General features: G+C 40.8%; 5 protein-coding genes, 1 long non-coding RNA gene and 1 pseudogene across 9 annotated transcripts; 4 read left to right on the top strand and 3 right to left on the bottom strand.

Annotated features, from left to right (window-relative positions):
- Positions 1-4,711, bottom strand: part of LOC146675154 (serine/threonine-protein kinase Nek1-like) — a 4,753-nt pseudogene extending 42 nt beyond the window's left edge.
- A 9,112-nt stretch (positions 4,712-13,823) lies between these two features.
- LOC146675153 (uncharacterized) lies at positions 13,824-21,129 on the top strand. The gene is made up of 7 exons (XM_085400255.1): positions 13,824-14,445; positions 16,452-18,387; positions 18,475-18,647; positions 18,729-18,949; positions 19,118-19,247; positions 19,319-19,416; positions 19,500-21,129. Exons 2-7 carry the CDS (start codon positions 16,464-16,466, stop codon positions 19,747-19,749), a joined length of 2,796 nt encoding a protein of 931 aa, XP_085256381.1. The 5' UTR covers positions 13,824-14,445; positions 16,452-16,463; the 3' UTR covers positions 19,750-21,129.
- A 12,140-nt stretch (positions 21,130-33,269) lies between these two features.
- Positions 33,270-34,605, bottom strand: LOC146675152 (uncharacterized). The gene is made up of 4 exons (XM_085402464.1): positions 34,517-34,605; positions 34,243-34,367; positions 34,012-34,065; positions 33,270-33,836 (listed from the first exon to the last, which is right to left on the bottom strand). The coding sequence occupies exons 2-4, from the start codon at positions 34,357-34,359 to the stop codon at positions 33,552-33,554; spliced, it is 456 nt and encodes a 151-aa protein (XP_085258590.1). The 5' UTR covers positions 34,360-34,367; positions 34,517-34,605; the 3' UTR covers positions 33,270-33,551.
- A 22,762-nt stretch (positions 34,606-57,367) lies between these two features.
- LOC146675151 (uncharacterized) lies at positions 57,368-63,108 on the top strand. Its single transcript, XM_085400254.1, has 8 exons — positions 57,368-57,410; positions 57,520-57,645; positions 58,687-60,646; positions 60,744-60,916; positions 60,994-61,214; positions 61,570-61,696; positions 61,772-61,869; positions 62,040-63,108. The coding sequence occupies exons 3-8, from the start codon at positions 58,705-58,707 to the stop codon at positions 62,248-62,250; spliced, it is 2,772 nt and encodes a 923-aa protein (XP_085256380.1). The 5' UTR covers positions 57,368-57,410; positions 57,520-57,645; positions 58,687-58,704; the 3' UTR covers positions 62,251-63,108.
- Positions 63,109-64,610: 1,502 nt separating this feature from the next.
- ccdc149a (coiled-coil domain containing 149a) lies at positions 64,611-79,076 on the top strand. Of its 3 annotated transcripts, none has more exons than XM_085400251.1 (12): positions 64,611-64,745; positions 65,671-65,832; positions 66,245-66,283; positions 67,879-67,986; positions 68,073-68,189; positions 69,859-70,031; positions 71,287-71,359; positions 71,540-71,624; positions 72,216-72,360; positions 72,547-72,623; positions 76,865-76,969; positions 77,886-79,076. In XM_085400251.1, exons 1-12 carry the CDS (start codon positions 64,695-64,697, stop codon positions 78,443-78,445), a joined length of 1,695 nt encoding a protein of 564 aa, XP_085256377.1. In that variant the 5' UTR covers positions 64,611-64,694; the 3' UTR covers positions 78,446-79,076. The 3 variants fall into 3 exon arrangements, with proteins under 3 accessions (XP_085256377.1, XP_085256376.1, XP_085256378.1); XM_085400250.1 differs by having other exon boundaries at positions 76,823-76,969; XM_085400252.1 differs by lacking the exon at positions 76,865-76,969.
- A 2,447-nt stretch (positions 79,077-81,523) lies between these two features.
- Positions 81,524-84,873, bottom strand: LOC146675149 (uncharacterized). Its single transcript, XR_014910649.1, has 4 exons — positions 84,551-84,873; positions 83,932-84,051; positions 82,614-82,734; positions 81,524-82,307 (listed from the first exon to the last, which is right to left on the bottom strand). It is a non-coding gene; the product is annotated as an uncharacterized LOC146675149 (long non-coding RNA).
- Positions 84,874-89,462: 4,589 nt separating this feature from the next.
- dhx15 (DEAH (Asp-Glu-Ala-His) box helicase 15) lies at positions 89,463-115,517 on the top strand. Of its 2 annotated transcripts, none has more exons than XM_085400249.1 (14): positions 89,463-89,696; positions 91,361-91,667; positions 93,009-93,202; positions 93,535-93,694; positions 94,929-95,147; positions 98,455-98,622; positions 105,870-105,956; positions 106,384-106,533; positions 107,032-107,140; positions 111,399-111,590; positions 112,655-112,777; positions 112,874-113,064; positions 113,906-114,075; positions 114,888-115,517. In XM_085400249.1, the coding sequence occupies exons 1-14, from the start codon at positions 89,686-89,688 to the stop codon at positions 115,003-115,005; spliced, it is 2,199 nt and encodes a 732-aa protein (XP_085256375.1). In that variant the 5' UTR covers positions 89,463-89,685; the 3' UTR covers positions 115,006-115,517. The 2 variants fall into 2 exon arrangements, with proteins under 2 accessions (XP_085256375.1, XP_085256374.1); XM_085400248.1 differs by lacking the exon at positions 89,463-89,696 and adding an exon at positions 89,703-89,860.
- The last annotated feature ends 28,662 nt before the right edge of the window (positions 115,518-144,179 follow it).

Here is a 144,179-nt window from a genome sequence, read left to right as displayed (position 1 = left end):
GACAAATTTCTGGTCATCATCTTTTCCTGCCTCATCCAGGTCCTCAATTTCCAGGTTGTTGTCTGGAGCAACGTTAGCCTCGCCAGTCACTGTAACGTCCTGCTGAGAGCTGAAGAGTCGACTCAGGTCTGGTAGAGAGCATGTCCGCAGCATCTTGGGGTTGTTGGCATCAAACATGCCTGTAGAAAGACCAATGAGGAGTGCATTCTGGTGTTTGGAGCGTAGAGGTGAGACAGAGCGTGAGCGAGAGGCCAGAGAGGAGGATGATTCATCCATGGAGGACTGGGCTGAGAGGATAGCGAGGGCGGCAGTGCGTCGGTGGGCCGGGGAACACAGTTTCATAAATAGGGGCTCCTCATGCTGAGCTGATGGCTCAGGAGCTTTGTCTGCACTCTGCTCAGCCTCTTTGTTGCCTGTTGGTCTTATATCGCCCTCTGCTGGCATTTGCTGTTGGCCTTCCTGCTCCCAAGCCTGCTGCACACTGTTTGGAGGATGTGAGGCCTGTTTAGGGGTTTCCTCTAAAAACACCGACTCCAAGTCTGCTGGATCCTGAGTCTCAGTAACGCTGGTTGGCAGTGTTGGGCTCTCTATTGCAGCAGCCATGGAGATTTCTTGATGTGAGGCCACATCTGTAGCTGCAGGACTCTCAGCCACTACAGGGGGTAACACTTCTTTAGGTATCTTCACAATGCCAGCTTCTGCTGTCATCTGGTTTAATTTAACAGGACTAGAAGATTCGTCCTCACATATGGTGAGAGTCTCCAGTGGCTGAGTGAGTGGCTGAAGTTCTGCCTCCTTAAGTACCTTCAGCACCTGAGAGTCTGGACTTGCTCCCCACATCTTCCTGGGAGCATCTTCCTGTAGCACAGCCATCTGTATAACTTCGCCCGCTGTTTGCTCAATGGTCATGAGGGATGTATCCTCTAGAGTTTGCTGAGCTGCAGAGAGGACAAGTGGAACTCCTGCCTCCCACTTCTTCCTGTCACCACCAGAGGACGGCCTACCATCTGGAGATGCTGAAGTGGTGCTTCCTGTGGCACATGTTTCCTCTAAAGTTTGCTGAGCCACGGGAAGTACAGGTAGCTCTGCTGCTTCCCACTTCTTCCGGTCTTCATTGGAAGAGGGGCGCTTGTCTGTATCAGACTGGTTTTGGGTTGGAGCAGGACTTGATTCTGCTGGGGCGGAAGGAGACTCCTCCACCTCCTCCACTGGGCTTTGAGCTTTAAGGTTCTGGTTAAGTCTGCGCAGAATCTGCTTCTTCTCACTCTGGATCATGGTTGCAGACTCTGGTTCAGGCAAGCTCTCCTTTAGTGGCGTCATTGCTCCAACGTTCTTTAGGGCAGCAGTCATGGATATAGCTGGGGTGGAGGGTTTGGGTGTAGGCAGGGCTGGAGTTTTGGCAGCTGGTTCTGGCTGAGAGGGGCCTGGCTGTGGAAGAGGACTATCAGAGGTAGACGATACTGCTTCTGAGGCCACTATATTTGCTCCCGCCATGCCACCTTTGACCCCTCGTGCTGCAAGATGGTCCTCCCATGCCCTTTTTTCTCTCTCATATGCTTCTCTCCTCTTCTTCTCTAGCTGCTCTTTGAGAAGAGCTGCACGGGCATTAGCTTGTGCTTTTAAAGCCTCTATCTTCTTTCTCCTGAGCTCGGCCTCCTCACTGGACTCCTGGCTGTCAGAACCATCGCTATCATACTTCTCTCCTCTGAGTCGAGCTTTGATCTGCTGGCGCTCATTGAAGTTCTGCAAGCGGATCTGTCTGAGCCTTGCCAAGTACTCCAGCTGTCCTTCAGCACGGGCTTTGTTGAGCATAGCTTCCCTCCTCCGCTGCAAAAACTCCTCAACTTGAAAGGCTCGCCCAACTGCCATTTGACCGCGCTGCCTGCTAATATGGGCTTGTTTGGAAACATGCTGCAGCCTGTGGAGTTCTCTCTTGATTACGTCATGGTCTAGTCGTCGAGCAGGGCCGTTAGGAAGCACTGTGCCTGCAGCAGCTGGTACACGAATGGGACTGCAAGGTCCAGCTGAGGAGCTCTCCCTGCTGACATCTTTAGGCGTCGGTCTAGCCATTTGGTCGAGGATTGCATGGTAGTGTTCATAAGAGCTTTTACCTGGGAGAGGAGCTAGAGTAGAACCCTGAACAGCAGCAACATGTGCACCTCTCTTTCCACCTCCTACAAAACACTTTCTCTCTGGGCTGCTACCTCCACTAGAACTCAAGACATGCTTCCAGCCTTGTTCTCTAGCTTGGTTTATTCGATTGATCTTTTCCTTTTCATATCTCTTCATCTGCTCCGCTTTCAACATGAACATCTGCTCTCTCTGTTTCCTTTCTTTCTCAATCATCTCCATCCTCTTCTTTCTGATGCCATCCTCGTGTTTTTTCCTCTCTTCTTCCACTTACTCACTCTTCTCTGGGGGGTTGCTGGGAGAAGGGCCGGTTTGTGTTTTCCAGCTGGTTTCTTGTCTGCAGGCTTTCTGGCTCTATCTGGGACCTTCCTCACAGTTAAAGGCACTCCGTATTTGGCGGCTGGTTTTGTAATCTTCTGGGCTGAGGCTGATGGCACCTGTGCCACACCCGATTTAGGCTGCTTGTGAAGAAAAGTATGGCGAAATTCCTGAGCAATGATCTGTGGTGTGAGAAACTTCTCAATCCTGCAGGAGAGGAAAGGTTTGTCCAGTATGCTGTTGACTGAGGGTCGCTCTCGAGGGTCGCGTTTAAACAGCTGTGCAAGGAGAGATCGCACTTCTTGGGAGTAGTGACAAGACACAGGAGGGTACGACCCACGAATTATCTTAACCCTCCTGCTTTCTTGGGACCGTTTTCGGCCATTTTCATGTTTTAAATGCCTGCCATTTCCACTGTGTTCAGTGGAATATAACCAAACTTGCCAAAGGATAGTTTTTTTCTGTCAATTTTAATATTTCAGTGTGAATTTCTTAAATCAGCCTAAAATGGCTGAGCAGCAAAAATCCTCACACCCGTAACCCTGGGGACCGTTTTCGGCCCATTGACTTCCATTATAAACGCTATTTTTCACTGCAAAATTATTACCGTTAAAGTAATCGTCATGATTTCTGTTTCAGTTTCGTTTTGAACTAGGGGCCTTAGAATTGTAATTTTTTTATTTGTCCACCAGGTGGCGCCCTTGGTTCACATTTGACGCCTGCTCGAAAGTACACCTTTCCAGCGGGCTGCTGGAGACAGACCCGCGGGAGAGGGAGACGCATTCCCGGCGTGCAGCAGTAGCTTGGCCCGCTGCTCGGGCGGGACCATTTTCTCCCCTTAGGGATGTTAGAGGGTGCATTTTTTTTTAATCAACAGGAAATGACGTATTTGTTGTCATGTGGTATCGGACGTGTTTGCTGGAGACACGAGAACCAGCCATTTTGCCCGGGGCTGCTCGAGATAGACCCCGGGGGAGAGGCACTAATCCCGGCGTAGCAGCAGCAGCTTGGCCGCCTGGGGACCATTTTCTGCTTCTGCAAAAAAAAATAAAAGTAGATCGAAATGAATGTTGGTGCCAATCTTTTGTCCATCTAAAGGCCTAATTATAATAACAATCAAATATTACTTCAAATGTTTTTTTTTTTAAATATTTAGTTTTTTGTTTTTTGGGGCTAAAAACACAGGGCGCTCATGTAATACAACTGGGATTTAAAGGGTTAAGAACCAAGTTCTTCATGTTGCCAGCCTCAAATGCATGCTTAAGAGTGCACATTTCATACAGAACACACCCTAGGGCCCAAATATCACTTTTGTTATTGTATGGTTTATTTTCACAGATCTCTGGTGACAGGTAATATGGTGTTCCTATGCATGTTCTTGCCAGTTCTACAGTGCTGTTCAGCACCCTTGCAATTCCAAAGTCTCCAAGCTGAACTGTTCCATCTTTTGTCAAAAAGATGTTCTGTGATTTTATGTCTCTGTGGAGAATTTTTCGATCGTGTACATGCTTGAGCGCAAGGCAGATCTGCACAAACCAATCTAGGATTTGTGCTTCTGAGAACAGTACCCCTTTCTGAGAGTTGATCTTTTTGAATAGGTCTCCACCCTCGCAGTAGTCCATCACAATATACAGGCAGCCACCCTCTTCAAAAGATTCCTTATACTGGACGATGTTTGGATGACTCATTGTACGGTTTTTACTAAGCTAACTACCTTTAATTTAGTAAACTCCCACCGTAAGGGTGTGTTTTAACTGATGAAACTGTGTCGTACTCAGGCTCGGACATCTGATTGCTGCCTTTTATAAGTTTTATTGCACAAGCATAAACTAACACCAGTAACAGTAACCGTGCCTTTACAGAAGCCAGGTAATCAACAGCTTGGCTTCATCAGTCATAACAGCAATATCAATGAAAAGAAGATCCGGCAGGTAGGATCTATGAGCGGCCGTTAACACGTACCACCCCAGACTTAGATAAATCACTCCGTCTTAAATAAATTTGACATTTAAAGCAAATATGAGTCTGGCTGATAATAAATCACAACAAACAAATTGGCATGTTAGTAATATGGGAAAAACCACACACTCATGTTGGCAAGAACAGCAACTTCCTTCCGAGATTCCTGCCTCTCTTTGCTGGACATTCCAGATATGCCAATCTCCTTGATGACATATTGGTGTCCACGATCTTTGGATTTGACCAGGATAGCCTTTCCAAATGAACCTTCCCCAATTTTCTTCACCTTTTCGTACTTGTCCATGTTATTGGAATGACTGGCTCCACATGCTGGATCATTAGTCTTTTCTCGCTGCCTTTCTCATAGAGGTTTGGGTACCTGATACTGTCCTCGCACTCTCTATCAGGAAATCTTTCCTGCCTGTGGCCATCTCCCTGTACAACACATCCACTTAACACACTGGTTACTGCTACAATTACACGTTTCTTTTCCAGCTATTTATTTATGAGTGACTTATGTATGTATATATATGTATATATTGTACTATTCTTAGTTAGCGTATTGTCTGTCTTGTCTTAATGTTGGTTTATGTTGGTTTATAATGGAGCACTGTAACAAAAAATAATTTCCCCCAGGGATCAATAAAGTATTCTGATTCTGACCAGTGGTAGCTCCTGAAGTGTGTGCACTGGGCTGATGAAGACAAAGAGGATCAGTTAAAGATATTTGGGTTCTTTTTTTTTTTTTCCCCAAAGCTTCTGCTCTTTGTGTTTGTTTATTTTACATGAAGTTTTTGTTTATCCAATTTTTTTAACCAATTAAATGCAACTGTTCTTGCTCACAGCCCAACTTTAAGAAGAAGAATTACAAAAGAAAATGTTTTAATTAGACTCCGATTCTCAAATTGATATTACTGATTGGATCATATAGATGGAGTTTAGAACTTGATTTTTTTAGCCCATAGTTCCTGTATTTTGTCAACTGGAAAACACATAATTTATAATATAATAACTTTTTCATAATTATGGAATTATGAAAACAGTGGAAACATTTACTTTTTCTCCAGTAAATGAGGATAGTTTTCTTGGCAATATGAACAGCTGTATCTTGAATTTATCAGTATGCAAGTCCAAAGCCTGCTGGTATTATAATGTAGTGTTTCTCAGTTTTCAGTTTGTAAAGGCAGCAGCAGCATATTCTCGAAAAAAGTGTTTTATTTGAAATACAACACAATTTTTGTTTATTGGGGATATCAGTAAGAGACATCACTCTGTCAGTGAGGCTCTTCCTCTCTCCTTGTGAGAAAACTTGCATGATGTGTAGCAGCTGTAATGTTATCAGAATCTGTTTCCATTATGTGTCTTGTTTCTTTGTCTGAACAGCATTTCCTGCCCATGTAATGGTGGATTTCCTGTTAACAAACTAGACCCATTTCAAATGAAGCTCCACATATAGAAGTGCCTCCCAGAAAGCACAGACTTTCTTTTGCATTTGCTGCCTCAGTTCTTCCATTTCTGTGTGGAAACTAATCTATAAACAGAAATGAAAGTATCCTTTCAAGAAAATGCATCATTAACACATGAAAAAGATCAAACAAACAAAAATCATGATAAGCATAATCAAGGAAGTGGCCAATTTTCTTGCAAAGATAACCCAGAGGCCCAGACAGGCCACCAAGACCATATAAGGTTAGACATATCCAGTTCTGGGAACACGCGTTCCCAAGCCTGGGAACACTTTAGGCCAGCTGAGAGATATAATCTCTCCAGTGTGTGCTGGGTCTGTCTAAATACATTCATTTTAATAAAAATTAAAAATGAGAAATGTTATATTTTGCTTTAACAATTGACCATGTTAATTGACATTGAAATGGTTTTAACTTTAATTATTTAACTTTAGAACATCCATAGGTGCATCCTTGGTTGCCAGTCTTGAAGAAAACGAGCACATATCCAAACATGAAAGATGCATGACCCGGATACTTATTTAACACTTAATGGAGCGCTGTGGAGAAAGCTGATTATTTCTTGTACATAAAGGGGCTTCTTGATCAGAACGTCAGGGACACTGAGCTGTGCTGGCCCAAGTAAAATGACACCAGTGGTAGCTCCTGAAGTGTGTGCACTGGGCTGATGAAGACAAAGAGGATCAGTTAAAGATATTTGGGTTCTTCCCCCCCCCCCCCCCCCCCCAAAGCTTCTGCTCTTTGTGTTTGTTTATTTTACATGAAGTTTTTGTTTATCCAATTTTTTTAACCAATTAAATGCAACTGGTCTTGCTTACAGCCCAACTTTAGGAATAAAGGCAATTTTCGCATCATCAATAGTAGATCAGTTTCCATGTTTAAAGGACTGCCATGGCACACTATATGCAGGTATGTACACTTCAATGAATGGACACAACAATTGAAAAACCTGAATACTGGTCAGTATTTCAATCAGTATCATTGTGACCATAAAAAATAAATATACTCAATTCCAACATCTAAAAAATGTAAGCACATTATATGTCTTGATGCATGCTCAGTTATCCAGGTAAGTAAATCCCAAAAGGTTGATTCTGTTCATCTGGACATTTTCAGTGGAAGAAACGTTTCGTCACTCATCCAAGTGACTTCTTCAGTCATATGCACATTGTAGATGCATAAATAACATTTGTTTTAAATCTTTTGCGGAGTTGGCAAAAAGGTTTGTATAACCTTGTGACTGTATAAAGTATGTGAAACATGATACTTGATCTAACAGTACATTGCAAACATTCACAACCACAGACTGGTGTGCTTTATAGTTGTTTTGTCCTCTCTGAGCAAATGTCAAGCATAGTGTCCGAGCTCACCACTCCGGGATTACAGAGAACTGTATGCTCAACATTGTGAAGCCAATGTGAGCTCTAACTGGACAGATGGAAGGTTTGTCCAAGGCAGCTGCTTCTGCCTGCAGCTTAGAGAACTCATACTGGAGCACATCCAGAGCACAGACGAGGAACTCGTGGGCATCCCGCACACAGACACACACAGAACAAAACACAGTTTCAGGTGCAAATGTACAAACAGAGATGAGTGTGCTGCGTAGTGCACAAAGACAGCTGCTTACTTTCTGATCGTCATCGTCAAACTCTTGATGAGACTTGGTGACTGTGTTTTTAAAAGCAGTCAGGACAGAGCTTTTGTGCCAGCTGTCATTGAAGCAGCTCACTCATGGAGCTGTGGACTCCACAGAGGGAACAAATCTACAACTTACACAGTGAAACCTGATTCAACTCAAATATTCAGACAAATGAGAAAACTGTGATTAAATGTAGCTCATATCCAATACACACCGTAGTGGAGGGAGTTTACACCTCCATCAGCCTCTCTAACATAATGATGTAATGCAGACCTGCTGTCAGTGTAAATCTCCAGGACATGTCAGCAAAATCAAATTTAATAAACTGAAATGGGGGACTTACCTAACACTAATATTTCATATAGTACTTCAATCCAATAATGAGTTCAAGGAGTTTGTTTTAAAATATGATTGAACAGAAAACCAAAATGCGAATGTGGAAATAACAGTAGCCAGCTGCTGCCACAAGATGGCGGCAAAGTAAAGGTTGGCTGCAAAGCTTTATGACAGAAGCTGTTTGATAAGAAAGCAGAGAGATCGCTTTACTTTGGGACATTTTGGTCAATGTGTATTATTACATTTGATTAAACAAGCACTGATTTTCCTCCAGGCTTTCTGAAGCTCTGTCAAAGTTTTTCTTTTCGGTCTTTTTCAGTCCAGTCCTTGTACCAAAAAGTTATCACATGAAACTGGATGAATGGAGGACAAAAGAATATGTTTCAGATCTAAAAACCCCACTATCTACACCAGCTGAATAGCATCTGAAAGTCATGTCTTTAAGAAACAGACAGAAGTCTAGCAAAGTCTCCACACAGGACCTGAGAGATGCATCTGAACCATCAGCTGATTCATCTACTTTTCACTGAATCAGAAATGATCTCACTGCTGGAACATAGGCTCTGTCATGCTAATCATTGACTTTGAAGTTCCTTAGAATTGCAAACATTCATTATATGCTGTATTTCTGTGTTTTAATAAATCAATTACACCTGGCTAAAGATTTTTTGCACAGTACTGCATATATGATGTGATCCTGTCATCCTTCTGTTAACTGGTTTAAATAACAGAAAGAAAGAGGATTTCCCTTCAAAATCATCAATTTACATTCAGTTTGCAGGAGAACAAAGTGCTGTTTTTGAAGCACTTGCTGTCAGCAAGTGCTGGGTGTCTGGGGGGGCTTGGACCTCTTTCCTATCGGGGTGGGGCTCTTCCAGGGGGCGGGTCTGAGGATTTTTCTACCAGCTATTTTTGTCCAAAGTTAATTGAAACTTGTGTTATATTCATTTATTATTAAAGTGGGGTTCAGCAGGTGGGAGAACTCTAAAATCAGTCGTAGTGGCTCAGCAATGGAAAAAGAATCACAATTTCTACTCAGAGTTCCAGCAGATTTTCTTTGTGTACAGGCTGTGATCAGCTGATCTGGGCTGCTGGTGCTCTGAGCAGTGGCCCCCCACACACACACACACATAAAACATATCAAGGATTGTACATTAACATAAAACTGTTGTCAGAACCACACTGAATTTCGCCAGAGACACACACACACTCACATATGAAGAGAGGGAGAGTATGCATTGTATGCAAATGGCTACCAAACAGCCATCATAATTCGTCATACAATGAGAACAGGACAAATCAACAATTGACAATGACTAATTAATATTAAAATCTGTAACATAATGTATTGTTTGGAGTTTAGTCTGTTACTGTTGCTATTTTTACCATTTCTTTTTGGAGCAACTGTAATCCACATTATTTCCTTAGGGATTAATAAAGTATTCTGATTCTGATTGTTTCAGGATGACCTGCCATTATCCAATGACACATCTGCTTACCTGCATCTTTTGCTCGTTTCTCCTCCTCTTCTTTTCTCTTTTTTCTAAACTGAGCACCTGATGGCTTTGAACTTTTCGTGTCCATCTTACATTGGTTTTAATTTTGCACTCCAGTATGAGCACCCATTCCCCAACCTGAGGATCGCCACAACATAACCTAAGAGACCTACACCTTAGTTCACAGATTCACTATGTCTAAGGTGTATTTCTGGGATTTCACACAACCCAGGATTCAAATCATGAATACATAATGGGCTTGGATTTACAACATTATGAATGAAATGTGCTCTATTTGGAAGCAGCAGGGCTCTTCTCCCCTTTCAACAGGTTGTGTGTGAGACTTTAAATCATCAAACTGTAAATTTTAAATTGTTATTGATCCCTTTACCCCGAGTCCTAAAGTGTATATTTATTTTCTTACTCTTCTTATATTTATTGTTTGTTTACTTGCACTGCTGTAACTGGAGCCTCGCCGTCTCGTCTCTCTATATACTGGACTGTATGTAGCGGAGATGACAATAAAGTTTACTTTGACTTCGGCAGTGAGCAGGCGCACCGAGGGCTCTCGCGCTCACTTTGAACATATAGAATTTCGAAAAAACATCGGTGCAAATTATAAGTCTGTATCATAATGTCTGGTGTTTTTGTGTTTGTTGTTTTGTTTTTATTTTGTTTTATTTTGCGAGTTAGTTATTAGTTAGTTATTAGATGCCGTTCCAGCCAGCCAGAGAATCCCCCACCGTCCTCTTACACCCAGCAAATGGGCGATAGAAAACCGATCCGTGCCTATGCCATTCCCACTATGCGCTGGCTGATGTCGGGGCAGCATGAGTAGGAGCAATTTTTTATTTTTATTTTGCCGATGCCCGTGATGCCGCCCCCCACCACGATGCCGCCCCGGGCAACCGCCCGTGTCGCCCGTATCTAAAACCGCTACTGGCTCTGAGGTTTATTGCTCTTTGTGGATTTACACACCTGAATTTAACAAGAAGTAAGCAGGTGTTTTATGAGTTGTCCAGGCTGATTTCCATCATCTACACTGACAGCACACTGTTTATCTTGTGTTTATACTAAACAGTATGAAGGGTACTCAGTGAATAAATCTAAGCATCGTCAGCTCAAAATCATCTCAGCTGCACTTGATGTGACCCAACTCTCACCATGAGCACCACAACCACCGTGCACCAGTCCAACACACTGCTTTACTTTAAACTGCGAGCTGCAAGCCAGTTTATCCTGTACTGAACTGTAGATTATTTTCATGCAACCTTTATAGTTAGTCTAGCTTAGTTTGTTTTGCAGCACTTTTCAATATATTGAAAAATGTAATGTCACATGTACAGATCCAATATGTGATTTTAAAACGTGAGGACTTACATAATATTTAAACTTCCAGTTTATCAAATCCTACTCAGCAGTCCTTACCTTTAAATCGAACCTCTCTCCTTCCTCTGCTCTCCTGTCTTTCTTATCTTTCTCCATCTCTGAGTGAAAAACAGCAGCTGGACCGTTCACTAGCAGCACACTTCAAACACCACCACTCACAACCACTACCACTTTATATAGCCTCTGTAGAAACTACCTACACCCTCACTTATCTTAACTGCACTACTGTATAGCTCTGTGTAAATAATCATTCTGTACATTCAATAATCTTTAATCCAACAACTGTTTACAACTTGCATAGTTCCCATTTCTGTATAGCTGTATATCTCAGATTTCTGTAAAGTTATTTATTTCATATTCTGTATAGTTTTTCATATTTATATCCTGTTCATAGCCTGTACATAGCTTGTACTCACTACAGCCTGTACATACTTAGTTATAGAATATTCACAACATACTTCATACCGTGTACATTATAACATACCATAATAGACCCATTTCTGTAATATACTTACATATCTATACTATTGCTAATATATATTGTAATATATCTATATCACTAAAGCACTTCTGGATGGATGCAAACTGCATTTCGTTGCCCTGTACCTGTGCATGTGCAATGACAATAAAGTTGAATTCTATTCTATTCTATTCAAAGATTGTGTTTGCTGATGTTTGTTGAGCTGATGGAAATGTTGCATCTGAAACGACCTGCTACTTAAAAAGATTGTCCTCTTTATGCTCCTCTCACTCCTCTTTTGTATTCCTGGCTAGATGCTGAAGTACAGCAACTGCCTCTTGTTCTGCACCCTTTTGTTCTTTTTATGCTAATGGAAGGAGTTGAAAGAAGAAGAAGAACATTTTATTTTTTAATCTGAGTTTCTTAATGTTTTCAGAATTTTAAATTCTTCTCAGGCTGCCACACTGAAAGATTCATGGAAGCAAAACTAATAACTTAGAAACACTGACAGCCTTAGCTGTGTTTTAAAGTCTTCATGTGTAAAAGGATCCCTGTGTTCACACATGTTAGCAACTCATTCCCAGATATCAGTGTTGGAGAACTATAGCCAGTTCAGGCTCATTTGGTGTTTCACTTATTGTACCAAAAACCGTGTTTAAACTATTAAATTACACTCTGTACACCTGTTCTAAGGAGTTTTGGGTAAGGCCATCTATGAATGCTATTATAATTACATGAAATTAAAAATGTTGAATTCCATGTTAAAATGTAAAATAATGATTTTAGTACTTAGAAAAGGTTTGGGAGTCCTTTTAAAAGTAATACAATATGTTTAAAAGGGAAGTGAATGTGTTTGTGATCAGTAGCTGGATTGATAGAAGTTGCGACTGAAAGTACAAGAAGTTTGTGTAGGTGTGTATGTATGAATGACCATCTGCTCGACAGTCTTTGTTGATGTGCATATTTTGTGGAGTGACTGTGAGGAGCTGGGGACATTTCTGCTCCAAGCCACCGTTCAGCTGCTCACTTTTGTTTTATTTCAAGAGCCCACACCATCTCAGACATCTCTGATGATCACTCGCATTCCTTCACACATAACTGTATATGTAGAGAAAACATGCCCTCCACCCTCTGGAAACATGTGAATACAGAGCCGATGGAAGCAGTATAAAAACATGACGTTAAAAAGACATCCACAACTACCACACTTGGACTATAAATAGCTGGTACACGGAGGTCCTCTGGATTTCAACATCAGACGTTCTGTAGACACAGTGAACCAAAACTGCACGTTCAAAAATTAAATATAAAAGATCTCACCCCAATGTCACTGATCGCAGTGGGTACTAACAAATGACTGTAGAAAAATGCTTCAGTGTGAATATTATCAAACATTTTTTTGTAAGATTTTGGTTTACACTTGAATGTTACTCTAGTGATATAGGCCTACGCTAAGATTAATCAGTTAATTATCAATAAATGTATGAAAATATGATCGTAAATTGTGTTTTATCATGTGTTAATCATTGGAGTTGTCAATGGGTTTATGATACAGTATCGATTAAAACTCAGAAAAAAATATGAATCACTTTTTTAAGGGAAACTACAATAGAATGTGAATAAATAGAACAAAATAGAATAGTCTTTTACCGTCTGTATTGTCACATATACAATGAAACTATGTTGTTGTTGGGGGTTTTTTTTGCTCTTTTTTTGAAAAAAATAACAGAAAAGAAATAATATTTATTAAACAAAGATTATGTCAGTGTGAGCTATATGAGGGCAAGAATTGGACCAAAAGTGCAAGAAAGCAGAAAACTCAAAAACAGCTTTATTGCTAAGTTTCTAAAGAAATAAAAGCAGGTTTAGGAGCAACAACCCCCAAAATAACTCTTCTCAGATAACACACAAAAAAGGAACACAGCTAAGCGAGAGAACACAACAAAGGCAAGGGAAGATTGAGACAATATATAAGACACACAAACAGCCAACAGGTGAGAAGACAGTTGAAACTAAAATAAAGAAACCGGGAAAGTAGAATTGAACACAAAGCACACGAGACACGAGACTTTCAGAATAACACAGGAAATAACTAAGACTGAAACCTGGGTTAAGACACACAAACTTGAAACAGACAAGAGAAACAAGAGAAAAGGAACAGAATGGAAATATAAAAGGAAGAGACAAATCTAACAACTAAAGCAAGCAGAGAACAAAAGGCACAGAATACAGGATCATAATAAGCACCAAGAAACTAAATAAAACTCTGTAACCACAAGGCTAAGTAACAATAAAGAATAAAGGACCAAAATACAAGATTATAAAAAACACAAACTAGAAACCCCCTCATCATCCCCAAAATTCAAAACCCTGAGTACAAGGCCAAGGGACCATTACAGAACATTGGAGGTTTACTCTTTGAAAAACATGTTACCAACTGTAACAGGATGTTTGCTGCCAGCAAAATCTTCATATTTGATAATACCACTGTAAGGAATAAATCATTAACCTGCAGGCTAGGTTGGCAGCAGCAGTACAAAAATATCTTGTATCCTGACATACACTCAACCCCTCCCACTCCCTATCTAACAATTTTGCTGTATGTGTTATATAAATGGGAGGAGCCGGAAGATACCTGAGACCTTGACCTAAATGTAACAGCCGTACTTTACGTCGACGCTGTAAGTTCATTTCCTTACAATCCTCTGATTGTTGTTTAAGTTGTTGTTGTTTTTTAGCTTTATTGAGAAAAGACTGAAAAAACTGGGAGAGAGAGCAGAGGGCAGACAGGCAGTAAAAGACATTGGGGTGGATTTGTTTCCGGGCTCTGCTATAGCCTTACAGCATGTGGGTCACATGCTCAGTCAGGCCGTAGTGATCGATGTAGCGGTTCCGAATGACAGCAATATCAGGAAGAAGGAACACGAGAAGCTGGAGAAATACCAAGGGCTCAGAGAAGAGCTCGAGAGGATGTGGAGGGTGAAGGTAACGGTGGTCCCCGTGGTAATCGGAGCACTAGGTGCGGTGACTCCCAAGCTAGGCGAGTGGCTCCAGCAGATCCCGGGAACAACATCGGAGATCTCTGTCCAGTAGAGCGCAGTCCTGGGAACAGCTAAGATACTGCGCAGGACCCTCAAGCTCCCAGGCCTCTGGTAGAGGACCCGAGCTTGAAGGATAAACCGCCCGCAGGAGGAGCCGGAAGATACCTGAGACCTTGACCTAAATGTAACAGCTGTACTTTACGTCGACGCTGTAAGTTCATTTCCTTACAATCCTCTGATTGTTGTTTAAGTTGTTGTTGTTTTTTAGCTTTATTGAGAAAAGACTGAAAAAACTGGGAGAGAGAGCAGAGGGCAGACAGGCAGTAAAAGACATTGGGGTGGATTTGTATATATATATATATATATATATATATATATATATATATATATATATATATACACACACACACACACACAAAAGTATTGTAAAATAATCTCTGCTTGCTTAAGAAAAGCACTGAGCTAACGGGGAGTGTTGGGTTGTAATTTGATCCCATTTGCAATGTTTGGGTTGGTATGAGGGGCCGTACAAGCCAAAATTCATACTTTCACTCTCACATACATATATTCTTCTTTCAGGCACATGTATTGTCACTCTCACATACATATATTTTCACTCTCACACACATATATTCTTCTTTCACACACATATATTTTCACTCTCACGTAGTTTTATTTTAATTTTTATATTTAGATATTTTTATTCTCATGTTTACACATTTTCATTACTACTTACTCGACAAATTAACTGCAATACTAGCAAAGAAAGCAGGATGACTTTGAACAGCTTCATTGCTTGGTTCTTCTGGTTTAGGTCTGGGTATGTCAAGTAAGTTCTCCAAGTGTATTACATTTCCTGGTTTAAGAATAACTTTCTGCTTAAAGGATTAACGTCCTGTGTTAGGAAATGCAGATGTGAATGTCAGAGTGTATGTATGCAAGGGTAAAGGATAAACACTGGGATTGTATGTATATATGAGTATAGGAGTACAAATATATATGTGTTGAAAGGTAAAGTGTATGTATATATATGTATGACTAGAAAGGGCTGCACCTGCAAGGAGAATAAATATATGTCAGCATAAAAATATGTAGCATTAAGAAAAATAGAATACATGTGTGTGAAAGGAAGATTAATGGATTTATGTGAGAGTGAATATACATGGATATGAAATAAGAATAAAGGTGTGCGAGATGACAATATATGTATGTGAGAGTGAAAATATATGTATGTATGTGAGAGTGACAATACATCAGAATCAGAAAGGGTTTTATTGCCAAATGTTGAGCAGGTTTACAACATTAAGAAATTGCTGCGGTGCTTCAGTGCAAACATACTGTCATAGAAAATAAAAATAAGAATACATGTGCCTGAAAGAAGAATATATCAGAATCATCAGAATCAGAATACTTTATTTATCCCTGGGGGAAATTATTTTTTGTTACAGTGCTCCATTATAAACCAACATTAAGACAAGACAGACAATACACTAACTAAGAATAGTACAATATATACATATGTATACATACATACATACATACATACATACATACATACATACATAAGTCACTCATAAATAAATAGCTGGAAAAGAAACGTGTAGTTGTAGCAGCAAACCGTGTGTTAAGTGGATGCGTTGTACAGGGAGATGGCCACAGGCAGGAATGATTTCCTGTGTCGTTCAGTGGTGCTTTTCGGTAATCTCAGTCTCTCACTGAACGTGCTCCTGTGACTGACCAGCATGTCATGGAGTGGGTGGGAGGTGTTATCCAACATTGTATGTGTATGTGAGAGTGAAAGTATGAATTTTGGCTTGTACAGCCCCTCATAGGTTGGGTTATGTTTGTTCACTTTGTTCAACAAGGAAGTTCAAAGTTTAAGTGGTATGGCAACCCTTGTCTAAGATATCATTGTTAAGGATATACTTCAGTATCTTAGGAATTTTGCGATTAAGGACCCGTGTAAATTGTCTCCAAATACAAATGTACTACTTTATATTGTAATATAACATTACATCGTCTGCTGCCCTCATGACCCAGCCCCATATAAGCGGAAGAAGATGGATATTGCATTTATTATTTGTGTCCAAATCTGTTGCTCTCTATTCCAAGTTGATATTTTTGCGCAGAGTTTTGTTTAGGTTTCTGAAACCAAGTTTAAAGCAGAACCAAATTCAGTATCACTTTGCTAATATTAATTCTTTCTCTCTTCCACAGGCAAGCAAAGAAATGAATTTTCCAGTGGCACAGTTTCAACTGACACTCCCCCAACCAACAGACACACATCCTGTAGTACAGTGTATATTTAACGATAACTGCAAAAAGCTCAAGAAATTACTGAGGGACAATGACATTAATGGACTTTACCCTTCTACAGAGTGGAGTCAATGCATAACACCATTGATTGCTGCTGTTGTAAAACACAGCAGAGATTTATGTACTTATCTCTTGAAACAAGGTGCAGACCCAAATAAACCTTCTCAATATGGCTGGACACCTTTGCATTATGTCTCACTTTCCAAGGCTCCACTTTTTTTTGTGGAGAAACTTCTAGAAGCAAAGGCTGATCCAAATGGATGCCATGATTTCACACCACTACTTACTGCTGCCAACAATGACAGAGAAGATGTTGTAAATGTGCTTCTTTCTGCTGGTGCACCGGTAACACTCTTACCTGTAACTCATCCTGAGCATCCTGTTCAAAACAAAAGATTATCTGAGATGATTCATAAAATTGCATCCAAAGGAAATGAATTCTGTTCCAAAATCAAATATTTTTTGGATGCTACAATTGCTATTTCCGAAAAAACACCTGAAGAAGTCTTCAGAACTTTTAACAGTCAGATGCTGTTGGAAGATCCTCAGAACCATGTAACCATGATTGAACTTCTCTTTACTGTTACAGGGCCAGATGCAGATAAATACTGCCAGGCGTGTATTAAATGGCTAAAGGAAACTGGAAATGTGAACACTTATATTGCACGTGCAGCCAGTCGTTTTCCAAACATCACTAAGACACATGTAAAGCTGGCAGTTAAAAGTTTAAATGCAGTCTTCTGTACAATGGATGACATAACAAATGAGCATGCAGTAGCTATAGTTCCACAACTACTGAAACAGCTTGACTCAAAAGACAGTGGTGTTTGTGAAGCAGTGTTGCAAACACTGTATGTGATAACACAGAAAACAAAAGGCACACAGGACTGGGACTTAGACTTTTTCGAGAAGTTATGCAGAACAGTCACCCCTTTTGTAAATGAGAAGCTCTCGACTAACATCAGGGTCTATACATACGGTATATTGGCAAACCTACGGTTAATCGAACAGGCAGCTAACATTTTTACATCAGTGGGTGTAACTTCAGTGCCCGAGGACATACTGACATCAGCTGACATGAAAATGAATGACAAGCTAAAAGAGGTGCTGAGAAGTCTGAAAGAATATCTGAGCAAACCAAACTCAGAATGTGAGGGAAATGCAGCATCGTCTGTGCCCAAGAAGAAAAAGAAAAGGAAAAAGAAAAAGAAGGAAAAGACACAAAAGCAAGAAAACCCAAATGCTGAAGTTTCCACTGCAGCAACTGATCCAACAACAAAAGTTCCTGTTGTAGAATCAACTTCAAATGTGAAGCCTTTTGACTACAGCACCATTGAAAAATCAGAAAAACTAAACTGGGATCCAGTCAGCAAGAGGTGGAAGGACAAACTGGAGATGCTTGCTGGCTCAGATGACAGTAAAATATCCAGAATCAGAAGCATTATTTATGTGAATGATGCAGAATTCAGAATAGCAAAGGGAAGCGATGGTACTGAAGTCTTCTTGGGGCTGAGAGAGGACGGCACAGAAGTTGCCATTAAGAGAATGTCTAAAAGCAACTATGACGAGCTGAAGAACGAAGAAGTAATTCTACGACATCCTGAACTCGATCATCCTTATATCGTACGATATGTTGATGCTGCAGAGGACGAGAACTTTGGATATCTTTGTCTGCAACTTTGTGAATACACCCTGGAAGAATATATCAGGAACAATGACCATGACCCACTGATGTTAAAGAAACTTGTCAAACAAGTTCTTGAAAGTCTAAAGGTGCTTCACTGTGGAAATCCTAAAATTCTTCACCGAGATCTCAAACCCCAGAACGTTTTGATTGGTAAGACACGATTAAATTTCAGGAAAAAAAAACATTTTAATTAATGTTTACCAGATATGATTTTATTTAATATCATTCCTCCTGCAGATGTTACTGGGAGGGCGAGATTAGCTGATTTTGGCATAAGCAGACGCTTACTCAAAGGCCAAACAACTTTACGTACACGCAGTGCAGGAACCAAATGTTGGATGGCCCGAGAGACTTTAGCAGAAGAAGCAGAAGAATCTGTGATATCATACAAGTCAAGCGCTGACATCCAGGTAAAGTCTGAACACAAACTTGATTAACTGAAAAATGACTTGGTAAACATACCTAAACTGATAATATGTGTTGTTATTAAGGTTGCAGGCATGCTGATCTATTATATCCTCTCTGGAGGCCACCATCCATTTGGCAAATCCTTTGAATGCGAGTCCAACATTTACTATGGGAAGTACAGTTTGGATCACGTTCAAGATGTGGTGGCAAAGGATCTCATCGAGTGGATGATCAACAAAGAGCCAAAGGACAGACCCAAAGTAGAAGAATGCTTAAAACATCCCTTCTTCTGGACTTCTGAAAAGTGAGGGAATTATTGACAATTAATAAAAATCATATTTTTATGATTCTTGATTTCTGCCTGTCAAAGAGGGATACAGATGTTCAAAAAAAATTTAAATGCTCAATGCTGCTTTTTTTGCATTTATTTATTATTATTTTTTATATTTATTTTTAATAATTTCCTTTCCAGGAAAACTGAATACTTGAGAAAGATCGGTAACAGAGACGACGTCGCAAACTATAGAAAGGCTGAACAGGAGCTGATTGATTCTGTAGAAAAATGTGCTGTGGACGGATCCTTTAAGCAGTGGAAAAATAAGGTGACTGTAACATCAAATATCAAATGTCTAGATTCCTAAAATCTGCTTCATAACCAATGTTTTTGTTGCAGTTTCCACAAGAGCTGGTTCAGAAATTGGAAGGTAAAAAGCCCTACACTGAAAACACGTTGGGATTACTGCGCTTTATACGCAATCTCCATGAACATTAGTGAGTTAAACTAAATGATTCTATCTATCTATCTATCTATCTATCTATCAATCATACAGTAATAAAACCTTCCTTGTTCACAGTGCCAAGGAAACAGCCCAAATTGATGTTCTGGTATTGTTTCCTGATCTCTTTGGGAGTATTTACACATTTGCAAAAAACCAAGGCTGGAATTTAGAGACACCATTAAAGGAAATGTTTCAAAGAGAAGACAGCGAGGATATTAGCACAGTTTTGATGATGCCATCTAAAAGCACGGAGGAGTCCCTGGATGTCCCCGTTCAAGAGTCTCAACCCAGTGAAGTCAAAGTTGTCAGCAGCCATAAAAAATAAAATAATAACTGCAAGTAGAGCAGAGATGTCATGCCGGTGTGCCTCCTGCTGCTCTGTTAGTTCTTAAGGCATCACGACAGAAGACACTGATCTGCTGTGGTGATCCACATGTTTGCACATAGTTGCTGTTCCTCACACAGCCCTACATTTCACCAGCACTAATAATGCACCAACTTGAAGTTAGATTTGTGCCTTCATGGAGCCACGACCAAGACCCTGAGACTAAACCAGCTAAATGGATTTTAGACACGGTGTATGATTTATACTGTCTTGTGTAAAACAAGTGCCTGATGTTTTTAAAAAAGTAGTTATTGATTTTTAAAAGTATGAAAGAAATAGATTAGAATTACTATTTTTCGAGTCTCTTTGATTTAATTTTGTTTTTGTGAGGTTGTGTACTGTATTTACACACAGTTATGCTACTTTTAGGTTGTAGTTTCTAATTCATTCATACATTCATTAAGAAACACAAGAAGAAACAATGAGGTGTACTTAAAGAGTGGAACTTGGTAAGATCGGTAGCAAACAGAGATCTAGCTCTAGAAAAAATACCATTATATTTTTATTCAGTTAATCTTCATTGTAATGTTAATGTAGCCAGGTGGAAGGTCGATATTATGGGACATGCCACTGGATGGCGCTGTTTCTTTGGGGGTCATGCACTGTATGTATTTGAGTTCACACTTGTATTATACTATCTCTGTGGGTAAGAGGGAAAATGTACCTTGTTAACTGTTTAATCTTGGCTCTGTATCTTAGCAGGAGAAGCCATGTTTGTTTTATTTCTGTATGCGTTTATATCAGACACAAAATGATGCTAGACGTCCTTGAGTTCCAGATATAGAGACATTTTTGATTTCTTCCACAAATACAAAGGTAATAAAGGAGCAGCAGTTTACACTATTATAGTTTTAAATACTTCCATTTCTGATCGCAGCCTTTCACAGATTATAAACAGAATAAATACGTTGGACATGCCTTTTGCTTTGTGGAAATTACCTCGAGCCTATGACAGATTCAAACTGTACAAACATGTATGTCACATAGTAATTGAAAAAATCTTTGTACTTAATATTAAGAGCCACAAGTGGCTTTAGTAAATATTATGAGTTTGAGATTTTAACCATGCAGGGGTTTTTTTTCTAGTGAATGGTACTGCAAATTTGCAAAACATATACATTACACATATTTAAGAAACATGATTTCGTATTTTGTTTCTCGTCATGTTTTCTAAAGCAAAATACAAAGTAAACAGTAAATTGATTCTTTCTGTGTAAAATCTGTAAAACTGACTGTAGGACGTGTCCCTTCATGGTTTTTTGTTGAATTTTAAATCTTTTCACCACAATACAAAGTAAAAGTAAAGCCTAGCTTTCTTTTGTTTCAGCTATTTTGCACTTTAAAGGTCTGAGAACTAAAATATAAACTACACTTTAAGTTTTATTATTATTATTATTTAACCTCCTAAGACCCGAACTCTTCCACGGCATGCATTTTTAATTTCTCTTTGATATTTGGGCATATTGGGACCCGATGAATGTAAAAACAAAGAATTACCAGATTATATTTTTGTTTCTAAGAAAAATGAGAGCCACATATGAGGATATTCATTTAAAATTGTGATAGAACCGTTGCAGTATAATGTCCTTGTAAGTGGATATCAGGCCCTTGTAGAGCAAGATTTAGTATTTTGGTCTAATTAACCCAAAATGTGATGTCCACATATGTGGACGCCAGGTCCTAGGAGGTTAATTGTAATTTTTTTCTTATTATTCCATAACAGTGTGCGATAAAAGGTAATTACAGACTTTATGCCTGTGGTAGGACTTGACTTAAGCGGTCAAAGAAGTGCAGGAGACTGATGCTGTCCAGTGTAGCAAGTGATTTATTCACCATTTTGTGACCCAAACAATATTTACAAAGAAACAAATAAGAAACTCAACTCTATAATTAACTCAGTTCAAATAAACAAAACTGAACTTAAATCAACGGAAATTAAGGTCAAACTGCACACAGCTACACTGACCTGAATCTTTTTCTTGAAACACCTGAGTTCTGCTTAAATAGTCCACTTAACCAAACAATTTCTCCTCTGGACTATTCCATTCAGAAGGTAGGTAAGATGAACATGATTATATTCAAACCTCTACTACTCCTCTTTACTGGCAACATAAACTCTGTGGTGTAATCAATACATATTACAACAATAAATCTATTCATAAACCCTCTAAAATCAACTTTATTAAATTATAAGAGTTCTTCCCCTCTCGCACTTGGTCTCTTCCTGTGACCTCAGATGAACCCAGAAGCTATAAAGCAGGAAGTAAAACTACATTTCCTCCTTTTGTTTCTGGAAGACAGGTAGGTAAGGTAAGTTCTAAACAATACAAATTAACAGTTGAAATAAAGAACATATTAACTTAACAAACTTGTAGGGATTGATTTAAACCAAGATGTTATATTATATAATCTGTAAAAGTGCAAAACATAAACAAACCCGGGATAGTAGATGTTTGCCTGTTGCAGATTACATGTGAAATATGGTTAAATCAAAACAAGAACGTTAACTAAGAATATAGACAAATGGTCTTCTCACCCACTTTGTCACACTCCCCCCTCTTATGACCGTTACTCCTCTGAGTCACGGGACAGGAAATCAGCAATGACATTCTTATGTCCGGGTCTATACTGGACCTGGAAACGAAAAGGCTGGAGAGATAAATACCATCTTGTTATCCTGGCATTAGTGTCTTTCATATTATGAATCCATTGCATCAGTCTCAATGATCAGTCTCAAGAACAAACTCTTTCCCAACGTGATAATATCTTTTTGGTGTCTAGAGCCCATTTGATCGCCAATGCTTCCTTTTCAATGGTCGAATACCTCATTTCCCTTGGAAAAAGTTTTCGGCTGATGTTCTGGACAGGCAACTGCTGCCCTTCCTCTCCTTGCAGTAAAACAGTTCCCAGACCCACCTCAGAGGCATCCGTTTGTACTGTAAAGGGAAGGTTAAAATCTGGACACTGCAAAACAGGTTTCTGACACAGTCTTTCAAATCATTAAATGCATTCTCACCATCTTTCGTCCACCTGATCTTTGTAGGACTAGATTTTCTTGTCATGTCATTCAATGAAGCTGCTCTTGATGAAAAATTTGGAATTAGTCGACGGTACCAACCCACTAATCCCAAAAATGATCTCAACCTTTTCTTTGTGTTTGGCAAGAGTGCTGCAGCAACTGCATCCACTTTTCCCTCCTGAGGGCGAATGCCTCCACCCCCTATTACATAACCTAGGTACTGCACCTCGGGCTTGGCGATGTGACATTTCTTGGCATTTATGACAAGTCTAGCATTTGTGATATGTCGAAACACATCAGCAAGATGTTTCAGATGATCTTCCCATGTACCACTATAAACAACAATGTCATCAATGTATGCAGCTGCATATTGTTCTGCACCCTTCAACACTCGATCCACCAACCTTTGGAATGTAGCTGGTGCTCCATGCAAACCAAAGGGCATCACTGTGAATCTAAACAGTCCACTTGGCACTCTGAATGTTGTTAAGTCCTTAGATGAGTCTGTCAAGGGAACCTGCCAATAACCTTTACAGAGGTCAAGGGTAGTAAGAAATTTAGCACTTCCCAAACGATCAATTAGTTCATCAACCCTCGGCATTGGATAAGGATCAAAAGCAGACAGAATTTAACTTAGAAAAGTTTACACAAAATCTAAGCTTAGGATGTCTGTGAAGGTTCTCATTCATCCAGGTCATCGTAGTCAAAGGAGCTTGCAAAGAAAACCGTCTGGACTTCTTTAAGTTACTTGAAGACGTTTCACCTCTCATCCGAGAAGCTTCTTCAGTTCTAAGGTCAAATGGTGGAGAGTCCCAGATATAAACCTAGTGGGAGTAACCCCCCACAGAGGGACAAAAGGACCCCTTGATGATCCTCTAATCGCCTGAGCCAAGGTGTGAAACTGGGTGTGGGTCCCAATCAGCCAGAGTTTCGGGTGAGTTCATTGTGAAACCTGGCCCCACCTTATCATGCGAATTCCTGAGATCAGATGGCCCAGGATGTGAGTAGGCGTTAAGGCGTCTGGGAAGGGATCTCAAAACTGGATTATAGATGGCAGAGAGTTGGTGTCGTAAACCCCCGCCTCTGTTCAAAGATGGTCGCTCACAGTGGACATAGATGGCTTCTTTCACTCCTCTTTCAAACCATCTGTCCTCTCTGTCCAAAATGTGAACATTGGCATCCTCGAAAGAGTGTCCTTTATCCTTAAGATGCAGATGGACTGCTGAGTCTTGTCTTGTCACCTCCACAGGACAAGACTCAGCAGAGAGAGGTGAAACGTCTTCAAGTAACTTAAAGAAGTCCAGACGCTTTTCTTTGCAAGCTCCTTTGACTAAGCTTAGGATCATCTTTCTTTGGTACAAGCACAACAGGGCTACACCACTCACTGTGCTTTGGCTCAATGATTCCTGCAGCCAGCATCTCCTCCAGCTCACCTTTCAACTCAGGCAATAGCTTAGCTGGGATACGGCAAGGTCTGGAGAATGCAAAGTGATTTTGTGTTCACTGAGGTGTGTACGACCTGGCTTTAGACTGAAGAGTTCTTTAGTCATAAGTGATTGCACCTCCTGACATCTTTCCAAAGGCAAATGGTTTAAGCCTGGAAACAGTTTTGACAGCTGAAGAAGGGAAGTACTGCGCCTGAGGCTCTTCCTCATCCACAACTGTACATGCCCACATGGATGTTGAATCCCGTGGCTGCTCAGTCCACTCTTTCAAAAGATTGACATGGAACACTTGATGATTCTTTCGACGATCTGGCAAATGAAGCTCATATGTGACTGGGCCTGTCTTCTTTGTGATTTCATATGGCCCCTGCCACTTTGCAAGAAGACTGCTCTCAGAAGTTGGCAACAGTAGAAGAACTTTCTGTCCCTCACGGAAGACTCTTCTTCTTGACACTTTATCATATCTTTGTTTCTGCTGCTGTTGCGTATGGGCCAGATTGTTATTAGCAAGTTCTTGGAAATGTTCTAGCTTGTCTCTCATTTTGAGGACATGTGAGAGTTCACTAAACCTCTGCTCTGCATCGAACCCTCCCAAGCTTCTTTCAGAACATCCATTGGACCTCTGACAGGATGCCCATAAAGTAGCTGGAATGGTGAAAACCCAGTAGAACTTTGTGGAACCTCTTGGTAGGCAAATAACAAAAATGGGAGCCATTGGTCCCAATCTGACCCTGTTTCATTCACAAATTTCCTGAGCATTGATTTTAAGGTCTTGTTAAATCGCTCCACAAGGTCATCGGTCTGTGGGTGATAGGGACTGGTCTTAACACCCTGAATCCCTAACAAACTGTATACTTCTTTGAACATCTTAGAAGTTGGTCCCCTGATCTGTGATGATTTCTTTTGGGATACCTACTCTGGAAAACGACTGAATCAGGCAGTTAACAATCTGACAAGCCTTTATATTCTTCAGGGGGAAGGTTTCAGGATATTTTGTGGCATAGTCACAAACTACAAGTATGTACTTATGACCTGCTTTACCCTGTTCTAATGGGCCAACAATGTCCATGGCAATGCGTGAAAAGGGTGTATCAATGATGGGCATACTGATACGCGGAGCTCTATCTGCTTTCCTGCCTGGAGCTGTTAACTGGCACTGTGGGCAAGCTTTACAGTATTGTACCGTATCATTGAACTGTTGGGGCCAGTAAAATCTGGGAATCATTCTAGAAAATATTTTAGATTGTCCCAAATGTCTTGCCCAGGGAATGGAATGACTCATTTTCAAAATGGTAGATCTCAAACTCTGGGGGAATCACCAACTGGTCACCAATCTTGCTACGGCGATACAACAAATCTCCCTTAACCACAAACACTTCCTGCCTTCCCTCAACTTGACTCTGGAACACATTTAGAGAACAATGGTTTAAGTGTTAGATCCTCTTTCTGAAGCCTAGCAACCTGACTAGCACTGGGGAGAGACTCAGTCTTTAAAGGATCTAAAATGTGTTCAGCTACTCTTGTTCCCTTCACCTTTTCATGTCTTCTCTGTCTCTTGGTTTGTTTGTTTTTTTGGTTTAGAACGAGTGCTAGACTTGTCCAATGGTACATCCTCATTTGCAAAAGGTAATTCATCCCAGCCCAAAGCATTAACCTGTTGCTCCTTAACTTTTGACCTTGTGACTGCCAACAAACTTTCAACGGTTTCAGTCTGACAGGGATGCTTGGCTATTAGCTCTGGGAGTACTGGGAGATCACAGCCCAACACCACTTGATAAGGCAAAGTTTGCAGCACTCCCACTGAAAGAGTGTGACACTGGCCTTCTACTTCAATTGCAACCTCAGCAACTGGGTACGATACCTTATCACCATGAATACAGCACATATCCACTCCTGAAAAGATCACATCCCTAGGAAAACTGTCTTGTCTAACCAGAGAGCGATTACTTCCGGAATCTAACAGAGCTACACAGGGTTTGTCTTAAACAAATACCCCAATTGATGGCTCACGTTGATGATATTCAATTTCATTTTTGTGATTCTCACTGACTTCAGTTTGTCTAACAGAACACATGTAATTTTTACTAACTGACATCTTTGTACACTGAGCTTTAAGATGACCTATTTGACCACACAAATGACATGCTTTATTGGTTTTATTTTTTGTCTCAGATCTGGCAGGATCTGAGTTATACCAGTTCTCTCTTGTGTGCTTAACTTTCAAGTCAGTGCTACCACCTAACTTGTTCAATGGCATGTTGGAATTTGACTTAACTGGTGTGAAGTCTTTTGATGGTCGACGAGCTGCTAAGAAAGCTTCAGCCAGTTCTGCTGCTTCCTTGGAAGTCTTTGGGTTACGTTCCTTAACCCACGTCCGAAGATCAGGATTCAGAACCTTGAGAAACTGTTCCATGATGATGGCGTCTCCGATTTGATCCTTTGTCTTTGTTTCAGGATTCATCCACTTGATGTACAACTCCTTTAGGCGGACCTGCAGGATGGATCAGATGAGTTTGCCACCTACCTTGTGTCCTCATACTTGGTGGTAATGGACAGTATGTTGCCTCATCAGCAGTGGGGTCTTTTGTTTGATGGTTCCACAGTGCCTCCCTCTGGCCGTGATGAAGTATCACACCCCTCTGCTCTTTTTATTACTGGGAATGTCTAGAAAGCACAAACCTTTAATAATCACAGCTGAGGTCATAAACTGTGGTTATCCTTCCTTCCTTTCCTTCTTCCTTCCTCTTAAGCACTTAAGGGTTGCTGGAGATGGCTTGAAGACTATCCCAGCTTTCACAATGAAAAACTCAGGGTACACACTGCAGTTCACCACTCATGATCACATTCCCAATAGATGATTGTATTTCCCAAAAGAATCACCAATTAACCTAAAAAAAAGCGAGTTGTTGGACTGTGAGATGGAGTCGGAGCACCCTCAGAGAACACAACATGCAAACAGCAGCCAGCAGATTCACATGCACGACCTTCTTGCTGTGAGGCAACAGTACCAACCACTGCACCACCATGCTGACCTTAGAGTGCAGTCGTATGGTGGAAAATGTTACTGTGGATGTAAAAAAAAAAAAAAGAAAAGGAAAAAAAAACTGTCTACCACAAGACGGAGAAGAACATCACAGGGAGAAACCCTGCAGGCCTGACAGCAGGAGGTGTATCGCTCCTTCTGCACCTGGAGACAGTGTTCACACTGCATCCTCATGCTGCTGCAGGATTGCTCTCCCCCGCTTCAGGACACCTACACCAGGGGATGCCGGACTAGAGCAGCGCAGATACTGAAGGACCCGTTCCATCCTGGCAACATCATCCATAAGTGACTTGAGACAGGACTCTCTTCCAGACACTCTAATGTACATTTCAAATTCCTTTAATTTTAAATATGTTTATATTTTCTATTCTGTAAAATAGTCAGATTGTCTATTCTTATTTAATTCACTTAATGTACAGAATTCACCTGCTCGCTGCATACATGCTACTACTGCACATTCACCTAATGTATATATTATATATATAATGCTCTTCCTATATACCCCCCCCCCCCCCCAAATAAAGAACCTTGCACCTTGAACCTCACTGATACACAAAACAACTACACAACACACTAACTAACACACCAACTGTACGCTAAACGTCACAAATCTCGGACATCTCAAAACTCGTTCGCTCTCTCTCACTCGATCACTCGCTCTGTCTCACTGCCGTTTACATCACCTGGGCTGAGGCAGTCCAAAAATCCCACTTTGTTCAATCAAGTGTTTTTCGGATATTCTGCCACCCCAACCATTTGATACAAAGGAAACTCTCCCTGGTGTGACACCAGTTTAATGTTTCATTGTATAACAATGTTTGCAATCAGAGTATGTTTCTGACCTCACTTTCAGGTCTTTAGGTTTTCAATGAAGTATTCAAAGCAGTCAATAATACAGGCACATCTGCAAAGAACATCTCAATAACAAACAGGAAAGAAAGGGAAATACAGCAAAAATACTTAATCAGTTCTAAATTCATTGAACTAAGATTAAGTGATAGATAGCAGTAGTAATATACCTGTACTTTTTTTGCCCCCCCCCCCCCCCCTGTGATACTTCTAAAAGTACATATTCACACTAGAGCTGTATCAACCTCAATGTGGCTTTAATGCAACTAGTCTTATAATTATCTACTAGTCTGCAACAGTTAGACTCGCTGATTACACATAGATGATTTAACTACTTTAGGGGCATTTCACTTTTCTAAAAGTTTCACAGGCCAATAGTTTTAAATAGAGCACCACAAACAACATGTATCCCTTTAGAAATAAACTGTGATACTTCTAAAAGTACATATTCACACTAGAGCTGTATCAACCTCAATGTGGCTTTAATGCAACTAGTCTTATAATTATCTACTAGTCTGCAACAGTTAGACTTGCTGATTACACATAGATGCTTTAACTACTTTAGGGGCATTTCACTTTTCTAAAAGTTTCACAGGCCAATAGTTTTAAATAGAGCACCGCAAACAACATGTATTTCTTTTAGAAATAAGCTGTGATACTTCTAAAAAACACATATTCACACACTCTGTAACAGTTAGACAGAGGGGGTGCAGCAGCTAGGCTCCCAAAAGTCTGTAAAAAGGTATGAAGCAACAAAAGATGCTCCTTATCAAGAGCATCCCAGCCCAAAGGTGTATATTCACAAACAGTTAATGGCTTTAATGCAACTAGTCTTATCATGTCAGAGGCCAGCAGAAACCATGACCAACAGAGTCTCCAAAGACTTTCCACCTTTCTTCCTTACATCATACTCTTTTATCTCTACATCTCAGAGGTCAACTGAAAGTAGCCCCACCTATATAAAAACACCCCATCAGACACACAGTATTTTCCTCAGCACTTCACAACTGCCGTATATCGTTTTAACTTTTTATTTTTTCACTTGAATGTGCGTTGGAGCCGACTTTGCTACCCGCACAGAGTGTTTCTGGCAGTAGGGCGCTGCTTATACAATAAAGAAAAGCAACAATACAGAGTGTTTCTCTGCTCCAAGAAATCCGAGGGCCTTTCACAAGGTAAGCATGTCTGTTATACCTAGGGCATAAATGTCTGTATGTCAGTGCTAATTATTCAAAACCTGTTTAAAACGTGACACATATGTTGTCCGAAAACATTTCCTCTAAATTTGCAAAGTTACTGATTTAAAAAATATATATATTCGAATTTTTAGTTGCATGTCAAACATATGATAGACTCTTGAGCATATTTATATAGCTAAATTCACAATGGTATAACCGTGCTAAATAAAAGAGGCCCAAGCACCAATGCACTCTAATCCACTCCGCTAAACTGTATGTTGATAAGTACATGAAGCGTACCTCTACCTCTACAGCTGAAAACAGTTTGTATCCGCACTCTGAGGGTCTGCTGAATTGTTTTTAATACGGCACTTTTTGACGAACAGCAGATGATGAAATCCTCTTTATTGTAGAAACTGTCCCTAAGCTATTGTTGCTCATACTTACTGAGGTCCCTAGCTACTTCCTTACTATGTCAGTAAACTTTTTTGAAAAGGAAGCTGTTGTAGATTTAAAGAAACATCTTAATTGAAGCAAAGGCAAAAAAAAAACTGGAATGAATTTTATGTGACTGTTCATATTAAAGCCAACAAGTGAATATCCAAAAACGGCTCCAATCCTTTGTATTAATGATCTCCCCCTCTCTCTCTCTCTCTCTCTCTCTCTCTCTGTGTGTGTGTGTGTGTGTGTGTGTGTGTGTGTGTGTGTGTGTGTGTGTGTGTGTGTGTGTGTGTGTGTGTGTGTGTGTGTGTGTGTGAGAGAGAGAGAGAGTGTGCCCTCACAGAAGGAAGGTCACAGCAGGAGCTTTTCTCAAACGCATTACCAATCAGTTTTTTACAAGAAGTGTAGCTCACACAATGGTATAAATGTATTCTTTGCGATACTTTATAAATATGAAACTAAAGATTTTGAGTTCGTGCACATTGTGAAGCAAGAATCTAAATATTTGTGTCACAATGATTTCTATAAAAGTGTGTTGTTTATGGGGATAATGCAACAAATCTTTTGTGCGTCCTATTAATGATCAATGGTGATTGAAGAGGAACCCTGACTCAGGACATTTTCATGGCATGTGACAGCGCAGACAGCTACTAATGAGAGAACATGTTTTATCATCATAAAGACTGTGATATGAAGCATTGTTAAAGTGTCACTTCAGTAATGTTGACTCATGTTTTTAATAATGACTTTAAAACACTAAACTCTAATTTCTGTGGTTTATTTTAAGTTTACAGAATATAACATGTGAACTCATATGACCCCTGGACACACACGCACGTGCAAAAAGTCCGTTCTCGCGCACATGCACACGCACATGGACGCAGCGGGGGATAGGGGAGGGGGGAAAATGCCCTCGGGTGGGGGGGGGGGGTGGGGCAAAAAAAGTACAGGTATATTACTACTGATAGCTCTTCTCTATACAGTGATATTTGTTCCTGTGTAAGGGACACTCCAAGCTTTGACCTGCCAGCATCTTTGCTTTAGTGAGAAAAAGAACCCATGTTGTTCATCAAAGGGAGTGAAGCAGCCAGCACATTTGATTTCTGGTAATTAGACGTTGTAAACTAAAACTTGAGAGAACAACAGAAGCTCATATAACCCATCGTAAATACGGAAAAATTCCAAAAGTTAATGAGGTCCTAATTACTGGCAGTGTTTACGTGTATGTGCAAATAATCCTATTGTTATTATTATATAAAGAGATTTTATCAAAGATGAATTCACCAGCTGTCCAGCTTGTAATGTAATAAGGAACAGGAGAGATAAGATGAACAGAACTAGCTGACACAAGCTCGCTCTCTTGTTCTGGTGCTTCTGTCATCACTGTTAGAATTAAAACAATCTATCAGGTTTAAACAACAACATGTCAGGGAAATAAATAAGGAACTCACACACATGCACACACACACACACACACACACACACACACACACACACACACACACACACACACACACACACACACACACACACACACACACACACACACACACACACAGTTACATTGTTTGTCTAGCTGTTACAAGAATTCTCCTCCTATAAAGCAAACACTGGAATATGACATAAGTGTGCGCACACACACACACACACACACACACACACACACACACACACACACACACACACACACACACACACACACACACACACACACACACACAATTTTAATCTTTGCAACCATCATACTTTACTCATCTTACCTGTTTAGTTTATAGAGGAAGAACCGTTGTGCTGAACTGATGAAGAATGACAACATGATGAGGTGGTGTGTTTGAAATGCTCTCTATACTCTGTTGTCCTTTCACTTTCTTTCAGCTTTCATTTTCACTAAAGTCTTTTTCTAGATCACTTTATAGGAATAGGGGCCCACTGGTTGTTTTTGTGAATGAAAGCACTCAATAAACCACAAAAAATCATATTGTAAGGTTTCTTAATATCACTTTAGTAAGACTTCCCAATAACCATCATAAATGAATTGTAAATTATAGCACACTGTTGGAAAGAAATAGGAACTCCTAATTGTTACTACAGGGATATGAATCTGAGGAGCACTGCTTACAGAAGTACCACTAGTGAGCATGTTTGATGTTCATGTCTCTGACAAAACTATAAGAAAAGTATTCTATGAGGATGGCATGAAGTCCATCAGTGTGTTCACAGACCAGTGACCAGCAGTGAGAACACCTGAACCTGCTGTTATCTTTGACGAGAAAGGCACAAAAAGCAGGTCTGACAAGTTTTGGATCCCATCTTTGATGCAACCATCTGTTTGGTATCATATTTCTGAAAGTAATTAGGAGGAACTGAGTGATTGCGCTACAAAAATCTGCACGCTACTCTTATCTGAATCTTATTCCACTAACTTCTTCAAGTATGTTTTAAAACAAACAAAGATAACAAAATGAATGTGTACAAAACATAGTACTATTGTATTGTGCACATTAAATTATGCATCTAATGTCAATGTCACTGATTATTTATATAATATGAAAGGGAGCAAATAATATACACAGTGTTTTTATAGCATGTCATGCAGAATTACACTTTTTTTTTACTCTTTGTAGTTTTGCCTCACTGCAGTTAACTAAACAATCAAGATCTGAAGTGCAGAATATTACTTTAATTCAGCTGAAGTATTGCAGTAACTGTTAATTACAGCAGTCTTTACACACAGTCAACCAGTTTCAGCAGCTCACTAACAATAAGTTTTGTTGACTCTTAGTTGAAGTACATAATGTTTGTACATTATTGTATATTTTATGTCTACTTATATGAGTTTTTGTAGCAGAAATATTAATCATTTTTACATCATATATATTTATAATGGCAAATGGCCTGTATTTGTATAGCGCTTTACTTAGTCCCCAAAGTGCTTTAAACTAGTCATCCACCCATTCACACACTGGTGATGGCAAGCTACATTGTAGCCACAGCCACCCTGGGGCGCACTGACAGAGGCGAGGCTGCCGGACACTGGCGCCAACAGGCCCTCTGACCACCAACAGTAGGCAACGGGTGAAGTGTCTTGCGCAAGGACACAACGACCGAGACTGTCAGAGCCGGGGCTCGAACCGGCAACCTTCCGATTACAAGAAAGAAACTGCCAACTCTTGAGCCACAATTGCCCCGTAATAACAGAGCAGCTAATAGAACTATAACAATTATTATTACGATCATATGAAATTTTATGTATTAGTAAATATTTGTTTATGAATTTTGCTAGTTTTCTTTTCCAGGATGTCCAGGATTTTCCAGGATTTACAAGTCAAATAAGATGTGGTGTTTTTTTGTGGTCTGTAATGTGATTGAGTATAACACTGCACTAAACTCACCTTTTAACACCAGTATAAAGCATCCACACACAAACGCACACACACACTAGAGAACAATCAGCAACTGCTTCTGTCTTTAATTACAAATGTCACAATTTGCAGAAACACCAGTTTTAATACCAGTAATACCAGTTTTATCATTAACAACTGTCAGATTTAATATGATTTCTAAAGAGACAAAAATCTCAGTTTAGTGTTTTGCGTTTGCATTAAACCTGATTTAACAAACACAATGAAAAAGTGTGACAAAACGATTCTTGTCAGAGTTTACAAGTCAAGTGTTCAGTTAGCTTTGATTTAGAAGCAGCACAGTATGAAAGAGAAGTTTTTCACATACAGAACATTTAATACCAGAGACAGACGCTGACTAACATGCTACAGTTCATCTTTATTATTTTCTAGTTGTGTTAGTGTTGCCATCACACTGCGTAGTTTCTCTTCATTGTCATTGATTTCTGCAGCTGTTGTCTCAAAGTACTTATTCATGTACTCCTTGCTGGCTCCAATGAAAGTCTTTAGGTCATCCATTAAATCCAACACTGGTGTAAGCAGTGATGGAAAAATTTTCATTGACTTTATAAGTTCGAACATAGGATCCATGAGACGTTTAACATCATCAAGAATAACTGGAACATAGGCTCTGTCTAAATTATTTTCAGCCTGGAAGACAAAAATAAACCAAATTAATGTAACAAAATATACAAAAATAAGTAACTATGTGCAAAAAGACTTGTATAATGGAAAATTATGTTTGGTTTTAGTTGTTATAGCAATACATATTTTTCTGTTAGCAGTCTGTCAATATCCATGTCCACAACATCGTTGACAGACTCACCTTCCTTCTCGCTGTTTCCTTTTGTAATGTTTCAACGTTTCCCTTCAGCTCCTCCTGCAAAACCAGAAAGAACGTCAACAAACACGCGCGTGAAACATGTAACTGACAAAATGAGCATTTTAAAAGTAAAGAGGAAAGCTTAACCATTAATCGGTCTGTAAAAGTGTTTAATTAGAAATTAAATTCTCTATTAAAACAACAACAAAAAAAGAAAATTAATAACCAGTTTACCAGTTCGTCCTTGTTTATCAGTGCACTTGAAAGATGGAGCACACACAGCAGAGTCAAAATCATAACTATGCCTTTGGCAGTTGTGACACCACTCATGGTCAACTGTGCTGCTGCCATCAAAGTTTCTGAAACACATTAAAAAGTATCAATAAAGTTTTAAAGAAATAAAGATTTCCAAAGAAATGTACAAAGAGAACTTTCTAAGTTTAAGTAGAGATGTTGCATGAAAATCTGCCTGCAATATTTCTTAATGCTACAATGTTGCTGTTCTTACCTGCCAGTGAAAAACGAACTGATGAATGCTGACAGGAAGGACTGACACACAAACTCACACACAGAGTGGCCCCTCCTCTATGACACGGCTCAGCTGTGGGTGGGTCAAAGTACTTCTTTCATTTCAATTCCGAAAAGTCACGTTCTGCATTACATGAAAATATCAACTTCATTTACAGGAACTACTGTGACCTTGAAAGACATTCCACAGTGAACAAAACGAAACAGAAACTTGCAGAAATATTCAGAATTTGCATGTGGGTTGATGGGTTCATACTAGCTGTCTGCCATCCTGTAACAGATAGCTTGTATTGTCATAGTCATAGTTACGCACATAATTCCTTCATTTTCTGTTTCATCACTAGGGATGGGTATCGAAAACCGGTTCTTGTTGAAAACCGGTTCCCACTGTTTCAATTCCTTGGAATTGTTTGCCATTTTTGCAAACGATTCCCTTATCGATTCCAGTCGCCCCGAATGACGTCACCACGTTGCGGAGCGTCATTTACCTGGCAGGAAACACGGCGCCTAAGCAGCTCAAACGCTCAAAAGTTTGGTTATACTTTACGAGAACGGATGACAACAGGGCAACTTGCAATACTTGCAAAGTAGATATTTCATTTAAGGGAGGAAACACTACGACTATGCAAAAGCATTTGCTCACAAAACACGCGATGACCTTAAATGAATGTCGTGTTTTTAATTCCGCCAACCCAGCAGCAGCGGTAACGTTTGCACGTCCTCTCCCGTTAATGCGGCAGGTAAATAATCAACTAACAGTGCATATTATGTTAGCGTGATCTGCCTTATTACAAAACCTGCCATTACTGTGCATTTAGGCGACCATGATGAGAGAGACAGACAGAGTCTGGCTCAGATGCTGGCAGTTCTCGCTGCAGTCTACCGGTAGCGTCTCCTTTCAGGCCAGGATAGACGAATGTCACCGAGCAGTGACTAAGTTTGTGGTAAAAGGTTTGCACCCATTTGCCACAGCAGATGCCCCCGATTTTGAGTGAATGTGTTTAATTGTAGGCAGGGACATTACTGGATATTCTTGTGTAATTGCTACAGAATAATTTATGTTATACTTTGTTATACTACAGAAGAATATTTATTTTCTTATTTTACATTTACAATTTTTTTTCCTGGGGACCCTGTGACACCCCATGGAAGAGCCGAAGGCTGTGGATCTCTTAAGATCTCACTGCTGGGTTTGTTACTCTTAAATTTCTATCTTGTTCAAAGAGAAGATATAAAACAAAGTTCTAAGCTAATCGACTTTTGTGTTCTCCTTTTTTAAAAAGAATCGATAAAGAATCGAATCTTTAAACAGAATCGAAATATCAATACCCATCTCTATTCATCACTGTGAAAAGGCCTCAAACACCTAGTTAAAAATGTTATAAATTAAAAATTGGTCTAATACAGACAACTTCTATTTCAGTATAAACTGACACGTCAGTGGTTTAACATTTGTATCTGTGAGTGTATGTTCAGACGTTCGGACTGCAGACATTACAGCATGTTTTGATCTCATTAAAAGATCTGTCTTAAAATGATTGGTGCAAATACTTCAAATTGTTTTAGGGACAAACAGCTACAATAAATACAGTTTGAATACTCACCAATACTAATGGGCCTTTGCATTGAGAATCGGAGACAACTGCTTTCCACAGGGAGAGTATCAGATATAAGGAAGGATAACTCTTTATTGTCATCGCACAATCATATTTTGTACAATTGTACAACAAAATTGGCACTAAGCACAACTAAACTAAACACAACACAACGCAGTAAAGTGGATTTTTAAAAATTCCCAAGAAAGCTATGAGCAAAAAAGGTATTGGCTTAATAAATGAAACAATGCACAATATTGCCCCAGAAAGTCCAAGGAGGTAGCCAATCAGGTCAACTGTTAGTATTGATGAGGGCTATTGCTCTTGTTGTAAAATCTGTACTTGAGTTTGTTTGTCCGCGACCTCAGCAGCCTGAATCTCCTGCCAGAGTGCAGCAGCTTAACCACTCGGTGTCCTGGGTGTGAGAAATCCTGTAGCTATCTTGAGACAGCGAGTGCTGTACAGGTCCTTCACGGAGGGAAGAGGATGTCTGATGATTTTTTGAGCCATATTAATGACCCTTTGAAGTGGCTTTTTGTGTGCCATGCTGCAGCTGGAGAACCACACAGAGTTGCAGGATGTCAGCATGCGTTTAATGGAGCAACGGTAGAAGATGATCAGTCTGTAAATCTGTAAAATATGAAAATTATGTGTCAGATTTGAGGTCGTTTCGGGAGTACATCCAGGATTCATTTTCCTACTTAAATGTGAAAATAAACAAATATTAAATCTGCTGGTGAAGCATGAAAGAAATAAAGTGATTCTTTACATGTTCGTGTAAAGTAGCTGGAAGTCATGTGACTTCAGACACAGTAAATTTGGGCAAATATAAATTTAAACATCCAATTCTAACATATAATTCTGGTGGTGACATATTCAAATAAGTTCTACTTCCATATAGTTGTTTGAACTGATGCTCTCTGAATCTGCAGATGTTTGGAAATGGGTTCAAGAGACTTACCCAACTTTTGTAAATCTAAAATTCTCCTTCTTACATCTTTACTGGGTTTCTTTGACTTTATGATTGTTATAAGCACTGTTCAATCTGATTACTGTTGTCAAAGAAAGTTTCTTTATGCTGGCGAGGAGAAACTACTACATGAGGTCAATCATGACCACTAACAAGAAATTATAAGACCTTGGCTTCGTCTAGTTAAACCCCATCACAGCGTAATGGAATCTCAACAGTGATAAGAATTTGGACAGGAACCCCCAGATAAAGGTTTGGAGGTTTGGACCAGCGTGTGGTGAAGTTGGGGAGGGGGTGGGTTACATAAATGGGAGTCTAAAAGGCAGAATAACACAGAGAGATTTAAAGTTCCCAGAGTGAAGGCTGGTTGCCTCAGAGAAGTTGAGCAAGAAGCTGATTAGAACAGAGCAGTAATGTCAGCATTGAGTTTGACAAACATGATATAACATGTGGACAGCATCAGAAACAATGTAATTGTCATGACCCTGTGCCTTCTCAGCTGACTCTGTCATGACGACTCCAGCCCCTGGTTCAGACACCTGCAAGCAATCGTCTCATCACCACGCTCACTTCTCAAGGCGGCTGCTGAGAACGCTTCTTCGCTGGATTATTGTGTAACACTCGTCAGTGTCATTGCAAGTCTGAGCTTTTCCACGAGTTACTTGTGTGCCCACGCAACTTACCTGCACCTGGTGTCTGTGTGTAAATAAATTGTGAAACTTTAGAGACGGTCTGCCTCCGAGTCTCTCCTAAGCCTGACAGTAATATTATATCAAAACTCATCCAGTTAGTGCATCTACCTTTATATTCAAATTTAGCTGTAATGTTTAGACAGAAGTGCTAACCAGTTTTAAAATTATTGAAATGCAAAAGAAGTTATTTTACACACTAGAAGGAGAAAGCAGACTCAGTGTCATGTGTGGGCTGTGTGCAGGCTGGAGTGGTGGTAAGGAGGACCCAAAAGTACTAATTAACAAAAACAGAAAACTGGCTAAACTGGGAATACAGAAACTAAACTGGCAAGAAGATGGAGATCACAACACAAACAAAGGAGAACTCAGGGCCTAAATACACAGAGGGAGCAATCAGGGAATGGGAAACAGGAGGGAAACACAGCTGGGACAAATCAGGGCTAACGAGACAAGGGAAGCAAAACCAGATACATTAACATGAGACATGGAGTTTCAAAGTAAAACAGGAAACATAACATGGAGACGTGGACTTGACACGGGGACACAGCAGACGGGAAAAGAGCAACTACACAGAACAGAAACCAGAAGGCAGAACTCTGACAAAGAAACCAAAAGACTAGAAATGATAAATAATCTCAAAATCAAAGTTCAATAATAATGTAAACTCAAAACTCTGGGTCAATGACGAAGGTCTAACACTCAGCTCTCATATGTGAGTTTGTGTATCTGAATAAGACCCCAGCTTACAAATCCAACAACTTCTTAAAGTTGCACTTTATATGTTTAAAACTAAAACTTAACTCTGAAGTAAAACAAAATGTAAAGTTAATGCTACTTTTTAATTAAATGTACAAATGAAACTGAAAAGTTAGATTTTGTTGTACACAAAGAAAATGATGACACGGTGGAGAAGTTTCCTTGAATCGTATCTGGATTGTTTGATTTAAAACAGTGTAACAAAATGACACTGTGGGGCTGTACAAAGGTAAAATAGCAGGGAAGTGAGTAAATAAATAGATAAAAATAAAAGGAAGAAATACATTAATTATCCAAATACTTAGAAAAAACATTATGACTGCCACATCTCTGTTGTAAGTGGGCAGGATGGTACAGTTTCTACAAGCAGCATCAGCTCTGATTTCTTGTTTTTACTTTAGGGTTTGACAAAGAAAACTCAAGAACATTTTTTCACATGATACATTTATTTAGATAACATACAAATGTATAATGTTTAAACATATAATTGATTAACAGTAATGAATCACTGATCAATATCAGGAAAGCAAAAGACATTCTCTGTTTACTACAACATTGTGCCAAATTAATTTAATGTTCTCTATTTTTGCAGCAAACTCATCTTCTTGTATATGAAAGTTCTCACATTCTTCAACATGTGCGAACAGATGTTAACGATTGGGCTATCGGGCGATAATCTCTTCACCATTTCCAGCTGACGAGTGCTTTGGTCATACATTTCCTCAAAACCTGATGTTGCTATTCTGTACATATATTTTGCCTGAATGAGAAAAATAAAAGTTTTAGCAGAATCACTAAATCAAATCACTAATTATCCGATCACTAAAGGTATGCTGATGTTATTGGAGTCTTTTGTTAGAATTAAACACTTTCTCAGCCAAAATGTGAGTAACTTGGAGACTGACTAACTCACCTTTAGCCTTTGTTCTTCTTGTATTGCTTTCTGCAGGGTTTCCTTGAATAGTTTCTGAAAATTTCCCAGAAAGAAGGAGAGCATAGTGAGTGTGACAGCCGGTTGAAGAATACATTGAAAACCACAAAGGTTAAGGAAACATTAGCATTTACCAGTTGCTCCTTGTCATTCAGTGAACTTGAGAGATCAAACAGTTTTGTGATTGTTTCCTGTCTATATTTGTCTTCTGCCTGATGGGGAAAAAGTAGCACATTTAAATTTACTAGATTATTCTGCATCCTGTACACTGCAGTCACTATAGACAGTTCAATGTAAAATGCACTCATTAAGTAAATACACACAGCAGATTTTACAAACTAATTTGGAGCCTGAGTGACCCACCTTCCAACTTTCTGCGTCTTTTATCGCTGTTTTCATCTGCTCAAGCATCTATAGTCCATTTCAAATAAAGAAAAAAATAACAACAGTTAATGAGCTTGTAATTGTACATGTACACAGAAGTGTGTAATTGTTGTATCATAAAAGGGAAATCAGAAAGAATGAGATCACCAGTTGGCCCTGAGGATACAGGGAACTTGCGACTGAAACGAGACACAGCAGAGAGAAGATGAGAAATAAGCCTCTGGCACCGGCTGGTCCCCGGGTTCTGGAAAAATCTGCTGCTGCCATCGCTTGTAAAAGTGGAACAAGTGCTCAACTTGAGAAAAAGTTGAGAAAACAGAGAAATTTGGAGTAAATAAGGAACAATTGTGCTAATTAAAAAAATTTTTATTACATATATACGTATATCTATCTATCTATCTATCTATCTATCTATCTATCTATCTATCTATCTATCTATCTATCTATCTATCTATATATATATATATATATATATATAGATATAGATATAGATATATAGCTATATATATGTCTTCTTACCTGCTGTGTGAATTTAGGAAGAGCTGCTGTACCGTACAGGCGAAGACTGAAAACATAATGAGATAACATGCTGCAAATGCTTTGTATGCACTGTGACTTAACTCAGCCCACCTCTCACACGTGTGAGCAGCCCTTTCACTTTTGTTTTTGTCTTTTGTTTTTGTCTAGTCTGCTTTATAGGAATAGAAGCCCATCATTTATTGTTAGGACATAACATGACAAAACACGTTTTTCTACTTCAAGCTCTTCCCTTGAGTGTTTAATAAGTGCCAGTAAAGTTTGGATTATATTACCTATTTGAGCCATTTCCTTTAATTAAAAATTACAATTAAAATCCAAGCAGATAAAAAGCTATAATGAATATATTCTGATGGCACTTTTTGTAATAGAGGTGTCAGTACTGATAACTGAGTCTGTTCTCTGGTGAAATGATAGTTCAGTCAGTTTAAAATTGTGAATTCATGTATTTTAGCAACTAAACAGGGGAGTGCAGATCTGCAAAAATGTCTTTATCAGCTGGTCATTTTCCACTGTTACTTTTAGACAAATGGGTTTGATGCACATAACAGACCTTCATCAAATCACCATTTGAAACCAACATCTTTGTATGCATGAATATATGGGTTAATCGGTAGTACATAACAAATACCAAGTATGATACACATAAAAACAATTGCACAGTTATAGCAATAATACATAGAAAAAGCAGATCTGACAAGTTATGGAATGTTTCAATGATTATTATCTTGTTAGTATCATGTTTCTGTAAGCAGACAGGGAGAACTGTGTGGTGCCTACTTATATTTGTTTTCTTTTGGTACAGTACGACTCAGTAACTCTCAACTTGCTATACTAGTTACATACTTCTAATTCTTTCAGTTTCAGTTTAAGGGAAGAAAGAAAATAGTATATAGTATGCTTTTATAAAGCATGTCTGCTATATGCATTCGAATGATAGAAGATGAGGAAAGAGTAAAAAAAAAAAAGTACACACAGAGCAATTAGTATGATATAATTTATTTCAACTAGGACAATTATTTAGGGCTAGCCCTCATTGTTGTTGTTCAGAATTCGAAGTTAAATAGAAGGGGGAAAATAACAGACGATCCAAGACACAAATACAAGGGAACACATAGATAACATATGGCTGTCATTTCTCTTACAGAAAACCACTCAGTCCATTCATATTTAATAATTCTTATTCTTATTATTTGTTTCATATTATTATTTATTTTAAAGACATTATACAGTAAGTTTTAAAGTTTATTCCATTGACTTTTAGGATGATTTTCATGTTTTCCACTTTTGTTTCCCCATTTTCACCATTTTTCTTCTTCCTCTCCGCCTATTGTGATGCTGGTTCTCACAATAAAGCGTCTGAAACTATTTACTACGTCCATCATTGCAGGAAAATCATCAAAAAATGATGATGTCTTTATTAGTTCTTCCAAAGATTGAAGAAACTGTAGTTTTTCATCAAGTTCACTTGCTTGTTTCTTCTTGTATTCTGCCTGAAGAAGAAAACAACATTTATTTTTAGAAAAAGTCTAATTTACCTCTACAGTCAGACCGAGTCACAGTTCTCTTAGTGTGCACTGTATCACATCACTGCAAATGCACTGATACGCAGTTGTTGTTTCCTGCATCACCAAACTTGACTGATAACATGCAATAGACATGAAACTGACCAAACGAACTCCCGTCCGGCTGCTTTTGCTTTTTCTGATTTCCTAAGTTGATCTAAGAAATGCTCCTGAATTTTTTGAAATTTGCAAAAACAGGATGCGTCAGTTCAAACTGTGATTTGCTTATAATGACTTACATAGTGTCTGTAGTTTTACATTTGCAAATAAGTACCTTCAGCAACAATTAATTCAGCAGTGACTTTGTTCTTACTTTTGTCAGTGAATTTGTGCCATAAACCAGGGACAGCAGAAAGATGAGGATTAAAACGTTGGTGTTTCTGACACCAGCCAGTCCTCTGCTTCTGAACGCTGCTGCTGCCATCACTGTGGAAATAAAAACAGCTTTTGAGCTTGAGAGAAAATGAAAGAAAATAAAAGAAATAAACAAATAAAGAATCAAATCTATGTTTCCTCTTGTTATGTTATTAATATATTATAGAAAATCTCTTAAGTATAAACCATCATATGGTGTAGTTTTGCTGATCTTACCTGTCTGCTGAAAGGACAAAGAGCTGTTTCACTGTACAGGTGTAGACTGAAAACACAAGGGAATCACACGCTACATACTTAATGTTGTCCTGGTGTAATTTCCCTCTGGTCTGTGAGCTGCTCTTTCACTTTCATTTCACAGGTGTGATATGATCTACTTTACAGGAACTGAGGCCCATCCCTATGACTTTAAACAGTCCAAGAACATTCCACATATTTAAGCTTTATCAAGATCCATGGCAGCAGGTGGCAGAAAAAAAACTCTGTTTTTAGGACACTGGAACAGCATATAGAAATGAAGCAGAAGTCAATCCAGTGTTAGAGCCAGCACCAAGTTTGTTAAATATGCCACCAGTCCATAGTCCAGTTTTGTAATAATTCAAATTTTAGATTTTTAATTTAATATTCATTTAATATTTTTCAGATAATAAGTAGTATATCTTAACAATAATATGGACATTACAGAGGACTGAGCAATATACGCAATAAACTGTTGTCTTTTCCACTTTTTGGTCATTTTTTCTTGCTGAGCCTAAGCAAGCACATGCCTGTAAGTAGTTGCTATCCTTTGTTTTAAGCTTTCCCGCAATAATTTTGTGTAAGAGTTCAGAGTTTTGTGTGAAAAACGGCTGCGATGCTAACACGTTAGCCCGTCTAGGGGATTTCTTATGTAACGTTAGCATTAAGCTAACCGCTAATTACTTGGAGCAAATTAATCAGTGAAGGTGTCAGGATATGTTGATGTGTGATGTAAATGGTAGCATGGCTCAGTGGTAGCATGGTAGCATGGCCCAAGCATGGCTCAGTGTTTGATATTGAGTAAAAAGTCAATTACAGCTGTTCTACTTTTGTGTAAATTTCACAATGTTCAAGATATAGGGGTAATGATAACAGTTTTATTAAGTTTTTATTCACATTAAAATGTTTTTTTACCATATAATCCATTAATAACTGTCAACTAGTTAAACACAAAATTTCCATGATTTGTATTGATTTGTATTTACATCAGAGCTCTCTTATAAAAAGTTCAGTGAAGCTGCTGAATATCATTATGTCAGGTTCATTTTAAACATGACTTACTATTGTGTGTAATGTGTGAGTGTATAAAACGTTTATACACTCATTGGTTGCAACATAGATCAGATGGTGTTGCCACCATGAGGTGAAAAGAGAAATTACACTTTAATAATTCTGTTTATGGTGGTGAGCCATGAATTATAAATTTTAAGGTAGGAGTGAAGGGCCTGACCTGGGACCGTGTTTGGCTGCCTGGCTGGACTTTGGTGTAAGACAATGTTTAGTCCACATTGAGTCATGAGTTGTATATATTCTGGACAAACCCATCGATGCCATCACTCTTATAAAAGAAAAAGAAAAAACCCCAGAACATAAAGTAAAACTAAAGATTTAAGAAGGAATTTTGCACTGTGACTCTTTCTTGTTTTGTTTAAGAAGCTCACTTTCCAAACCCTGGTCAATGATGCACTCAGAGATTAAACCGCTTTTATTTGTAGTTGACTCGGACGACATCTTCCAAAGATCCAAAGAACGCCAAAGTCCCGACCATTTAGTTCTACATTTCTACAACCATACAGTTTTTTTTCTAGTGAATGGTATTGTAAACTTGTAAAACATATAAATTACACATATTTAATAAACATTATTTCATATTCATAAAACTAAACGCAAAGTAAACTGCAGATTGATTCTTTCCTGTGTAAATAAATGTATAAAACTGTGACTGTAGGACGTGTCCCTTCATTATTTTCAGATTAATGTTAAAAATACAAAGCGACAAGTGAAACCTAGTTTTTTTGTTTGTTTGTTTTTTGCACTTTAAATGTGTGTGAACTAAATGTTAAAATAATATCAAATATAAACTACATTTTCAGTGTAATTTCATTTTAAATTGTTATTTAATTTAAATGTTTGTCATATTATTCCATAACAGTGTGCTGTAAACGGTGACATATTTAATGATGGACTTTGTCCTTTATTATAAAACTAACTTTGTGTCTTCTTCACTTCTGCTGTTTGCAGGTTGTTTGTGGACATCAAATTGAGCCGCTTCAGAAACGACAGCTGGCACAAAAGCTCCGTCCAGCTGCCTTTAATAAAGACACGGTTGCTGCGTCTCATCCAGAGTTTGACGATGACGATCAGAAAGTAAGCAGCTGTGTTTTTGCACTACGCAGCACACTCATCTCTGCTATAGTTTGTACATTTGCACCTGGACCTGTGTTTTGTTCTGTGTGTGTCTGTGTGCAGGATGCCCACGAGTTCCTCGTCTGTGCTCTGGACGTGCTCCAGTGTGAGTTCTCTAAGCTGCAGACAGAAGCAGCTGCCTTGGACAAACCTTCCATCTGTCCAGTTAGAGCTCACATTGGCTTCAAGATGTTGAGCACAAAGAGCTGCAAAAAGTAGGAACACAGTAAACTTTGAATGTTTTCATGATGCTGCTGATATTTCTTCACTGTGAGTCTGTAATCTTTGAAATGATGTGATGTGTTGTATGTGGTTTGCAGTTCTTTGGGCGGGAGGACTACCTCCACCTCTCCCTGGACCTGGTACATCGAGGCTCAGTGAGACTCCATTCTGTGAGCAGCCTTCCACAAATATGTAATTCATCTGTGAAAGAGTTCAACTCTAATGCACCTGTTCCTCTTGCTCCCTGCTGCAGTTGCTCATAGTTGGACTCATAGTTGGACTATGAGTGCCAGTGTGGAACTAAGAAGATCGAAGAGGAGCTGTCGTTCTTGAACCTCAGATCGGTCCCCAAAGGCCTCAAACCACCACGGTTCAGTCGGTGTCGGGCTAACAGTTTCTTTCATGTCATGTCCTCCTATTGTGTGAAGTTGCACTGGGTTGGGACTGGTTGTTGTTTTATCAAAATGTTCATGTTTTTGCTTCAGATTGCCTATGAAAGAGAAAGCACTGACATTAACCAAGGTAGACAGCAGTCCCCCCACCAACAGAAACAATTAATTTCTAAACAATTAATTTAAATAATAAATGAATGCTTCTTTTCTTATGTCTAATTTTTACTTTTTGAACTCATGAAGCATATTTATCTTTTTTGTATTTTAGTTTCTTTGGGGCTTTTTTGTTTCTTTGTTTTTTGCAATATAAAGGTCACTAATATATTTAGTGACATACTTTCTTCTGTTATTGTAAAGGAGGGTTTTTTCCAAGTTCCACTAGCTCCAGTATTTGTTTCAAAATTAATTCTAACATTCAACATGTTAGAATGTAGGATTTTTTTTCCACTTCTTGACTTTTTGACCTGATGAATATCAGCTCCTTAATTACAATGGGAAAGATGAGTTTGCCACATACTTTGTGTCCACATACCTGGTGGTCTTTTGTTTGATGGTTCCACAGTGCCTCCCTCTGGCAGTGATGAAGTACTACACCCCCCTGCTCTTTCCATTACAGGGAATGTCTAGAAAGCACAAACCTTTAATTATCATAGCTGACATCATAAACTGTAGTTATCCTTCCTTCCTTTCCTTCTTCCTTCCTCTTAAGCACTTACGGGTTGCTGGAGAGGGGGCTGAAGACTATGCCAGCTGTCACGAGGTAAAAGATTTGCAGATTCCCACTGCTTCTAACTTCTATTGAACTCCTAGAGCTAACGTCCGTAGAACCTCGGTGTATGCGTTATTTATATTCTAAATGTTGTTGTGGACGTGTTTTCAATGCCAAACTTAGATTCATTTTGGACATTGTTTTTATACTGATTCTACATGTAAAGGCTCTGTAGTCACATGTTTTCAGAAGGTAGAGGGCATGTTTTCTGCACAGACACAGTTATGTGCGAAGGAATGCACAGTGATCAGCCAACATCTCCAAAATGGTGAGCTGGTGAGATAAAACAAAAGTGAGCAGCTGTATGGTGGATTTCGAGCAGAAATGTCCCCAGCTTCTCACAGTCAGTTTGTATGCGCAAACTGTAAGACCACCAAGCAGACCACCTGCTACTGATTACAACCACATTCACTTCTTTTTTAAACTCTGCTTTTTTAAACTTATAAAACACATTCCTATCCTTTTAAATTGACTTCATTTTTTTCTAAATATTGTAACTGTTATTATTTCAGATTTAAACATGGATTTCAATGTTTTTAATATTTCAAGACATTTTAATATATTAGTTTATTACACGTGCTCTCCTCTCAGGACATTACGTTTGCGATTGGGTTCATCAGATCACCGAAAAATACGACGTCACAGACAGCTGGCTCACGTACGATGACGAGTTTGTGCCAGGCCACATGTGAGTCTGTGTGTGAGCAGCGGCAGAGAACAGCTTACCTGGTATTCTATGAGAAACAGGTGACGTCTCCCAGCAAACAGTCAGCATGTCTGCGCAAATACTTAGTGTAACTTGTAGAAAAACACTCACACTCAGTTTATTTGTATTTTCTTTGCAGCACTAAAAAGGCTGCAGAGTCTGGACTCAGATCTGCAGCAACACTTTTATTGTTTTATTATTATTATTATTATTATTATTATTATTAGTAGTAGTAGTAGTAGTAGTAGTAGTAGTAGTAGTAATGGTTTGGTTTTTATTATTATTGTTAATATCATTAGTAGTAGTAGTATTAGTAATAGTTATATTATTATTATTATTATTATTATCATAATAATAATAATATCCCATCACTTCAAAGACAGCAGAGACTCACGGAGCCTGTGGCGGGGCATTCAGACCATCACAGATTACAAGCCCCCACCACAGACTTGTGACAGTACTATCCCCCTGCTGAACGAGCTGAACACTTTCTTTGCTCGCTTTGAAGTCCGAAACAGCACCACTGCACAGAAGACCCCACCCCCTCCTGGTGACCAGGTGATGACTCTGTCCCCGGACAGCGTGAGGAGATCCCTCAGCAGGATCAATGCACGTAAAGCTCCGGGTCCTGACAACATTCCTGGTCGTGCACTGAGAGACTGTGCAGTGGAACTCACTGATGTCTTCACAGACATCTTCAACATATCACTCATCCAGGCTGTCGTCCCCACATGTTTTAAAGCCACCACAATCATTCCGGTTCCAAAAAAGTCATCTCCCTCCTGCTTTAATGACTACCGTCCTGTTGCACTTACTCCCATCCTGATGAAGTGCTTCGAACGACTAGTCATGCAGCACATCAAGACTGTCCTGCCCCCCTCCCTGGACCCCTTCCAGTTTGCGTATCGGCCCAATCGCTCAACCGATGATGCCATCTCCACTGCACTCCACTCAGCACTCACACACCTGGACAAAAAAGATTCATATGTTCGAATGCTGTTCATAGATTTCAGTTCAGCATTCAACACTATAATCCCCCAACAGCTCACTCAAAAACTGGTCCAGCTGGGGCTCAACACCTCACTGTGCAACTGGCTGTTGGATTTCCTCACCGGAAGACCTCAAGCAGTACGGGTCGGCAGTAATACATCCAGCACCATCATTTTAAACACGGGGGCCCCGCAGGGATGTGTGCTGAGCCCCCTCCTCTTCACTCTGCTGACCCATGACTGCACTCCATCACACAGCTCCAACCTCTTCATCAAGTTTGCGGACGACACAACGGTGGTGGGTCTCATTAGCAACAGGGATGAGACCGACTACAGAAGTGAGGTGAGACGCCTGGCCACGTGGTGTGCTGACAACAATCTCTCTCTGAATGTGGAGAAGACGAAGGAGATTGTTGTGGACTTCAGGAGAATGCACACCCAACATGCTCCTCTGACCATTGACGGAGCGTCTGTGGAGAGAGTGAGCAGCACCAAGTTCTTGGGTGTGCACATCACAGAGGATCTCTCCTGGACGTACAACACCACAGCACTGGCCAAGAAATCACAGCAGCGTCTCTTCTTTCTCCGCAAACTAAGAAGAGCAGGAGCTCCAGCCCCCATCATGTACACTTTCTACAGAGGCACCATCGAGAGCATCCTGTCGAGCTGCATCACTGTGTGGTTTGGAGCCTGCAATGCGTCCTGCCATAGAACCCTCCAACGCATAGTGAGAGCTGCAGAGAGGATCTGTCATGGTCCTGGGTCAGTGACCCAGCGCTTTTAGTTTGTATTCACTTTCTAGTTGATGATGATGATGGTTTGAGTTCTATGTGTTATATTCAGTCTGCCTTTGAGTCTGCGTCTGTGCCTCTGTCTATGATGTCACCCCATCTGTTTGTGAATCTGTCTGTTTAGTTCAATGTCTTGTCTGGTTCCATGTGTCTAGGGTTTCCTGTTTTACTTTGTAGGTCTGCCTCGTTATGCCCATTAGTTCCAGCTGTGTCCCCTCCTGTGTGCCATTTCCTGATTACCTGGTGTGTGTATTTATAGTTGGTGTCTGCCTGTGCTCCTCGTGGCGTCGTCTGCGTTTCTCTGTGAACCTCTCGTGTAGTCTGCTCTGTTCCATGTTTCTTCGTGTCTCTCTGCCCCTCGCCTCGTGTCCTCCATTTTGCATTAGTTTTCCCAGTTTAGGTTTATGTTCGGTTCTGTCCACACCTTGGTTTTCTGCACTGTAAATAAAACCCACTTGCACCTCCGCCATTGTCTGCTATTGGATCCTCCTTTCTCACCCTCCACACGACTGCCGCCCCAGCCGTGACAGGATCATTGGTGTCTCTCTCCCCTCCCTCCAGGACATTTACAGCACCCGTCTCACTAAAAAAGCCCTTTGCATAGCGGCTGATCCCACGCACCCAATGCAAAGCTTCTTCAAGCTGCTGCCGTCAGGGAGGAGACTGCGGAGTCTCCAGGCCAGGACCAGCAGACTGAAGGACAGCTTCATCCATCAGGCTGTCAGGAAGCTAAACTCCCTCCCGATTCTGCCCCCCTCTCCCCTCTTCTCCACCACGGTCTCACTGAACTCTGTCACACACACACACACACTCACTCTCTGACGCACTCACTGGCCTGCTCCAGTCACTTTGTGGAGCATTGGACTGCTTAAGCATTGGACCTCATAAGACTTTGTTGTTACACTATCTCTTACCGTACACTACTAAATCCCCATTTGCACTATTTGCCTATTTTGCACCACTATGCCTTCTTACTTGAATATTGTATATTGTATATTGCATAGCTTTTTTTTGTTATACGTAAAATTGTATTGTATTTATTTAAATTTTTACTTTTTAATTATTTTATTTGCATTTTTCTAATCACTAGGGTTTGAGAGTAACGCAATTTCTATTCTGTGTATGTCCTGCACATGTGGCAGAATTGACAAATAAAGTTGACTTGACTTGACTTGACTTGATAATCAAATTATTACACACGTCACTTGTTCGTATAGAAAGGCCAAAGCCTTGATGCTTTTTTAATTGTGGAGCTTCAGGTGAATAAACACTACAAACATGTATTTGTTCTTTTAATCTTCTTGATGACAAAGTTAGGATTTCGTTTAAGGAATGGCTGATTGCAGATTCCTGTTAGAAAATAACTGTGTTGCATTTGTGCAGTGGTTACAGTGGTGGCACTTACGGGACTCTGTAGGCTGCTGTGGTGACAAATTTCTTTATTTTATGTACTGATCACATGTCTTAACAATATTACCTCTTTGGTGCATAACTGGGATATCATGGGATAGCATCGCGTGTGTCATTTGTTATTTTTCATATAGTGAGGCATTGTAAGTCAGACTGACACATGCAGGAGCCTAGGGGACTAGGCAGACAGCGAGACCTCTCTCTGATCCCTAGAAGAAGGAAGAGGCCTCTCTTGGAGAACTGGGAATGTGATTATCACGAGTGACAGTTAAATAGAGGATAACTTTGTCTCTGGGTGAGGGGGTTTAAGGATGAGCTGAACTGAAAGTATAGATTCACATCCTGTGTTGATGAATTCTCTTTGTCTGTGAGTTGGGTCGAGGCATTTACAAGACATGAGCGGACCGCGGTTGTTTTCAGAGACCATTTCGGTGAATAACCTGAGTGCTCTCTCGACTGCAGTGTTAATAAACTCCACCTCAAAAACGCTCACCAGGTGTTTGCAGTTTATTTGAAACCACCACAATGATGTGCACCAGTTTTTCGGGGTCCTTTAGGTGCAAATGCTGCTGTAAATGTGACACCATCACAGAAAAAGTTTATTAAATCAGAAGAAGAAAGAGAACTCTAACATGATGGCTGCACACCAGCTAGACCATTATAATAAGATCACATCACATGAGGAACTTCAACATGATATATATAAAATGCAGCAGGAGCCCTGCCAGCTAACGTTATGGTTACATTGATGTATTTATAATTTCTTTTTCTCTCTTAGCTTTTCAGCTCCACATTTTTGCCACTTCTTCCACACTAAACTCTTTTCTACAAGGTCACGGCCACCTCTCAGATCAGTAACCTGCAAATCAAGCAGCTTCTCCCCACCAGTTTCAACCAGTCGGATAGATGCATATTCTCGTATGAAACTATGAAGAGCTAAAAGAGGACACCCGTCTTGAAGCTGGCCGCAACTGATTGCTCGCAGACTGCAGTTTCCTGAATAAATGGGGGTACATGTACATGCTAAGTTTTAAACATTATTTTTGATCATTTTGATCAATCCTTTAATAAATTATAATAATAAACAAAGAGTTTCAACTGGTGATTCCTCAAGGTGGATAAACAAACATGATAGCAAGCACATCACCAAATTTCTACTTCCATATTCTGGATTGTGGTCTCCAATAAAGCTAGGTAAATCATTTTTAAGTAGACAGTATTTTTTAGCAAAATGTTCTTGCACATGTCTGTATTATGCTAATCTTTCAAATCTAAAGATGACCTTGGACGACATGGCACCGGGAAACCGTATTGTCAGTACCAAAACAAATACAATGTCTTAAAAAATTATCAAGAGACAAGTAAGACATTTTTTTCTTAGTAAGTTTACATAAGGGTTTATTAAATATCCACATTAAAGTATTTCATACTTTGTTTTTCAAAATATTACTGAGAATAATAACACCCAGGGGATAATGGAGAAGAGCCAGTGGGATATGAAACACATCCCTGTAGGTTCTGGAAAGGTCACCAGACTGGATGACTTTGTTGTCCAGTATGAGATCACTCACACTGCTCTGCTGAAAGAGTATGAAGACTGTAAAAGAACCCTTGAAAGAAAAGTTTGCCAAATGAATGACTGATGTCCATCAAGTTTGTGTAGTTTCAAAGTGGAAAATTCATCATGAAGTCTTCTCTTCTGTTTACGTCATTCTCTACTTTTTCGCCCATTCTTTTCTCTTTTTGTGCCCCCCGAATTCTTCTGCTTTCTTCTCTTATCTTTCAGAAATCTGGCCTTCAACCCCTGTCTGCTCCAGCAAACCAACCACATGGCAAAGGATTGTATCATCCCCCCATTGTCACATAACACTGAGTGAAAACCTCACAGAACAAAACTACAAAAACAGGTCAGATCATTTGACTTGGTGGGGCATAACCCACGCAAGGCTGTGTTCTCAGCAACCTACTGTACACCCTGCACACCTTTGACGGTGAGTGAAGGAGGTGTACAGTCAAAGGTTATGCTGGGGCCACTACTAAGAACAGGAAGGCTGCGCAAAGAGTAATTAACACCATCCAAAAAAGTCATTGGCTGCCCCGTGCCAACCCTGGAGGCCATCGCCAGGTTCTCTTGTGTCATTTTGTCAGGAAAACCAGGCCCCTCGCAGGTGACCTCTTGCGCACCACGCACCACCTGTTTGATCTGCTACACTCTGGCCAATCACTCAGGTCAACCAGGTCCCACACCTCCAAACACACTAAAAGCTTCTTCCCCTGGGCCATTCACACTGTTAACAAACACTATTCCCCCTCCTTAGCCCAGCCTTGCCCACCCACTTCACCAAACTAAGCCATGGTCACACACGGACTTATATTTTATTCATGCACAGTCAGTGTGGAGCACCCACAATTTTGTTGTACAAGTACAATGACAATAAAGGGCTATTGTATTAAAATGTATAGAATAGTATTGTATTCTATTTGTTCTTTTTAAAGTTTTAAGCTATACTTAATACTTTATAAATAGCTGTAAAATATTCAGCTTAGCCCAGAGTGGAATCAAACAAAGTTCCATATTGGGATTTGTGTTTTGCTTATTGTGCAGACAGCTCATCCAAAAATTGTTAATGAAGGAAAATATTGGGATGGCACCACTGTATTGATTTGTGCATCAGTGTTTAACTGTTGTTTTGGGTTTGTCCTTTGTTTGTTTTTTTAATAGATACAATGTGACACATGTAAAAGGTGGTACCACGAACAGACCCTTGACATGAATAACAATGACCTTGTAAAAACAAAGGAAGAAGTATGGAAGTTTGTCCTGTGCTGTTAAACCTCAATCATGTGTGAAGTTTACATCCTTAACTTTGAAGATGTGCTCTTTTGTATCCTCCAACAAACGACTTTAAACAGCATGGCACATTCTAGGGCGTTAACTGTACTGCACATTTACATGACATGTGCATTTAGCCTTTGTGTACCTTTATTGTTATCAACACTGTCCTTTTGGGACAAAATTAGATAAAGTTTTGAAAGGTTTGTGTCTTGACTCTTTTAAGACAACAGTAATATTTTGGGAAATTGTGATTGCCAAAATCAGACTGACTTTATATTGACATGGTATCCCTGTGAGGGTGTATACTGTCGATATAGACTGCAATTTTCCTGTGGAAACAGAAACTTTCCTTTTAAGAGCATTCTGAAGTTATTGAAAGAGTAGTTCAAAATGAAAATTCAGAGGGCTTTTACTTTGAAATCCAAAAGAAGCCCCCCTTGATAATGACGGGGTACTACTAGAGTATGAGGGTGTGTCAACTGGATCTAATGTTAGAGTGTGAAAACAAGACTTAATGATATTTGTTATTATGCACTTAACCTGTCTGTTAACGTTAAAGCTAAATTCACTTGATGTTGGCTTTTATTTTGAAATCAGAATTCAAAGGCTTTTATTTTGCAATCAGGTTTCGACGTGGTGGAGGCTGGCAAAACTACTTCTCGAAATTTCAGTATTAAGTCACCATAAGAACTAAAAATCTAGAACGAGGGATACTGTTTGTTCATCATGATTTTGCAAATATTCCAACCAACAATGGTGATACAAGATCACAGGTGAAATTGGATGATGACTTGTTGGTTCATGACTGTATGTGAAGCACATGTGTGACTGCATGTATTTGGATTGTCTCACTGTTATTCATCAGGTGACAGAGGCAGCTCTGCCATGTTGTAGCTCAGAGGTGAAGAGGCGAGATCACAGGTGACTGACTGATGATTTGGTGCTATAGATTAACTAGTATTTATTATCATGACAGTTGTTAGCCTGCTGATGTAAATTGTTTCATTAGTGTATATTTGACAAAGAATCTGAATTGACACATCTCACTTTTTATATGGCACGAATCAATGTGTTATTTTATCAGGTGGCAATATGTCCTAGTGCAGTCAGAGGGGAAGAGCCAGGGCCAAAGGTGAGGCACATCAAGCACAGAATAATAATTGTAATCTGAGGATAAAACGCAGGTACTGAGGCTGAAAGAAGCTTCAGTGCTCTCAGAAGACTAAAAAGATGGCTAAGGTTAACAATGACTCAAATGAGATTAAACAATGCTGCTTTATGTCCACCAGGAAAGACTGGACAGTATAGATGTAAAACCAATATGCCAGCAGTTTATCTCAGTTAACGAGAGGAGAAGGCATGCGTTTGGCTCCTTCACATAGTGGACATTGAGTTGTTGTGTGGGACACCAGTAGTCCATGTCTGTTGCTGTAACAGTAGTTCATGTTTAGAATAAAAAAAATCCCAGCTCACTGATCTGATAGAGGGCAGTAGTGCCTAAAATGTTGCATAATTTTGCTGAGAGATCTTTTACTTTGTGGTAATCTTAGATAGGGATGGGTATCGAAAACCGGTTCTTGTTGAGAACCGGTTCCCACTGTTTCAATTCCTTGGAATCGTTTGCCATTTTTGCAAATGATTCCCTTATCGATTCCAGTCGCCCCGAATGACGTCACCACGTTGCGGAGCGTCATTTACCTGGCAGGAAACACGGCGCCTAAGCGGCTCAAACACTCAAAAGTTTGGTTATACTTTACGAGAACGGATGACAACAGGGCAACTTGCAATACTTGCAAAGTAGATCTTTAATTTAAGGGAGGAAACACTACGAATATGCAAAAGCATTTGCTCACAAAACACGTGATAACCTTAAATGAAGTTTTTAATTCCGCTCCGGACTCGTGAATCTCAACCCAGCAGCAGCGGTAACGTTTGCACGTCCTCTCCCGTTAATGTGGCAGGTAAATAATCAACTAACAGTGCATATTATGTTAGCGCGATCTGCCTCATTACAAAACCTGCCATTACTGTGCATTTAGGTGATCATGATGAGAGAGACAGAGTCTGGCTCAGATGCTGGCAGTTCTCGCTGCAGTCTACCGTTAGCGTCTCCTTTCAGGCCAGGATAGACGAATGTCACCGAGCAGTGACTAAGTTTGTGGTAAAAGGCTTGCACCCATTTGCCACAGCAGATGCCCCCGATTTTGAGTGAATGTGTTTAATTGTAGGCAGGGACATTACTGGATATTCTTGTGTAATTGCTACAGAATAATTTATGTTATACTTTGTTATTGCTACAGAAGAATATTTATTTTCTTATTTTACATTTACAATATTTTTTCCTGGGGCCCCTTTGACACCCCATTGAAGAGCCGTAGGCTGTGGATCTCTTAAGATCTCACTTTTGGGTTTGTAAGGCCATGTTACTCCTAAATTTCTATCTTGTTCAAAGAGAAGATATAAAACAAAGTTCTAAGCTAATCGACCTTAGTGTTCTCCTTTTTTAAAGAGAATCGATAAGAGAATCGATAAAGAATCGAATCGTTAAACAGAATCGAAAATGGAATCGGAATCGTGAAAATCTTATCAATACCCATCCCTAATCTTAGATGAGTAGTTTTATGGACAAAAGCCACCAGGTCATTCAGTGTTCCCTTAGTGCTAATGTATAAGAGATGTTGGTGTACTATAACTCAAGTAATGTTGTTAAGTCCTTAAAGTCATATTCTTTTATTGTCATGACTGTATTTGAAGCTATGTTTATGTTTGTATGATACCTGATTTATATGAAATATGGCTGAAGTAACCTAAACTCTAAAATACTTAGTCAGTCATTTGTTTAATAGTAATTTAACATTATATAATTCACATGTAATACTATGAATTGTAATTTTAAATGGTTTAAAAGCATGTAGAATAGCATATGTAGGCAAGTATATTTCTCCTTTTTTATCAAGAAGCAAAGACAAAAAGGGGGAAAAAAAGAAACAGGGCAGGGTTCGGTGGTTGAATCATCCGTCCCCACCAATGCCAAAACCAAATCTACGCCCTTGCCATGATGCATTGAGTTTTTCCTTTCAGTCACCTTTCTCACTCACTATGTATTAACAGACCTCTCTGCATTGAATCATATCTGTTATTAACCTCTGTCTCTCTTCCACAGCATGTCTTTCATCCTGTCTTCCTTCTCTCATCCCAAGCGGTCACAGCAGATGGCCGCCCCTCCTTGAGCCTGGTTCTGCCGGAGGTTTCTTCCTGTTAAAAGGGAGTTTTTCCTTCCCACTGTCGCCAAAGTGCTTGCTCATAGGGGGTCATATGATTGTTGTGTTTTTCTCTGTACCTATGAAGCGCCTTGAGGCGACTTTTATTGTGATTTGGCGCTATATAAATAAAATTGAATTGAATGTCTTGTGTCTTGGATTTTATGGCTTGATGTTTATGTCATAATTCTAAATACCTGTGTGATCAATGAGTGATCAAAAGGTAGTTTCTGCTTCTTCTCTTTACCAAGCTGACCTTATTGAATGAAAAGCACCATAGACACCATATTCTGTCCACGTGTCATCTATCATATGTTGTTGTATGAGCTATCTTTTGCACACAATGTTCTAACTCTATTCTCTGGCCATGGCAGATCACTTGTCATGATAAATATTCTAGGTTACACCCCGTCTTTCTCAGAAATACATGTAGACTGTGATAATGTTCTTTGTATGGACCTTTTCAAAGGTAACAAAACTAATAAAGACTACCCGGTTGTTTGCACTTTAATTTATTCCAGATTTCTACTGAAAGTACTTAAATAGTGCTACACCTCTAAGTATAAATGAGCAGTCACACAACTGTATGTTTTCTTTAAAAAAAAAAAATACACCTCAGTGTATTTGTCTAACATTCAGACACACTCAAACTTACTACTTAATACTGGGAGCAGTATCTTGCTGAAGAATATGTTGCTTGTAGCCTTGAACAGCCAGGGATCAAACCACTAACCTCCCGATTAATAGAACACCTGCTACCTGCTCTAGCTACACTAAAGCCAACCTAAGGATACGCCTGTGCATCCTTGATTACGGTTCCTTCTGAAGTCCTGATGCATTTTAGAAATCGGGGCATCGTTCAACATGAAACACTAAGACAGATTTTTTTTCCTTTTACCACCATACCTAGTGATTTTTTTTCTACAATACTGAGCATAACTAAACCAAATCTATGTCAATCTGAAATCTGTTCCCGTCATTTTCTTTGATAATATGAGATATCTTTGTTGTTTTATCAAAATGTACTTTCGTATGTTGTGATTAAACCGAGAGACCTGATAGCTCCCCCACCCCAAAAAACATTCAAGAGTAAAACCAAATTAATGTAACAACACAAACAATCTCCCAGCAGTCTGTCCAACAACAGCAAGTACAGACTTCATTGCACGGCTTAAACCAGACGACCCGGAAGAGAGGAGGAGAGGAGTAACAGCGTCGAGAAGCAGGAAGGAAATGCTGATATGACGCGTTTGAATTCCTCACCTTTGGCGCGGTAAGTTATTTCTCTTACCGTTTTCTTCTGACGGCATTGCAAAATAATCTTTATGTTCGCGTAAAAACAGCACACATTGTAGACCTACTTTTTTTTCTTAACATCACAGGATTTCAAGCTTACTTGAGACCAGGATAAGTCTGAATTCTTCAAAGTGTACGTGTTGCGCCGAAGTTTTACCGCCTTCAGTGTTCTCAGCCTGTATTTCCCGTTGCGCATCCTCCTGAGATTTAAAGTAAGGATTCTTATTCAGTTATAGTAATCCGAATGTTTTAGCAAAATATGATAATTTCTCTGTGTTTTCTATGTGTAATACATTTACTTATATTGGTAAACAGGCTGTAGTGAACAGGATTTAAAGAAATGACCTTTTTACAAGTATCTATAACTCTTTTTTTTCGTAGCTACATTATAATCAATTCATTCCGTTTTGACGTAACATCTGATAATACTGAAGTTAGCGGTAATAGTCGGCTGTCCAGTAATGTGTGTCTGTGATCGTCATAGCTGAGGCTCCCTGTAATAATATTTGACTGCGTTGGTATTTTTGTTTTGTTTGTTCTTCCTTTTGAATCGTTCTTGAGGCCCCCTGCTTACCCACAACCCAAGTCAACAGGCTTACTCCCGTTTGTACTGTTTTCTACGATAATGATCACATACCAAATCACTTTGTTTAAATTTCTAAATTATTGAAATACTAATGTCATAAAAACCTTCAACAGGAAATGTGAAGGGGGAATAACGTCTCTAAATCCCAACAGTAAATTTCTCTAGTCTCATTCTGTAATGAGAGATCATGCCTTAAACAGCAGACACCCACACTGACACCAAAAGTAAAGTTTCTTACAGTCCTACAACAGTTAAACACTTAAAATCTGTCATTTAGCCTATGGATAACTGAAAGAGACCTTAATTATTGACTGAACTACCCATACATACTTCAGGCCCGTGTAAAGAGTGTGGCATTTGATAGTTTAGATGCAGTTTGTTTTAATGCAACTGTTTTGCACTGTAACAAGATGTTGTGCATCTTCTCTCCAGGTACTGTATGTCATAACACAAAAAACCATAGTCACAAAGGAATGGAGAGAAGACAAGGTCCTGTGTAAACGCTTTAAAACACAGTTAAAGGCTGCACGCACAAAACCTCCATTTGTAGTCTAAATAGAATCTTAGGCTTCGATAGACATTTATAAACAGCTATTAAAAAAACAAAATGAACATCCTTTAAACTACAGTTTTAATGGTTTTAATGCCAGTGCTTTCTCTTTCACAGGTAATCTGATGCAAAAACATGGATATTATCACTAAAGTACAACTGAGAGTCTCCCCACCAACAGAAACACATCCTATAATCCAGTGCATAACTAACAATGACCTCAAAGAGCTCAGTAAATTACTGAAGGACAATAATGTTAATGGAGTTTACCCTTGTAGCAAGTGTAGTGATTATATAACCCCACTGATCTCTGCTGTTGTAAATCACAACACAGATATCTGTTCTTACCTTTTGCGTCAGGGTGCAGACCCAAATGTACCTTCTGAACTCCTATGGGCACCTTTGCATTATGTCTCACTGTCCGAAGCACCTCTTTATTTTGTAGATCTATTGCTTGAGGCAAAAGCTAGCCTAGATGGATGGAGTCCTACTCCTCTGCAACAACAGATATTAACACCAATGCAAATTGCAGCCATTAAAGACAGGGAGGATATCATGAAAAGGCTCATCTCTGCTGGTGCTCTGGTGACACTGCCATCCAAAAAAGATGCTCAATGGCTTATGGAAAGTAAAAAAATATCTCAGATGATTAATCACTTTGCATCAAATGGAGATAGAGTGTGTTCCCAAATTAGACATTTTTTGGATATGGAAATTGCTGTTTTTGAAAAAACACCTGACGAAGTTTTTAAAATGTTCAACAGTCACATGTTGTTAGAGCATCCTAGGTCTCATCTGACCATGATTGAAATCCTTTTTACTCTTACTGGGAGATGGAAAGATAAATACTGCCAGGCTTGCATTAAATGGCTAAAGAAAACTGGAAATGTGAATACTTACATTGAAGGTGCAGCCAGTCGCTTTCCAAACATCCCCAAGACACATGTAGAGGTGGCAGTTGAAAGTTTGAGTGCAGTTTTCTGCACAATGGAAAACATATCAAATGAGCATGCAGTAGCTGTAGTTCCACAACTACTGAAACTGCTTTGCTTAAAAGAGAGACCTGACATCTGTGAATCAGTGCTACAAACACTGTATGTGATAACACAGAAAACAAAAGGCACAAAGGACTGGCACGTCAACTTTTTAGAGAACTTATGCAGAACAGTTGCCCCTTTTGTAAATGAGCAACACTCCACTAAGATCAGGATTTACACGTACGCTATATTCGCAAACCTGGTGTCAGTTGAACAGACAGCAAATATTTTAAAATCAGTGGGCATAACTTCAGTGCCCGAGGACATACTGACATCTGTAGAAATGGAAATAAATGAAAAACTGAAAGAGGTGCTGAGGAGTCTGAAAAAGTATTTCAGCAGGTCAAGCTCAGAATGTGAGGGAAATGCAGTCTCAACTTTAGTCAGGAAGAAGAAAAAGAAGAAGAAAAAGAAGGAAAAGGCCCAAAAGCAAGAAGACCCAAATGATGAAGTTTCCACTGCAGCAACTGAACCAACAACAGAAGTTTCTGCTATGGAATCAACTTCAAATTTAAAGCCTTTTAAATACAGCACCAATAAAAATGCAGAAAAACAAAAATGGCTTCCAATCAGCAACAGGTGGAAGGACAAACTGGAGATGCTTGCTGGCACAGATGACAGTAAAATATCCAGAATCAGAAGCATTATTTATGTGAATGATGCAGAATTCAGAATAGCGAAGGGAAGTGATGGTACTGAAGTCTTCTTGGGGCTGAGAGAGGACGGCACAGAAGTTGCCATTAAGAGAATGTCTAAAAGCAACTATGAAGTGCTGAAGAACGAAGAAGGAATCCTACGACTTCCTGAACTCGATCATCCTTATATCGTACGATATGTTGATGCTGCAGAGGACGAGAACTTTGGATATCTTTGTCTGCAACTTTGTGAATACACCTTGGAAGAACATATCAAGAATGATGACCATGACCCACAGATGTTAAAGAAACTTGTCAGACAAATTCTTGAAAGTCTAAAGGTGCTTCACTGTGGAAATCCTAAAATTCTTCACCGAGATCTCAAACCCCAGAACGTTTTGATTGGTGAGACATGTTTGAAATTCAGAGAAAAACAAAACAAAACAGATGTCATGAATTAATGATTTATTTTCATGAGTTTTGTACTTTATTCCTCCTGCAGATGTTACTGGGAGGGCAAGATTAGCTGATTTTGGCATAAGCAGACGCTTACTCAAAGGCCAAACAACTTTACGTACATGCAGTGCAGGAACCAAATGCTGGATGGCCCGAGAGACTTTAGCAGAAGAAGCGGAAGAATCTGTCATATCATACAAGTCAAGCACTGACATCCAGGTAATACAGGTCCATTAAACTTGATTAACTGAAAGATGCCTTGGTAAAAATACCTAAACTGATGTGCTACTGTTAAGGTGGCAGGCATGCTGATTTATTATATCCTCTCTGGAGGCAACCATCCATTTGGCAAATCCTTTAAATGTGAGTCAAACATTTATGATGGAAAGTACAGTTTGGATCATGTTCAAGATGTGGTGGCAAAGGATCTCATCGAGTGGATGATCAACAAAGAGCCAAAGGACAGACCCAAAGTAGAAGAATGCTTAAACCATCCCTTCTTCTGGACTCCGAAAGAGTAAGGAAGTCATGCTGTAACAGAATCTGCGATTTCTAGTTTAACTTTAGTAAAGCAAGAATAGATTTGCTAATGAGAGCCTAAACTGTGAAGGATTTTCAATCATTTTCCCACACATGGTGGAAAGTTTTCAGTCTGTTACTTGGCTTAATCCATATGTTGGGAAAATGAGGTCAAACCGTCTTGTACTCAGACAGGCACGTTAACATTGGCAGCAAATACTAAATTTGTTTCATACATTTCTGTTCTTGTCTTTTTAAGCATGACTCTTTTTTGCTGCTCCTGTTATTATTCAAGATTTTCCTCTTAGTTTTATGTTGTTACTTATAAAGCGTAATTTAAGCTTTATTTCCAGGCAGTTTGAATATTTGAGGAAGACCGGCAACAGGGAGGAGGTGGCAAACTGTCGAAATGCCGATGAAAAGCTGATTGGTTCACTAGAAGCATGTGCTAATGGATCCTTCAAACTGTGGAAAAATAAGGTGACTTACAGATGAGAGGTCAAACTTATGTATTCCTAAAGTCCAGTTCATGACCACCATGTTTTGTTGTTGCAGTTTCCCCAAGAGCTGCTTCAGAAGATGGATGGCAGAAAGCCGTACCCTGAAACCACACTGGGATTACTGCGCTTTATACGCAATTTCCATGAGCATAAGTAAGTTAAACTAAATGAAAAACATTATTTCATGAACACATATTCATATGTGTATATATATGAATTTCTTGTAACTATATGCACATATCACAAATATTTCTGATACTATGACAGATTTGGAAGCTTACTTCTCTGTTACTACTCATTAATAAAACTTTCCTTGTTCACAGTCGTGAGGATGCTCCTCACATTGAGGTATTGGTGTTATTTCCTGATCTCTTTGGGTGTGTTTACAAGTTTACCAAGGATAAAGGCTGGAATTTAGAAGGAAAGAAGGAAATGTTTGAAAAAGAAGAAACAAAGGACATTTGTACCGCCTTTACAATAATGTCTACAAGTACGGACGACCCTCTGAGTTTCCCAGTACAAGAGTCTCAATAGTGACTTTAAACAAAGTTGAATTCAGTAAGGATGAAGGCTGTCATAAAGGCCTGTACAGCATGACAACCATTCAGAGAAAATGTATATAAGCAAATACTATTATTAGAAGTACAGATGTTAATGAAAGCTTTGAAGGATATTTTGTTCAAGTGTGTATATATAAGCACACCACAGAAACCAAACTAGCAAAATTTGTTCTGCACAATAAGCCAAAGTTTTGCACCTGTTGTTCATTGTGACCACTTTCCAAATCCTGATAGAAGGAGAGATGGTATTTTAAGGGAGCTACTAGTACTAGATGTCAGTAATGTTATTTGTATGGTTTTATATTTAGTAGTTAATTTAAAATGTGCTATTATGGTGGCTGTATTTGCAAATGTTAGTGATAAAAATTCTTTGTTACTTTCAGCTTTAGTAGATAGATCAGTGGAAAAACGACAGGAAAGCAGGGGCAGAGAGAGAAGGGGGAAGACATGAGGCAAAGGACCGCGGGTCAGACTAAAACCTGGGCCGGCCCTTCTCGGCCATATGACATGTGGGCGTCTGCACAACGCGCTGAGCTAAACTGGCGCCCAATAAAAATAAAAATACACTGGCGATACTTAAGAATAAATTCTTCCACTTCTGTTTTTATAGACAGTGTTATTCCAGATAGGAAAATGATAAACCTACTTTTTCCTTTTTTAATGTATTTTATTTTGGTTGTGTGAAGCAAATACATAGCTTAAGTATGCATTTTCATTTTTGAAAATTTATATATAACATGTCAACTGTATACTAGTACTATGCACTATGCCAACTTTTCTATTCATGTATTTTGAATTAAAGTGAATGTCATTGAGAATTTACCAAATATATTAGAATTTGTATGTTTTATTAAAGATTTTATCTCATGTTCATATTGTAAAAAACTGCAAATTTAATGTTTAGTAGCTAAATAAATTCCTTTTTTTTTTTTTTTAAAGTTGAAAGATGTGCTTCTTCCGTTCGCCAGCATAGTTGAAATCAGGCTTCAGAATGTGGAAATGCTGAATTTCATTTAATTTCATTCAATTAAAAACATAGTAGCTTGCAGATCTGAAACCTGAAACCAAAACTGAAATGTCTTGAACCTGGGTTCTTTCTCAAGGCCAAGGGTGAGAAACTTGACTGGCTTTAAAAATATGTCCAGTTGTACAGGGGCAAAATAACCCCTCAGCACTCTTGTGCATGATCTCAAATATATTTTTCATGAGTTCATGACCTGCAGTCAATTGTTTTAAGTATAACTGAATACTAATCTGTAATGGTGGCTATATAGTGCCAATACATTCCATTTACAGCACATGCTTTACTATGTTATTAACACTGAATGAGCAGTGGCCCTTGTTTGTTTGTTTGTTTGTTTGTTTGTTTGTTTGTTTGTTTGTTTGTTTGTTTGTTTGTTTGTTTCAGGCTTTTTAGAGTGAAAACGCCTGGCCTGATGGTTCTCAGCAAGGTTTTCTATAACAGGTCGCCTTTCAACAAGCTCCTGCCTTTATAAGCTGATATCTGGTGTTTGCGAGGGGTATCTGATTGGTATAAAGTTGGTTAAAAGGGGGGCAGGGCTAAACACCTTAATCAGTCTGTATTAAATTTACTATATAAACTGCCTAGGGTCCCTGGATTAGCAACAGCTTCTGGAAATGATGTATAATTTCACACAATGTGTATAATTTCTTGCAAATTATACACATTACCAAATGATCACTATAGACCTTATAGTCAAAGGAGCTTGCAAAGAAAAGCGTCTGGACTTCTTTAAGTTGCTTGAAGACGTTTCACCTCTCATCCGAGAAGCTTCTTCAGTTCTAAGGTGAAATGGTGGAGAGCCCAGATTTAAACCTGGTGGGAGTATCCCTCCCCAAAGTATATTAATAAGACTGATTTATCTAATTATTAAGTTTCTAAAGAAACCTGACGTTACTGGAACCCCCTATAGACCTTATAGTGCCCAGGCCATCACTGTTTACAAACTTTACAGGGTCTATAGACATAAAGAAAACAGTGCATTTTCCCCATATAATTTGTATTATTTAAGCGGTTTGCTCGTTTCTCTCCAAAAAGTGCTGAAACGGAATTTTTTTTTAGTGGAAGACTTTCTGCTTTTATTATGAAGGAACCCATTTCCGCTTTATTGTCAGCTTCACTGATTCCCCACTATTTATCTCAAATCTCTTATATATATATATATAACTCGAATCGTTCTTATAAAATCGTTTAGAACTTCATTGTATAAAATTGTCCAAAACTGAATTTCTTCAAATATAATATTATTTTCACAGACGTACCGGAAGTCGTTTCCATGTTTTGTCTTTCTGCGTAATTTGACAGCGGAGGCTAAGAAAGTGACGTTGCAGGATAAACAAACGGATGAGGAGAGGGGGGCTGGTGTGTCGTGACATTTTTGCAAAATATTACGAATAATGCAGTCTTCCAAGAGGAGTGAGAGTGACTGGCAGGGGCTAGTCAGCGAGGTAAGTGAGGGGGAGAGACCGTAAACAGCTGCAGACACTGACCAGTTTTATAGATGTTTCCCGGTGTCCATATGGAAACGAGCCTCTGTCTCTTAGCTTTCATACACCTGGACGTTCATTAATACACGCACGAGCTCAACGTTTTTTGACACCGGTGGGCTCTTCATTGATGGCTTCTGCTAGCTATTCCGTTAAGCTGATAGCATACGACTGTGTTGGTGCAAATACACCAACCCACCCCTATATGATGATGCTACTGTGTACAGATAGGGTAGACCCACCTGTGGGCTCGCGTTTAACCTGTTAAGGGTATTACCGAGTAAGCTATTTGTATATATGAAGGTAAGCGTGTGTATATTTTGACGCTAACGCAGTAATTTAAGCTTGTAGGCTAATTTAATTAGCACTATATGCCGCAAATATCGAATAACCTGCACCTTTATAACATTTGACAGACCATAGAAATAAGAAAATAATTAGCATTTAACGCAGTAATGAAAAAAAAAAATGTTTGTTTGTTTTGATTTATTTTACTGTAACTGAAAGACATGGCAAGCACTGAACTTAACAAAACTACTACAGCACACCGTGCTGTATGATAGGAGCTGCTATTTGGTTATAAGCTGGTCTGACTGCTATCGGTCTCCACTGTTCATTATTGTGGGCCTTATCTGTACGTCAAACACTTCACTCCAGTGTGTTTTTCCACCTGTGGGAAACAGGTTAGGGTTGGTTTTGTTTGCACAATTAATGTAACCGTTCCCATCACAGAATAAGATAAACATAAAGATACATGATAAAACCAAGAACAAGCTTGATGCAGATGTTACATGTCCAGCTGTGGTCCCTGAAATAAACATTACTGCCAATTCAGTCAACAGTAATATATCTCATAGCACCATGGCTCGTGCATTGTTTGCTTAAGTTCTTGGTGTGTAAGCGGAAGTTGGAGAGTAAGAAGGAAGCCCTCCTCATCCTGTCCAAAGAGCTGGACACCTGTCAGCAGGAAAGAGACCAGTACAAGCTGATGGCCAACCAGCTGAGAGAACGCCACCAGGGACTCAAGAAGAAGTACAGGGAACTCATTGTGAGTGGTTCAGCCTTCAAGGTGGTACTTTTTTGTGACCACCCTTTAGCATGAAGTATTTTACAGCCATGAGCAAAATGAATCGACAGTCCGCTCCAAGATGTTGAAATTCATTTTCACACTTGTGGTATTTTTTGTCATGTTAACAGGATCATTACTTTGCTTAATGTTGCAGATCCTGATCTGATTTTGTCTTTATGTATTTTCTAGATTTCTTGAAGGAATATCGATTTTTTTGTGTAATTCTGATAGAGTTTCTCTATTCAAGCCCACCCCAAAAAAAGAAAATATTTTAAATTTTTTGGCAGCAGCTAAACGTAGATATTCAGTTTTCCATTTACACGCTGCTACAGTTTATAGTATTTGCTGTATTATTGCATCTGATGATAGAAGTCTTTTTTTCATGTTTCAGGATGGTGACCCCTCTTTGCCACCTGAAAAACGCAATCAAGTAAGTTTTAATTTTATTAATACATATGCTAATAGGTACAGTTAAATGAGGTAATGTCTATTAAAAATGTGTGTAATTCATAAACAGTTAATCCAATGCTTATGTTAAATTCACAGCTTGGTTGTTTATTTGAAATTCTTCGTGCTGGCATACAGAGGCCATTTCTTTTGTGCTGCAGGATAAATATCAGGGTGTAGGTTAATCAGACTCCTCTCTCTCTCCTTATTGAATGCACTTAAGTAGGTGAGAATTCCAGACTATTGTTGTTCTAGGGTGGGTGTGTCTTCTACAAGTCCTGAGGCCTGCACTATGAAGCAGGATTTTGTCTTTTCCAGGTAACTCCCTGGTTAAACCTGACTTTTCTGTACTGCAAAGGTGGCTCACTCCTTATCAGTGTACATCGCCATGGTAACATATGCTGTGAACCTAACCTGCTATGGAGCAGGATGTTTCCCAGATTAGAGATCAGCAGGCATGAAATCCTCATCTACTGACTGCTCAGTTTTCTGGAAAATAGTGGCACTATCCATGGGACCTCTGTGCACAGGACAGAAGGACAGAATAGGAGCATCTAAAGTTTTTTTTTAATGGCATCTGAAGTCTTTGTCTTTCCTTGATCAACATCAGTGATAAATCTGGATTCTTAGATGCAACTTTGTTCCATGATTTGTTTTCTGTTAGCTTCACTTCCACCACTAGATCTATAGCTGAGAAAATAAAAAGTGAAACTGCTCTCTAAACTTAATGATAGAGTCGTGATATTGACAAGTTTGTTAATATAGAGAGTTTGCATCTTCAAATAGCCTAAACCTTATTAATATTGTAAGCCTTTTCCTGTCTTACTGCCCAAAGCTCTGAAAGTGCTCACACATTCATTCAACACTAAACTGCTGTACAGTGCTTTTCCTGTCATGCTGCTGTGTTATCTGAGGCACTTGTGTTGGTTTTAGTCTGTATTATGTTTTTTTAACCTCTTCATATTTTTCGTACAGTATAGTTTTATTTTCCTATGCAAGATGACCTACTCTGATGCCAGTAAACCCATCGATAATTGCTATTTCTGAATGTTGCCAATGCCAACCCTTTCATGTGAACGCGCAGGGGAAACCTTGGATTAACTTAGTGCCTTGATAGCCAGCTTTGTGTGACTGCTTATCCTGACTGCCAGTGTTAGGTTAAGTGAATCCAGATAACAGAAAGATGTTCTGCTGAACTTGCTTTGTAACATAGGGCCCTGCATGACTCTGTCTTATTGTGCTTTCAGGGACAGCGTGACACTGAACAGTTGCTGGTTGAATAGCACTATAAAATACAATGAAATAGTAACAAAACACCAGTGAAATGAAAAATGAAAATACTAATGTGTACACTAGATGGCACTAAATAATTGTCTCTTTCATTAGAACAGGATTGTGGACTGGCTTTGGTTTTATCTCTGAAATTTTGTGGATGTTAAGATAGGCATTTTTTTTTTCTTGAGTTGAAGAAGGAAAATGTTTGATGCTGATTAAATGTGATTTCCTGGGGTATTTGAACCTTGTCTGGCCTGGCACAAGCTGTTGTGCATTCACTCTTCTCCTCCTCCTGCTCTGCAGGTGAACCTGGCTCAGCTGCTGAGGGACTCAAGGGAACGAACAAAACAGCTTGCCGAGGAGGTGAAGGAGCTCACTCAGAGGCTTGCAGAGGCCCAGGGGGATAACAAGGTGAAGTAACCAGGGGTACTCGCACAAACGTACATGGAGATTAACTATTTAAGAGAAGTAAAAAGTTGAACTTATCTTTTCTGCAGCTCCTGAGGATGACCATTACTCGACAGAGGCTGGGGGATGAAGAGGTCGGGGTGCGTCACTTCCCCGCCCATGAGCGTGAGGATCTGGTTTGCAAGCTAGAGAGAGCTGGGCTACAGGTGGATGTATTTCTTACCTCAAAGCACTTTGATATGGTTGGCAATTAATCCTTCATTTTCAGGTCCATTTCTTCTTTTGTGGAATATTCATTAGGATGTTGCTACAGGATTAAGGAAAAGGAGGGAACTCCGTCCAGGGACATGTCATTTACAAATTTAATCCAAAAGAAAGACTGTTTTTAAAAAAAAAAAGTCTAAATCACTACCTAGGACGTTAATTATTGGTAAAGTCCTAAGATCGCTTTGTAACATATTAGCAGTTGCACAGTACTGTCAAATAATACAAATAAAAGCATTTTCTATGTGGGGTGGTGGAGCTTGGTTTGAGCTGTTTAACCAGATGCTTAAAGTCCTGTTTTCTGACATATAACTCCATCAGTAATTTCCATCCACTGTTCACTTTTCCTGTCATAGGGAGTGCTCCAGTGACACTGACGATTGATGGAATAGTGAAACATGTTTGTAGTTTCCACATTTAGCAGGAACTTTTTTGTTGCATATCTTACAAAGCCTTGTGCTTAGTTGGAGATTATTGAAGTAGCTCCCTTTTTAGGCACTAAATCGCTCCAACATATACTTGGTCTTATGTCATTTTTTTTTATCACATGAAACTTTATGCCGGTGTTTTTGCAGATGACATGATATGGCACAGCTCTAGTTATCCCTGTCACTTCACAACAATGATCTAGGTTTGAATCTTTTGTCCATTCAGGGTTTGAAAATGTGTGTGTCATTAGGTAAATGGATGTAGGATGAACAGGGTGAGTGTAAATGGCAATTGAGTCCAGTAGTAAGTGATTCAGTAGTGACAGTTTCTATTGAAAACCAGTAACTGGTGCAGATTGTAACTACTGTAGAGGCTTTAGAGTGTTCTTTTCTGCTTTTCATAGTCTTGGTTGATTGGGTATTGTCGTAACCCTGATGGGTCGATGTTGACATGCAAGTTATTGAATTTGATAACTCGAGGATGAAGCAATGTAGGAATTTTAAATCTATTCCATTGGTGTATCTACTTCATGACCTCGGCTCAAGGTCAGGAGTCAAAGGTCAAGTGTTCATTACACTCATTCAAAGGTTAAGTTGTCCTACAGTTTATGTAGAGAACAATGTAGTGACTTGTATCATTTTTAACTACATATTAATAAGACTGATTTATCTAATTATTAAGTTTCTAAAGAAACCTGACGTTTCTGGAACTGTTCGTTTCTAGTCAGGGCCTCATGACAGACATTTATTATAGATTTCCTCAGTAGACGTAAGCTCAGTAATTCATTCATTTTGTTTAAAACTTTCCATAGTGAATCACACTTTTTGCTTGGAAATACACTTGGCGCATTACTGTCCATGTGCTTTGAATTTAATTTCAGAGTAGAACATTTTATTATTGGCAGAATCCTCTCTGCACATTAAACACAGTAAATGTATTAGACTGATAAACAATACTTCCTCCTCTTTGAAACCCGCAGTGGAGCCACTTAACTGTTATCTACTAGAGTGGAAGCTGCTCACTTTAAAACAGCAGGGGAGCTCCTGAGTTGCTGAAGGCTAAAAACAGTGAATGCAGCCTCAGCAAACTCTACTTTAATGAGCAAAAGCTTTGAAATATCCATCACGTGAACGTTTCCGTGGCTTCCCTCACAAACAGTTCTGCCTGTATGCCTTTTTCTAGATGGAGGAGATGGAGAACAACATGAAAGCACTGACAGACGAGCTCCAGGACGTGAAGGCTGAACGCACTGTGTTCAGAGAGAAGGCGGAGCGACTAAATATGGAGCTGAATCATATTTTGGGGAACCACGAGGCTCGCATCATTGATGTGGACGCCCTGTGCATGGAAAACAAGTGAGTTAGAGATGTGCCAGACAGAAGTGTCATCATTTGACACTTTTTAAAATAAATTTTTCAGTCCCAATACTATCTTCTAAAACATCAAAACTATTTAATACCAAACTTCGAATTTACCTAATAAACGTAATTAGTGTAAACCAACTAAAAGGTATGTTAAATCTTGAAAGTAGACATCTTTGACTTCAGTATTAACTTCATAAACTCCTGGCATTTTCTCAGCTACCTTTCATCATCACCTTTTTCAGCAGTCTTGAAGGAGTTCTCACACGCTGAGCACCTCCTGGCTGTTCTTCCTTACTCTGTGGTGCATCTCATCCAAAAGCCTTTTCAACGGTGGTTAGGTTTGGATGTCCGTGGATGCCAGGTGTTCCTGATTCTGAACACCATCCTTTTTTTGAGAGAGGGGCTTTAATGTTCCCCTATTGTGAAATAATAATAGAAGTCAGAAATTGCTGCAGGATGAATTCTGAGTAAATCATCAGCAGTGTCACTAGCAGATGTCCTCACAGTATCACACCATCTTCGCCATAACTAACAATGAGAGACACGTGCATGTCCATTTCTTGTTTCTTAGATGATAAAGGTGTGATTTGCACAGTGTCCTCCAAACAGCTCCTGCTGAGATGTGTTTGGTTCCTATCAAACTTGAGGGCTCTAATCTGAAGTGCCAATGATTGACTTGTGAGGCTGTAATCCTGATAAACTTCTCTCTTGGTCTTCCTGTCTGGAGGCAATTGTCATGAAAGACAGTTGATAGATTTTGAGATGGCACTTGGGGAAACTGAATGAACTGACTGACCTCCTTTTTTTTGAAATAATATAAACTTGTTTCTCTCTTTATTTAGATGGCCATTTCTTGTTGCTTAACTAAGCAGTACTGGACATGTTCTTCCTTACTGTACATGCGCTTCAGTGTTTTTACCCACGTCTTATGTGGTAGTCATGTTTAATCGGGGTGGACGTTAGCTAACGAAAGATCAAAAAAGCATGGATAAAGAGAATGCTTGGTTTCATTTCCATATGAATGCATTTTTTATGTTGTGACTTCTGTGTTCTACATGGCAGAGGGTGAGCTAAATGACAAACAGCAAGACAAACATAAACAAGAGTCATTCACGTTACCAAATGCTCTTTTTGACACTGCCTCCTGCTCACAGTGCACAGCGATTATACATGTAATGTGGAACTCCTCTGTCTGTCATGTGTGTTTTGACTTTGCTGGGTGTCTTTCTAATCAATGTTCCTGTAGGTATTTACATGACCGTTTAAATCAACTGCAAGAGGAGGTGAACCTGCTGAAGTCAAACATCATGAAGTACAAGGTACAGATTGAATGCTGCAGTTAAAATGTGACACAGACATTGCCTGACTCAGTGCATGTAATTTCTTTACATGTGTATGGTTTTGTGAACGTTCTTAATGCAAAGGAAGTGGCTTTTTACTAAAATGTTCGTGTGAATCAGCAGGGTGAGCTTTATTCTCTTGTTTTTCTGTCCCTGCAGACAGCCCTGGAGAGGAGGAAAAACTCCAGCACATATGGGAAATCAAATAACAGTCCTCTTACTGGAGTCCTCTCAGCCAAACAAGGTGAAAACACAACCTGTTCAGCTCACTTTGAGTTCTTTAAACTCAGACATAAATAGATGTAGTATTAGCTGATCTGGAAACTGCAGAAAGGCACTAATGCGAATGTTCTCAGGCCAAATAAACTCTACAACTGATGGCGTGTCTTCAGTATAACAACCACTTCCTTTGTTTCTGCCCGTGTCTCAATGGATTATTTAATAACTTCTCTTTTTGCCGATCCTCCGAGCCACTGCCGGACACCAGCTGGGTTACTAATTGTATTCTGAGTGGTAAAGAGCACCACTGGCAGGGAAATGAGCCTGCCATGATGACTGACAGTTGCTGGCAGAAGCAGCACAGTGGGCTCTGGAGTTAAAGTTAGGAGAGTGTCACCTAGAAGACATCTGTTTCTAACTCTCCATCTCTGTCTTACTCTTATCATGCTGTGTTCCCTGTCTCTTGTTATATCACCCTGCTTTCTTTGTTACCTATTTTTAACTTTTGTGTAAGTTTTATTGGGGGATTATTGGCATTTCTCTTCCCTCCATTTGTGGCTCTCTGTCCCTTTCTCTTCCCATCCTGATTTTTTCCCCCTTTCCCTCTCCTTTTTAGTTCAAGAGATGCTTCTGGAAGAGCAGGGCTGCAGTCTACCAGCCACGCCTCAGTCAATCGCCGACCTCAAGTCTCTCGCCACTGCTCTCCTGGAGACGATCCATGAGAAGAATTTGGTCATCCAGCACCAGAGACACAGCAACAGGTATTAAGAGTTCCTGCTTTGCCGCTGATGGCATCATAATGGTAATATTTCACCTTTAACCCCCTAACACAGTTACATTGTTTGTCTAGCTGTTACAAGAATTCTCCTCCTATAAAGCAAACACTGGAATATGACATAAGTGTGCGCACACACACACACTGACCCTTCTTCTCACCTGGCCTGCAGGATCTTGGGAAATAGAGTTGCAGATTTGGAAAGGAAGCTGAAGACCTTGGAGGTTTCAGGATTATGGAGTCTTCCAGGTGGGTCTTTGAACACCTAAGCTGTTCCACCATCAAACCTTTTATGAATCCATTAAAAACTAAAAGTAGTTCAGCAATGTTTATTTTGAGACACTTTTGTGCTTTTGGAAAAATGATCACATATGATGAGTAAAACTAATGAATCATATTAATGTATCGTTTGAAGACTACCGCTGAGAACATGTAATCTTTCCCACATCATTAGAAAACATAAATGTGTGTGTGTGTAGCCAATAAAACATTAAGATAAGCAAAAGATCAGACGTTGGCTGGTGTCAGATAGCTTTGTCTTTGCTCTGCTCTGCCTTGAAGACCAGCATCCCGGCATCGCCTTTTCACTCTTGACAATGAGACTGGTGTTATGTTTGTAACATTTAATGAAGCTGCCAGCTGAGGACCTGCGAGGCATCTGTTTCTCAAACTCGAGACTCTGATGTCTTCTTGCTCAGTTGTGCACTGGGCCTCCCACTTCTCTTTCTGCTCTGGTTAGAGCCAGTTTGCTCTGTTCTTTGAAGAGAAGTGCACACTGTTGTACTTCATTTTTATTTAATTTTTTTGGGGATTTTTCCTCATGGAATATCTTTCACGTCTAAGAACAAGAAAACTGAAAAACTGGAAAGTTGACTTGTTTTTTCTGTCTGTTTAAATCCACACAGGCTGAAGCTCCAGACACGCGACTACTTAAACTTTAAGCTAATCAGCTAAAACAGCTTTTAATAATCTTCTGTTACTATCATAGTCATCATCTACTACATAGATATTCCATTAAAATCAAGAAAAAGATAACAATGACTTTAAAGTTATTTTGATTTAAACAAATTAGGACCTCTTTTATTTTAAAGGTCTATGTAAAATCTCCTAAAATCATGGATACAGTATTGAAGTGCATCCATATAATAAATATGATTTTCAATTTAAGTTAAAATCATTTAATAATTGTCTCAGTGTTGTCCATCTGATGCATTTAAAGGTTGTTTAAATGACCCGGAGATCTTTGCTGGGATCGTTCTAGCTGGCCTGCTGGTTTAAATTCATTTCCTCTCCTGTCTTTTTCATTAATGAGCTTTTCTGTTCATAACACTGTGCCTTTCTCTCCTCTCTGGCTGCGTCTCAGGCTTGACCTACCACGTATCTGTGGGAATTGGGAGTATGTATTCCTTCTGCCCCACTTAGTTCATCCATGCCCTCCACTATGTCATGCCAGGACAAATCTGGGCAGACGCCCAGAAAACATGTCACCTCATGCCCACCGTTTACAATGCGTTGACTCCATTGACCACCAGCTCATGTGTCTGTTCATGATACCGCTGACTGAATCAGGCCGACGGAGTGCCACACACTGATGCTCTCGGTCCAGTGGACCTGTCTTAAATTTTACTCACAAGAGAAACCAAAAAAAAAAAAAAAGCGCTTTCTTTGAGTGATGCAGTTGGGCTTCTTTTAAGGGCAGCACAGTACTGTTGAGTAGTAGTAGTAGAAGGATTCGAGGCTCTCATAATACAGATGAGAGCCTTGTTGAAGACAGTTTGTCATATACAGTTTTGGTATATGAGGGTGTAAAGTCAAAGTTCTTATTATTTTATCAGAAAGTGAATTTTTGCACCACTTTTTAACCCTTGATCCTATATTTGTATTTAAAATTGAAGTATAAAAAATGCTGTATCGGCTGTCAGATTTTCCTCAAAGACACAGCTCGTGACTTTTCCTGTCCTGCAAAGACGTCCGACTCTCAGTAGAGCAAAACCAGTCCAAAAATATAAAACTATTTACCAAACGTAATCGAAAAACATTTGCGGCCTGAAACAAGGGGACCGTGCTTGCTCACTTAGAAAGCAGTTCCCCTTTATCTCCACTGGAGGGAGATGTTGTGCCGTCTATGAAGCAGACTGAACGGTGGAGGGGCTGCGGCTGGATGGAGGTGCCCTGTCATGAGACCGTCATTCTCTCCGCCATAAAACTGACAAGCATCCATTACTGAAAATGATTGCCCACATTACAAACACATTTAGGGGAATGTGCCGTTATTAGGGAATTTGTAGACGAGGGCCCAGAGTGCCTGACGACCACGCTGTCCACCACAGTTAGGGAGACAGAGATATAGAGAGAGATGTGAGCGTCTGTGGCCTTGATGCGAGATGAAGTTGGGCTGATTGATATTAAAGGCAAACGGGATAGGATGGAGGGCCTTGGCTGCCTACCTGAGTCCCGGAAAACACTAGAGGTGACTACATTGTCTACGGATGAGAGAGAGCCAAAAACAATAACAGTGACATCGATGCGGTGAGTCAGATAAAGTTGTGATTGATAGCTTCCCCCACCCCAGTCCTCCAGTTCAGCGCCCCCACCTCCTGTGCTGAATGAGTGTGAGCTGAAATGTAACACTGCGAGTGAAAACCTGTCAGAGTGTATCAGAGATTGAAAAGACAGAGGTGGATACAGAATGCACCCTGTTTTGGTCAACTGACAGACTTTTTCCAGTTAAGAGGAAGGCATTTCCTGTCAATGTCGAGCTAGACAGCACTGCATAGTGTAAGCTCCTGTGACTAGCTGACAGCTATGTACACTTCTCCCGTTTGTGATATAGTCTTTAATATCCAGTATGATCTGGTGTCACATAATATGGAATAGTCCTTTTTTATGCGCATAAACACACATATATATTTGCGTGTTTGTTAGATGTGTTTCAAAGAGGTGTAGAGGTGGTTAGATGACGATACAGGCAGCTGTCAGTAAGGGTTCAAAGCAAACCACTGGTGCCTCCTATCTTTGAGTTCTGCACGCCTCATGGAGACACAGCTGCTGTGCTCAGTCTGGGTCTTCGTCTGCATATCCAGTAACCAGCATCGCTTTATTACTGGCTTCAAAAGGCAGTCTGGTGAAGTTTTCCTCGACTGTTCTCCTAAAAATAAATCTAAACTGTCCTAACACAATTGCAAGTTTAGATGCAGTTTCACACACTACTGGCCAGTCTTACCTATGTGATGTCGATATATTGCTCAGCATTCTAGCATCTTCCTAAATGGCACTTTTATGTCTGCCCAAAATGGCCCATATCTGCATATCTTTGGCCTTGAATGATGGCAGTGGCTCAGGGTTGGTCTGTTTGCTTAGACTCAGCTGCTGCACCACCTTATATGGATCTGATGTTACGTGTGGGATTAGATTTGACAATACTTGCCATAAAACATCATCAGGCTCAGTTTTCTGACTCGTGGGTCAAGTCTTTTTCACACAGCAGTTGTTATTAGTGCCAAAAATAGACCAGATCAAGCTCAAAGTGTATCTGGGTGAAAATATAAAAGCCTCCACAGATCATCAGTCTGTGTTGTACTGGGTTGTTGCAGTTTGCAAGAGAATAATCACAAATGATTTGTGGAAATATTGTATTGATTTTTTATGCTTTATTTAGCAGATATTTGGCTAATCGGGCTGTTTTTAGTCAAAAACAATCATAAAATTGATCTTGGTTTTGTTTTATGACAGTTTATTATTTTTAAATATCTTAGTAGTGGCCTATTGAAGTAACCAAAAGGAATGCAGTTTAACAGCCTAACAGCATATTAATGGCTAAACACAGTCTCACAGTTAAATAATTAGAGGAACTTTCTAGACAACATGACTTTTTTGTTTTTGCTTCTTTTGATTTACCCAGCTGGTACGACGAATTCTAACAGTCTCTCCCTCGCTCGCTGTTCCCATGTCAGTGTAAACATTGAGCATCCATAACAATATGGACTGTTTTCATAACAATATGGTGTCCGTTCACCATTCATGATTCTCATGCATTGTGTCTTCCAGTCATCCATTTTCTCGTTCTCCTGTTTGTTTTCTTGTCGCACACTTGAACGGTCGGAGACACACGCAAAGGTTCGCCTGTTCACAGGCTACGTGCGACGGCAGAGGCTGCTAACTTCCAGCCGAGTGTCTGTGCATATAGTTTTGTGTGTATACTCGTGACGTCTGGTTTATAGTGCACAGTCTCTTTTGAGTAGCATATGGTGTCAGCCTAAGAGGCGTGCAGCCATCACTAATGAAGACAGATGAGAGGGAGCTGGAGCCTCTTCCTGTGAGCACTGCAATGCATACGTGCGCCTGTGTTTGCATGCACCATCGTACATGTGCTCCATCCAATCTAACACTCCTCCACCCTCCAAAAAACCCTCTACATATCACTTGTTTGTTGTTCTCATTTGGACCAGAGAGTAACTGGGAGCGTTTTCTCCTTGGCGCTGATGTTACAGGGACAAGAGACAGTATCACACTAAATGAGAACCTTCAGCCAGAGCTCCGTCCTACACGTGTCACGTCTCAGCCAAACATGCAGCCCAGAGTGCATCCACCCAAAGGTGAGTGTGTAATTGCGAGTGACTGGCTTCTCCAGTCAATGATAAGAACTCCTACCGCTAATGGCGTAAACAGTGCAATTAGGCATTGCATGCTAAACACTCCTTTCTACCTTCCGTGTTTAACCCAAGTCCTTTCCCTTCCCGCCTCCACTTCTCCCTGCTCCTCATTGGTGCAAGATGCCCAAATGCCATGGCATTTTGGAAATGTGAGGCAAATTCTCGCCCACTGACATTCAGAAACTTCTGCCATGTTCTCTTTGAAAGAGGGTGGGGGGATCAGGGTGGGAGGACTATAAATATGGATGCCACTTCAAGTAATGTTGCTTTCTTCTTGCGTGTTTTTGCGTGTCTGTGGGGGTGGGGGGACTCTATGTGTGCAGTCTTTAACCTTTTTGCCTGCACATCCACAAATATGGGTCAGTAATCCCCAAAGTGAGAGCATATTTTGGCGAAGAAGCAGAACTAAGCTGTTGCTATTGCTGAGATGCAGGGCGTCACACTTGTCTTGCGTCCCCTTGTCTGGGGCACCGCTGCTATATTTAGCCTGTTGCCATGGAAGCACTTCAGTCACATAAGTAATTGAAATAAGTTTCTACATTGACACTGTGATCCAACTCTGAGAGAGGAAAGTTTTTCTAGCAGAATCAATACGGGCTTTTTCATTTGTGGCTGCTGTTTCGGTTTTTTCATGCATTTTAAACTCTTGTCTAATGCAATTTTTGTTATATTGTTTCGTGTGTGTGGTTTTTGGGTTGGTTTTTTTTATTACTGTTATCAGTTATGACAATAATTATTGTCTCTAGCTACTCATTAGAAAGTTTTCCTTTTTTCTTTTTCTTTAAAAAACTTTTTTGGCTCCAGCTTCAGATCAAGTGAGCGATTAAAATGACCAGTCATCTCATCTTCCTTTTCCCAGTTCTTTTAGACGACAGAAGTTCACATGAATCATCTTGGGAGTGCCACACCGCTGGCGCTGACCTTGGCACAGATGGTGTCAGCAGGGAAGACGCACCTGCACTGCACAGCAGCCTGGAGACTCTTGACAGGGTGGAGACGAATGGGATTGACAGAAGAGGGGGGGAGCTGGTGACCCTTACAGAAGATGCAGGCGTAGAGCTGGAGGAGGGGCGGAGCCCTGTGGAAGAGGCAGGGCATGAGATAGAAGGAGTTGATGATGATGAAGAGCTGGGTTCCACAGTGGAGGAAGGAGAGGAAGCAGCTCTGGCGCTGGATGTCCCACAAACTGAATCAGACCTTCAGTGGCTTTCAATTAAACAAGCTTCTGTCAGTCATTCGGAGGTGGGTCAGCGGCCCTGTGAATCCCAGAACAGTGAGTCCGATAATGTACCTGAACATGAAGAAGCCTCTGTGTCAGCTCCAGAGAGCCAGGCTGCAGAGGTGTCGAGTACAAGAGAGTGGGACGTTCAGTGTCCCTCTGCACAGAGTGACTCCTGTCATAGTGACAACTTGGCATGATCCAACCGAGAAGCTTATTTAAATCCTCGTCCTTGTCGTCGTTATTGATGATTGCATTAATCATCCACTGTTGCATTCCCACAACACAGCCAGTGCTCACGAGCTGTCTTCTCCACCGCTTTAGTCAATAAAAGAGAGAGAAAGCACTTTTTCAGCCACCACTGACAAAGCTCGAAGTGCACTTTGTATCCAGACAAGCTTGTTGCTGCACAGGAACAGAAAATCCTCAAATCGATGGAGTTGCAAACTTCATGCCCTGCAGGAAGAATTTAGCTAGGAAAATAACAAATATGGCAACATGCGTTCCTATGCCCCATATTTCCTTTCCCCTGCGATAAGATAATCCCACTTGTTTGCTTTCTTCTTCCTAAGGGATGTTAATAAACTGAATGCTGCATTTTTTGTCACTCTTAGATGAGTTCAAATTTTCATACCAAAACTTGTAATGAATGTGCACATAATTGTGAATTATTTAATCTTAATACCGGAGATTCTATTGATGTCTGTTCAGCATTATGGGTGAATCTTATTAATGAGTCCATTTTTATTTTTCCATATTTAACAGTTGATTTTTGAACTACACTACATGTGCCTTATATGTGGAACTCGCTGATATTTATAAATGTATAAACCTGCAGCATTGGTGGTTGTCACTTTTCTTTTCACAGATTAAGCTAATACAGACTTTCAGTCATGTGAAAAAGAAAGTTTTCATAGGAATCTGTGCACTCTTATAAATACGTACACCTCATAATTGAGTAGCTTCTAGAGCCACATTTAGCAGTAATAACTTTACATAATTATTTTTTTATATGATTTTATGAGTGTCTCACAGTCTCATCATTTATTCTGTTGTAGACTTTCACGCACAGCAGAAATTCAGACCAAGCTTTAGCTTTCAGACAGATGGCCTCATATTTGACTGAGAATATTTTGGTATGCGGCGTTCATGGTTGACTCAATGACTCAAAGGTCTTCAGGTCCTGTGGCTCCAAAACAACGCTAAATCGTCGTCCCTCCACCGCCATGCTTGAAAGTTGGTATGAGGTGTTTGTGCTGATATACTGTTTGGTTTCCACTGAATGTGTTGCAGTGCATTATGGAAATATGGAAATCTCTACTTTGGTCTCATTTTTCCAAAGGAAATTGTTCCAAAAGTCTAGTGGTTTGTTGTCATGCAACTTTACAAACCTAAGCCCTGCTGCCATTCTCTTCTGAGAAAGAAGAAGCTTTCTCCAGGCACTTCTTACAAACAAGCCATACTTCAGCTTTTTGTAATTGTATTGTTCTGAACTTTAACATTTAACCTAACTGAGGCCCGTAGAGTCTACGTTGTAGATCTTAGGTTTTTGCAGCTTTTCTGAGAATTGCCGGTTTGCCTTTCAACTGAATTTGCTGGGTTGTTCTTTCCTGGGACGATGGTGGCATTATGTCAACACACAACAACGCCAGAGCAGCAAACTGTCCAAACTTCTCCTTTTATAGAGGTGCTCACACCTGCTGATGATCAGCTATTCAAGTGCATTTAATTAGCAGCACCTGGCTGCTATTTCCCTGACAATGCCAGTGGAAGTAGCAAGGGTGTACTTGGTTTTTCCACATGACCGTATCTTTATTGGTCCTTTATATCCTGCAGACACACACACACACATCAAAAGTAGAACTTATTATTTTAAAAAGAAAGAAAAATGTTTATTTTATGTGGGCGGTAAACAGCGAGACCCAAACCATTAAAATAGTTGAACTAGTTAGCCTAAAGTCATAAATGCAGGCTTTCTGCAAACATGATACCAAGCCTTCTGGCTCTACAGAATGAAAATAGTAGGTGGTGAAAAGTACATTTTTGTGCCGTGATTGATGAACATCCAGCTTCTACCAAGTGTTAGTAGCACAAACACAAAGTAGACCCAACCAGCTCCTGTACAAGAATATGACTACTACAATATTCACTTATTTTGTTAAGATGAACATCTGGCTTACCATCAATTGAAATGTTTGGAACGTGATGGGCTGTGTCAAAGGAGTACTTCAGCTTATCTGACAGGGCTTTTGATATATAAGCGAAAGGTTGCGAACCAGTGGTCTTGTGGGATTTAAAGTTGGATGTTTGTAGCAGCTCTTAAGCTAGAAACCACCCAGGCAGAAATTTTATCTGATCAAAACTTCAGCCGACGGAGGCTGACTTTGTGAACCTGGTGTAATAGCTGTTTGAGCTTCCACACACACACATTAAGGTTTGATAGTGATGTTCTGGACCAGAAAATGAAATTTGTTCCAACGAAGTGTTCACAAGGTTGGTGTCTCATTAATTCTAAATGGAGCAGCTTCAGTCCTTTACTGAGTGACAGATTTGAAGTGCTTAACTTGATTCTCTATTTAGAGCCTCACGTGTTCAAAGACAGTGTGATGAAGAAACATTTAGCAATTATTTATAATGATAATTTCACAGTTTCTCTGGATAAAAGCGAGAAAACATATGAAAAAAAATCAATTAAACTAAAAATATTGATACTGGCATTAGCTATGGGTCAAAAGTGGATGCTTGTATGTCAGTAATTTATTTGCTGCATGCCTTTCTAAAATCAACATCGTCAACCACATGCACATTTTGCTCAGTGTGATTGTTTATCTTCAACATAAACAAAGTTATAAACACCAGAAGTTGTCCTGCAATATAAAGTGGATGCGCAAACACACCCGTTTTGTCTTACAGTCAAAGTCCAGAGCCCAGTGTCTATAGAGAATCAGTGGCGAGGCCTACTCTGCCTGCATGCAGGTGACAGCTGGCCTCTCCAGGCAAACGCAGCGTCAAAGCCAGAATCTATGAACTGCTTATTCTGCAGAAGGCCACTTGCTATTTTTAATCTCTGACACAAAATAGAGGCGAGGAGAGGGAAAGAATTCAAGCTAGGAAGCCATGGTGCGCACCCAGCGTCGGCCCCATGCCAGGCAGCTGATTTGGCACACTGCAGCAGGTTTAAGTTTATAAACCAGATGGAAACTGAACTAATCAGTTTGCAAGATGATACCAGCTTGCGATTCCTTTCCTCATAAAGTCATTGACCAATTTTTGATTGTGTGCAAGCGTGTGAATCGCTTAAGGAAATTAGTCAGCTTTGCATATGTTAGAGAAGAAGTAATGTGTTGGGAGAGGCGGGTGACTGTGGAAGAATGAGCCACATCGGGTGCTCTTGTGGGCTGACTCCATGTTGCGTGTTTTTTGGGGGAGGTTTTGTCATATTTCTAACCATGAACTTAAAACAAGATTCTGAAGTATTATCAGAAACCAGGCCCATACATCTGCCATACATTTGTTTACTATATGTCTATACTGGTATAAATTATGGGCCACTAATCAAAAATAAGGTCCATTAGAGAATTAAAAGAATATCCACCTCTCCAACACCACCTTTAGAGAGTCCAACTCCATTCCCATGACATTACTGGCCTTGCACATACAGTAAGTTTACTGAGTCTGTTGGCCTCATAGAAAATCACGAGTACTCACAGATGTTAAAAGATCTCAGCCGCCTCAGAAAATACAGACGACTTTGGCCCTTCCTGTAGAGTGCAGTGGTGTTTTTAACCCAGTCCACTTTATTGTCAGTGTGTACTCTGAGGTATTTATAGTCCTCCACTATGTCCACATCGACCCCTTGGATTAAAGCAGGGGTCGCTGGTTTCCTGGTCCTCCTAAAGTCCACAATCAATTCCTTGGTCTTTGTCACGCTGAGCTGCTGATGATTCTGCTCGCACCATGAGACAAAGGAGTCCACCACAGCCCGCTACTCCATCTCATCACCCTAGCTGGTGCATTCAACCATCGCAGAGTCATCAAGAAACTTCTGAAGATGGCAGGTCTCTGTGTTGAGGGTGAAGTGGAAAGGGGCGAGAACGGTCAAACAACAAAGAACCAATTTTGAATTGTATGTTCAAGCATTTTGTGACCAGCACCTGCCATTTGTTCCCCTTTCTTTAGCTGAATCCAAGTCTTGTCAAAACGGATGGAATTATGAGTGCAGAAAAGGAGCATAGGTTTTTTTTGATTCACCATGCCATAAAATCAGCATGACAAACATGTTGCTAAGTCCAGTAGAAGCATAACTGGATAGTAAAAACACACAATTGAACACTTTCAGTCATGGATTGGCCTCCCAAGAGTTCCTACCTCAACATTATTGGAGCGGTGTGGGATCATCTTCACAGAGAACAGAACAAAACGTAGCCAACGTCCAAAGAAGAGCTTTGAATGTCCTCCAGGAACCCTCAGGAACTATTCCTGAATATTACTAAAAGACATGACAAGAAAGCTTATCTCAGAGAGTTCAGGCTGTGTTGAAGACTAAAGATTGTCAAAGATTGTGATTTTGAAGCTCATTAGATTCTACAAACTCTATTTATGCTTTATACGCTTCTTTTCTATGTATGTTTGCAAATGTTTCATCGCTGCACCTATTTCCCATTTCCTAGCTTTATATAAAGAAACTGTTTAATACTTGATTTTTTTGTTTTACAGTAATCTACCAAACACTGAGGTCAGTACATCCTCCAGAAATCCTGCATTAACCATGTTATGCCAGAAATACTCCAAAATGTTTTCTCAGTGAAGATGAGTTAAGTGTCGGGATCTGCTATTGAAGATAAAATACTTATCACTAAGATTAACCTTGTATGATGTTATAATATGAGTTTATACTTGCTTAGGATTCAGCAGAGACGCTGCCTCTTTAACTGTTACCCGTCAGAATTTCATTGGTGGGTGTTTGGTCTTGTCACCAAGCTGAAAGATTAAGCCCCCCCCCCCCCCCCCCCCCCCCCCAGAGAGCAAAAGAAAATTGCTGAGAGCTGTTGTAGCCAATCATCACCACGACAGATAAAAATGAGGCTACAGAAGTAGCCCATGCCAAAAAGTAATCTTAGCCCCTTATCTTTGACAGCGACATCCCTCACTGTATTGCGAGTAAAAAATGTGCTGAAATCACGTAGGTGTGCGTTTGCATCTGTATATTTGTGTTAAAAGATATCAAGACAAGAATAATTCCTCTGTGTGCGTATGGCCATTCTGTGATTTCTGTCTCTTTGTGCTCATCTGATACCCTTACATGTTTAAGATGTTCAAATGCCTTGTGTAGTATTGTATATATTATATATAGGCTTGTCAGTATTAACTCGCTTTGTTCTGTTCCCTGGCCGCCCATTTATCGCACTCTGGAGCATGAAAAGTGGGAGACACTGGCCAGGTCACAGCAGTGCTCACTGGCTCTAATAAGTGTGAGCAGGGTGCCAGGTGGATGTAGGAGATTTTGACACCCCATCATCTGTGGGTCTTCTGCAACTTCGAGGGATGGGGGCGTTTGAAGTCAGCAGTTTCCAGGCCAACCATTCAGCAGGGTTAATTACTATACCAACCAGGTGCCCCCTACCAGTAATGATCAGCGCCCTTACGATCCATTCACCATTCACTCACCTTGCTTTTTTACGCTTACCTGAATTTTATATCATGTAGTCCCTTTGAGACACTAGAGTTCACAGAGCCATGCAGGTTTGCTCTCGGGGTGCTGCAATTTGAGGACTTTCTGCTCTGTTGCTGACAAGGCTGTTAATATCTGAGACAATAGAAGAAGAAGAAACACAAGATACATGTGTCAGTCATCTTTTCTGTAATTGTTAGGATGGAGTTTCTAAAGTATCAACGATGCACTCTGCATAATTGCCCCTTTTATATAAGCTGTTGCTGCAATGAGTGTGTTTATTTTGTATTTGTTAAAGTGGACTGTTTATCCTTTTCTTTACCATCTGTGTTACAGCTATACTGGCTGAATTCTTATTATGATGCCCACATTAAATATTGCCAAAGTTTGATATAATGATGTCAGCATATGTGCATGTAATCCCGATGGGTTTTTGCTACTGTTTAAGCTATATGATGCCAAAAAGAAGAGATGTAGTGCTTGAAAGATTAGTTGTAAAACAGCTGGTTGATCATCTGCAGAGGAAAGGTTTATTTGAAGACTTATAGTCGGGATTCAGAATTCATCGCAGTACAGAAACAACATTAGTGAAGGTCACAAATGATCTTCTTATGGCCTCTGACAGTGGACTTACTTCCTGACATCTGGTTTGTCCTGCCAGATGTTAGTGCAGTGTCCGACATGACAAGTTTGGTGGTGGGTCAGTGATGGTCTCGGGACGCATATCCATGGAGGGATGTACAGTTCACTACAGACTAGGCAGTAGAATGATGAAATTCTTGGAGCCATTGTCACTCTACGCTGGTGCAGTGGGTCCTGGGTTCCTCCTGTTGCACAACAGTGCAGGCGTGATGAGGTGAGAGTATGCAATGCTCTGCAATGACATTCCAGGAAAACAGACTAACCTCCTGCTTCATTTTGATTTTTGGGCTGTCTTTGCAGGTTGATCATTTTCCTTTCCATCAAACGATGTGGCATCCCTGCATTTCTAACACATTAACCAGTCTGCATCAGTATAGATATCCAGTGTTCCTGTAATTTATCTGAGCAGTGTACGGTACTGTGCAAAAGTTTTAGGTAGGTGTGGAAAAAATGCTGTAAACAAAGAATGCTTTCAGAAATATAAATGATTGTTTATTGGCCCCAAATGTATTCTGCAGCAGGACAACAACCCCAAACATACAGTCAAGTGACCATATATTAAAATAAAGTCTAAAGCTAAGCTAACTTGAGCAGGCTGGACCCTTGTACGTATGAAGGTCATTATCACCCAGCGCTTAAGCTGCAACATAAAAAGGAGGCTAACAGAGTTTATTGAATATGTAAGATGAAATATAAAATATATAAACCTATATAATAATGAAAAATAAAGATACATCCTCGCAAGACAACTTAGGCATTCCTTCAAGCCTTATGCTGCCATCTGAACTTCTGACCTTAGAGCCCAGGCAAAGGCCAGTACCAATTACCAAAAATGGCATCAGTCATAGTAATAGAGAAGTTTCATCACAAAGTACTGTCTGCCCAACTCCTGAAAGTTCTTTGCAACCTGCAATGTATTCAGTTTCCAAATGTCTTAGTGGAAAGACTGAAACTGACAACACTAACAACAACATGGCTCCCGGGACCCTGCTGGGAAGCAAGGAAAGCAAACTCTGAATGTTGGAGGCACGAGAACTTGTGGACAGCCGATAAGCAAAAAGGCCACACGGAGGGTCAGCACGTAGTCACACCATACAGTCAGATCTCTATTAAGATAGGAGATGGTGGGCCAGTGTGATAAGAGCTGACAGGACCTGCTGATGTGATAACAGTGATGGGGCACCAGCTGCAGATGTCACTGTCCCTAACCAACAGGGGAATTGGACTGAACTTTTTCTGGATGAGACCGAGGTAGTCCTCAATTATGCTCAGATTTCATAGAACTTTGGTAATTACAGGATACTGCTAATGCGGAAACATTTTCATATTTAATGGTACAGTGGGTCATTTTTTTAGTACATTTAAAAGAGAGAGAAAAATAATGCTGTATTGATTATTTTTGCTTCCTTATCTCAAGCCTCTTAACACTCAAAAACAACATAAAAGTTAAGGATATATTAAACAACTCACCTCTGTATCGCTGTCATTGGTCAGAAGTGACTCATCGACTTCTGTTGGGTTCCTCTCACAAGGTTTTATAGCTTCCTCCACAGTAAATGGACATAGACACATATTAACAGCAGAGTTAAATAGTGGACTGACAGGGTACGCTCACTACAGCAGCCAAATCAGAAACAAGGCTATAGGACTGTTTTTAAAGCTTTACACTCCCTGGAGCACAATGGCCTCATTAATCGCAAAACTGGGGAGGTTTGGATCCACCAAGAATCCTGGGATATGACCATCTGGCCAAACTGAGTAACCAAGCAAGAAGGGCCCCTGCAGAGATGGCAGAATGTGCCAGAAGGAGAACCATCGCAGCAGCACTCCATCAGTCAGGTTTTTATGAAGCTAGACCGAAAGAAGGAAACTTGCATGAAGGACTTCTGATAGTCTGCTTGGAGTTTACCACAGTGTGGCCATTTTAAAAGTGAAATGAGGAGCAATGCCTAATATTTGCCAGACATAGTTGTCATTCTACTGAGGGGGGGGGGGGGGGGGGGGGGGGGTAAGGGGGTGCTTCTCAGCAGCGGGGACAAGGGGAGGCCAGTCTACACTGAAGGGAGAGTGAATGCTGCCAAAGCTTGCAGCCAAGACAACACTGGGTTGGAGTCGTGAAGCCAAGACACTTGTCCTTGGCATCAGGACAAGCGTCTGACTGTCCTTAAAGCCCAGACTTAATCCTCCATACAAAATGGCATCCAGTGTGATGAAGCTTGACAGCATCTTCCAGGAAGAATGAGATAGCCTGCCCAAATCGAGGTGTACAAAGCCTGCATAGACCTAAGAGTCTCTTCACCGAGTCCTGCATGACAATGATATAACAGCTTCTTCTGTATTGTAAGCCCTGTGGTTTAAAAAAGACGGAACAACCAGCAGCTTCCTTCAAGTTTGTCTTAACTTTTCACTTTCGAATGAGCTGGACTTGTTTTCCCACTCCACTTCTCCGTCATGCATCCTCACTACTTCGTTACATCCTCCTCATTCCCACAACCTGCAGCGTGCTTACATAGATTCCTGCTCATTTGTAGACATCAAAACCCGAATCATTTTTTCAGTTTGTAATTGCCTAAATAAGTGACTTTCGCAGTTAAGCTAATTCTATATACAGCATTCTGAACGTTTGGGAAATGATTAGCATATTTCCCTGCAACGCCAGCTGCCTACGTGCTAAGCACACTGAATTTACCGTTGTTCAGTATTTCAAAACGCCTGATCCTTATGATATTTCATTGGTTGCCACAAGGCTTGTTAAAACTTCTTGTTAATACGGTATTGGTTTATTATGCAAAGCCACAAACTGCTTTGAAGTATGTGTAGCTAACATGGATACACGCTGATAAGATGGAAATACATGACCTAAGTAGCACAGCAAGTTCAAGTTAACTGAAATATTACAGAATTATTACTTATACTACAAATTACTCAGGCTAATTCACTGTGCCCCTCTCTCAAACTAAAAAAAGGAATCATAAAACAACTACAATGTCATTTTGCATCTCTCTGTAGTTTTGTTTTGTGTGTCTGTGATAATTTGCCATCTCTTTATGCTGGCTTTGCATAACTTTGTAGTCTTTTGTTGTCATTTTCTGTCTCTTTTTAGCTGCACTGTCTCTTCAGGTTGGGCTTCCCACTGTGTATTTCTTTTGTAGTACAGTTGTGCATCCACCTCTTTGTAGCTGCTTTAGCTTTGAGTCTCTTTGTGGTCATTCTGTGCTTCAGGTTCTGAAATGTTACTTTAGGTGATATAAAGGAAAGTTTCAACAAAAGTCCTGGATTTGATTTGGATTGAAGCGAGATATGTTAGCATTCACTTAAAACAAAGGCTGATGAGGACCTCATGACCCCTGTGATCCCTGGCGCTGGCCATCCTTTCTCCATATGTTCTATCCTAGACAGATTTAAGATACTGCCTGGCTATGTTGATTTGCCCCCCATCCATGCTCTCACTGCCAGATATGTTTGCCAGAGCTATTTCATACACAATTGCACTGATATTTAATAGCCTGTGAAAGAGAGGCAGACAGCAAGGTAGAAAATTGCCCAGTATTTTAAATTATCCTTAACTTTTATACCAATATTACTTTATAGCTGTAGCGTTGACTTCTCTTTAACCATCACCATCAATCCATCAGCTATAAGCAATGAACCATCTGCTATTATACAGCTTGTTAGCAAAGTCCAGGCTGAGTAATTACCTGTGTCAAAAGCGATGATTGTCTTCTGTGACGGATTATTCATCACTTTATAACTGCAGAGACTGAAAGAGGGATTTTGAAGTCATTCTAACAGAGCCTGCGAGTATTTTCCACAGTTGTCTGCTTAATTCACACAGACACACACATACAGCATGAATTATTGATAAGAGCCCTCAAACTTATTGGGTTAGTTTTAGACAAGTGGTACATGTGTATGAAACTGAAGATAATAATTAGGCTAATGCACCCATTAATGAAAAACTGAGTGCATGACAATACATATCCTGATGGAGGCAGCCAAAAAAGGGTTTTCAAAGAGTGTTAATTAAGAGGGCTTTAAATGGATACGAGGACCCTGCGACGGACCGGCGACCTGTGAAGGGTGGATGGATGAATGAATTGATCCACTCACCTCTTTTCAATCTAGATGTGTTTATACACCACTCTAAATTTAGTCATTAGTTATTATTAACTTCTGGAACTCTTCCACATTGAGTCGTTTGTCCTGTCTCCCTCCCCTCACCTCCAACTAGTCAGGGCAGATGGCTGCCCTTCCCTGAGCCTGGTCCTGCTGGAGGGTTCTTCCTGTTAAAAGGGAGTTTTTCCTTCCCGCTGCCGCCAAGTGCTTGTTTACTTTGTTTTTATTGTCTTTAACTTACAATAAAAAGTGGCTTGAGGTGACGGTTGTTGTGATTTGGCGCTATATAAATAAAATTGAAATTAACCGATGGATATAAGCTCATTACTTAAATCAAACTGCAAATTGTTTTGCATGTGTTATTTGTTATTTGTGAAGTCAGTGTTTGCCTTAAGTTAACTGAAAATAACAGAATATATGAACATGCACAAACAGAGGCTTTTGAAGTTTATTAGGCACGTAGAAAAGCAACTTTGCAGTGGCATGTGAACCGGCAGCTCTGCTCTGGTTATGTGAAAAATATTAAGTAGATACAAATATGTAAATTTAAAGGTTAAAATACAGCCTTGAGTCCCCGCAGAGGCTTTAAGGGTCCCCACCAGTTTTACTCCCCAGAACAAATGTTTGCATTCTGATGTGTTCATATAGATTTTTTAAATGTATGCACATTAAAAATATTTCCAGATGATTTGATCTTTTGTTGACACAAAGCTCTGAACTGAAGGGGGCGAGCCTGAAGTAGTGCCCGTGTCTGTATGTGTGCGTATGATGTTGTTTGGCGGGCACATCATCCCGACTCTCCTCGAGAGAAGCAGCGGACCTCCTGCATCCTCCCCCACATCCCAAACCCGCTGCACTGTATCTGCGGGCACCGCGATAACCTTCATGGACCGCATTATGCGCACGAGTCAGTAAAGTCGGGACGATTTTGTTTGGGTTTTTTCTTTTTACAGCGTGCTTAGCGGGTCTCACAGTAAAATCGCGGCTTTCGAGTCATTTTTGTCAAGGATAATGATGATGAGGTAAGAGCTTCCGGTCGCCATTTTGCCGGTGTGTAACGGTTTGGGCAGAATCTGAATGGAATAATTAGCCGCTGTTTGGACTGATACCAGTGGGAGATGTCTAAGCGACATCGTTTAGATCTGGGTGACGATCATTCGTCGAGTAAAAAGAGGTCCTCCGATGGGTATGTGACGGTAGTCCTCATATTTTAGCGTTAAGCCGTTGTGCTGTTTTTAAACCTCTGCAGCCTGATTGTTGTTGCTCTGACGCTAACTAGCTATGCTAGCACGTATGCTAAACACGGTCAGCTAACAATTTAACTCCAGCAGGTAACAAAGTGTTCAGTTATTCTACTGATGGGGTCACATATGGAGGTGAAATCTAGCAATGGTTCTCCACCAAAGCACTTAGCACACAGTCGGTCAGCCATCGGCCTGGTCCTTTCTGCACGTGGCTAACGTCCCATGCTAACCGGTGCTAAGTGTTTCTTTAGTGCTAAGGTCAAAATTTTCGTCACACAAACTCAGCAGGTGATGTTGAGTTCTCGGCTGGTATGGCGTGCAGCGCTTAGTAAAAATCGCACAAGGAAAGTTTCTTATGAGTTGTACACGGGACACCATGCTGGCTGGGTCAGCGTACAAAAGAAGACCCCTGACAGTCGCTGTCATACCCCGGGCTGCTTTGGTACCTTGTCTGCAAGGGTCGGCAGTGTGGATAGGCACCTGCCGGGCCTGGAGCAAGTTGAGGAGGACTCTTGCAGATTCAGCCTCAGGGTCATTGCTGTGCATCTCCCATCGCGTTTGACCTTAGGCGACAGAGAAATAAAACAAACACACGGCAGGAGGCGTTGAGATAAAACAACCCGTTATGTGACCTATAAGAAGTTCAGTGCCATTACTAACGTAAATAAGTGTAAATGAACATGAAGGAGCTATGCGTGTATATTGCAGCACTCCCACAGTCAAGGACGTGAATGCTAAGAGATGCTTACTAGCACACACAAAAAGTCTTGCCACCCCCTCTTCTGACAGTCATGTTTGGCCTCGTTGTCAGTGAATCTCTAGAGTTGTGTAGAGCTGAGAAGTTTTTAGTAGTTAAAATTTAGTTGCATTTGTATTACATATTTGATTAAATTCGCAGCTGAGCGTTTAAGGCTGCCCTGCCATACTGGGCACCACCTTGTGTATCAGAGGTACTAATGTGTCACGTGTTATATAAGCACAGCATCTGATGCATCTGGCCTGTGTGTGTACCCAGCATCACTGTCTAATAATGTCTAGTTATGACACCTCAAAGCTTTTTGCAGCTGATGCGACAGTGTTTATGGTTCTCGTGTGATCTTAAGGCATTTAATATATCCTTTTGCAAAAGAAGCAAGAATACCGTGGACGATTAGTTTATCTGTGACCTTTGCATGCTACACTTGATTAGATTGCTTTTTGCAGTGGGTAAGCCACCGTGAATAAGAATGTGCAGTAACCTTTTCATGGGATTTTTTTTTTTTTTAAAGAAAAGCTCTTGACGTGGCCTAACATTTGAGCAATGTTTGTCCCGAGTTGGGCCTCTTGTGTCTAATTATGTGCGTATCTTTGTTTAATGATGTGTTGTTGTGTCGCAAAAAAATCTGTTGGTTCGTGTGGCAGTGCTTCATGAAATCTTAAACTCATGCATCTCGCCCTCACAGGCGCGACAGAGACCGTGACGAGAGATCGCGGGACCGCGATCGAGACCGTGACAAGGACAGAGATGTGAAGCCGTCCGGGGTGCCTACGAACCCAGCTGCAGGCATCGCCGGCTTCCTTAAGCAACCCGGTATACAGCAGCAGATCAACCCCTTCACTAACCTGCCCCACACGCCACGCTACTATGAGATCCTCAACAAGCGGCTGCAGCTTCCCGTGTGGGAGTACAGAGAGCGCTTCACTGAGATCCTGATGCGGAACCAGTCTTTTGTGCTGGTGGGAGAGACAGGCTCTGGAAAGACTACACAGGTAGAAAAGCAAAATATGCAGCAGTTTTATTTCTATAATTTTCCATTAGCCTCCTCCAATATATATATATATATATATATTTTTTAATCTTTTGATGAAACTGTGTCACATTAAATGAAAGCTAGAAATTCTGCGACTAAAATTGGTATAATTATATCTTTAAAAACAGGGTGGAATGAACAGATGATGCATTTTAAACAGTTCCGTTGCTGAGCTGATTCCCAGTTTGCGGTTGTTAAGTTTATTTTAAGTTCTTGAAAGAGCTGGGTTGTCTGTTTTTTATATTAACATGAGAGAAAATTAGAGTAAATCACTGGCTGAGCTGTGGCCTCCTCCTGAGGTGAATATAAAGTATCTTCCAAACACTTGTTAAAATGAAAACGTGTAATCTTGTCAGTGCTTTCTGCTTTGGCAATGGTATAAAATATGTGTTCCTCACAGTCACTGTGAATTTTAAAACCCAGCAGAAAAGCGGTCTCATATAGATGCAACCATAGTAAAGGACCACCAAAGTAAAAGTTGTTTTTAATGTGCGCTAAATGATTGTCATCTTATCACTTTAATAGTGATAAATCATTCAATTAAATCATTGTTAGTGGGTATGTGTGGACATGATTGTCCAGCTCAAGGTTGCAGAGGAAGTGGAGGCCATCACAACTGTCATAAGGCAGAAGGCAAGATGCATCCTGAACCGGTTGCCAGTCTGTCACAAATCCAACAGTTGAAGCTAACATGCATACCTTTGAACTGTGGGAGGAAGCTGGAGTACCCAGAGAACCCACACAGAAAGGCCTTGGCTGCCGTTTGAAGGAACCCTCTTGCTGTGAGGCTGCAGTACTAGCTGCTGTAACACTATAGCTCACTGCAGATCTTTTATTTGCAATGTACTCTGTGACTATTGAATGATTCTGCTGCGTCTTAAGTGAGTTTCTTGTCCTGCACATGAACTCCAGCATCTTATACTTGTGCGACAGCGGTCCTTGTTCTGCTTTGCAGCCTCGGCAAGCTTGATGTTGCGGATAGCAAGTCAGTTCCTGCTGAAGAAGACAGTGAACTGGGAGAGAATGGATGACTCTAAAAAATATCTTATGTAGCTCCTTTTGTTTTTAGCAGCATAGCTGCAGTAAATGTTTTGACTTTAATCAGTAAAGGCTTTGCAGGACCCAGCAGGTTGTATTAATGAATGCAGTATTGCTCTCTGTGGTTTTAATCAGACATCTGCATTTGACCTTCACATCCAGCGCCCTGCTTTTATCTGACCTGCAGTCCTGCTCTTGTTTCTCGCACATCTATAAACACTCTTTGGTTCAAACAAAAGCCGACTTGTCCGCTGTGTTCCAGATCCCCCAGTGGTGCGTAGACATGGTCCGGTCATTGCCGGGACCAAAGAGAGCCGTAGCCTGCACCCAGCCCAGGAGGGTAGCGGCCATGAGCGTTGCCCAGAGGGTTGCAGATGAGATGGATGTCATGCTGGGCCAGGAGGTGGGCTACTCCATCAGGTTTGAGGACTGCAGCTCTGCCAAGACCGTCCTCAAGTAAGAAGGATGTTTTTCAAATTAAAGCCTACAGCTGTATTGAAACTGATAATTGCAGAAAACTGGCAAGAATAACAATAGCAGTTTGCTGGTTGCAGTTTCATTCAGTAGCCCGAGTAAATAAATAAGCTGTAATAAAGTAGTCAGGTATAATGTATTAACACAGTTCTGCCCAGAGCACTTTCAAAGGGGAGGATGTCCCTTTGGGATCCCCACTTGCTTCTATTTGAAGCAGGTTTTATTCAGATAATGCGGTTTTACGTAATGATAGAGGGTGAATATATGATCAGGCTTCACAAACCGTGTTTACTGCATGGATGCTGTTCTCCCAGGTACATGACAGATGGAATGCTGCTGCGGGAGGCCATGAACGATCCCCTGCTGGAGCGCTATGGTGTCATCATTCTGGACGAGGCCCACGAACGCACATTAGCTACAGACATCCTCATGGGGGTCCTCAAGGAGGTGGTCCGCCAGAGGCCTGACCTAAAGGTAAAAAAACAGCTTTCAGAAATACACTCAGTTCACTCAATGTTTTTGTTCCTATTGCCTTAATTTCATCATTAGTTACTGCAGTGCTTTTGGGCAGCTGATACATTGATTTTAAGGAGCGAGCTTCCACATGTTCCGGTTTTATCTGTCAATCGTTGTTTTGCATTATTTGCAAAAATGTGTTCCTCTTACGGTTTCTAAAACGCTGCTGGAGACGTACATAATACTTGCCCTAAGGATACATTCGCTCGCAGCCGGTGTTTATGTCCCTCTTCTGTCACTCGTCTCTTTTGTCACATTTGTTGACAGTGTCCTCATGCCTGACAGCTGTGTATCTGCTGAGGGAACGGGGGGAGGAAACAATCCTGTTAGCTTCAGAAATGCAGAAATGTGTTCTGCACTGCAGCAACGGTGGAGATTGCCTCTCAGAGACGTAGGGCTGTTTTTAAACCAGCTAACCAGTAGCAGAACAGCAAACGTGTCGGTGTGGATGGGAGCACAGAAGCAGGCAGGAGTTTTATAGGGTAGAGCGTGCCAGGCATAATTCTCATAAAGCAGATGGATAATGACTGGTTGTTTGTCAGCGTGGAATCAAAGGTTAGATTGTTGTTCGCAGACTGTTAAATGAGGTCTAGGTTATTGGGAATGATCATCCACCCACACCCCTCTATCTCCTTCATCCCTATCGCCTACCGAATTTGAAAGTTTAATTTGCCTTGATTAAGAGCAATTATGATGTCTCGCAGAGCGTAAAGTGAAATGCAGAGACGCTGGCCCCTGAAAATGTTTGAGATTGAAAATGGGAGACGCGTTTCCCATCAGAATTCTAATGCACTCTATCTAATGGATCTGGAGAGAACATTGTGTATCCAACATCAGGAACAAGGACTGTCATAGCTCTGTGTAGGTCACTGACTTGGATTGTAATGCCAAGTACCACATTATAGACGCCATCTTGAGTTTGTGCTTCAACCTAAATTCACAGCGTTATCCATCCCGTCCTCATCTATCCTTTAATTGCTCACACGTGTGTCTACTTAATATATGTCCTCATCCTCCAATCATCATCAAGCTATTTAAAATGTTAAATGATTCCTCATTCGAGTGCTCGCTGCCATGGTGATGTACACTCTGCTGTCTTTACGTTTTCTTTAACCGCTTTCACGAGCACGTTGAGCCTCACAGACGCGTTAACACGTCGCTCTCTCGATTTCCCGTGTCCTTCTCGGTTCAGGTCATCGTCATGAGCGCCACACTCGACGCCGGTAAGTTCCAGGTGTACTTTGACAACTGCCCACTGCTAACCATCCCGGGACGCACGCACCCCGTGGAGATTTTCTACACACCGGAGCCAGAGCGGGACTATCTGGAGGCGGCCATCCGCACCGTGATCCAGATCCACATGTGTGAGGAGGATGAGGGGGACGCTTTGCTCTTCCTCACTGGACAAGAGGTAAACTGCCTTGCAGATTCTCCTGATGTTACTGGTGTCATGTTCTAAACAGTAGAACTGAGTTTATTAATTTATAATTTTATGTCATATGGCCAATCCCAGTTTATTTATTTATTCATTTAGTTTTCAGACTAACAGTCCTAAACACAAATATGGTTAATCTGCTATGAAATAAAAGGTTTAAGCAGCTGGAACTCGTGACTGTGTGCTATCTGTGCTTCATAGAAATTGAAACCATTAAATCAATTTCATCTTTAAGTTAAGCATCTGCATATTAATTAATCATATTAATCTAATTACATAGATCAGTCGCTCGCATAAACAGTTTGGAGCGCACTCACACGCACACACAGGCGCGTACTCTCTGCACAGGAAATTAATAATTCTCAGATTGATAGATGCGTTTTTGGAAACCTCCAGGATTTGTACAGCGGCTGGAGGGAGGAGGAAAAAAGAAAACCAAAAAAAAGAAAAGCGAGAAGTGACCCAGATTCTGCCCTTTCCACAAATCTCAAAAATTAAGTCATTTATTATTTTTTTTTTCCCCTCCCTGCAAATGTTGTCCACTGATGTGTAATGGAGGGCAGGGTCCATGCCCAAAGTGATGAATTTGGTCACAGCTGGGTGAACACACACACACACACACGCAGACACACACACACAGAAAAGCAGCAACAAATGTTTCAATCTCCTGCTCACTAGACAGGAGAAGCCTGACAGATCCAGCAGCGGCCGTGCTGGTGTGAATATCCTCTCAGCATTTTGACAAAATGGTGCTGAGATCATGTGATTAGTGGTGGATGTAAAGGAGGATGTAAGTTTACAATGACGCGTCCCCATCTTTCCTGCAACGTACTAGTTTGGTTGTTGTGGGTTTCTCATTTCCATGGGACAGTGAGGTGTTTATTAGCAGTAATTATTTGTCAGTCGACACCTACTTGGCTGTTGTAGTACACCTACGTCGGTTTCATTTGTCAAAGCAGGATCAATATGCAGCTTGTTACAAACAGGATAAAGTCATTGGGGTGGCATGGTGTTTGAAGTGGTCTCCTTTGAGGAGCGCTAATTGATTTTTAGATTTAGTGGCATCCCAGCTGCTCCGATGAATGAGAAGAAAGGTCTGGGATATTGAGAGGCTGTGCTTTTTTTTTTTTTTTTTTTTTTTTTTCTTCCTTTGTTTTTTAAGTTTAGATGTAATTTGTTGATTTAAAGTCCAACCCCACACACACCCACACCCACACGCTGTGTCAAGCTAAGGTATTACTGACCGCACTCCCATGGTGAGTTCATTATCACCCTCCCCTAATTGGGTTAAAGAAGTTAATGTGTGTTAGGTCTGGCAGAGATGGTTGTTCAAAGGGTGCAGCAGCACGCCCCTCAAGCGCTTCTTAACCTCTTCAGTCTCCCAGCAACTTTGATGTAGACTAATGATTGGGAGGCAGATCCACAGCAAAGCCATAGACTCTTTTTATCTGACTGTTTAATTTATAACAGACGGAGAGGAAATGCACACAACTCCCATCCTCTCTCTTCCGCAGTTTATTTTTCTTCTCTGAGATATTTAGCTTCCATAAACAAATAGAACTGAAGCACCAACTCCAAACAAGAAAGTCGAAACTTATCACAGCTGTTGAGCAAAGATAAGTCCTAATATTTAAGCTTCCCCCTCAGCAGCTAACATCAAAACATGATTGGCGGCGGGGGTTGTTTGCTAGTCAAGAGGAGTTCCTAAATGTGTCGGTTATTAGCTTGGCTGTAGATTGTTGCTTCTGGGGTCACAGGGAGAGCTGGTGGACAGGTTCCCGACACTGGCCAAGTGCCCCTGTGTGTGTACAGACACACGCAGGGGGACACGAACACACATACTTTGTCTCCATGTCCCTAAGGGACTAGACAGCCAGCTTGCTTCCAGCACTTTGGCAAAGAGGTCCACTTTTTTTCCCCTCCATGGCAGCTGCTGCTTCCAGAGGCTTGATAGGCTATTAATACTGAGGCTAATTTTACCAATCCATTCAGATTTACCGTTTTCCACTTGTCACTGTGTTGATTAAGAAGCACATGGCCATCAGCGGGGTTTGACTTAATGCGATGAACAAGGGGACAAACAGAGCTAGTAACACATTCGCAGTCCAGAAGAAAAACAGGGAGGGAGGGGCTTCACAGTGGTCTTTTCTCATATCAAGGCGAGTGTGGCTTCACACGGCGGGGCCAAATGAAGTCAGTTTTAGTCACGCTTAAACTCAACAAAAGCACAGTATGTTTTAAAGGAGGATGAAAAATCCCCGAGAAGTTCAGAATGCATATTTTATTTACGGACTTGGGGATGAAAAGGGTGTGTAGAGACCTCTGATGTGGCCCATTTTTATCTCTGTGAGCGCCACTAGAATAAGTTTGGAATCAAAGGGCATGCTCGTCAGTGCCTCCGCTGCTGCATTGCTCCCACGGGCCTGCAGGTGGTGCAACAGCATCAGCAGTAAAGTGACACCCGTAGCACTAATAATACTGCGGCTTCATGAGATTAAACGATTGGTGTTAAAGGAAGTAAGAGAATGTTTCTCAACGGTGGGAGCTATTCAGAAATGTTCTTTGGGGCCATGCAAGAAACTTCTTAAAACTTTCAGAGATGTTAAAGACATGAAAGTATATCTGTGGGAAGAGTGATAGTGATAATCATATTCCAGGGCTCTGGAATATTTAAGCATATTTAGTAGATTTAAAATGATGTTGTCATATTCTTTGGAGAACAGGCCCTAACCCAGTGTTCACTATGGTGCTTTCCTCATTCCTAGTGCAACTCAGGCCTGCTGTCTGTCTGCCAGCCCACCGGCTCTGGAACGTTCAGCTTCACTAAACTGATCTGCCATGATTTGCCGCTGGTTATGCATCAGCGCTGTAGTCTCATATCACATTCCCCCTCTACAATACTGCACTGTGGAATAATGAACCCTGTTTGAGTCTGTCTGGCTCTGTGCGTGTGCCTTCAGAGCATGCGCGTCCATGTTTTCCATGATTGCTGCATTTGACAACAGAGCCACAGGGAGCTCAGCAAAGCATACTGCAGTCCAGGTTTAATTTCCTCCGTGAGATGGAGCGATAGTTAGAACAAATGTACTGTAGCAGGGAATCACGCTTTCCCCCGGCCGCCGCTGCCTCCTCCTCCTCCTCCTCTTGCCTTCCCTCTGTCATCCGGATTCACCGCCATTGTTTATCCAGGTGTTGTTCGCATCCAGCTCAATTTATTTATTTCTTTTGGCGTTTGCATACACAAGCAGCACCTGGATTAATTGTCGTGCTCCCAATCTTTCAGGAAATCGACGAAGCCTGCAAGCGAATTAAGAGGGAGGTTGACGACCTGGGGCCCGAAGTCGGAGATATCAAAATCATCCCGCTGTACTCGACGCTGCCTCCACAGCAGCAGCAGAGGATCTTTGAGCCACCCCCGCCCAATAAACCAAATGGCGCCATTGGAAGAAAGGTATAGCTGCCCTGTTGCTATAAAAACACACAGAGGGGGAGGTAGAAACGGGGAGATGGGCGGGAGGGGTGGAGGCTAAGTGAAGAGAAATTGAGTGTGGTTGGTGTAGAAAGGCCAGATGGGGAATAAGGTGGGTAAAGTGAGAGAGCTGGAAGGAAGGAAGGGACTGAAACTTTTTTCCCTTTCTCAGCTTTAGCACAGAACTGACTCACACAACATATGCTGCTTTTGTCAGCATGCAATTCTCTGCTCTAAATTATAACTGGGGTATTACTCATGCCCTCCGAGCCTGAGGAAAGTACTGCATTCTCAGTCGTTTTTATCTTTCCTCTACATTTACACAGAGCCTGCTGGTACTGGGGGGGAAAAAAACAGGCCTCAGACCTCTGCTTTATAAAACCGTGTAAAAGATGCACTTTATATGGGATGACCGAAAACAGGACTCTTCTTGCCGTACACCGTACAATCTTCCTTCAGTCACTTGATCGCAGAGGAGTGGATGATCCTTCTATTGATACAGACACGAAAGAGTTCCTCTCTTTTGTGTGACAGTTTCTATTCACAGGGGCTCATAACCACAGCAGCAGCAGCAGCAGCACCACCTGCACCGTCACACTGTTGGCTAGGGATCTGACAGAATATCCGAATCTTATAGCTGCCAGCAAATGAGTAAACACTCATCCCAACATCTGATAGGGGACGGTGTTGATGAATGACTCATTGCTACAACCCCTCTAATTGAGGCAGATCAGGCTGACATATGAGCAGCGAAAATATTTATGGGCTGTCAAAGTTAAATATGTCACATTAAGCAGGTCGGCCATCAAGTTTGTATTTCTTATAGGCTTGTGTGGTATCTTTTTTTTTTTCCCTAACTTACTGACATTTTGCCAGGGTTTATGGCATATGATGGTATTTATGTTTAATAATGAATAAAACCAAGAAAAAAACTGCCATTACACTCCGGCGAAGAGCAGTTTATTACATGGCATGTTTCCTTACAAAAAAGAGAAACCTAAGAAATTGCAGATACATGTTTTCGTTACAAAAAGGACAGATTTTTAACTTTCCAACAATCCTCGAACTAACCAGGTGTGATATACGTTTCCTTCAGGAAAAACGACCACATATAAGCAATTTATTCAATGTGTCTCATTTAAAAAATGATCCTAAATTAAACTGCTGTAGATGATTTATAGAGGAGTGTGTAAAACACTTATTTGTAGCAGTTCTGAAAAAGAAAAATGGAAATGCATAACTGGTGGCCCGGTTATTATTTTTTCTTCCTGTGACTATGTTGTATACACTGATTCCAGTACTTTATAAATGTTTTAAAATCAACAAGAAATTAGAAAAAAAGTCCTTTAAATTCTTCATCTATATTGTTTTGTTTCTTATGGAGGCACAGGACTTTGGGGAATATAATACGTGAATGCCATACTATGTAACAGTGGTTACTATATACAGCTGGAGCACTGCATAGACACGTCCAGTGCAGGTTAATACTGTAGACACTATGACTTGTAGAAAGAAAGCTGCTAGTGCTAGCTCTGCAGCATTTAACAGCAGTGTTTTGTCACGTTTAGATGAGTTAGATTAGATTAGTAGCTAACTGCCTCTTTCCTTAGATACTTGTCAAACGGTCCTGTGACTCTGCTGCTGCAGGCACAGACAAAGTGGGCTGAATAGACACAATCCACCAGTGGTGTTGTCAAACTGGCATTTTAAAGAGTTACGCTCTTTAGCCACCTGTCTGTGGAGGGAAACAGTTGTAATTTCAACTGGCTCTTCACGAGCACATACTTCCTTCTTTTTGCTTTGTGTTTTTGTTCACTTCCAAACATCTGTGTTATTTTAACAGAAAGAGGAAAAGCTGTGATATTTATTTTAAACACTATCGAAAATCATACTGTTGGGATGTATAATACCCTGATGTACCAGCGCACTGCCCAAGCCTAACTTCCAGCAAGGCCCACACAGAGGTCCTCCCCTCGTGGTGTAGATCATACATTTGGGCACGAATCCCTCCTCCAATTACTGTCCTGAGCCTTGAAATTTCTTCAGGCTTTCTGTTTAAATGAGCTGCATGTGTGCTGCAGAGGCTTAAGTGGCCCAGTATTGGATAAGATCTTTTTCATAAGTTCAGATATCATTGCCAGTATTTTCTTTTGCCGTTCAAGGGGATGTTGATGTGAAGTATGGCCAGTGTTGCTTGGGGGAAGCCTTTTAATATTACTTTGCTCTGGCAGTGGCCCCCGTTTGGTTGCGGTTGTATATGGACATTTGTCTGATGTGCTAGAGCTCACCCCACTGGGACTGCACCACTTAAATAACAGTGATGTTGTTACCTTGCTCTTCTCTTGGTGGATAAATTTCGTCGATGTCTTCACGATACCCATGTGTTCAGTTCATACATGAAATAAAGTGAATTTGCTGGTCCTCACTGTTGAGCCGGCGAGCACTTTGAGCTTCAGAGCAGCAGTTTGTCCTTCCCCCCCACCCCCCATTTGTCACGTGCCTGTTGAATTGGTGGAGGTGGCATCTAAAGTTGCCACGCTTGAAGTAAATGTGCTTCTCCTCAGTGACTGACTGAGCGACTCATCAAGTGAAAAATGCAGAGATGTCATCTAAGCCAGCCCAAGAGAAAGTAGTGAAGAAGAATTAAGGTTCGCCACATCTGCCACTATGCATGCTAACGACTGCATTAGGCACCCCTCAATTAACATAAAGCACTAGCTCGTCATTGCTCTATTTCTCCAGGAAAGCCACTGATCTTCCATTCTGAGCAGTTTTATCATTTAAAATCAAGTCAGAAATTGAATAATTGCCAATAAAGACCATAATCTCGCTTTGCTTTCCAGCATCTCACAGATTGTCTCTAATAAGTGTGCTATGATGAGTGTTAGGATTGTTTTTTAGCATTGTCACGTTTGAAATATTTCCTCCAAATGTCACTTTTCTATTCTGTTTCAATGAGCTTTGAGTGTGGGTGCAGCAACTCTGCACGTTCTGCTTCCCTCGGTCAGGGGAAGGCTTTATTTGTCAACAAGCACGCGTTCCTCAGCAGGGGATGTGAAAGATGGCCCGAGTTAGCTATAGTACTTGCTCTCTTGCAGGTAATAACCCAGACATAACATGCAGAGATGATGTTCTAATGATATTACTGATGAAGAGGCCAGGGTTATCCAGTGCAGCAGCAGACTGGAAGGAGCAAGCCTGCGTTCAGTGTAATGGGCCTGGCCTGGATAATCCTTCAGAATCAATGCAGTCAATGAGGTCTCACCCATATGATCATGAAATGTGAGAGGGTGTCATGTGAGGCATCTGCTAGAGCAACTGACTGCATCCCAACACGCAGGAGGGTGGCAACCTTCACTAGGCTTTCTTTTTTTTTTTAACTGGACTTTGAAGCTTTCCATGCCTTTCATTGCTCGCTGAGATGTTGGCCGCTGACATATCTGTCCGATCGCCTGATCTCGTCCCTTTTTTTAGCCGGCTACTTTAATCCCAGACTGCTGCTGCGGGTAATTGGTCTCCCAGTCATGTGGCTGTTTTCAAACTTTAGGTCACCAACAGCCCTTCAAGCTATTACCTGTCGTTGGGATCGTTTTTAGGTACCTTGTGATTCTTTGCTTTGTAGTTCAGAGCCTGGGATTGTATTTTTTTATATATACCTAAAAGGAAAAGGTGTCCTTCTTTTACATTTACATAAAACCTGTCTCCAGTAGCTTAGAGACCTTTTAAGAAGACGTTTCCACTACATGCATTGACTCAAGTATGTTTCACTTTGTTTGTTTTCCACTGTGATAAAATGCAAGAAATGCCCAACGTAGTTAGCACAAGGAAAGGATGAGCCATTACTGACCTGGATGGGGTATTATTATTACGCTCTTTATTATGTGGTTATATTGTCTTGTTAACTATGCAGAATATTTTTCACTACACTTCTTGGCCGTATGCTACACCCTCCATTTCTTTGACTTCACGTGAACAGTTTTGTTCGGAGCCATTCTCACTCCAGCTGTCTGTAAACAGCCTTGTTACAGTTGACCTCTTACGAGCGTTTTCATCTCCATTCTGTGCCACGAGATGACCATACCCTTGTTTCTGTAGATCAGGGGTGTTCAATTAAAATTTAATGAGGTCTAGTTAGAGAACATTTCCTCACACAAAGCTCTGCAATATCATAAAGTATTAATATACAGTCAACAGTTGGCTGTCAAGTAAAAGGAAGTTAAATTCAGCATTATTTCAGTAATGTTTATTATTCATTTTCACAATAAAATAATAAATGCTCTTTTCTTATTTCAAGTAAAATAAGGTTTGTGTTCATAAATAAAAAAAAAAAAAGCAGTTCAGGTTTCCCCTTCTTTTTTTTCATCAACTACATTTTCCATGTAAACTAAACTTAAAATCTATTTTCTCTCTGATTCCCAGACTTACTGCTCTTACAGCTTGTGTCTCCTCACTTAGTTTTCCTTTTTCACACGCGCTCTGAATAAATCTTTTAATTGGCTGAGAAGCATCATGCGGGATAAATTACAATGCACACACATTGATTACCTTGAAGAAAAAGGAAAAGGCGGCGCAGATTCAAAGTAATCTTACGGCAAATATGAGCAAAGTTGTGCAGAGTAAAATCGAAGCGGTAATAAATTAAGGTCTAGTCGTGGCTTTGGGTTCTTGAAGAATAGCATCTTGGTCTGGAGCGAGGCTCATCCCAAGTTTAAACTGAGCATTTAGAGCAGTCTGAAGGTTTGAGTCAGGGGGATTTTTATTAATATGAGCATACTCTATTGTAATGACATGAAAAGCCTTTTTCATTCTGTCTTCTTTGTTTCAAACCTCCGAAATTACCTGAAACTTTGATATTATTTTTGCAGACTTAGTTTCAGGAAGTTGTTTGCAAAGTGTGTGAGAAACACTGGGAATAAACATTTTAATCTTTGACAGTGGTTTTATATTACTACCACAGATTCGCAGCCTATTGCTGTGGCAGTAGGCCATGATTGTACTTTTAGCTTTTGAACCGTTTGGCCTGTTATTTATAAAGCCTCTAGTACTTTCATTTAAATCGAAATTAAAATAGCCAGGAACTCCTTGTATAAAAGCCAGCCATTTGGCAGATAGTGCCATGTGATCAGTTTCATACCAGCATTTGCCATCTCTCTATTTGCGGGCTTGAATGCTAAGGGGAATGTGGTTTCGACAGGTGAATTACTCGAGGTCAAGGGCTGAAAGAGGGAAAAAAGAAGCCCTCTCTGGCATTAATAACTAAATAGTCAGGCATTCTGTGGCTGAAGTAAAATCCTCGCTTAAAAGGTGGGATTTAAAAGTCTCCAAGGCTCACAGCTTGAAGACAGCTGAAGAGGCACCGCTACAAAGGAAGTGTGTCAAGTGTGCAAAATTGGTTCTGTGGACCTGTATCAGCAAAGACCACAGAGACCTGTTTGGTTTTGTGCTTGGCATTTTATTATGAAGACTAACCAAGAAGCGCGGACAGCTACCACCAAATTGCTCCTCAGGTCAGCCTGCAGCTTGTTCCTGACCTGGTAAATGTTGAGCTGGCCAGAAGGCGGGGGCTAAGTGTGGAGGCATCTTTATTTTATTTTTTTCACCCCAGAAACCCTCAAATTTTAAACTGGCAGCTGCCAGCAGAGTGGGCTGTGACACTGCCCCCACCGCCTTGATGAGTTAAAAAGGTTTCTGTGTCCGGTCAGTTTCCAGCGTTATATAAGCAGAACTGAGCCTGGCAGCGGTCAAGGTTTGCGTGAGTGTAGCTGTAGATCTGCCTGCCTGCTACTTTCCCTCTGTTTGTGTTTATGCTGACAGTGAGAGACCCATAGTTTCATGTGACTCATTCAATGCACATCTTTTTTATTTGCTTCGATTCAGCTGTCATTTGTCATTGACATCTTTGCTGTTTGGGATCATTCATCATCTCATAAACCAAGCAGCTAATTTTCACTTATATTCTTATTTCCTTTCCCGTTTTTTCTCTTCCTTAAACTATTTTTAATCCATCAGCTCATAACTCCTGAATGCCTGGAATGAAAATAATTCTGCAGATTTATTCAGTTGCTTTTTTTATTAAGCGATATAAGTAACTACTATTTTCTTACAGCTCTTGCAATGATCGGGGATAACATTATGACTGCAGTGAATAACCCTGATTATCTCTTCATCGTGGCACCTGTTAGTGGGTGGGATATATCAGGGAGGAAGTGAATATTTTGTGCTCAAAGTTGATGTTTGAAGCAGGAATAATGGGCACGTGTGTGGCTTTGATGGGAGACTAACACAATGTTAGGCAGTTGGTTATAATGGTACGCCTGATTGGTGTACATATATTGTGTAGCAAAACTTTGATTGACACAGTCTTCCAGAATATTTAGAACTAAATTAAATGTGAGATATTTTCAGTGTTATTTGCCTCTGGTTGTGTTGCAAGTGTGGCTTTGAAGGAGCCGGCATTGCAGCGTTGAGGGGTAAGTTGGCATGTCTGCAGACAGCGGTGTCGCACATATCAAGAGACGCGTTTTCGGTTCACATGAGAGATTTGCAGCAGCCCTCAATTAGAGGGGAGGAAAAAGATGTTTTTGATGAAAGTGCTAACCACTGTTGCACACCAGGTTTTAAAAAGCAGGCCACCTAACAGAACCCATTAAATTAAGACTGCTCTGTGGGTTTGAAAAGCTTTCCAAAAGAGGGAAGCTGACATCCCAACAAACCCAGCGACATGCCGGAGATAGAGACTCCAGCCACACACACACACGTGTGCACACAAAACTCGAGTAATTTTTATTCGATGAGACACCGAGCACCAAGCCAGCACTGTGCACAAATCTGTTGATAGCACTAGATTGCAGAAACTGTTGTGGTGTCGCTTTGTTGGGCTCGCTCGGCAGCCTGCAAACATTGATCTCTGCAGACTCGTTGAGCTGGCTCACATCAGAGCAGACGCTGATATCCACGTTTGTTTTTCTCTCTAATGTTTAAGGATCACTGATTTCTCAGCACTTTGTATGAGGTTATCTGAACCTTTCTTACCAGAGGAACTTCTTTCTGATAGGTATAATGATGTTTTTGTATTTATGCTATGTTTTTTATGCATCTTAATGGTTTGCTCAAACTATTTTCATGCAGTTTTATGTATCAAATTGTAGCAGACCAGTCTCGGGTCTCATCAGTCCCTTCAAAGTCCCCGGGCGGATCATTTCTTAACTCGCGTCTTCTCGTTTTCACAGGTCGTCGTGTCAACAAACATCGCCGAGACGTCCCTGACCATCGATGGGGTGGTGTTTGTAATTGATCCCGGATTTGCCAAGCAAAAGGTTAGCTTCCCTTTTCTCCCTGCCACCATCCCCCACCCCCCCACCCCCCCACCCACATCTTCTCCCACCACTCTTTATCTGCCGCGATCATCTGCTTCTGTTGCCTGAGAATCCCCAGATAAACACAGCAGTGCACACCTGACAGCAGCAAAGATGGAAAAGCCTGTTATTTATTCCTCTGACATTTCACCAGCCTAGAGCCAAGTCATACACATGGCACAAAAAGAGATTATATATGCTCCAAGGTGGATTGTGCGCGCGTGTGTATTGTACGTCTTCTTTTTGTTTGCTGCTTGTATATATAGTAGATTGTAGGTGGGTTTAAAAAAAATGAATAAAAAATACTAGCTATTTTTTTTTTTTTTTTTTTACTCTACCCTAGTTTTTATTCAGATGAAATGACTCATTGACCTCGTTTCCCTCTCAGGTGTATAACCCACGAATCCGAGTGGAATCCCTTTTGGTCACAGCCATCAGCAAGGCCTCAGCCCAGCAGAGGGCAGGCCGTGCCGGACGTACACGCCCGGGAAAGTGTTTCCGGCTTTACACAGAGAAAGCTTACAAGACAGAAATGCAGGTAAGAAGCAAAGCAGTTTGAAAACCATTAAAATTGTACAAGTTGTAAACACATGATTGATTCTCATATCTCACATTCTGCAGTGCCACAAGCACTTTGTATTCCCCCAGAGCAGCCTTCTAGCTGGAAAAGCTTTCTATTATGCAATATTTGCTCTTAGAACTCCTCGATTCCCAGTTCAAGCGAATTATCATTCCAGGAGCCCGGTGCTAAAACGCACCTTTTTTCCACCCTTCCTCATAACCCCCGTTAATGACACGGCCACCTTGTGACAAATGGACCCGTGGGGGCCCAGTTCTCCACTTTAACAAGCTAATTCTTTCACATCACGCCGAGTGGCAAAGGGAATTTTTTTAAACAAGTTAAATAGCCCTTTGAATGCCCCCGGTCTCTGTTCAAGTTGACATATGAGTGATGCATGAGTAGATAATAAGCAGGCCTGACGAATTCATTTTGAATTGTTCCTCGGGCTTCTTTTGTACCTCTTTACTGGCACAGGACAACACGTATCCAGAAATCCTGAGGTCTAATCTGGGCTCTGTGGTGCTGCAGCTCAAGAAACTGGGCATTGATGACCTGGTGCATTTCGACTTCATGGACCCACCAGGTTAGTGTAACACAAATGTTACTCTAAAACCTCCGGGTATGATCGGCTTCATATTGGATCCAAAACAAATATCGGAACCATTCCTAAACGCAAACGGATACATCACTTATGCTTCTGCTTTTTAAAACAATTCCAACACCATGTTATTTTTTTCTTAAGTAGCTTTGCATGATTAAAGTTTGAAATGATCCTTGTTTATCTCACGGTGGGCTATGTCCATCCACAGTCTGAAACAAGCAGTTTCAGCTCCCCTTTAAGCCTACCTCCTTCTGTTTGCATGGTTTAGCACAATAGCTCTTCTTTATTGTTCGATTTCATGTAGATTTATATTACTTTGCAGCTGACAGCGACCACAGGTGTCAGTTAACCAAAGAATCAAAGAATATTGAGATCTTGAATTTGATTAGCGCTCTCTGAATCAGGATGAATACACTTACAAACTGTTATGAAATCGAGCAACATTTAGTCGAGCTGCAGTTGCTTTGATGTACGATATCAAATCTGGGTTGGCAGCGTCACTTGGGAAAAACAACAAAGCAAAGAAGGGATCTTGGCAGACATCAAATAAAACATAGTGAATGTTTGGAGATCTGAGGATATGTGTTGTGATAGACATGGACTACACACTAGTATCTTGCAGTTTTTATGAGGAATCCGCTCTAAATTTCTATTATTGCTGTTCAGACTGAGAAATGACTGATGTGTGCAGTTAGTATTCTGGCTGATCACTTAGTTTATGCACCGCCTGTCACTGTTGCTTGAATTATATCCGAATCCTGCTCGATCTGTGCCAAAACACAGACCTCTTCTCCCTCGAGGTGCTAAGTTATGGCATTCACCAGGAGAGAGAGAGAGAGAGAGAGAGAGAGAGAGAGTGTGTGTGTGTGTGTGTGTGTGTGTGTGTGTGTGTGTGTGTGTGTGTGTGTGTGTGTGTGTGTGTGTGTGTGTGTGTGTGTGTTCCCACGTCTTCTGGAGGAGACCACCCCTCCTTTCCCTATCCTTAACCACCTCCTCTTCCCTCCACCCTTTTTCTCACCATAATATAGTTTTCATCTCACCTCTGAGATTAAACCCATCTCTCCCCGTCCACTGTGGCAAACGCCATTTTGAGAATGAAATTGGTTACATCAATAGCAGTGCTATCACCTTGGCTATTGCCTTCCCTTTATATTCCTCCAGAGAAACGTGACTGACCTCCACCACCACCACTCCCACGTTTCTCGCAAAAACGCAAGGGTATACATCAACATACGAGGACCGGCCGAGTCTAACCGGGAACAGTCGGGCAAAACAAAGGGGAAGGATCACCTTTTTATTGATTTGAGCCACTCTCTGCAGAAGGTTTCTCCTAAATAGCTCCTGAGCAGGCTGGAAGCTGCAGCTAGTTGGGTGCAACAAATGAAGTCTGCTTTAAGTCTGAGGAGTTCCCAGAGAGGGTTTTATAACGGCTATTTACAGCGGATCAATTGTGATATGCCGTGTCAGAGGCCTGCCTCGGAGAAAATACAGGTCAGTGTAGTGTCTCTGGGCAGTCGGGAAATACAGTGAGACAATAGTCTCGTGATAGAATGTTTTTTTTCTTTGTTTTTTTTGGCCATTGAACCCCTTTAATCATGTTTTTGGCTTAAAGGTGTTCGTTTCAAATTGGCAACTTTCTGAGGCAACTGTAATTATTGTTCGGATACAAGGTCGACATACATTTTTTATTATTTCCACGCATATTGGATTTGAGTCCAGGCCTTTTCCCCAGTGATGATCAGCCTCCAAACCCAAAGTAGTTTTTTGTGTTTGCTTGTCTGTAATGTGAATTGGAACCTTAATCCTCCCCCCTTACCGTGAAATGCTCAAGTACGTAGGTTATTTCTTCCTTTGTCCACCCCGCTTCCTGCTCGCTAAACACAGGAGCGACAGTGCGAGCCAGACAACCAAATGGAAAATCCAAAAAGAAATCAGTAGCGATTTACACAAGGACTTGGCTGGGTGGGATTCATTTTCCTCGTGACATTTCCAAAGAAGTACCTTTCAAAGCCAATGTGGTTTAATGTACCTTTAGCCTTTCGCCTCATTGATTTGGCCCTTGGTTAATATATCGGATTCTTGTGTGTTGAGACAGTCAATACTTACTTTCTGATGAGTCGCGTTGGGTATAGATTGAATTTCCACTCGGGTTCTTAACGCTAGCGGTACTTGGAAATCAGATTTTCACCTTTTGTGCAGGCCCACACAAGCTACTGTTGTTGCTAAGTAATGTGACCGGCACTCACTTTGTGTATAGAAAGGAAAAAAAGTAGCGTTGATGCCCCAAATCAATATTTGTTAATCATAAAAAAACACCTCCCTGCTTTTTGAAATTGAATTTTTTTTTGGGGGGTGGGGGAAAGCACTTGAGAGAAACGAAAGAGAGCGAGCGCCGCAGCCCGCGCTTGAGCTAATTTTCAGTTAACATGCAACTGGTCATTAGGCTTCAGCTCTCGGGAGCCAAAGGTCAATAATTGCATCTGGAGGAAAAATCTTTTAACCAAACAGTGGAAGCCTTTTGTGTTGAAGCATTAAGTAGAAAGTTCCCCTGTAATTGCATTAGTTGTTTAGGATTGCCTGAGCGGAGGATGAAAAATGAGCTCTGCCATGATTACGTCTGGTGTAATTCTGGCCGTCACATAGTGAAACTTCAGAGCGCAGCAGGTGATGGAAACGCTACCTTTTCTTCCTTTTCTTTGGGTTTTTAACTTCTTTTAATGTGCTGGTTGATCTAATTTATGACTGATTCCATGGACTGTGCTTCTCTTTTCCAGGTCTTAGTAAGTCCTTGAATAAGGAAATCGCTTTTAGTCAGTACATTTTAACTCGTGACCCAGCTGTTTCCCCACATTTAAAGAGTGAAGTTTTGAAATGCAGTAGCTTGATTGTGATTGATTTTCTTTATGTACTACTTAAATTAACAGCTGTAAATTTAATCTGACCGTGAAGACACAAACAGGAAACCCTAGCGTGTCGGACTGCTCCTCAATTGCTCTGAATATTTTCGTCCAGTTGGCATTGATTAAGTAGATTAATTTATTAGGTGTGCAAATCAAAATAGGATGTTAATTAATATTGTTTGCTATAATCGAATCTGCAGATTAGGCGCTTTCTGCCAGGCCATTGCCAAGTGGATTTTATTTTACTTGTTTTTATATTCTAGATTTGCATTAGTTAATGCATCATTTCAGACTAATGTTACCAGCAACTATTTTTACAAATAAAAAAATGTTGCTGCAGATTTTTCAGCTGTGCATTCATAATGTGAATCTCCTGTTCCACCAACATCCCAAAGGTGCTCTAGTGGATTTCGATCAGGTGTCTGTGGAGGCCAATCATGGCTGTCGTATTTAAGAAACCTGTTTGTATGATTTTAGCTTTGTGACATGGTTTGTTATCCTGCTTGAAGTATACCTACAGTGTTCATCATCTTACATTGCTCAAGCAGGATGGAGCTGTGCTTTCATTGTCGATCCCAAACTCTGAGCCTGCCATCTGAATGTTGGAGCAGAAATTAAAGCTCATGAGAGCAGACAATCTTCTGTTGCTCAGTTTTCATAAGCCTGTGTACTGTAGCGCCTGTTTCCTTTCCTAGCTGAGAGGAGTGGGGCCCAGACTTCTGCGGCTGCAGCCCATCTCCTTTGCGTTTTGCGTGTTCAGAGATGCTCTTCTGCACCTTTTTTCTCTTGTTATGTTGTTTCATTTAAAGTTCAGTGGTCCATCTTTACCAAGTGTATGTTTCTATGTGCCTAAGTGCATCAAGTTGCTGCCATGAGATTGTCTGATTAAATCAGACAATCTGTGGCCGCCACACTTTTGCAGTCAGTGAAATAGCAGCAGTACATTAATAAAATTAATGAAACCTTCACACACTCCTCCTCCCTGTTGCAGCTCCAGGATCAAATGACTTCTCTTGGCAGGAACCGTGTCTCAGATGTTTTAGCTCACTGTCATATGAAACCCACAAAGCTGCGACTAGCACATTTAGCACATTTAGCTAAATTAGCTAAACGGTTAACTTGACCTCTTATCTCACTTCTAAATGTGAGCATGGAGTACGGCAGTATTAATCAATTCTGACATAATTGTGTGTGAATGAGTCCCAAACTGTCCTCCTCAAGTGTTGCTGCAATGAAAGAATGACAGTTCTGCAAATTGTCTGTTTCAGCCATCTGTGTGTGTTTTGCCCATGGGCTTGGAGCATTTTAATGGCCCATCTCTCCCGCTCTGTCTCCTCCAGCTCCAGAGACCCTGATGCGAGCCCTGGAGTTGCTGAACTACCTGGCAGCGCTCAACGACGACGGTGACCTGACCGAGCTGGGCTCCATGATGGCAGAGTTCCCCCTGGACCCGCAGCTGGCCAAGATGGTCATCGCCAGCTGTGAATTCAACTGTTCCAATGAGATCCTCTCCATCACTGCCATGTTGTCAGGTAATGCTCAGGGCTGGCCCCGCTGCTTGGGTCTGATCTGCTACTCTTTCCATTTCCTGTGCTCATTGGCCATTCCTCCCAAATGACCAGTGAGCTGTAAGGAAATTTACAGAGCAGCTTCTTTATCTTCTAAGAGCCCTTTATTCATTCTTTGACCCTTCTTGTTGGTTTAGTAGTGGTGACACAAGGATTTAAATGGGTCTATTTGATGCATACCAAAGCCCTGACTGGTTTCAGGTTTTGTGTGCGGTTATTAAAATATCAGCAGTCCAGAAGTTGAGGTCTCCTTAGTATTGGCGTAATGTGTACCTACTGAACTTCAGTACAGGAAAAGCAGTTGATAAAGTCAATGGTGTCAGCTGTTATTTGCGAGGAAGGGGAGGGGGGAAAAAAAACTACATGTCTGTACAAAATGTATAGGTGTAGCTGGAGCAGCACCAGCATGCTACAGCAGTAATTGCACTTTGGGCTTGCCAAAGCAGAATGCTGCTCATTGAGATGAATCTTGACGCCTTTGAAGGGAGCGTGAGGGTCTTTGAGAGCAGGGAAATGGATTTAACTAGGTGCTCGGACGTGGTGCGCACTTAAAGCAGGTGTTTCAGGATGGCAGGTTTTTGCTGAGTTCATTAAAGTAAGCAGCAAAAGTACACCTGAGAGCGGTGCCGCCACAGCAACCAACCATGAGGCTCAATAAACACAGCTTTTACCCATTAAAGCTACAATCAAGCAGGTTTGGCGTTAAGCAATTCAGAGCGAGTTCGTGCAGGGGGAGAGGGCAGAACAAAGAGTCCGGGGGAAGTCCACATCACTGTCAGGTGTAGGGTGGGAGGAACTGTTTTGACTGGCTGTAGCCAGAGTGTAGCAGATCAGGACAGAGAAACCCATCCTCCTTCCCTTCTCTTTGGACCCTCCTTTCCTTTTTCCACCGTAATCACTTGGCAATGCAGTGTGCCCTGTGAAGTGCTCTGTGCCTCTCTTGAGCTGAGGCCTTGTTCCTCTCTGTGGGATTTGCTTAACTTATCCCTATGGGCGGCTGTGTTGGGGCCTATACCAACCTTGTTTAGTCCCACAGTGCTTTGTGCGACCCACGGAGGCCAAGAAGGTGGCTGACGAGGCCAAGATGCGCTTCGCCCACATCGACGGAGACCACCTAACGTTGCTCAACGTCTACCATGCCTTTAAACAGAGTGAGCGGCCTGTTTCCCCACACGTTTCACTGATTAGATTCATTTTTTTCCTTTTTTAAATGCTCCTTAACCCTAAGTTGCTCTCTTCCCACACAGACCACGAGTCCACTCAGTGGTGCTATGACAACTTTGTCAACTACCGCTCGCTGATGTCAGCAGATAACGTACGGCAGCAGCTGTCCAGGATCATGGACCGCTTCAGCCTACCGCGAAGGAGCACTGAGTTCAGCAGCAGAGACTACTACATCAACATCCGCCGAGCACTGGTCACGGGCTTTTTCATGCAGGTCAGTGTGAATCTGGGACTTTTTTGTTTCTTAAGTTTTGTAAGGTTCGATGTGCTGTTTAGTCTCTCATCGTGTTGCCAGTGTCATTATTTTGCTTTCCTTTATTTATTTATTTGTTGTTGTTGTTTTGTGACATTTCATATTTGAGCAAACGCTGTCTGAATACAGCTCCTCTGCTAATCTGATGCTCATTGAAGTATTTTTGTGCCAAACATTTGTACAAACTGCAAATGCAGCCGAGAGCTGCCTGTTTTTCTTCTTCTTCTCCTCCTTCTTCTTCTTCTACCCCAAGCAAACACACGCGCACTCGTGCACACGCACCAGCGAGCTGCTTGTTTTAAGCACATAACAAGAAATGAAATCAATTTGTTTCTCGCTCAGGAAAACAAATGGCAGTTTTGCAAAAAGCCATTTTCAGGGCTACCTGAAACAAGCAACCTGACAAGTTGAATTATGGCGTTAATATTTAAATATTTGTCAACATTAACCTTTATCTCGGAGACAAATTTGCAGCTCGTGTCCAGGCGTTCGCACTGTTTGAGATCATGTCTTTGTTTGGAAAGGCCTTTATTGAGACTGATTGCCTTGGTTAATCACAGCCGCCAATGCAGCTCGACCACAGCACACACAAAAAAACCTCACTCACTACGAATTAGCCTCAAATGTCTTGCTACTTTTTTTTTAATCAAAGCATTAATAATTTACTTCTTAGATTGTAATGGGACTGCATGATTAACACACACGCACACACACACACCAGTAAAAGATGTGTGTGTGTGTGTACTTGTTTTGACTTTTTCTGGATTTCATGGGGTTTTCCGTCTTGCTGCGGTTTGAACAGATTGCTCACCTGGAGCGCACAGGCCACTACCTGACCGTGAAGGACAACCAAGTCGTACAGCTGCACCCCTCCACCGTGCTGGACCACAAACCGGAGTGGGTGCTTTACAACGAGTTTGTGCTCACCACCAAGAATTACATCCGCACATGCACAGACATCAAACCCGAGTGGTGAGTTTCAGCAGTTTCATTCTGAGTAAGGGGCACTTTAATTTATCAACCTGCACTACCTTTGTGCATTTCTGCCTCAAATGAGTGGTGCTGGTGCACGATAAACTACTGGTCACAAACATATCCCAATTGTGGCCTGCTTCTCAAAGGCAAATTGTGTCCGCCATAAACATCACAATTCCTGCCAGTAACATTGGTGCACTTTAAATGTTTACCAAGACTCTTCACCAGCACAGGCAATCACGTTGATGGTTATGAGGAACTAACGTTGTGCGTAAAAATGACCCTGCTACACGTGAAAGTCTTTAAATGTTTTTAATTCTCAAGTTTTCATTTCAGCTATGAGTCACTGCAGCACACAGCCACTATCGGTTAATCTAGCAATTATTTTCACAATCAGCTAATTGTTTGCTCCATAAAAATGTTATCAAATGATAAAAAAAAGGCCTCCTATCACACATTCCCAAAGCTAATTGTGATATCTTGTTCTTTGCGACCAGCTGGAGCCACTGAAATGTTGTGATTTTTATGGTTATAAAAAGGCTGACAAAAGCAATTATGACAAGGATCTAATAAAAATAAGATTGCAGTCATACCAGCGTCGACTTATGAGCATCGTTGCGCTAGCAGCAAAACCGCAACAAACCTCGTATGCACGTTTCCCTCCTCCCCCTGTGACCTCGTCCAATTAAGGATGAAATTGTCGAACCCGCACCAGTAGTCGGAGTGTGAATATGGAAGAACGACACTCTCCCACAAGTAAACACCGAAGACAATTTTTGTGACTAATGTTTACTTGCTTTCTTTTCTAGGCTGGTGAAAATTGCCCCGCAGTACTACGAGATGAGTAACTTCCCCCAGTGTGAAGCTAAGAGACAGTTGGAGCGTATCATTGCAAAACTCTCATCCAAGGAATACACTCAGTACTAAGAAGGTTTGCATGTGCCGCTGCAGGAGCCGCGTCCTCGCCCGCCTGTACAAAATGAAGACGCTCTTTAGGTTTTCTGTATATTTTATTTGTTTTATTTTCATCGTTCTGAACTCTATTTTTGCTCCTGTGTATTGAATGCGTAATGGTTTTAAAATCAATGATGAATTGACCTTCGACGGCCACTTTGTTTTCTTTAAGCCAACATGGTTAGAGCACTACAAGAAAAAAGGACTACAGATGATGAGTGGTTATCAGGAGTTTAGTCATTAGTCATTTACACCTGAAGCATGTTGTTTCATGTGAATTTCAACATTCCTCTTAAAAAAAAACACCCAAAATAACAAATCCCACCTTGGGATTCTTGGCTGTTGTTTTGCTTTGTTATGATGATCAAATGTAATTTATACTGCATTTTGATGCAGGTGAAATGTAATGTTCTCTTGTCATGGAGATAATTTCCTGTCACATTTCCTGTCATCTGTTCAACTTAATAAAATGGCTTTTGTAATAAGATGTTTCTTCCTCTGTCTGCGTTAAAATAACAGGATAATCTGTACATAAACTTTCTGTCTTCACCCTCACGTGCGCACACGTCCTGACTTGCCAAATCCAGCTAGTTTCCCGGCTCTTGAGGGAAGTTAAATCTTCTTACTCGGATATTGATAGCTTCAGAAACAGTTGGGGAGAGGGGGATGTTAATTGCAAATGTTTCGGAGCAAGATCAGTGTGAAATCCCTGCTGCGCTGGAGCCTGTTCTGGCTGTACTGCTTTGTGTCACTGCCTCTCTAATGTTGAAGGTAAACCTTGCGGTTGGGAGAAGTGTGCCTTGCTAGATTAAACTTAAACTAGAAGTGATTCCTTATAAACGAAGTTGGTTGAGCTCTGACAAACTTTCTTGAGAAGCTTTTCCCCTCTCATTCTGTGGGTCAGCAGCTTAGTCTAGACAAGCTCTGTGTGGCTGGCGATGCATGAATACCATGAGGAGTATGAACAGCAGGACTCTTGAACAAGACTAAAGGGGAAAAAGATTCTGCTGTACCACCCTTGATGCCTCATCATCACAGCTTTGCAGGTGGCAGTTTAGTGCACAACAAGTTTCTGTCCTTTTAACATATAATCAAAGTGCTGTCTGACCTGGAGAGTGAAAGCACGTAGCTCCTCGTTTTACCCTTTAATCTATAAACTGGCTTCCAGTGAAGCACTCCCAAATTATATTGGGAGTGCTTGTGTATATTTTAATCCGAAAGATATTTCAAATGTCACTTAAGTCAGCTTCACTGGCTCAGTAGTGCAGTGGTATACACATACACTTAACAGACAATTTAATCCAGGGAGGGGATACACGATCTTGGGAAGGGCATCTGGTGTAAAAACCTGCCAAATCAAATATGTGGCGCCACCTGCTGTGATGGTCCCTTGTGAATAAGGGAGTAACCAGAACTAGCTTACTTAGGTTAGCTTAATATAGCCTGCCACAGAGAGCATGTAAGAGATGGATGGATTTTAACATCGTAGCTGTCACTGTCTTTATTTACTTGATATGGTGTGTGTGGACTCTTACTTGGTCACACTATAATCTTGGTTACCGAGCTGCATCCATAGATAGATAACTTTAACCAGGGAAGAAAGAATTGCACGTGGTGGCCTGCAAACACATTATAAATAATGTAATATGAAATGTGTGTAGAGGTGTGTACATATGTATACATAAATCTAAATTCCCACAGTTACACGAGTCAAGAACAAGCAGACGTGTTAAGAAACACTGTTTGTGAATAACATCTAACAGAAACTTGAATGTTGTGCAGCAGCATACTGCAGTGATGACGACTTACACGGAACCATTCTAAATAAAGATTGTGTGCATCACACAGACACGGGTACAAGCTAATAGATTCTTAGTTAACATATGAACAATACTACAATCATTCATACTAGAATATGCCTGAAAGGCAGAAATTGAGGGATCCAGTTCAATGACTTAAAGTAGCTGAGGTGAAGCTTCCTGCTGGCTCCCACCTGGCTGTAATTAACAATGCATCATTTTAAGACACTTCAAATGGGTGTTAAGAAGAAATCTGATGTCTTTAAGACTTCACAATGGAGTAAGCAAAGCAAACGGACATTACACTGTGGGCAAAGAAGGCACCATACTTTTTACTCGATTAAAAGAATTAATCCGTTATCAGAACGAGTGAATGTGCAAACAAACGCAATGTATTTAACCGCTTCTCTGCACCTTTCTTCTCCTGCAGGTGGACTGTCGACCGTATCACCATAACCTTCCTTTTGTCTCTTCTGCATCTCAACTTTACATCAATTGTAAGGAAATATACTTAAGCCTCAACTAAAGATAGAGGCAAAAAATGAACCAGTAAGCATTTTCACAATCTCTGTAGTGTCTGGATGTAGGCAGGCAGAGATAGTAGACCTGCTACTAAGGGAGTTTTAAATTAAGCCTGCAGATTGTGTAATATGCTAAGTCAGGAAATTAGCATGCGCGCTTCAATATTTTTGGACTTTTGGGAGACGAGTTTTTAAGTGGATGGCCTTTTGCTTGGAAACATCCACAGAAACCACAAAATGGTACCAGAGAGATTAGTCTTTCTCCGAAGTGAAGCCAATAGAAAACCCATTAGTTTGAGCTGATCTGGAAATTATATGGAATTGATCCTGGGGTAAGAACAGTTTTTCATGCTCAATACTTCCCATTGATTCACCCTGCCATAATTACAAATGAAAATCATTACGTCTCCAAGTTGTATTTTGTTAGTGTCTGATGTGAGGCTACATGAGGAGAGCAAGCGGTCTTATTTTCTTGCTCTTACTCTTGCGTCTGCACGGGGATGGATGTTCATACATATGAATACGCGTCTCTGTATTATTAACAGTGAAATCTGGACCGAGCTGGGATGCGCTTCATCCTTTGTTTGGCTATTAAAAGTTGAAGCCAAGGGCTTGCGGAGCACCGCATGAGAGTCGTCTCTGCATTTAATCCCACAGCTGTTACGCATCCATCCTTACACTTTGTGCTGATGTCGTGTGTGGAGGACATTTATGTGGCTTTTTGACAGTAACTCACCAAAAAGTAGCAACCGCAAACAAATTCCAGACAGGTATTGTTCACTGTGTTTCCAAACAGTGTGAATCACCAGCTTGCTACAGCTCAATCTCCTACCACCCACAGAGTCCTGGATGGTGCCTCATCATCATTTGAGTCCGTGGGTAGGGAAGTTTATTGCAGAACACCTCAGCGTTTCAGGAAATCCATCCGCCCACCCAGTCCTCCCATCCCACGCCGGTCCTTCCCCCCACCAGCACCGAGACAGGTGTCTTATCTCTATCGCGCAGCACAAGCACAGCCAATCTTCCAGGAAGATGGCGACCGCAATGTGACAAATCCATCTGTCCTGGTTTGAATTTGTATGCTAATTTGAAGTAATAGCCCCTCTGGTGACAGTGCAAGGGAACAATTCAATCACGCCATCTATGACAGTTGCTTTCCAAGCCTTCTCTGTGATACAGGGAGTATATGCACGTACCGCCGGGTTAGGGCTTGATAGATTGGTTATGTAGGGGAGACGTGGCATGTAGACTGCATGTTTAAAAATGGCCTGCCAGTTTCGGACCACTCACGCAACTACCGAAGGCACCTGTGCAGAAACGTGCAGCCGCCACCTGTGGGCAGAGGGGGAGTGGGGGAGGCGACAAAATTTAACCTCATTTATTCCCCCACAACGCTGGTTGCCGCCCTGGACTTTCACCCAGTTTTGCTGCCGCAGCCTCTGTGAGAGATGTGTGAATGATAGAAGTATCCCCACATAAGATCACACCAACACAATTGTTACATTGTCACACTGAATTATCGCAGACTGCTGATTTGATTCAGTGAAAAGCTTTTATGTGTCACTGGGCAAGACGAAGAAACAAGTTGAAAGAACACAGAGGATCGAGGCACAAGTATAGGAACAAACCGAGCTGCGCCTCACTCTCAGAGGGAAGCCGGATGCTATTTGTGATTTCTCTCGTGTTGCGGCACTCCACCACACCATACGAATGTATAGGGCTCCATAATCTTTAAATTAATCTACAGCACAGGACAGATTATGGCTGATGGTGACAGATAAGGCTAAAGAACAAGCTGCCATTCGTTTTGCTTGCATCATTCTTTTTCTTTGCCTCCAGATCAGAGACTGCTTTCCTTCGAGACACCGAGTTGGTTTGCCAGAATCCCGCCCATTCCAACCCCCGACTTCAGCGCAAGTGTCACGGAAAGATCAAAATCTTGCTAAATTCTTTATTTTAAGTTTTTTTTTCCCGAACACAGAGGATTGTAATGTGTTTTATCATAATGTACGATGTTGACACCACTCGCAAGCCTCACGGCAATGAGCTAGATGAAACGCGAAGGCTGGGTTACGGCCAGTCACTGTAGCAAACATTCGCTGTCTTTCTCCCACTCTCTGCCGCAGTGAATTCTTGACAATTTCTGCATAGGAAAGAGAATATGCAACACTGTGCCAATTGACCATACTTCAAAAGGGTGCAGATCACGCATCTTGATCAAACGAAGAGGCCGGCGAAGAAGACTGACGCTCGAAAGGCCCGTCTGACTGCATGGGTCTCATATCACAATAAATGGTGTGCTAAAAGACAGTTCTTCAAATGAGCCCTGTTAGCAGCAAAATGAGAGATTGTCCGTGCTCAGCATGGCTGCACGCGGGTAACACTTATTCCGTGGCACAATGTTGTACTGGTTTGGCTTCTAAGGGCTTGTTTTCCCACAATGCTGTACAATTATTCTGATGGTTTGATGTGCAGTTAGGAATTTAGTCTAAAGCTGTAATTTCACTTTAATTGGGAGGCCTTTAATCAGTCATAATGGGCTTGATTCAGTCTGACGCCTCTATCTGTGACTTACAAAATGATAAAGCACATTGAAGAACACATGGAGAGCAGGGTTGTGAAGATTGAAATGCAGAAAAAAAGGGTTTTTAAAACAGAAATTTTAATATCTCAATCCACCTACACTAATCTTAGTCATGAAAGACAAGTGATGTGTCTAGAGTTGTTTAGCAGGTTTACATAAAGGAACACTTACTGCCCCCTTGTTGCATTGTCTAGATATATTGTGTAGCCCCATGGAGGCTCTGGAGTTATGAGTCAACCCTCCAGGATTTTCAAAGGAACATAAACTATTTTGAGGTGTAGTAACACCAGCAGCAACGTCATGATTTCACTTTAAACTTTAGTAAGACAGTATAAACACTACAGTGAGTTAATAAATCTTAAGATGTTCAGTAAAAACCTACAATTTTCCTTTAAAATGTCAAATTACATTTTTTGCTTTGTAAGTATGTGTATTATGTATGTAAATGTAAGTAGTTTAGCCATATTTTTTGTATAAGTTGACAAATTATTAAATATGTGGAGTAATTGCATGTGTATTTTGATTACAAGGCAATTCAAGCACTCATTATCTCATGATCTGGGAATAAATGAATTAATCTGCGGTTATATGTTCATCTGGTGCCATTTGCTGTTACATTTTGTACATAAGTTCTGTGAGACAAATATGGTGTACAGATGCTTTCAAGAGTTGACAGAAAGCTTCAGCAAGAACTTACTTTTGTTTACAGTAAAGGCCCATTTTACCTCTGCAGTTGTTTTGGCTTATTCCGAATGATTAAACCTCTGCCAAGGCTGAAGCTAGGCCAAGCTACGCCGGAAAATGGGAACTATGTGCTGTCAGCAGTCTTTGTGAATATATAGGACAAATAGTAAAGGTGGAGGTTGCCTCACACTAACAGGCACAAGAAAACTAACAGGAGAGTGAGAGAGATGTCAATCAACTCAGTACACAGGCCCACACAGATCTGAGGAGACACACGGTACACTCAAACACCTGTGTGGGTGCACTGTGGGTTTGAAAGTTTGCATGCCTTTTACATTTTAGCATTAGTTAGAACACAGAATCGAAAAAGAAAAAGCCCCATTTTGGATACATATTTTGGACAGAATGTAAGCTGGTGTTTTGTGGGATGAAATATCTTTAGTCAAGATAAATCCCAAATAGAGATCAGGATACATGTAGGCCAAGGCTAAGTACTGAACTCGTGTATTATGTCCTACAATATTTGTGCACCTTTTGACAGAACTGAGTCTGTTTTAAAAGAAGCAAAGGCGACAGTGACTTCTACGTGTTTCTTTCATGCACTGCCTACATCACCCCCCTATATTTTATGCAAAAAAGTCTGCTATTTTTGGATACATTTAAAGTATATGAAACACTGAGAAAAATCCATTTTGCACACAGACATTCATCTTTGGGTTTGGGGGACTAGTTGTGCTAGTACAGTAGGCTATGTTACAGTCAAAAAAAAAAAAAAGTCCTTCTAATTTTAAGAAAGAAGTAAACAAATTCATCAAAAAACTGGACTTCATGCTACCCCTGCCACACAGCCTGGAATGTGCTCCAAGGTTTCATCCATCCCTAAACTGGCTGGATGGATGTAAGTTTGTGCACACCGGACAGGTCAGGTAACTGGACAAGCCAACACAGAGACAGCCAATCACTCACCCAATTTAGAATCCCCAATTACCGGTAACTTAATCCCACTAACTGTATGTTTAGACTGTGGGGGGAAGCCAGTGTATCTGAAGAGAACATGCAAACGCCACACAGAAAAGGCCCAGTCAGACAGTGGATTCAAACCCAGTATCTTCTTGCTATTAGGCAGCAGCGCTAACCACTGCACAACTGTGCTGACCTGAGTGGCACAAAGTTACCAAAGTTAATCAAATCTGATAGTCAGCACATGTGCTTTTTGTGTTTACAAGTTTCCAAATTGTCTGTATAAGACTACAAATTGTTAAACCCATTAGAGACTAAATCACAGACAGCTCAGTTAAACTGGGAGAGAAGAGAAGTTATCAATACTTTTAAATGTACAAGATATTTATAGTGTGGTGATACCAATGTTACAACAAGGAGTGACTATGTATTTTACACTTAAATGTATTTCAAGACGTGGACAAGTTTCTGCATTTATTTTCATTATTTACATTTATTTTCAGTCAAATAAAATTACAAATACAATGAATTGCACGGCTGTTCACTGGTAATGGTCAGGAATCCGGTTGTTTAGTGTGACGTCACTAGCCGTGTCTGGGCCTAAACTCCGCTGCAGGTCCATATATCAAACGATCACTATGGCATTACTGAGAGTTGAAAAACTGTCTAAAGTCTTTCATCTTTAATAAAATGATCAGCGTTCTGCTCTACCAGGTGTAACAATTGAGTTTAACATCCAGGCATCCATGAAAACGGAATTTATGACATTTAACGGAGTTAGAAGTTAGCAGGAAGTTAGCTCGCTAGCTTCTATCTAAATACAATATAGCATGTCCTGACTGCGGGGTTCTGGAAACAAATTAAAACGTACAGCTTTGTTATCACTTCCAACATAAATGAAGACAGAAAACTAAAAAGCAGTGACGTTTGTAGGGTTACTGAAGTTTGGTTAGCTGGTTTAAAATGATGTGCTACGTGACCGCTAGCGACACAGCTATGTTAGCATAATATAAACAAGCTACCTTTTTTTCCACTCGATAAAAGTTAACGTGAGTGTTCTCTGTGGTCAGGAACAAATGTAATCGCATGGCAGGATGCTGTAAAAGGACCAAACTTCAGCCAGGAGAACAACTGAGATAATCCATCCACAATACGAGGTTAGTCATTCATATACTGCTGCATGGGCTGGGCTGTAGTTACATCCTAACGTTTTAAAAACTGAGCTTAAATAAATGATTAGCGGCAATAAAAGCCGAGGGAGGTCAACAGGGATCACTGACTGTTTTAGGAGCTTTTTGAGATCAAATAGAAGAAAATACATAACATTAAACATGTTAACAACACAAAAGCCATATTAAACGCAGACTACTTTTTTTTTTTTTTTTTTTTGGAATACGTTTTATTGACAAAGCACAAAATACAGATATACAAATACAAAATAGCAAACACAATGTCAGGGGGTTCGTATAAAAAAGCAAAATAGACAGTCTATTATAGAATCACATGATATTGAACAGGGAACATAGGTTTATGGTTTTGACAGCTTTTTGACTTTGAGAATGTTGTATGGTTTTAACATATTGTTTGGTTTCATTTAAAAAGCACCGAAAGGATGGTTTTGCGTTAGAAAATTTCGACTTATGTATATGAAATTTAGCCAATAATATCAATAAATTAATCAAATAAAATTCGTTTGCCCTGTGCATGGGGTACTTAAAGAAACCAAACAATATTTTCTCGTAACAAAGAGAGAACTCAGAAAAGATAAAGGAAACAACAAAAACACAAAATTCTTGCCAGAAAAGATTCGTGTATAAGCATGACCAAAATAAATGAGAAATATCTTCCTTCACACAATTACAAAATGTACAGTTAACATCAATGTCCTTTTTATAACGTACAAGAAAAGACCTAGTTGGGTAAAAACGATGAATAACTTTAAAAGATATTTCCTTTACTTTGTTATTTAATAGAAATTTCGACGGTAAGGTCCAAATCTTCTCCCATTCCAGGTCCTGGTATAAGTTATTCCAGTAGGCGACAGCTGTTGGGACACAAATTCTGTCTTTTTGAAACAGAGTTCGTATTTCACGGTTGTTTTTCCTCCTTACAGAGGGGAAACACACCCGACCGATATAAGTAACAGCAGGATCCAGTGGTAAAGGGGTCAAATTAAACGCAGACTACTTTAGGCCCGGAAGTAGGATTTGTCGCGTCATCACTGAACAACCGGATAGGGGGTTCATGAGATGTGGTTGCTGGTAGATAGCAACTATCATATAAACATAAACCTGTGGGGTCTGGAGGTGGACACATGAAAGTTTTATATGTAAAACTTTATATTTAGCAATGTATTTTAAATATAACACAGGATTCTGTGTCAGTTGCTACAAAAATAGCCCTTTGAAATCAGATGACTTTGCTTATACATGCCATACACCCCACCCTTATTCTTGGTACCCCATTTGTAAAAATCCTGGAAAAACCCTTGTACAGGTGCTAGCTTTTTGGCATACATATTAAGTGTTCACGAGGACATAAAAACTATTTAAAAGTTTTCTAATTCTTCAAACTTCCCTAAAGTGTTTTTTCTACCGGCATGTTTACCGTTTTCATGTCACTGTTTTCATAATGCCCCGGGTTTCATTAGCTGGGAAAGGAATTTTTGTTTAAAAAAAAAAGACGTAAAAACAAAAAGCAGTTTTCTTATTTTGCTCACCGTGACCGAAAGAGAAACAGCTAACGACCACACTCCAGGCATCCAGTCGTTTCTCTGCCTTGTTATTTAAAGTATTTTTCATCGCTTTCGTCGGTAGCCACCGTTGACCCTGTCACCTGAAGGCGGTGGGATGCACCCCGACACATCCCACTTTGGTTTTTTGGAGACGACGGCCACGTGACCGAGGTAACGGCAGCATCCGCGCGCACACCGCCGCTGTTCGTTTGATAGCATCCACGGCGCCGGACGGAGAAGAGAGCGGGACAGAGAGAGAGAGAGAAAAAGAGAGGGAGATAGGAAGAAACAGTCGTCGAGGGAAGACTTGAACAAAATCTCCGTCTTGCTGACTCCTTCACCAGACGCGGCGGGCACACCATGGACGGCTATGGCCGGACCGAAGATGAGCTGTTCTCCTCCTGCCTCGTGAACCTCACCTGGGAGACGTGCTACGAGCAGGTAGGACAGGTCCCTCTCCGCGGGAGAGAACAGCGTCGTTGTTTCCGCTGCTGTGATTTAAAATGGCACAAATATATAGAGAGATATGTAAGTGTTTAAAGGGGGAGTTTAAAGGGCTGGTTTTTAATGACTGACTCAGCACGTGAGGTGAGAGCAGGTACAACTTCACAAACTTGGGGTTTTTGTGTTTTGCCAGCAGGGTCACACGAATACTTTCCTCAACTTCCCTTAAGCTTTCTGTTACTCAAACATTCTGCCTTTAAAATCAATAATGGATGAACCTAGTAGACAAAATAAATCTTATGCCGGGAATGTTATCAATAAATTAGAGGTAAACACACACACACACGCCATTATTCCTTTGAAGTATCTGAGAGACACGATCTTTTTGGTGTTATGAGTGAAGCTTTTTCAAACAGAGATCATAAGACACCGGCTTCTTACTAAAGATACCTGTGTACCTGAGACCCGTGGGTTGCCATGTGGGTCTGGAAATCAGGTAAGGCAGACTGAGATTGGAGTGAGTGTTGTTGTTGTTGCTGATGCTGAGCACTTTGATCCTGGAGTGTCGGGCCTGTTTCTCACACAGCAGAGAAGCACTGGTGTCTGTTTGGAGATAATTACCTAATTCATCCTCCCTCTTCCCTCAAGCTCAATCAGTTTTGCTTTTTAAAAACACACTTATCGTGCTATATGAAATCCCTCTTAATTCTCACATTCTAATTTGAGGGAGGAATGCGTGCGGCTAAAGTCATCTGCCACAAGAATGCCAATGAAATCATTCTCTATGAATGCTAAGAGGGCTCCCAGCTATTTAGCAGTTTATGCTCAATGATTGATGCCAAAATATTTGTACAGTGATTTTTATGGTAATTTACTTGAATGCCACCGTGAGAGCTCAGGATATATACGCGGGGAATTTATTTTTCTGTTATCAGTATCCAGGTTGCAATACAGAAGAGGAGGACACTTAAACAATCAATCTCCTGTGGTTTAGTGGGCTAGCATTTTGAATTACAAGTAATCGCAAATTAAAGAGGATTAGGCTCTTAAAGCCTGAGCTCCTGATTGGCCGTGCCGAGAGTCATATTGTAACAGTTATTTAGGCACAAGAAACAAAAGCCACCCCAAAAACATGACTCAGAAGTGCAAAGTCACTGTGAATGGCATTTTAAATGTGCAACAATTAAGCCTCGGCTGCAAAGTGGATTTCGGCACATCAGTCGAGTGCAAGCGCATTTACAAATTTAAGACACTGAAATCCACAGCAGAGAACTGACTTAGCGTTGTAGACTTCTGCTGCATTTGCATCAGTCTTCAGGGTTGGAAAGTTTAGAACTTTACGTCGCTGTTGTTCAAGGCTGAAACTGCAGACTGAAGGTAGTTCAGCTGAAAATATCGAGAGAAAAAAAGGCCATTACCTAGGTTTATTTTTCTTACACCTGCTAAAACGAACAGTTGATAAACTGATCAGCAGAAAATTAGTTTTTAAGTCTTTTTTTGTAATCAGTTCATCTTTCAAACACTGTCGCTCAGTCGATCGTTTTTACTTTTACACGTCACTTCAGATTTGCTGTCTTTGGGGGTTTGGAAATCTGGTCTGAAAATATAAGAAATCTAAGTTCACTTGGATGGATTCTTGTTTTTCTAGAGTGGGTGGTTCTGCTGTGTGGCTTAGGAGGTAGAGCAGGTCATCTACCAGACACATGGTTGGTGGTTTGATCCCTGGCTGTTCCTGTCTTAGGCAAGATACTGAACCCCAAGCTCCTCCTGATACCAGAGTAGAAAAGCACTATATAAGCCTAACCCATGTATCAGTCTGCATATCCTATTGGTCAGTAGTGGCCTGTACATTGGTATATGCTTATATTTTTTTAATATAATCTTTATATTTACAGAAAATCAAGATGTAGTCAGTACTTTTGGCTGTTTTTACACCAGCCATCCTTCCTGACAGGACCCTCCCGTTTTATCCAGGGTTGGGATCCGGACTAGGTGTACACTTGTGCCCCCAGTGCATCTGCTCCCCACTCTTGAACTGGGGATCTTTTGCACACAAGGGAAAAGTGTTAACCTCTGCAAAGCAGAGCTGCTATAATACTGGAAAAGGTGCTGGGGTATTTCATTAATCATTTCATAATTTTCCCAGCCTGGCAGCATGTGTAGCAGAGTAGCATCACAGCTGAGCGGACGATGGTTCGAGATCTAATTTGGCAAATATATTGTTGATGAGTTAAACAATGTCTCCATCATTTTCTGTTTTTAATTGATCTGACATCCAGCGGGTAGCGCTGAGTATTTGATTTGGCAGATTTTTACGCTGGATGCCCAGCCTCATGCAACCCCTGGGGGATTTGTGCCTCCTCCTGGGATCAAACCAGGGGTCTTGCTTGTTAGGCCAATATGAAAACCACTACACTATGGAGATCTGTAATGAGCATATTTCTCCTTTCAGACTGGCTGATATTAGATTAACAGACAACACAACTGAAGCTTTAATCCACAGCGAAAAGGTTGGACTATTAGCCCTACATTCCCGTTCCTATATGAAGAGTTAACATAAAATGGTCTTCCTCAAATGCTTTCACATATTTTCCCAAATCAGCCTGGCACAGTCTGTATGCTTCCCATGAAAAATCTTTAATAAGTATCTTCCTGGAAGCAGGTCATCTGCTCAGCCACCACGTTGTTAGCCATGCACATATATCCTCTCTCGCCCTCCCCAAGTCCTAGGGCGGGTGGGTAAATAAATAAATAAGGCAGTAAAGGGAAATGTTGACACAGCCTGTCCTTGTGGCCAGATTATCCACTCATGCTTGAGCGCTGGGTAAAGGCCCTGCATTATTCAGCCTAAGACACAGAGACAGGGGAAAACCGTGGAAAAGCTGGGTCTTGCCGCAGGAGTGTGTGCGTATGTGTGCGTGCGTGCGCTCTTTGGGGTGAGTGCTTCCACTTTTAAAAGAGCAGACATGGGGGATAGCTGAAACGCAAGCGGTGGGGAATATGCTGTCTTCGCTTAATTATCAAATGAACTTATTGCCTCTCCCTCCACTCCATCGCCTTCTTTTTCCCCACTCTCCACAACCCCCTCGCCAACACCTCCCCCTCTTAATCATCAGGCTTCTTGAGAGCTGCTGTCCGTGGTGCTGAAAGTTTCATCACACATTTTGTGCATGTCTTTTTGGAGTTCCAGGCTCCGGTCCCTTCCCAGGCTCCGTCGCTCTTCAAAAGCAATGTATTCAGTTTGTCTCGACAAAAAGCGTGCCAGCGCTTGGCAGTCCGACTCAAAAGGGTGAACTCTATCATTCAAGACGTTTCAAAAAATCTGCAGGTAACACAGCGTGCGCTCAGAAGCAGTAAGAACTAATGCGTTTTTTTTTATGTGTCTGCTTCTACCTACAGCATGTTTCATCACAGCGAGGCTCAAGCTCCGTTACTACTCACTCAGTGGCTTGGTTAAATGAAACCTCCTTTGTGTGCACTCTTATGTACAGTATTTGATCCACGTGAGTCCCTTTTTTTTCCGTGTAATGAGACAGTAGCTTCACTGTTTTGCTTTTTGTGGGTGGAGGCACTTTACAGCAAGGAAGGAATTAAAAACTGTTTAAACAGGGTTGTATTTGGAGAGCCTTTTGAGAGATCACAGACTCAGCAGAGAGCGAGAATGTGTTCCTTTCTTTGAGTTTACAGTATTGTACTCCACTTTTGGCAGGGGAAAGGGTAGAATTTCAAATATATTTAGTGTTCATAGCTAAGTATAAGAAAAATTGATTGTAAGCTGTCAGGATGCCTATGTGGCACTTGGGTTAATAAAAGCTCTCATTCAGAGCGGAAACAAACTCATCATCATTAGTCAGTCGATGGAATAGTAATTGGCAGCTGTTTGGTATCAATCAATTCATTATTTGCTTTTTTTTTCCAGTTCCAGCTTTTCTGTTTTTATAGCATTGAAACCAAGTATCTTTCACAAATTTTCTCAGTTTTATTATTCAAATGACTAATCGGTAAGAAAATTTGCAGGCTGGAGTCCTGCACATCTCTTGGCCTCTCTCTTTTTCAAATGATGGAATCCTTTTTAAGCCAGGATTTCCTCATTGTTAATCCAGTGTCTGCAACTGTCTGTACAAGAACTAGTCAAGCTAGTCTCCCCTACTGTCATGTACCACTTCCAGTTCTCGTACTACATCAGGATTATTCCTTGAAAGTTCTGTTCCAGTGACTTGTTGGCTTGCATTTGGGCTTTTCTGTCACTGTATTTTAAAAAAAAAGATGAAAGAAGGAGGTTGCAGGGGGCCAGATATGGTGAAAAGGGCAAGCACGGAGCGCTGTTTGTATGGGCATGGCAAAGAAATCTTGTATTCTGTCACTGTGCAGATTTTTTTCTACTTATTTGTTCTCTTCTCAGATATCTCAGGCCTTTATTCTGTGGTGATGGTGAACTCTTGTGTCCTGTGGTTAAATTAAAAAAGAGAGGCTCCTCCTTATCTGGTGCACTTCCCCTCGCTGTGGAAGGCAAAGTTATGAGGGCTTGAACAAGGAAACTACCATGAAGGGGATAAAAGCCATATTTATTTAGGGTAGTTTGTGAAATTTTTCACCAATTGCAATGTGACGGTGGTAGCGGAAATTTATGGATTATTTCTTCAGGTAAAAGTAACAACACACTATAAAATAATGTAGTAAAAGTCACGCAATCAAAACTTTCATGGGACTGAAATGCTAGCGGCTAAATGATTAAAAGTAGAACTACACACGTGTGTAAAAGAGCTGATTTTTATACAGCTATACAATGGTCGTTTTTACTTTTTAAAAAAATCATCTGATATATTGATATTGTAGAAAGATATATCATGATAGGTATGTTTGTTATTATGGATGAGCTCATATAAAAGTTCCCATTTGAAACAACACATGGGTTTAATTCAGAAATTGTGTCAGGTGCACAGGGTACGCATCACTGCTGAGAATTTGACGGCGCTGTGCCGACTGGTAAAATAAATTGCTGAAAGATGAAACACTGTACAACTCTAACATAGTGCATGTGTGTAAATCTGAGTACGATGTCTAAAAAAAATATGGGCTGGTATGTTGATAACATCATCACCCTTAAAAATCAGTGCTCTACTTAAATATTTTATTTGTATCTACAGAAAACTAAAGCTTATGTTTTCCAGGCTGTACATATGTTTGATGTTTATATGTGAACTTGAAATGGAGCTATTCATTACGCCTGTTGAATTAAGGCAGCGCACTAGAATGCCAAAACATTGTAAAATGGATATATCAGTGTACAAGTACCTCAAAATTGTCCTCAAGTGCCTACGCTTATTTGCACTGATCAGTGGAGACCTCTTGTCCCTTTAACAGTGCAATGCGTCACTGACAACAATATGAGATGGAGCGCTTATTCCAAATAGAGCGAGAATGGCTAAAAGCAGGGGAGCTAAAGGTAAATTTTTAAATAGCCTCATTACCCGTTCCAGATTCCAGGAACTCACTTATTGTTTGTCATGCTTTCAGTCCGTGATATGCTCCGTGTACCTACCACCTCTCACAACCAACCCTGAAGGGGTATATCTAATTTTCACATTGGCACATCTTATTTCTTTTTCTTTTCTTTTTTCTTTTTTAATCAACAAGTGCGTGCCTGCTGAACACCTTGCTTTTGATAGCAACCCACAGATGCAGGGCCTGTCAGCGATGTAATGAGAAGCGCGTTGTTCCCTTGCAACATATTGCCAAGATATGGATGGATAATTATCTAATCAAGACTTTGTGAAAGTGCCACCCCTTACTCACTGCTGACCTGCTAACCGTCTGCCAGAGCCTTTTTGCCAAGATGTATACTGCTAAATGATCATAGGGTACGTTTCAGTATTGGTGACAGTGTTGGTATATTTTAAGGCTAAAAAGGGGCATCGATTTAGAGGACTTTAAATTACTTAAACAGCAACTCTATTGGGTGTTATCTTGTTGTCAGTAGTTGTTGATCTGTGGTCATTTTGTTAATATTTAACAGTGAAGTTGGTGCTTAAAGTCGCAAAGAAACACCAGACCAGCTTATGTCGTTATTTATGAGGCATAAATCTACGCTAGGTGACACTTCATTTCATTTCCAGAGAGAAACGTGAACTACCAGAGAGAGCAACAAGCTTTGATTCCTGGTGGAACTATAAAATCTGTCATGCAGAACATCTAATTATTTGCAGCAGGAGAAGCCTTTTAACTACACCAGTGCATAATATGTACAGTTAATTGGTTAGCTGCGAAAAAAACCCAACTTTTATGCTCTTCTAGTCTCTCTGAGGTTCACAGCTAATTTAATGTAATCAAAATATTAGTTTCCAGTGATATTAATCTTGTTTTGTAGCTTTCTCGCGCCGCGCCGTCTGAATTGACGTCTAAGCGGGGTGAGTGCAGACTACATTCTTTGATTATGTGTGGGAAAAATGTCTTCCTCACCATTGACAATCTGTTGATACCTTGCAAAATCTGAGATGAAAGGAAATGCAGCTTAGACTGTGAAAAATCCTTGCCTTCTCACCGGGAGGTAAAAGTACTCTCACAAACATTGAATTGTACATCTGAAGTGTTATCAATTCCACCTGAAACGGAGGGCCCCGGTGGCAGAGCTGAACCCCTGCGCTTTTGATCGCACCAGCAGTGCCTGTAAACAAGTATTTTCCCATCTTCCTCTCCTCTGTCTGTCTCTCCGTTTCTCTGCTCTCCCTCTCCCCCACCAAGGTGTCTGGAGGGGGAGGTTCCTTTGATTATCTCTGCTGCCGATTAATTGCTTTTCTTAACCTCTGCACAGACGTGCTCCTACACCGCCCCAGAGCCTGCCGCACGCGCCCAGATGGACCCCTGCCAGGAGAAAAACAAACCGCGCCATGCTTCTTCCTCCCCACCTTCTCCCAATTACTGACCTTCATCCTTTCATTTTGCCTCGGATGTTATCGTCGGCATTATCAGGTGTATTTACTTTGTTTGTTTAGCTAGTGGCTTGGTGCACTGCAGCATTCTTAGCTACATTTTTATGGCACGCTGAGCATGTGTGATACATGCATTCATATATATGTATATATTTTTTTTTTTTTGAGGGAAGAGTTACAGGACCGGATGAGAGGAGTTTATGACATACAATACATTTACCTGACAACACAAAGTGTCTGTGTGTGACCAAGTGAAGCGGCAGGGCATGAATATTATACTGTCTTTTTTTTCTATTTCCAAACTGTCCTTATTCTATGATTAAATAGATTTTGGCCTTGAGTTGTGCTGGCCAAGCAATTTGAGTTCCTTTTTTTTCCTCCAACACTGAGTGCTCTTTTCCATCTCACTTTGCCTTTGAGACATGCATGTGCATCACATCTCTGAAAAGGTCCCAGCCCTTGCCTCCAAATGCTGTCATATAGCAATGAACTCCCTCCTTCAGACCTTGGCCTGCTTTTTTTTTCTCCCACCCTTCCTTTAGGACATCCTGAAAGCTCGTCCAGAGGCCATCTCTCAATGATTAATGCGTTTCATCTCGCATGCAGACCACCTACTATACCTTTACAGTTTGGACAACGCTGTGCTAAAATGTTCTCAGGATGACCCAGCGGTTGGTTTGCCACGGGAGAAAGAAAGCTTTAATCAATTTTTTTTTTTTCAGTTGTTGCTGATTTATTTCCTGACTTTTTAGCACAGACTTGATAGGTCAAAATATAGACATGAAAGTTTCTTTTTTTAGCCTCAAAATGTTGGCAGAAAAGTGTTGGAATATAACCTTTCGAGTTCTCTAATCCATAACACTGACTTTTTAGTCTTGGTCTCCCTCCAGTTCATCATTTTCTGCATCCAGAGAAACTTCTCTTACAGCTTAAGTTTTGCGTGACTGTTTATGACATTACTGTACTTTGCTTTAGGGATTTTTTTTTGATTTTCTTTTAAGCGAATGTAGCCTAATTGGTTCAGGTGTTTGATACAGAGAGCACTGTGGGGCTCTAGTCTAAGAGGAGAGGAGACAGCCCACACATAACCACGCTCTGGATGCACAAATGCAAAAATCTGCATGTGAGGCATGAGCAGACACATAATGTGCACACTGACTCACTCATTCACTCACTAACAGGCTAGACTCTGAGGACTGTATGGCACAGTGTGGTGTTGCTGATTTTTTTTCCTTTTTCCCCCATCAGCAGAAAGCCGGGATGAGCTGAGCTAATTGAGCTGGGAGGCCCGGCGGGGGAACGTGGCCCATTCTCACACCAGCTCGTCACTTCCTTTCTTTACCCATCCACCCTTGCGTCTATAGTCCCATACCTCCAAACCACTCAGTGCTGCTTACAAGAATGATTTTACTTCATCACCCAGTGTTTGATTAGTGCTAGACTCATATTGATACGAGTTACAGGTGGATGAAATGCATCGCAAAGCCGCAGTTTGTAGAAAATGATAGCAGTTGCTCTGTCGACATAGTCGAAGCACATGTTGAAGTACCGGTTTGAATAATGTCAATGTGACGTGCATTAGTTTCGGACTGCTGTGTTGCATCGTACACTTTACACATTACAAGCTAAAACAGACAAACTGCGCTGTCTGAACCAGAGCAGACAAGGCGACAACAAAAGCAGATTACCTGTTATATTTGAGGGATATTAAGACATTATATGCCATTCAATGGGCCCTGGGAGGCCCGTCATAAAAGCCACAGCAAGCTGTCGAGACGGAGACTCAGAGTTGTTTCCACCCTTTAGCTGCGTTTGGGGACTGATTATGGTCAGGCAAACAGCCCTTACCTGGAAAGTCACTTTCACTTTCTCGTCCACCATTTGTTAGTATGGCTAATGTCTCATTAAGTCTCACAGAGGGGAAATTATGTGCTCTTTGGGTGAAGGTTAGGCTCTCGGCTTATCATGAGACAAAAAGAGAGACTGATTATCACAACACAGGCGTGCCTTAGCCTGTGTCTTTCACTACAAGTCCTATTTGTGTTACTGCTCGAGCTGCTTCATTACCCATAATCTATTAGCCCTCCCTCCACCTCCCCCAAGTAAAAGTTAAAACATTTGGACTAAATGATGAATGCTTGATCACTTTCTGCACCGGTGTTCTATGGAGAGGAGTGAACGGAAAGGGGTGGGGGGTAAATTTTACATTATCAAGGAGATAATTACAAAGCAATCATAAGCAGTTTCCAGTAAAGTAGTAAACAAGCCAAGGGCTTGTGCTCTTTTCCCAAGAATAATTAAAAGTTGCTTTGCATTCTATGCATCAGTGTCCTTTCCTCTGCTGAGTGGCCACCTCTTGGCATAATAAAGCTGGCTGAAGCATGGGGGGGGAGTCCTTCACTCAAAGGTGATCGGGCGTTTTTTAGACCTTTTCCTGTCTCGTAATCTTCCCCATGATCTGCCATGGGAAACTCATTTTGAATTTATAGTTCATTTCCTTTTTTTTTTAAATCTTTTTTCCCCCCCAGTCAACAGTCAGTTCTGAACAGCTGTGGACTGCTGTGTCACAAAGTGGGAACACTTCCAGAAATGGACTTCTACTTCTCCATGGCTTTTCCTTTAATGCCTCAGTAACGAGTTCATTCATTGATTGGTCTAGACTCAAGAGCACGGTGACTTGCCGACGAAGGTGTATAGGAATATTAGATGAGAAGGCCATCCTTTCTAGCTGAATTCTCAACCTTAAAAATGCTAATTAACTTTTAGGCCAAGTGACTCTAAAAACAGGTATTTTACTTGATATGGACAGTGGATCTTAGGCACAGCTTCATACTTTCAAATATCTTATTTTATTATGAAAGTATATCAATTTTATAGCTTGTGTTACTATTTATTTTTACTACCCCCTTCGTAATTGCTTTTAATAAGTGAATTGTTAGAACATCTTGCCCCAGTTTCAACCCTTTTAACAGAATCCAAAGCTGTCAGAACAGAGCAGCAGCTCAGGACAGGCTCCTTTGCACTTGATCAACTTCCTGTTTCAGTTTCCTGGTCTTCCTTAGAGCTTAAGATGCCTGCAGGCTGTGTCCCTTCGCAGCGCTGATGCGCAGTTGTTACTCAACTTCAAACAACACTAGAATCAGTCAATTATCCGTAGAATCGATCAACATAATGCCGCTCTCGCTCATTTAAAAGAGCCAATCAATCTGCATGAGCCTTTTTTTTCCTTGACGCAGTACTGCATTCATTTGTGTGCATGTGTTAGACGCTCATGATGGATCTACTCCAGTGACGGCTTACCTTCTGATTTATGATTATTTATCCCAGGAGTAAGACTGAAAGTTGACCTCTCATCTAGGCGTCTGCCTTCCCCGATGCCTGTAAAAACTGCATGTGGAGTCGCACAATAACATCTTGCTTGCTTAAAACTCCTAATGCACAGGAGGCAAAATTCGCTGCTTCTCTAAAAGCTCTTAATTTCAACTCGCTTGCACCTGTGTTAGCACGTGCTAGCTGCACTCACCAGCTCCTCTGTGACTTCATTACTAAATGAAGCAACCCATAATTCCACATCCCACCACAAATAAATGCTGTAGCGGCAGTCTGCGATGCGCCGAGGGTGGGGCTGGGAAAGGGGGACACCTCGTCCTCCATACCTGATGACATGCAAGGTTTATCACGTTGAGCAGAGACATGGTCACCTTACCCCGGGCCTCATTGTGACAGCCAGCAAGTCACTTGAGAGCACCATTGGAAATCAATATTCCTCCACTCTTTAATTGTTAGGAAAAAAACCTCCCCTGTTTACAGCATCCCATCATCAGTCAGGACAGTCTGACTTTCATTTATTTTTGCCTTTTCCTCTCTTCTTTCTGTCTCTTCCTCCTTCTTCTCTGTGGTGCGTGCTGGCTGGCTGAGTTTTTGCTAGATTACGTAACGGGAACTGGCTGGATTTCATTTCGGGGGACCTACTTTATATGCACACAAAAGCTTTTCTGGGTAACTTCAGGGTCTTAAATCTGCTTAATCCTACTGACCACACACCCAAGAGGTCATTTTTTTCTTCACATGTGTTTTTTTTTTTTTTTTTAATCATTTGAAATTTTTATGACTTTGTCCATCAAGTTGTTTCTAATAACGCTAAATGATTGTTTTCTATTTCTGCTTTGATTGGTGTTTTTGAAAATATAAATGTTTTGGGCTCCCAGTGGATCCCAGTCTGTACAGCTTTAATATATGGAACTATTTATTCACTCTTTTGCAGCGAGTCCTAAGTTAAAGTAACACAAGATATCCAGGTAATACTGGGGCACTCTGTTATTTTAAAGGAAGAAAGACTCAAATGCAATCACTGCCTACATCATCTGGATGGGGAACTTCCCAGACTGGAAGCTATCAGAATGCTGGAGATGTAGCTGGATCTATTGTACCTGAGACAGCCGGGGCATGGCCTGGTCATGCCATAAATGACAAGGAGAGCTGTTACTGCTACATTACAAACCTCAATCTTAGGAGCTATGAACCTCCTAAGGGTGAGGAAAACTCCACCTGCTGATGTGACTATCCAACACTCACCTCAACAGGAAGGCATCAACTGTTTGCTTCTGCTGTGACATGCCAGCATGGCAGGAAGCAAATTGTGTCTGTCTGTTGTGTGTTCTTAGCTTTAGCTGTTTTTAGTCCTTTCTGCTCTGGTTCCTGTATAACCATGGTGAGAGTCAAGTTAAGATTGCCAGCAATAAGTAAGACTGAGAAGACAAAGTTTTTCATTGTTACATATTCTGTTCATAATAGTTATGGACAGAAGTTCTAGGCACAGCCAATTTGTGGATGGTGAAGGGTTTGGTGGTCTTTTCCCTGCTGGAGATGATGGCTTTATTGGGCCATGACCTCCAGGTCACACTAGGGTAGTTTGCAGATGAGTGTCAAGCACCTCCAGGTTTGAATCCATGGCTCTCAGTTGAAAAGAGTGGAGTGCCAACTCCAGGTCAGGGATGAGTACCTGATCTGGAGTGGGAGTTCAACTATTTTGGGGTCTTGTTCGTGAGTGAGGGCAGAGTGCAGCAGGAGATAGACAGAAAGATTGGCTTAATGTCTGCAGTAATGTTATACTGGTCTGCTGTGGTGAAGGGAGAGTGGATCCCAAAACTGCCACATTAACTATGATCACAAAAGTTGCAGGTTGTGATGAAAAGAAAGTGATTGTAGATGCAAGGATCTCTAAGCCCAGGACATTTGGGAAAGACTCAGGGTAAAGTTGCTATGCCAGATGAGGTGGTACAGCCATCTGACCAAGAGACCTCCTCGGTCAAGTGTTTCAGGCATTTAATGGAGGCCTCGGGGCAGAGCCAGGACATGCTGGAAAAGTCTCTGGGCTGGTTGTGTGTTTATTGGAATTATTTTATATTGGCGTCCAAATGATCCATCGTGGTTTCATCATGTATATACAACTCAAATAATATTTACAGGAAATTACTGAAAACCGATTAATACCAGAATCCAAAAATGGTACATGAGCTTTTAATTAATAATGTGAATGTGCTTTGGTGTAGGTTTGTGTTTTACAAAATATGCTAATTCATTGTAAATTTTTTTTTTTTTAGATGACATTAATTACATAGCTAATAGTACTTGAAGCAGAGATAAGTTTTACTATTATTATTATTTTTCTGTTCTGATTGATTGTCACAGTAAAGTGTACTTGGTGTCCCGGGGGTCTTTAACCTCTTAAGACCCGAACTCTTCCATGACATGCATTTTGAATTTCTCTTTGATATTTGGGCATATTGGGACCCGATGAATGTAAAAATTAATTTACCAGATTTTTTTTTACCTTATTTTTGTTTTTAGGAAAAATAAGAGCCTCATATGAGGATATTTGTTTAAAATTTTGATAGAACAGTAGCAGTATAATGTCCTCGTAAGTGGATATCAGGCCCATGTAGAGCAAAATTGAGTATTTTGGCCTAAATAACCCAAAATGTGATGTCCACATATGTGGACGCCAGGTCCTAGGAGGTTAATTCATGTATGTAAAATGTCTTTGGGATGAAGTTTGAGAGTGCACGTCCTCTATTGTCTTGAGCAAACACGACATGCTGGATTCATGGCCAAATAACTTCAGGATGCAACTGCTTCACAGTCCTTGTTGTTTACTGATTTCATCGCCTTTACCTCTACAGTCCTCCTACTTATTCACAACTGTTATATTATGACCATTAAGAGCTAAGAAGTTCCTAGAAACAGACAATAAATAAATAAATATATTTATTAATATATATATATTTTCATGTTAAACTTTGTCAACGTTAAATGCTACCCATGACAAATGCCACAGTATTGCAAAGAAATAATAATAATTTGTTTAAAAAAATGTAATCTTTATGGTTGATTATTCTTTTGTGAAATGCATGTGTGGCACCTGTCTTTTGCTTTCAGTTAAGGAAGCTGTATAACCACCAGGATCTACTTTTATGTGTGAAACATGTCAAAATATGGAAGTTTACAAGTGCAGCTCCAGGGGACATCCCACTGGTATGTCTTGGAGGAGAAAAGTAAAGATGTGAGAAAGCTGGAGCAGATAACATTTGGCAGTAATGTGTCCCTACATCCTGTGTGTTGTGTGTTGTTTGTACCACTTGCAGTACTTTGTAACTTCTGTTTTTAATAGGAATGTCTTTATTTAGTTGTCATGCAAGTAAAAGGCATACATGAGGCGGGTGCTTGTTGATAGTTGATGCTAAGGGATGAAAACAGTCGCTGTGATGTCACCCACTGGTTTGTCCTCGACTTTAATTTTATGGCCAATGCCAGCTTGGATTGCTGGAGCATAGCAAAGTGACCATATATAGATGATATATAAGGGTGAATCATACAGATGCAGATACCTACTAATCCGGTCTTTAAGTCTGACGTCATTAGCAATTTCCGACAGTTATAAACGGTCTAAATTCTTTCATCCTTAATAAAATGATCAGTGTGGCTGCTCTACCAGGTGTAACAATTAAGTTTAACATCCACGCATCCATGAAAACAGAGTTTATTAAATTTAATTCAATTTCAATTCAATGCAATTCAATTTTATTTATATAGCGCCAAATCACAACAAAAGTCGCCTCAAGGCGCTTAATGGAGTTCAAAGTTAGCAGCAAGTTAGCTTGCTAGTTTCCACCTAAACATGATATACCATGTTCTGGGATTTCTCAAAAAATTAAAACGTACAGCTCTGCTATCACTTCATACATAAATGAACACAGAAAACTAAACAGCAGTGACGTTTGTAGGGTTACTGAGTTTGGACTAGCAGGTATATAATGATGTGCTACATGATCACTAGCGACACAGCTATGTTAGCATAAAACAAACACAGTTAAGCTGGAGGATGAACGCTAACCTTTTCCACTCGATAAAAGTTAACGTGAGGGTTCCCGATGGTTAGGGACAAATGTATGTGCATGGCAGGATGCTGTAAACGGACAAAACTTAAGTCAGGAGAACAACTGAGATAATCCAACCACAACACGAGGTTAGTCATAAATATACTGCTGCATGGGCTGGGTTGTAGTTACATATAAGGTCTTAAAAACTTTAAAATGAATAGTGGTCATAAAAACTTGCCTTTTTTAGGGGCTTGTTCAGATTAAAAAGAACAAGATATAAAGCATTAAAACATGTTAAAAACACTACAGCCATAATAAACGCAGAGTAGTTTGGACCCGGAAGCAGGGTTTATAGGTCATCACTTAAAGACTGGATTAGAGCCATGTAGCATACAAATAAAATGCTACGATCAAAAATGACCATGAAGAGGTCCAGCTGACTGACTCTGTAAAGGACTGATGGGACAGAAAGGGGTAGGACTAGATGTTTTAGCAGCAGCTGAATTTTCAAAATATGGGCAAGGAGATTGTCTTTTGTCTGTTTTGGATGGTGCTGCAAAATGACCTGAAGCACCTGAAGGTTTTAAGGTTTTAGCATTGGTGTAGTGAGCAGCACTAATTGTAACTTGGTTTACAAGAAAGTTCCACAGGCAGTTTTTAATCATCTTGTGTCCTGGCTGATTTGTCTTTCAACTCAGTGGGTATTTGAACCATCAGGTGGTGAACTACTGCCTCATGTGGAACAACTTTATTAAAAAAAACAAAAAACAAATTAAAGCTGACCAAATTCAAAAGTTATCTCTTTTAACACAGGTCAGCGCAGTCATGCCTTTCTTATGAGAAGCCCAAAGCCAATAGTTACCTTGTTTCCACTTCTCCACAAGCTTCTCCTATTAGTGTGTCACCTGGGGAGGACCACGGCTCCAAAACTGTGATTAGGCCCTCTCTGGCTAATTAACTGCTCGGGCCACAGTTGGTCATTTTCCGCCTTTAATGGAGGGATGATGCCGCAGCTGTCCTTCGTCTGTCATTCATCTGACTTGTGCCCTTTATGCCACAATTTGTGCCATAAAATTTCTAAATAGCCAAAGCTAGCATAGCATTTTTCACTCTCATTAAAGTGAGGGAGAGGTTGGTGCATTTAAGCAGCAGCAGCAGCAAAGGCTGTATTTTCAGTATGAGACATTGAATGTAAAAGTCTTCTCTCTTTGCAGAAGAGATTCCTGGTGATTCCCAGAGACGAGGTCTTATTATGACAATGTTGTGTTGCTTTAAAATGCTGCAAGCAGTGCTTATCGCTGTTAATTTTCCTCCATCCTCCCTCTTCTCCTTGGTTTCCTGCTATTCAGGGCAACAGGGTTCTTAATTATTTATACCTATCCATTACAGTGGGAAAATTGGGAGGACACTAACACACATTCAACACATGGAACATAATATTACTCATAATGTGTCTCGTTTAGAGTTTAAATCTCTACTGATCCTTCATCCTGTTTAGTGGGAATCTTAGCAGCTGAATCCAGTACCATGTAATGTGTTTTTTTTATCTGCGTGTACGGATGCACCAACATGATCATACTCAATAAAGAGAACACAGTATAAAATCACTCTGTTATCTCTGTTACCCACTTAGTCACAAATGCCACTGGTACCACTGTGTCATCCAGTTGTGTGTTCATTAGACAGCTTGTGTTTGCCCACTCTGCCCTCTTGTGTGCATATTTTTTTCTTTTAACTCGTGCTGGTGGATTCTTTTAAAATGGTTTGATTTTATTCCTGTTTAGGACCATTTTTTTAAATGCAGCAATTTAATAAAATGGGACTAATAGGGATTTTTTGAAATTGTTTTTTAAAGGAAATATTGGTAGATATTGTTCATATACTCTCACACTGCGTTTCTGCAGCTTAGTCGGCTGTACATCCACGATGCAAATTTCCAGCCCCACCACATCCCAAAGGTCCTCTGTTAGATTGAGATCTGGTGACTTTGAGTACCGTGAGTACTCACTGTCACATTCAAGATACCAGTTTTAGGTGATTTGAGCTTTGTGACATCATTATAGAGCTGGAAGCAGAAGAAGAAGAAGAAGATGAGTGCACTGTGGTCATGAAGTGCTGGACAAACAATCCCCAGTTGGAACTAAGGGGATTGTTTGAAGAAAATACTCCCCACACCACTGCACCAGTATGAATTGTTGATACAAGGGAAGATGAAGCCATGCTTTCATGTTGTTTATGCCAACTTCAGACCATACCATCTGATTGTTGTGGCAGAAATCAAGACTGGTCAGACCAGGCAGCATTTTTCGATTCTTCTATTGTCCAGTTTTGGTGAGCCAGTTAATGGTAGACTTGGTTTTCTATTCTAAGCTGATGAGGTAAATGAGATAATAAAGGTATTCAGCAGTACTCAATACATTGCAACCAGTGTTGGGCAAGTTACTTTGAAAAAGTAATTAGAGTTACAAGATTCTAAAAGTAATTAATTACTTGAAAAGTAACTATTGCGTTACTTTAAAAAAAATTTTTTTAACCCTCTGGGGTCCAGGGTATAATTGGCCATTTTTAACTACTTGTGATTTTCCCTCCACATTTTACCTTTAAAAACTGTTTATTTGCCTTATTTGGTACCATTGTTTTCAGCACAACCTAACGTGTCTGAATTTACAGTTTTCATTTACTGTAACAACCACAAACATGTTTAATGAATCATATTTCATAAATTTAATTCAAATATAAATTGTAAATTTTAAAATCCTATGCACAAGTTTTGCAAACAACAAAGTTATTTGTAGCCATTTACCTTTTATCCTTTTTAAATAACCATTGCAAACTATTTACAGAACAATCAGCTGTTCTGCATTCGATAAGATGCCACACAAATTATTTGTGCCACTCCAAATATTTCTGTCCATTATAAAGGAGAACATCACAGCCTGATACCTGCAGGTCTGACAGCAGCAGGGGTATCACTCCTGTTTCTACCTGGAGACAGCAGTCGCCTCATTGTCCTGACAGACAACACAAAACTATCCACAACACTACACACTAACTACACAAGACAACACATTAACTACACACTACAAACACGCTAAACGTCACAAATCTCTCACGTCTCAAAACTCGCGCTCTCTCTCTCTCTCTCTCTCTCTCTCTCTCTCTCTCTCTCTCTCTCTCTCTCTCTCTCTCTCTCTCTCTCTCTCTCTCCCTCCATCACTCCTAAAACTTCTTTTGTTTTGTTTTGGGGGTTTTTGTCATAAGCAGAGAGTGCTTGCTAGCGCTGTCCTTAGTCAGTAAACGTGGTGAAACTATTGAGGAAAAAGCGTATATATTGTTTATCATGACTCTGGTTTTACGTGGCCTATCGACACAATTTAAAAACTGGTATATATCACCTTGTTGCTTTGTCATCTTGAAGTGGTCATGTGATTGGCTTACCACGACTGCTATATTCTTCCTCAGCCAAACAGCAGCACTCACGCGATTGTTTTGCTCCCCTGAGCTCCAGGTGTTGTGCCAAAAAGTGATCGTTGGGCAGATAGTGATTGCTGTCCGTTACTTGTAACACTGTTATTCCCATCACTGATTGCAACGCAATCGTCTATAATCACAATCATCTGTCCCAATATATGTTTAACTGCAGAAAAAAGTAATAATCCTAAAATGATGGAAATTATTCATTTATTCACTTTAATGTGTGTGTGTGCATGTGCATGAATAGTAATTGTAAAATTTTCTTTTCCTGTTGTTTGCAATTTTCCGCCTGTGACTTTGTTATTCACTGTAAGTTGAGCAATGTCCACGTGCTTTAGCCTTATTTAGTTGATAAGTGCCAGCATAAGGAGTTATGAAGTAGTAAGAGTGGTTAGAGCTATTGCATGCTTTAATAAACGCACTGATTTTGGTGGCATCGCCTCGCAGGAGCAAACAACACATCGAGATGTCAATATTTTGTCGTACCCCTCTTTAGTGCCAAGTCTTTATACTAGTTAAAGTTGAAACCTCTTTTTACTCTCTGGATGTTTATTTCCGACTACTTTCTCTTGTGTCTCTGACCCGCCTGCACTGCACTTTTTTTTAACACCCCTTCCCAGGGGGAAAGCGGATAGCACATGTGAACGGATCACTTCTGATTAGAGAGGGCGCTTTAGAAAGATGCCTGCAGTGTTTTTTGCCAGAAACAAACAGTGGTGCGGCTTCCCCAGGGAAGACTGCCATTTTCTTAGCACTGAACAACCCCCCAGTGAACTTGTATTGTTTCCCAGACACTGATAACTTTGGGCTTTAAAACGTGTACAGGCCAATGCCTTGTTTTTCACATCACGAGATGATGATATTGTTTAGGATGGCAGCAGAGCTGATTTTAATAAAGAGTGCTGGATTCAGCTTCATCTAGTCTACACGTAGAATGGCTTTTTAATTTTGTAAGAGCCTCACAACGTAAACTCACTGTCATTCAATTCTGAGACTGCAAATTTACATATAAAGTGTCTGATAAGCATATTTGCATGTTGCCAACACACTTTGCACAATTTGTGTCAACACATAAAGGCTGGGAGAAATTTGACTTTGTTTTGAATAAATTTGAGTCTTGTGACATTTTGTGTGAGAAGAGGCAGCAAGAGAAAAGATATGGGAGGTAGGTAAGTAGTGCAGGAGGGCGGAGAGCAGAAGCCGGCGACTGATTTGTCTCCGTTCTGTCGGGAGGATTTACGGTGCAAGTGTGTTGAGCCATCAATCAATTGTGGCGCACTCCAAGGACAACTTTGTCTCTTTATGCAATTTGTAAGGCTGTCCAGTCAAATTGATTCCTTAAACAGGAGCCGTCCAGCTCCCTCAGAAGAGTAAACCCCCACCCCCTTCAAAAGAAAAAAGACCATCAACCTCTGTGTTTGCTGTAAACCAGACAATAAATGATATGACTGTTGACTGTCAGTGGACAAAATCCAACTGCAAAATAAAGTGGGTGACAAAAAAACAAGATTGGAGAAGTGATTGATTAAATGTGAACAAGTGAGGATTGATGCTGTTGAGTCTCTGTGAAAAATGATTGTGGTATTATGACAGCTGTACTGAGTCCTTTGTGGATTACATCTCCATGGAAAACAAGTAA

The sequence above is a fragment of the Rhamphochromis longiceps genome, linkage group LG3, assembly GCF_057381845.1.
Source record: "Rhamphochromis longiceps isolate RC_006_pf linkage group LG3, R_longiceps_female_GT1.1, whole genome shotgun sequence".
Taxonomy (NCBI): domain Eukaryota; kingdom Metazoa; phylum Chordata; class Actinopteri; order Cichliformes; family Cichlidae; genus Rhamphochromis; species Rhamphochromis longiceps.
The sequence above is the reverse complement of the archived record's forward strand: the minus strand, read 5'-3'. Positions and strand labels throughout refer to the sequence as shown.

Bases quoted from the DNA above. Each gene is read 5' to 3' on its own strand.
- LOC146675153 (XM_085400255.1), top strand. From the start codon at position 16,464: ATGAATTTTCCAGTGGCACAGTTTCAACTGACACTCCCCCAACCAACA. The intron at 18,388-18,474 runs GTAAGACACGAT...TTCCTCCTGCAG, and splicing joins ACCCCAGAACGTTTTGATTG to ATGTTACTGGGAGGGCGAGA. The intron at 19,417-19,499 runs GTGAGTTAAACT...CCTTGTTCACAG, and splicing joins CGCAATCTCCATGAACATTA to TGCCAAGGAAACAGCCCAAA.
- LOC146675152 (XM_085402464.1), bottom strand. From the start codon at position 34,359: ATGGCAGCAGCACAGTTGACCATGAGTGGTGTCACAACTGCCAAAGGC. The intron at 34,066-34,242 runs GTAAACTGGTTA...CTGGTTTTGCAG, and splicing joins TGATAAACAAGGACGAACTG to GAGGAGCTGAAGGGAAACGT. The intron at 33,837-34,011 runs GTGAGTCTGTCA...TTTGTCTTCCAG, and splicing joins AGGAAACAGCGAGAAGGAAG to GCTGAAAATAATTTAGACAG.
- LOC146675151 (XM_085400254.1), top strand. From the start codon at position 58,705: ATGGATATTATCACTAAAGTACAACTGAGAGTCTCCCCACCAACAGAA. The intron at 60,917-60,993 runs GTAATACAGGTC...GCTACTGTTAAG, and splicing joins AGTCAAGCACTGACATCCAG to GTGGCAGGCATGCTGATTTA. The intron at 61,697-61,771 runs GTGACTTACAGA...TTGTTGTTGCAG, and splicing joins TCAAACTGTGGAAAAATAAG to TTTCCCCAAGAGCTGCTTCA.
- ccdc149a (XM_085400250.1), top strand. From the start codon at position 64,695: ATGCAGTCTTCCAAGAGGAGTGAGAGTGACTGGCAGGGGCTAGTCAGC. The intron at 65,833-66,244 runs GTGAGTGGTTCA...TTCATGTTTCAG, and splicing joins AGAAGTACAGGGAACTCATT to GATGGTGACCCCTCTTTGCC. The intron at 76,970-77,885 runs GTGAGTGTGTAA...TCCTTTTCCCAG, and splicing joins CAGAGTGCATCCACCCAAAG to TTCTTTTAGACGACAGAAGT.
- dhx15 (XM_085400248.1), top strand. From the start codon at position 89,793: ATGTCTAAGCGACATCGTTTAGATCTGGGTGACGATCATTCGTCGAGT. The intron at 89,861-91,360 runs GTATGTGACGGT...TCGCCCTCACAG, and splicing joins AAAAAGAGGTCCTCCGATGG to GCGCGACAGAGACCGTGACG. The intron at 113,065-113,905 runs GTCAGTGTGAAT...CGGTTTGAACAG, and splicing joins TCACGGGCTTTTTCATGCAG to ATTGCTCACCTGGAGCGCAC.